The following is a 144179-nucleotide window of genomic DNA, read 5'->3' as shown; positions in this document are numbered from 1 at the left end:
ATTCAAGAATTCTTCCTGTTCATTACTCAAACAACTATTTCTCGCTGGTGTCCGTTGAGGTTATTCCCATTAAGATCACTTTTAAGGTCCCTCCAGGTGTCATGCCTCGAGTTTCACTTCATGGCTGGAATTACCATGACTGTCCTTTGAGCTGGGTAAAGAATACACTTTTAATGTTTGTTTGCAACCTTGTGGAAGTATAAAATCTATTGAGGTCAAGTTTTACAGAGGAAATATTTATCACAAGTTCCTGGAATGCTAGAAATTAATTTCCAACTCTTACATACTTAATTGTCCTTTTTTGCACTGAGAAACATTTTTTACTTAAAGTTTCACCTGTGATACTAGGAATGAAGCAGCTAAATAGATTGAGAGAACCTTCTATATTTCTGCCAATGTTATTTAGTTCTTCTTAGGTGAAATACCTTCAAATTTTTAATATATGGTGTTGACTTCGTGTGTAGATAATTTGCAGATATGGACCTTTTTATCACTTGCTTGCCTTTTATGCGTGTGCTTTCTCAGTACTTTATGTCTTGATTAAGGGAGTGATGGAGTGAAAGAAAGATACAGAGAGGAAGGGTGTTTATTCAATTAAAAAGAGGGTAAGGGATGAGTGAAAGAAATGCAAATGAATTTAGTTTGTTTAGCAAGCTGGGAATTGGACTTTGAATTTGGATGCATTGAAATCTAAAGTATAAAATTCTATATAATTTTTGAATTATCCTATTTTGTTAACATAAACAATAGAAATCAATATTAGAAATTTCAAAAGTAAATTTTTTAGTTAAGTCCAACTCAAAATTCATCATCTAAATGTAACACGAGATAAAATTTCATTTATGTATATCCTAGATAGAGATGCATAAGGAAATCTAATAAATGGATGAGAAAAATTAATGGTAGTATGGACCCGTTTGGAAACACAAAAGAAAGAGGAAAAAAAAAAAAAAAAAGGAAAAGAAATAGGAAAGGTTACCTTGAAGATTTAACTCCAAGTTGGCAAGGAAGCATAAGTGCCTTACTTGCTTCTTTTGTTCCTTCTTTCTGTTGTTTTCTTTTGTGTTGGAGAAAATATTTCTTTTGTGTTAGAGAAGGTATATTTTCTTTGGCACAATGGCTTGATAATCCTATATATAGTAGAAGTTATAATGTGGTTTTATATGAACTTAGCCTTAAAAATTTTGGTACAAAAAATAACTTGGAAGCTTTCCAAGGGGTGTTTTGACCGGAATATTGGAAATTAATTTCCAACTCTTACATACTTAATTGTCCTTTTTGGCACTGAAACATTTTTTACTTAAAGTTTCACCAGTAATACTAGGAATGAAGTAGCGAGATAAATTGAGAGAACCTTCTATATTTATGCCAATGTTATTTAGTTATTCTTAGTTGAAATACCTTCAAATTTTTAATATATAGTGTTGACTCCGTGTGTAAATAATTTGCAGATATGGAACTTTTATCACTTGCTTGCTTTTTTATGTGTCCTTTCTCATTACTTTATGTCTTGAATAAGGGAGTGATGAAATGAAGAAAGATACAGAGTGGAAGGGTGTTTATTCAATTAGAAAAAAGGGTAAGGGATGAGTGAAAGAAATGCATATGAATTTAGTTTGTTTAGCAACTTCGAAGTTGGATACCTTGAAATCTAATATATTAAATTCTATATAATTTTTGAATTGTCCTTTTTTGTTAACATAAACAATAGAAATCAATATTAGAAATTTCAAAAGTAAAATTTTAGTTAATTCAAACTCAAAATTCATCATCTAAATGTAACACAAGAGATAAAATTTCATTTATGTATAACCTAGATAGAGATGCACAAGGAAATCTCATAAATGAATGAGAACTATTAATGTTAGTATGGACATGATTGGAAACACAAAAGAAAAAGAAAAAAAAAAGGAGGAAAAGAAATTGGGAATATTACTATGAAGATTTAACTCCAAGTTGGCAAGGAAGCATAAATTCCTTGCTTGCTTCTTTTGTTTCTTCTTTCTCTTGTTTTCTTTTGTGTTGGAGAAGGTATATCTTCTTTGACACAATGGCTTGATAATCCTATATATATAGTAGAAGATATAATGGGTTTTCATATGAACTTAGCCTTAAAAAAATTGATACAAAAAATAACTGGGAAGCTTCCCAAGGTGTGTTTTGAAGCCAAAACTGGATTCTTCTTGTTGTAAGTTTTTATAGTTGCCTACGTAAATTTGTTCATATGTATGTGTGTTTTTGTATTGGTATTCATAAACAATAGTTACTTTGCTTACTTAAAATTTGTCATATAAATGTTAAACGTAGTAATATTATATTGCACTTGTCGCTATATTTTATGAGATATATTGCTTTAAATGGTTTGGTTTATGTTATATTTGATGCAATTTTGATAAATAGTATATCACTCAGCTTTTTTATATAAATCATTATTTTTTTGAATCATGTTTTTATTTAATATCGATTATAGGTTAATCACACACAAAATTTTAAAATAATTAGTTGCCATTTATTGATAAATTTACAAGGTAGCCATTTACTATATTTAAGAATGCAAAAAAATATAATCGCTCTTCATAGATTAGTGAGCTTTTAATGTCCAATCATCTTGATATTCGAAAAGATTAATAGATCACTTTAATATTTGGTAAGCATGATAGTTGGAGAAAAGAAATTTAGTCTAACAATGGGATTAACAAACTATTATTATGGGAAAAAAGTAATGAGGAATATAACTTCAGTAAAAGTTACCGAAAAGTCTAACTCAAACCAATCTCTATCAAATATTTGTTTTGTCCTTTATTAGTACTAAAATAGATTACATTCTTTCTCAAACATTACCAAACATTTTTCCACCCTATTTACCACGTGGGGAAGAGAGGAGTTAAACATAAATTCTTTTCATGAAGAATATCTACCAATAACACCAAGCTAAAAAAAAACTAGGCAAAATATTAATATACATAAATGTTAAGGGAGTGATATATATATTTGTTAAATGAAAAAAAACCATAATGTTGTATTTTTTTTATTTTCTAATTGGATTAATAGAACCAAGCTCGTATGAGGTTTATGTAAAGCTTTAAAAGGCTTTACTCTTTCATTTTTGTATCCCCATACCACCTTTACTACTAAACTTTCTCACAGTGATTTTGTTGGATTAGCTTTGTTGTTATGAGTTATAATGGGTAACCTAGATTAAGTAAAAGCTTGCGTAAAGAAATTACAATATATAAATATGAAGGAAAACTTAGTTGCACTATTTACTATATATTGAATAAAGGCAAACATAGATATGTGTTAGATGATTTTAAATAAATGATGACGATTGACATAAACAAGAGAAAAAAAAAAAAAAGTTAAAACCAGATTATATTTTTCTAATAATAAGAATGGAGGATCAATTAAAAAAATAGTTTGAATTTTTGTTGTGCAAGCATTCTTATGCTTTTATTTCTAACTTTTAGATGCATTCCGTTTATTTTTTTAAAAATCACGTTTATTTTTAATGAAATCAAGTAAAGTAATTCCAATTTACACAATACTTTTATGCTTTACCAAAAAAAAAAATCACTTTAATTTTTAATGAAATTCTATAAAAAGAATTCCAACCAATACAGTAGTTTTTAAGCCTTTCACTGTTCACATTAAAAAATTAAAAATACCAATACCCCCAACAAAAATAAATACCCACCGCCACACCCAAGCCTCAAAGCCTTTAAAGAACATTCACGATCAAATCTCCCTACCAAAACCACACCTTCTTCCAAATCCCTCTTTTTCTTTTTTTACTTTTACTTTTTACAATTCTAAAATTCATTCACCCATAATCACGTTTATTCAACTCTAAAACTCACCAACAGCCACACCAGCAGAAGAAGATGGAGCTGCAGCTGCTGCAGCTGCCGCAGGGGCATCTGCAGCGGCAGCAGCAGGGGCATCTGCAGTGGCAGCAGCAGCAGCTACAGCAGCTGCAGCTTCAATTTTTTTGCGAGCAGCAGCCACACCAGCAGCTTCTACATTTTTGCGATTCAAAGCATCCCTTAGTCTTCGTTCCAGACTACAGAAGTGGAGCTACTTGTTGTGGGTGCCAAGAATCAATTTATGGTCCTAGCTACTGGTGTCCAAGAGATGGATGCCCGGGATACTTTCATCATAAATCATGTGCAGAATTGCCCCTTGGGTTGCACCATCCCTTGCACCCAATCCATCCTCTTATTCTCTCTCCCGAACAGATAGATTATGGCAAAGACATACAATTTAGCAATTGCGTACTCTGCAAAGAATATAAAGATGAATACACTTATCGGTGTTCCCGCTGCAACTTCAACCTTCACATCACATGCGCTGCTGTACCACTCACCATGGAAGCTGAATTCCATGACCACCCATTGATTCCCATTTGGAAGTCGTTCACGTTCACTTGCGACATTTGCGGTAAAGAAGGCAAAGGTACGCCTTACATGTGTCAACTATGTAGTTTTTGGGTTCATGGAAGATGTGCTTATCAGTTCCCACGCATAGTCAAAGTTGTGCGTCACAAGCACCTCCTCCAACTCACCCATTCTTCTCTTGAATTCCATCAATCCGACTCTCGATTTTGTCAAATCTGTGTTCAAAAGGTGGATACACACTATGGGCTTTACTATTGCTCCAGATGTGATTTTGCTACCCACCTTGATTGTGCTATGCAAAACAAGGAGAACATAAATTTGCAAGAATTTAAAGATGAGGATGAAGTTTCAGAGCTCAATGAATCGGTTGACTCAACAACTTACAAAGTCAAATTCAATATGAGGGAGGATGGAACTAAGATAGCTACAGAAATCAAACACTTTAGTCATGAGCATGACTTAAAGCTTATTGATGAGGTTCTAAATAACCAAAAATGCGATGGGTGCGTAAGAGCCATTTTCCCTCCGTTTTATAGTTGCGTAAAGTGCAGCTTCTTTCTTCATGAATCTTGTGCTAATTTACCAAATAAAAAGCGACACCCACTTCATCAACGCCCACTAACCCTGCTCCCAATGAAACCAAGTATGCATTTTTGGTGTCAGGCCTGTCATCGTTCTTGCAATGGCTTCACCTATCAGTGTGAGAAATGCTGGTTTAATCTGGATGTTCAATGTAGTATGATCTCAGAAATCCTTATCCACCCAGGTCATGAGCACCAACTTCTTCTCTCTAGCATTCCATTTGAACAGAATTGCAATTGTTGTGCTTCTTCCATTAACCCAATATTCCGTTGTACCACTTGTGATTTTTCTTTGGACTTTAGATGTGCTACAATGCCGCATTCTACAAGATACAAACAACATGAACATCCCTTCGCTCTCAGTTATAGAGTTGAAGATGACTCTGGTGAATATTATTGCGATATCTGTGAACAAGAACGACGAGACTCAAAGTATTGGTTTTACTACTGTGAGGATTGCAGTTATCCTGCTCATCCAGATTGTATTATTGGGAAATACCCAAATTACAAGTTTGGGGGTGCTTACGAATTTAAACACTGTCACTCACACCCTCTTACTTTCATTGAGGAAACTAAAGACTGCCCTAAATGTAACGAATGTAATGGTTCTTGTGAAGAGTTGATCTATCAATGTGCTCAGTGTAATTTCTACATCCATAAGGATTGTTTATAAAAAGGACAAATGTGATGTTAATTTTTATTTTATACTACATGTAGTCCACATAAGTTTTTGTGCGTGGAATTCATCAAATGGAAATGTAGTAATTCTTTTGAATGCTCCTTGTTGGCATCATGGTTCAAATACAATGTAAATACATTGTACCAACTCGTGCTTGTTTGTGTGTGGTTGTACCCTACCTTGTCCACTTCTGTTAGAAACAATAAACTTGTTGATAATAGGAATTTTCAGTTTTCAATGTTTTATGCTTATACATTGTTTAGCAATGGAAGTTGGATTTCAGTGTAGAAAGTTCAGGGTTGATGAACAAATACTGGAAATAAAAGGTGAATTTCTGATATCTCATATCAACTGTGTATGACTACTTTTCCCTCTAATTTCTATTTCTATGCAATTCCAATTGCATTCATTTTTCTTGAGCTAACATTAATTTTCTGTCTTCTTCTTCTGCATTAGGTGAGCATCTATTAGTTTGAAGAGGGTAATGAGTAATTAGAGTCAAATCATTAATGCAAAGATTCAATAGCATTTTAAGTTATTATAGATTTACAAGTTTATCGACAACTTTTATGTCATTAGTTTTAGTCATTTATATTATTACTAAGCGAAAACACTATTTTGGTCCTTACATTTTAGAGTCACGATCAATTTGGTCCATACATTTTTATAGTAGTCAATTTGGTTCCTATTATTTTCAACTTAGAGTTAATTTGGTCCATACTGTTAACTCACTAACGGAAAATGCCTACGTGGCTAATGGTGTGCTTTGTTGGTATACACGTGGCAAAAAATATATATAAAATCAAATATTTAACATTTAAAAAGCCACATAAGCATTTCAATAACAACTGAAAAAAGCCATGTCAAACCAAAAACTAATCTGGAAAAATTAATTTAAAAAAAATAAAGAAAACATTTTTTTTTTTTTTTAGATCCTCAATTTCTTTAATTTTCTTGTGTATTCTTGCTCTTTCTTAGCTACCAAACACAGTCAAACAATACACCAATCTGAAAATCCCAACCAAAATAAAATAGGCGGGGACAATGACAACTACATTCTTCACGGTTTTTCCCAGGTAGGCTTTGGCTATCTCACGCATCTTTATTAGGACCATGGATGAGATTTCCTTAGCACAAAGTGCTTCTATTTGCCTTTATAGTTCACCACAATCATAGACTTGTCACCAGGACCTTCAATGACCTTGAATGGCCACAAGTTGATATCAGTTTGAACCATGAGATCACTAAATCTCCTACCAATCAACTGCTTTGCATCTGTAATAGAATACCCTATTAAAAAACATGAGGTTGCTAGAATGGAGGCTCGATTATAGGTTTGGGTTGTGTGAGTGAGAGCGTAAGAGAAAGTGAGATAGAGAGAGCTTTAGAGTGAGAGAGAAAGAGAGGTTTGCTGAGAGAGCTTCGGGGTGAGAAACGAAGGTAAAGGCCATGGAGGTCAAGGTTTAGTCAAAGAGAGAGAGAGGAGATTTCTAGAAGATGGGGATTTTATTTTGGTTGGGATTTTCAGATTGGTGTATTGTTTAGCTGTGTTTGGTGGCTAAGAAAGTGCAAGAATACACAAGAAAATTAAAGAAATTAAGATTTTAAAAAAATGTTTTCTTTATTTTTTTAAATTAATTTTTCCAGTTTATTTTTTGGTTTGACATGGGCTTTTCTGTTGATATTAAAATGCTTATGTGGCCTTTTAAATGTTAAATATTTGATTTTATATATTTTTTTTCCACGTGTATGCCAACAAAGCACACCGTTAGCCATGTAGACATTTTTTGTTAGTGAGTTAATGGTAGGGACCAAATTGACTCTTAGTTAAAAATAAAAGAGACCAAATTAACTGCTACAAAAATATAAGAACCAAATTGACCGCGACTCCAAAATATAGAAACCAAAATGGTATTTTTGCCTTAAATAAAAGATGCCTTACCAAAAACTCAAAAAAAAAAAAAAAAAAAAAAAAACTTTTTTGATTACCCCTCTCTCTCTCTCTCTCTCTCTCTCTCTCTCTCTCTCTCTATATATATATATATATATATATGATTATGATCGTTGTGTTTAGGCATGGTGAAAGCTTGACTATTTATAGGTGCATAGCTCTTACTCAAGATTATCAGCAATTATAACTCAATTATTTACATATATATTATTCTTGTTATTGTTGTGGTGAGAGTTTCTAAACTTAAAATTTGAGAGTTAGAATTCAAGCCACTAACAATCTATTAACAAATTGAAACACCCACACATTTTAATTAATTTACAAACCCATTTTAGTACAAATAAGTAGCATAATTATAAGAATTTTATTTTACATGTTACTTATCAATTGATTTTTTTTTCTTTGATAAATTGATAGTTACAACAAGGACAAAGTTTAGTTATAAAATTGGTTGTAACTTAGGATTACAACTGTACATAATATCTTTTTATTGGAGGTGAATTTTGATAAGTCCTCCATTGGATTACATCTTCTTCTTATATCCTCCATACTTGCAAAAATTATAGAAAATTAATAGCTATGTCATCAATAAATCGTTTAAATTGCAAATTTTCGTAGTTTAAAATTATGTATAAAATATAAGTTTATAGATCATATATATATAATATCTTATTGACATAAAATTTGAGATATGTATTGAGCAGGAAAGCACATGTGCGGCTCCAGGGGTGCCACACCCGCGGCCAACTCGCACCAACGTGACTGCATGTGCATCCATGGCAAGTCCTTTTTTTTTTTTTTTTTTCTTTGATTCGGGTTGATGCAGTTTGATTTGGTTCAAAATGGACCGAAACAAGCTTCGAATCAATCTGTTTTGGTAAATACTGGCCAAATTTTAATATTCGGCCGACATGAAGTTTTTACTTAAAAAAAAAAAAAAATCTTAAAACCAAAATGAATCTGTATTCTATAGAATCTATACACCTATAAACCTCAAAAGGGGAAAAAAAAAGAAATGAACAAATGTACTTGCACAACTACAACAACCAAAAAAAATAAAGTCCCGATGAGAAGTGGAGAAGATGCATTGTTACTGGGTAGTCTGAGTTTATTGGGTTGAAGAAGCAAAGAAGTTACGAAGAAAGAGGAAGACAAATATAATATAAAAGATAAAAGTGGCATAAAGATGTGATGAAATTAAAAGTGGGAAGTGTAGAAATCAAGGTAGAAGACGTGTGGATGACAAAAAACAAAGGGAAAAAATTAAAATAAAAGAAAGTGAAATATGGCTTGGAAATAGAGTTGGTTGGGTAGTGTGTTTAGCTGAAATGATGAAGCCATTGTCCACCTTATTTCAATGGGTAAATTGTAAATTACACCTCCAAAATTTGGGGGTATTTAAATTTTACATCCTGAAGTTTCAAATTTTGGATTTTACCTCCTGAAGTTTGGAATGTTTGGAATTTACATCCTGAGATTTTGAACTTTGGATTTTACTCCCTAAAGTTAGGGAGTGTTTAGATTTTACACCATAAAGTAACAAGTTTTATAAATGTATAACATTTTATATTTCTTAAAAAATAATAGGATATGAAATTATATATATATATATATTTAATAATTTATTAATAAACGTATCCTGCCACACCCGCACCCTATATTTTCAAAAATTGTCGAGTCACAGCACTGTTTTAGGTTGATGAATTTTGTATTAATTGGAACTCTACTTTGGATTGATTTGATTAAGTTTTGTGTTTTAAAGTTTTATCTTTTTATTTCTTCTAAAAAAAATATTTTATTTGATTTCATAGATGTTATCGTATTGTATTATAAAGATAGTATGTAAGAATATAATGTTATTTTATCACATAACATGACTTGGACAATTTGGTGTTTATTATTATATTTTTTATTTTACTTTTTTTTTTCTTCTTGTATTATTTTCTATAAATTTCTTATTATTCTCTCTCACATTTTCTCTTGAAAAAGTGATTATTCTCTCTCTTGATTTTTTATTCTTTCTTGCAACCCTACTTTATATTGATAAATCGTTGTAATTTTTAAAACCCTATTTTGGGTTCTTACATTTTGATGTTGTATTTTTTAAATTAGTTCCTCATCTCAAATAGATTCTCTCTTTACAATAAAATTTAAAGAATAAAGTATACATATTTTGTATAATTTTGATATGAGTTTTGGTTATCATGACAATCTCTTTTAAGGTAATGAATAATTTGAATAATTTATTTATATAAATATTACACACACACACACACGCGCATATTCCTTAAATGTATAACCAACCTCATGCAATTCATGTAAAAATAACGATGTTAAAACAAATGAATAACTGTCCTAAAGATTAAATTTGTATATTCATAACTTTTATATTTAGAAAGACTTTCACTTAAATTTAACCATACTGAAGTGGACTAAAATGCTACATTAATGTGGCTTAAGAAAAGCATAACAATAATAGATGCTATGCATAAAATTTAATTTAGATATTACAAGTTTGAGATTTATATATATATATATATATTAATAAATTTGGATTTTGATTAGGTGTTTTCAACCCAAACATGTTTTTATCCATTATGTAAGGGATCCGGATCCTCTCCATTTCCTTTTGAAATGGAGAGGCTCCAGTACATGGTGAGGATTTGAATGGAGAAGATCAATGGTCAAAAACGTGCCACCTCATTTAAAATGTTAACACACACTTAACTGGGGTTAGACACTTAAACTAGAGGCTTGTTTAACTCAACCGGTTAGACACGTTTTTGACCATTGATCTTCTCCATTCAAATCCTCACCATGTACTGGAGCCTCTCCATTTCAAAAGGAAATGGGGAGGATCCGGATCCTTATGTAAGTGCATAAAAATAGATCGAAGTGGACCAAAAGGAACAAGTGGACCAAATGGACTGAATAGGAACGAGGTGGACCGAGTAGGATCGAATGGACCAAATTAGAGCGAATGGATGGAATAGGACCGAAGTGGACAGAATAGACCGATGTGGACCGAATAGGACCCATGTAGACTGAATGGTACCGAATAGAACCAAAGTGGACAAAATGGACCGAATAAGACTAAAGTGAACTAAATGGCCCGAATAGTACTGAAGTTGGATCAAAGTGGGCTGAATAGGACCAAATTTAACAAAAGTAGCAGAATGGACGGAATAAGGCCAAGTGGACAAAAAGGACTAAATAGGATCAAAGTGGATAGAATGGACTGAATAGGACCAAATAAAACCAAAGTAGACAGAATGGACTGAATAGGACCGATGTAGACTAAATAAGACAGAATGGACTGAATAGGACTGATGTAGACTAAATAAGACAAAATGGACTGAATTGGACTAAATATATCAAATTGGACCGAATATAATCAATGTGGACCGAATAAGACTTTTGAATATTTGTCATTTTTATTGCATTTTAAGGATCATTGCTAATTTCTAATGTGTATTTTAGTATTTTATTTGTATTTTTCAAATAAAACTAAAGAATATAGCCTAAATATAATTAAATTTCATACTTTTCAATCTAAAAATTAAGAAATAAAAATTCATTTTTGAGCTAAACTTGAAAAAAAAAATACAAAAAGAATCAATTTAAGGTTCAATTAAAATGGATTGAAGGGGGACTGAAATTGATCGAATTGGACCAAGTGGAACAAATTGGACCAAAGTAGGGCAAATTAGACGAAATTGGACCGAATAGAAATTGTTTAATTTTTGGGGAGAACAAATTGCTTTTGGGTCTACAAGAAATCCTGAGAGCTGGCCTTTACCATAGGATAAGATCAACGGATCCAGCATTCTAAGTTGTTTATGTATAATTAAAAAAAACATGAAAGGTATAGTCAATTATATATGATACTGAAGGACTTTTGATAAATTACTAGTTATCCTAAAAGTTTAACAAATAAGAAATAGTGTGAAATTTAACACGTAACCAATTATTCTAGCAAGCTTCAAAGAGAATATATTTTTGTGAATGTTAAAAAAAGTACATGTTTCCCTGTATCCATCCTGGGAAAGGCTCTTTGATAGAGCTCTCAATCACACTTGGGCGGATGATGACTACGGGAACATCTCCTCTCATGCTATTTATTAGCAACTCTCCCATGGCCTTGGTGAACACATAAGTTTTAGTTTTGCCATCCAAAGATTTTTGCTCTGTTATAGTTATGTTGATCAAGTGAGCATGAGCAATGAAAAACTTGCAATTAAGCTTAAAAGGATGTTATTTAAATAATTAATAGCGATGCGGAATTGCAAATAGCATTGACTTTCCTTAAACAGAGAAATCTTCATAAATCAAACCGTAAGATTTAAAAAAAAAAAAAAAAAAAAACCCCTTATAGAAATCTTTCGGGTCAGCAATATATGGAATCACATGAATTTTTGTGACATGAAGGGAATTGTCATGACTCATGAGGATCAAGGTTTTGAAACCCGAACAGTTCATTGAACCGTAAAAGGGAGAGGTTCAAGATTTTTGAGGTCGAACCGAGGTTGAACCGAGGTCGAACCGTAATGACATCATAATTAATTTAATAATTATTTTAAATAAAAATAAATACATTAAATTAATAAAAATAGAAAAAGTAGCTAAAATAGCCTCCAAATAAATATGAGATTTATCTTTCAAATATATTTTTCATATCATAGCTTTTATAAACAAATAAAAAATATCAAATCCTAATCAAATATAAATATAGTATTTCTTTATTTCTTTATATGTTGATTAGTAAAACTTACGATAATACTAATAAGAATGATAATAATATTATAAGTTAAAAAAAAAAACACAAAAACAATAGTATGTCAATTTATTTAATCCCACGTATCAGTTTAATAATACTAATATAAATGACAAATTAATAGTAATAGTTTTTAAATTTTAGTAAGAGTAAAAAAAAAAAAAAAAAAAAAAAGAAAAAGGAAAGAAAGAGTAAACCTAGATATTAATGTAAAGTGGCGGGAGTCTTAGTCAACTAGAATGACTGAATGACAAAAAGGCTGAAATAGTCGCGTGAAGGCTCGCAAATCTAAGAAATTACACATAAAACAAAGAACAAGGCATTGAAGGGGCGGACATTACAACACACAAAAAACTGAAAAAGAAGAAGCAGAGCAAAGGATGTGAAATGCAGAAGAAGAAGAAAGAAGCGAACACTGTGGGTTGCTTCAGGCGACCAACGACGTGCTGCGACAGGATGAGTTCATTCAGGCGAAAATTGTTTATAATGTAAAATATGGCTCTCTGTTTTTCTTTTTTTATTTCTCTCGATTTTTTTCTTCAAATTCTTCACCGAGCAATATCTGTTTTCCGGCCAAAATACGGTATGTATCCCGGAACAACGCCGTTAACTTTTTTTTGTAAGGGAACCGTGAGAACCTTGAAAACCGGCTACGGTTCTTAGAACCGTACGGTCCAACCGCGGTTCGAGCGGTTTCATGCTTTTTTTCACATAAAGGGTTCTTAGGGCTAAAAGAACCGTAATAATAAGCGGTTCACGGTTAATCCGGTCAGACCGTACGGTCCGGTCCGGATTTGAGAACCATGATGAGGATTGAAGCTCACTGCCTTTTGTCCTAACTTACGCCGCTTTTCGGGCAAATTTCATTCTTTAAACTTTTGATTAGTTAAATTTGTTATTTATGATAATTTTTCATTTTGTCATAATTTTCAATTTCTTTGTTTATAGTTTAGAGTTCATACCCCACTAGGCATTTAGGATTTTATTAAGATGTTCAAGTAGCCCCTTATTGATTTAAGGGTTATTCGTTGAAATAAATGTATTCTGCAACTTGTAACTTTTTGCCTTTATTAGATAGACTATTTTTTTTCTTATATATAGTTTGGTCCTCGAAAAAGTAGGGGTGTCAATTTGGATTAGTGTTTCGAGTTTGTGTTGTGTTGAGGTAGAGGTATTTGACTAAATGACTCAACCCTAACCCAACTAATTTAATAATCGTGTCATGATCCTTCAACCCTAACCCGACCTGTTAATAAGTTGGGTTGACCTGACCCAACCCATTTGACACACTTAATAAACGAGTTGTGTTGGGTTGACATGAATGTAACACAACTTATTTTAACCTGCATAATATTAAATATAACATCCATCTAGAAATAATTTTTTTTACATCCCAAAAAGCAGTGCATACACTTCAAATCTTCAACCTACGTTCAAAATAATATAGTTTAACAAAATATAACATTCATCTAGAAATAAGTTCTTTACACTTCAAAAGAAGTGCGTACACTTCAACCCAAATTCGAAATAACAAAGTTTTTAAAAAATAAAATGACATAGTTCAACAAAAATATAATATCCTTAAAACTCGCCAAATACTAAGTATCAATATTAAAAGAATTTGAGCAAACAGTAAACTAATCCTGACTACGACCACGATTATCATCCATAGATTCTTTGTTGATGTCCAAATTCATAACATCTTCCACAAGCTCATCCAATTTCATTTGTGTAAGTCTAAGCCAAATATATATATATATATATATTAGTAGTTCTAGTGTCTGTAAAGTTTCTATTTCCAATTATATCCCTTGTAAATTTTTGTAATTACTCACTTTTCTTTTTAAATTTAAAATATATATTGGATATAAAAGGTATTTGACAAATTTAAAATAAAATAAAATAAATATTTATTTGTTATACGAGTTAAACGGGTTGTGTTAAGTGGGTCATTTCGGATTGACACAAATAAATTGGCGTGTCAAACGTGTCTATTGCGGGTTACGCGGGTTGACCCGCTTATGACACGTTCCTTATTGTGTCGCTTTCGAGTCGACCCGTTTATGACCCAAACCCATTAAGGCCCAATCCTAACCCGAAAAAACCTGTGTCGGGTTCCTGTCGTGTTCACCGGTTGGGTCGAACGTTGACACCCCTACGAAAAAGTATATATGGAACTACAAAGGTTGATTTTCTTAGATCTTGGTTTTGATGGATTAATGTTAATTTCTAATTGAACATTAAAGCACAGTTCGTTACCTTTGCAGACCCAATTCTTTCATCTTTTGAGAAACTTCATTTTCATGCACAGATAACTTCAAATCTGAAGCCAACTCTATTTCAGCTATAATATCCAGCACTGGGATAGATATTGGTTGGTTTTCTGAGGTGACACTTTCCCCTACTATTGTCTGTCCCATATGGAAAGGTTTCTCCATAATTAATCCTTGTCTCTCTCCTATACCGGTTGGTACATGCAAGAAAAGGCCAAGTTTCTTGCACTTCTTTGCAAAACCTAAGAGCTGAGAAGGTCCTCTTGTGTTTGTGTTGAGTGCAACATCATACCTACACACACACACTATATATATATATATATATATGTATATAATATTTAAGATTCATTTTCAGACCAAGAATACAAAAAAAAAAAGGCTAAAACAACCTTGTTTTAAATAAAGACCTTCCATCAAAATTTGTATTGCTAGCTGAATTTATGATCACATGAACTTCTTTTGCTATTTCATTAGGTGTATCAGGATCCATCCCAAGATTGGGTTCACAAACATTCCCAGCTGCTGGGACCAGCTTCCTCATCATGAAAGCCTCAAAGGATTCCCCATGCATTTGTTCCAAGCACTTGAAGAGTTTTGAGTTCCAAATCTAATCACAATAATTGAATCTCTGAGACTATGAACGTAGATTCAGAAGTTCTTTTTGCTTAAAATATGTAAGGTTGAATTTATTCAATCATATGTTGGCTTTATTTCGTGCCAAATTTGCTTATATTTTAACAATTAGATACCCTGTATTTAGGTGAGAATTATGTAAGGGTTATGTGTGAGAGAGTGCAAAGAAAACTCAAGATGTGTGCATACAAAGGAGCCTCGTGACTGGATCTTGCGACTGACAAGTCGCCAAAGTGGCACATGTGTGAAGCATGTAGGAAACTGAAGGGTCATGACAGCTGGAGTACTACATGACAAAATGTACAGTTTGGCCAGGTAGTTAGTTCGCGACTCAAACTCACGACTAGCTCCACTCTCGAGACTGAGTTGCCAGAATGTCCTGTTTGGATGAAAACTGACTTTTCACATTCCTCACATACACCACTATAAATACCCTTATACTCACGAAATGTAGAGAGTTTCTAGAGAGAATTTTAAGAGAGAAACCCTAGAGAAAAACAATATTGACTCATCCACAATCTTTGTAATTTGATTCTCTAAATTCCTTTACTCTCACCCTCTCCATTGACATATCCTTGAGAGGTACATTTGTCAAATCCTTATCTCACTATACCCATATCAGTGAGGAGGTATTTTAGTGCTTGGGAAGCAGTTCGGAGATGACCAATTCATTTGGTTGATGTAATGGGCTTATTGCGGGATCCGGGAAACTAAAGAAGACAAGGTTAGGTGTAACCATGTTGGAGCAAGAAGCTTGGAGGGCTTATATGCATTAGGTAGATTAGGCTTGGAGGGTTTTCTGCTATTCATGTATCCCAACTTTATTCTTTAGTAGATCATTTGATCGCTTGGAGGGTGGCGGAGAGGTTTTTCGCCGAATTCTTCGGTTTTCTCTTCGATAACACGTGCCGGTGTTATCTTTGTGTTTGCATATCTTTTTCCTTACTCTTTATCTTTTAATTGCTGCTGTGTTTGTGATTAATTATGGTTTAGAGTGTTTTACCAATTTGGATATAGTTTATATTCATCATTCCACACATATATTATTTGTGTATGAGTTTGTATTGGTATTGTTGAAATTGGGGTCTAAATATTAATTAGTGTTTTACACACTAATTAAACTTTCAAAATACAAAGAAACAAAAAAGTAACACGCATCTTTACATAGCATTATTATTCATTCTGTCGACTATGAACCCACACAACAAAAAACCAAAGGAAAATCGTTATATTATAACGTACTTCAGTTTTCAGTCTCCGGATGGCAGCTTCTTTATCATTTGCCTTAATCAAGAGAAAGATTTCCCCCACATTTGGCATTGGACGTAACATCTTCTCAATAAAAGCTGCACCATTGAATATATATGCAGAAATTACTATGTTAGATAAACTAACAAGATCTATTGTTGTATCACGTGAAATTCACCTATTCATAGTAATCAACGTTCCAAAATAATAACAATAATAATAATAATTGTTCCGCGCATTAACTTTCAATTCTAATTAAGGTTGGGGAGTAAGGATCGCATGCAAATATATATATATATATATATATATTTTTTTTTTTTTGGTTTTTTTGTGCCACAATCATTTTATTCTTAAGCTCCTCCAGGAAATTTTGACTGATTCCTGGCAATAAGTTAGGATACCTAGATTGTTGAATTCATAAATTGTGCCCACAGTCATTTTAATTACATACAATATCCGAAATTGATGTGATCATAAATTTAGCTGGCAATACAAATTTTGATGAAGGTTTCTCTATTTTTTTTTTTAGTTTCAAAGTGCATTTATTTAAAACAAGGTTGTTTTTTTTTTTTTTTTTGTTTTTTTTTTTTTGGTTTTCTTGGTTTTAAAGTGAATATTAAATATTATTCGTGTATATATATAATTATATATAGGTATGATGTTGCTCTCAACACAAACACAAGAGGACCTTCTCGGCTCTTAGGTTTTGCAAAGAAGTGCAAGAAACTTGGCCTTTTCCTGCATGTATCAACCGGTATGCAAATAAGTTGTTTAAAGCATAATATTTATCTTATCACTATTTGTTTTTTAAAGTCATGCAAATCTGTTCAAGAATCAAGTGAAGAAGTGCTGTATTTTAAAACTCGACAACTAGCTCGATAAATGGTATCTATCGAGATTTAAAAGGCCTTTGCCCGATGCTCGACAACTGTTCAATAGATAACCTATTTATTGAGATTTACGAAAATCAGCTTTTCAGATTTGATTTCACACATATCCGTGTATACTTGTTTAGGCTTTCTTTTCTCACAACCCTAAATATATATAAGGATTATTTTAAGGGCTGTCACAAATGATGCAAGTGGATGAAACTTGATGCAAAAATTTTGTTTAAGTAAATTGTGACTGGAGACAAATTTGCCCTAGTTCATCTTTCTCTTAAAGAAGCTGCTGTGTTTATATGTCGTAGGGTTTTGTAACCAAGGAGCTTTGTGATCTTCATCGTGTGGATGAACTGAAGAATTTTGCAGCCAACATCCTTCTCAAATTGGTGGTTAGTTACATACTGGGAGCCATGCATTAAAAATGAGAGATTGTCACTACAAAACAAGTTCAATTGTGTATTGGAGTAAGTGATTCAATTTTAAGTTGGTATAAGGTACTGTGATTCCTTTACTTGTAACTGCTTGTTGTGATAATAGTATGAAAGTTCAATTAGTGTACAAAACACTAATAAATGTTTAGACCCCCAAATTCAAAAATACCAACACAAGCTTATAATCAAATAGTATATGTGTAAAAAATGAAATATAAGTTATATCCAAATTGGTAACATACTCTAAACCATAATTTATTATAAATACAGTAGCAATTAAAAGGTAAAGAGAGAGGAAAGAGAGATGCAAACACAAGGATAACATCGACACGTGTTATCGAAGAGGAAACCGAAGAACTCGGCGAAAAACCTCTCCCCCGTCATCCAAGCAGTCTAATGATTCACTGAAGAATATAATTGGGATATATGAATAGTAGAAGACCCTCAAAGCTTAATCTACCCAGTGCACCTAAGCCCTCCAAGTTTCTTGCTCCAATAGGATTACTCCAAACCTTGTCTTCTTTAGCTTCCCGGATCCCGCAATAAGCCTATTGATGGAAATAAGCATGTGCGCAGTGGAAAATTAACGGATCTACTTCATTCTCAATCTATAACATGCAGTATGTAAATTTCAAAATTCGAGTATAAGAGAGTGTACCTTGGTGCGGTGAAATTCAAAACCAAAGATCAGAAGTTCTTGGGAGACTTTTAATCTTCACTCCAATTCCACTTGATACCTAAGATGTGTGGTCTCTCAATTAGTTTCCAAGGAGAGAATAATGAGTGTCCAACACTCACATACAAACCATTTCATTTCTTATGAGAACTCTCATGAAAAGACTTAATGAAAAGTCTCATGAAAAAACCTTAATGAAATTCTGTATGTTTCTCTCCTTACTAAAGTGGTTGGGCCCAACACTCTGAATAACCAAATCTATTAAACTTATCTCAAGGGAATATTTTATATCTCCGTTAAGAGACTATGAATTCCATCTTGAGAATATATGTTCCATCAACATTAAATGCGGTTGCCCAACATACTGAGGTTTTGACCAATACTTATAAATCTCACTCTTGATATATCAAGGCAACTTACATCTCATGATCATGTCCATTATTCTCTCAAGATTTAGAGTTAATGTAAATAGAAGTCGTGAGATTTATTATTCATTTGACAGTCTCTAGGAGAATAATAAATCTCACAACGATCTAGTTCAATATGTCTTAACTCTTAAAACATATCAACATATTAACTAGAAGTCTCCACTTCCATGATCAAGACAAATTATCTTAGTTGATATATTATAATCTTCGTAGATGAAATGCCCAATTTCATCACTGACTACGAACTAAAATTCTGAGTTTACAAAGAACTTGTGACTTACATCTTCTGTTACTTTTCACATAAATTACATACTATGCATCTCATGGACTAAGATAATGTCCCATTAGTTCATAAATAGATAGTCTCATATAATTAAACAACTTAATTATTCATGACATACAAACCAATTGGATTTTAGGGCATAAACCCTAACAATCTCCCACTTGCCCTCAAAGACAATTTACCATGTATCCGACACTTATATCCCTTTAGAGTAACTCATAATTACTCTAAGGCAAGGTTTGAAAACAAGTTTCAGCTAGATTTATTACATAAATTATTTTGTTCTACTACTACTTCTCACGTAGTCATATCTCTCTAATGAGATGATACTTACACTTAATGTATATCTTCACCACCTAGGATGAACACATATCTTGAAGTCTAACTTCATGAATTACAATCAAACTACAAATCAGTATTTGTGCATCCAGTAAGTATCAAATCCTCACTTTGGTGGACAAGCATATAATCCCTCATTCTCCTAAGATATTTGAGTATATGCTTTACTCCCACTAAATTAAGTAATCTTTGACTCAATTGATATTTGCTTACCATGCCCACCGCAAAATAGATATTTAGCCTAGTATATAGCATAGCATAAATACTTCCTATAAATTTGATATAAGGAACCATCTCAGTATGCTCTTCCTTTTATATGTCTTAGAACTACAGTCCTATATAAAGGAACTTCAAACTTAAAAGGAAAGAATCCTTTCTTAAAGTATTTCATGCTATACTTGGCTAGAATCTAATCTATTTAAGCAGTTTAAGATAGACTCAACATCCTAATTTCTAAATTTTAACAAAGTTATAATTCTTAGGATGTAGCTAGTCTTTCCCAAGTACTTTATATCAAATTGGACTAGACAACCAAAAATTCTATTGATGACAACAATTCTACATCATTCTAAATGATTAGAATGTCATCAACATACATTAAGAGATTTATTATTCTATATAGCTTTACACACTTAAGACTTTTAAATACTTGATCAAAATCAAATAATTTGATTGCTTGATCAAAGATGATATTTATGACCTAGATGCTTGCATTAGTCCATAAATGGATTTTAAACAACTTGCATGCTAATCACCACTGGTTCTTTGCTATGAGCAAGTCTAGGTACATCATATAGATGTCTTCCTCAAGATTGCTACTAAAAGAAGCTTTCTTGATATCCATTACCATATTTCATCCAAATGAAATATAATGGATAAGAGAATCTAAATAGAGTCAAACTTGACTATTAGTGAAAAAAATCTTTTCATAATCGAACAATTTCTTTCTGAATAAATCTTTTTACCACTAGTCTTGACTTTGAAGGTTTGCACCTTCAAATCTATCAATCTCATTTCCTTGTAGACCTATTTGAGAACAATAGGCTCAATGCCAATAGGCATCTCTACAAGTTCTAGACTTTAAATAGAATCTAATTCTATTCACATAACCTTAATCCAATAATTCATATTCATATCATCTATGACCTCTACGTAGGACCGAGGACCGAGGATCAGATTCATTTCCTTGTGGAATGACTTCAAAAGTTTATTCCAAAAGTATCAATTTACAATCCTCCCACTACGATATTGTACCGGTGTACTAACTAACTATATATATATAATAATAATAATAATAATAATAATAATATTTTGTGGTGTATCTAATACAACTATCTCATTTCTAAATGTATTTTATAGTTGTTTTACAAAAAATTTTGACATTTTCTTTTAGAACATTTCTTTGAGATTATTCACATAGTCATCATGAAGAACTTTGTATTTGTACTTTACAAACATCTGGTAAGAACTTTATAACCACTAAAATAATCTTATGCAATTTTTTTTGGATACCCGATTTCCCAACACACTAAAATATGGTTTATATTTTTATTTTTATTTTCAATTTAAGAAAAACAAAAGTATTGAAAACATGGTTCTAAAAAAGCGACAATGAGGCCTTATGTTTTTAAGAAATATGAAAATGCAAAAAAAAGTAAATACCTTTGCCTAGAAACCCAGTTGCACCTGTGATAAGATAGTTCTTGTCCCGAAGATAACTAACAATGCCAATACCATCCGATGGTTTCGGAAGAGGCATGATAGCAGTGGTGGTAGACGTGGTTTTTAAACCATTGTCAACCACCCTATCTTTTGATGTTATCACATCCTGAGGGTTTTTGTGGGACAATGTCAGAGCTAAAGAGAGACTGCTACGGCCCCCTTCTGCTTTTTCTTTGTTTTGGCAACTGACAATCTTATTAGTTCTCCGAGAAGTTTTGGTACTATAGCAGTTATAGTAGCAATGGTGGTTGTTTTTTGTAGCGAGTACAGGGGTTGTGATACTATTATGTATTGAATGAGCAAAGGTGAGAGAATAAGACATCTTTGTTTTAGAAGGCTACCTTAGCTCAGCAAGGGACTTAAGCCTTTAGGCATCTGATATTCTATCCAAAGGAGCAGCCGAGAGCCTGATTATATAGCTACGGGTCTTCTTATGAAAAGATAAATTTTTTTTATAAATTGATTTCCACGTGGACCCAAGTAATGGCATTTGGGGGCTTGAAGGTTTAAAACGTGGACCCAGGAAATGGTATCTACTATTGCAAGTTGATGATACTTATTTTTGTGAAAGTATTGTAAAAATGTTGTGGATATAGCATTTTAAGTTGTGAATTTAAATTGAAACTAATAACAACCTACCACTTATGATTTGTTGTGAAAGTATTGTGAATATGTTGTGGATGTAGCAATTTTCTAAATAAAATAAATTTGTAAAAATATTAAAGTGGGAGTTTTGCCATGGGTGGCAAAAACTTAATTTAAGTTGTGAATTTAAATTAAAATCGATAACAACTTACCACCTATGATTTGTTATGAAAATGTTGTAAATATAGCACTTCTCTAAATATAATGGATTTACAAAAATCTTAAAGTGAAAATTTTATATTAAAAATGTGGATTTCCACTATTTTTCCGATGCCTCCGGTGTGCTAAATCAAAGGATTTGGACAAAATGCAAAAATCTTTAGAAAAATAAATATTACAACCTTTCCAACGACATTTTACACAACCAAAATGGAGGTTAGTAAATAGTCAGTCCATAAAGAAAAGTTCACAAAAATTGAAAAGAAATGTACAATATATTATCTTTCAGTTTAAAAGCCATTGTTGGGGGAATATCTCCACGGCCATTCCTAATCCTACCTAAAATCAAGGGAATCAATATCGTACCGGAGGCTGTACCGGTTTGCCCAGCGGTACGGTATATTTTGGATACTGGTCAATACCGGTGTACCATTTCGGGTTTACTGCTATTTTTTATATTTTTAAATAAATAAATATATATATATATATGTATGTATGTATGTATGTGTGTGTATATATATTATAATAAATATAAAAGTTTACCATAAAACATTTCCTTAATTCAAAACTAATTATTCATAATTTTAGACTTTAGTATCAATTAAAAGAAAAAAAACACACAATATAAAAAATAGAAAGCTTAAAAGTCACCATTGCATACTAAGAAAATAAATAATAATAATAATAAGTTAATGCAAATAAGTTATCATTCTACCCTAATAAAAATTCAAAAATTACAAACTTTAAAAAAAAAATTAAAAAAAAAAACTTTTTTCTGTACCGGCTGATACACCCGGTACCGGTCAGTATTGCCCGAAATTGGCCGGTATGACCAGTACATGGCCGGTACGGCCGGTATTTAAACCGGTACGAAACGTTAATATTTTGATACCGGTATGCAATCGATACGGTACATACCGGTCGGTACGGCTGGTACCGGTACGGTATCGACTTCCTTGCCTAAAATATCACACGTTCTTCATCTTTTTCACAACCAGCAACTATCACATATCCTACCTAACCTCTACAGAAATCTCTCTACAGCTCACCCCACTCTCTTCTCTTGTATGGGCTAGTCTGTAAAACCATTTGTACAAAAAATCTCAGCAGCCTTTTTGCCTCCATAAACCCCCTAAAAGCCTTATTTAAGCCTTTTTCGTTTTTTCCTTTTCTAGGCTAGGGTAGTCTAGCTTACTAGTTACTGCCCTAGCTATGGATCTATGTACTTCGTTTACATTATTGTTCTCTTATTTTCTTGCTCTTCACTTTTATGCAATTTAATAACTTTTTGTTTACATTCTTGAAATTTAAATACAAGTCATTTATACTACTATTTAAAATGATTTTCTATTATGGGTGACTTATTTACAAGTCATCTTAGGGAAATTGATTGTCAATGGTTAATTAACACACCCTTACAACATTTTGATTTTGTTAATATATTTTGATCACAAGTCGCCACAAATTTAGGTATTTTAACTTAGTGTTGTGAAATCTTAAAGTATTAGTAAGTGTACACACCGTGCCGAAATATAGCTTGACCAGAACGAGGTTGAACCCATAAGGACTTGAATGAATGTAGGAAGAAAATTAATATGTTTAATATAGTTTAATATAAATTGGTTGTTTGCAATTAAATATGTTAAGCAAATAATTAAACTAAGCAAAGATATAATATAAAGCAGTAAAAAGATGTAAACAATCTAGAAAAAGGAATTAAGGTTTTGGAATTTGTCTTGTTAATTCATATCAGCATATATTTACAATAATTAATTTTTCCCAACCACTACATGATAATCTAGAGATCAATCTTGCTACCATGGAGAATATTATCATTAAAACTTCTATTTAAATATCTAAAGCATGCTCTTCTTCGTTTCCTAGGTATAAAATCAAATCATCAATTGTATCTATATCCAAACAAATCACAAGAGATATCCAATTTTAAAATCAAGAAATAATCAACCATGCATTTAATTAATTAAGACAAATCCTAAATCATGAGAAAAACATGATTGAACTCATATCTAGAATCTCATCTTAGCCAATTGATATGAAATAAGAACAATTTAAACCATTAAAGAATAACTATTGCAAGAAAAATCAAATCACATAAATATTACTAATAATCCTTAACAAGGTTTCATTTTCAACCTTAATTATAAATTTAGCTACTCATGGTAATTGAAATAAAACATAATAATAAAAATACTAAACTTTAAACTAGACAAATAAAATCAAACTAACTGTCATGGAGGAAAACCAAAGATGGACTAATAGATTGACGTGGGTGTTTTGTAAAAGTGATGGTGGGTGTTTTGTAAAAAAATTATTTATATAAAATATAGTGTATAGTAGATGGACTGATGTGAATATTTTATAAAAATAATAGTGTAAAATAGAAAAAATAAATTTTTTGTATAAAATAGATGACATTTTTTAAAAGAGTCGATGCGATTGCTCTTAAAGCTGTACAGGAGAAGAAAGTGGGGAGAGTTGTAGAGAGATTTCTGTAGAGGTTAGGTAGGATATATGATAGTTGTTATTTGTGAAAATTAAAGATGAAGGACATGGGGTCCTTATTCTAAAATGGGGGACAAGTAGCTAGATTTGGGTGGGTACCGTACCCACTAAAAAAAAAGGGGTATAGTAATTCTACGATACCCCCCAAAAAAAGGGATTGCATATACATTTTGAGCGTGATTATGGGCACTTTCTTAATTATGCCAAGAATTGGTGAGAGCTAGAAAATTAACAATCTATACATTATTTAATAAATTGGTTATGTGGAACGAAGAATTTGGCAACTGCGGCCCACTTTATACTAAGCCCAAGGCCCACACCGAGGAGGAAGAAATGGCCGAGGATGAAAGAAGCAAGTCCAAAGCGCCCTGAAACATCGCCGAGGATGATCCTATCCTCGGCCAACTGAGATCACAGAAGGGGAGAGTGGCATGCCATCAAAGGCAGCCTTCTAGAGCATCTCAAGGAAAAGGATAGGTACAATGGGTCAGCCATGGAGCATGGTGGAGGAGGAACTCATCACAGACAAGAGCCACAAAGCTCACTTGCTTAGTTGTGCATAGAGATGCTCATCTAAGTTACAAAAGATACAAAGTTCAGAAAACTTTATTTCAATGGCCATGCAAGGTATACAAGTACTAAAGTACACAAAACACACACTGTTTTTGTATTTTTAAATTTTTAATTTTTTTTTTAATTTTTATATCAAAAAAAAATAAAAAAACTAAAAATAAACAAACAAAAACATGTTATCAAAGTAAAGCATAAAACTAGACCGACTCAAAAAAAAAATGCAAAACACACAAGTAATGCAACAAACAAAAAAAGAAGATAGAAGAAAGTGATAAAATCACTTAGAGTCCTTTTTCTTCCACATCTTGGAAGAACATTTCCTTTGATTGAACCCTTGAACCAGCGGTGAGGGGGAAGAATTGAAACCGTTCAAGTTCGAAAGGAACATGAGGGCTTTCAGAAGATCTCCAAGAGGAGCAAGAGAGGATTGAAGCTGATTTTAGCTTTTAGATGCTATCATGCGTTGCTCTGTTGAGTAGCTAACCACTTATAGCAATATGGTCGTGTATGATCGGCAGCTCCACAATGATGACAAAGATGCTGCTTCTTATGTTTTGGCTTTTGAGAGTTAGCCTTCTTAGCCCTAGGGTTTTTAATATCTTTCTTATCCTGTTTAGGGGGTGCTCCTAATATATATTTACCCTTGTCTAAGTTCTCACTAGCTAATTCAGTTTTAACATCAGTGTTTTCAATTTCAGTATTATTAGCAGGAGAAACAAAAACAGTAACACTAGTAGAAGTAGTATTAGAGGAAGAAAGAACATACCCTAAACCTGTTCAATCTGAAGTAGATTTCTAATTGCTGAGCATCTCATCAAGCTTTGCATTTGAAGTCCTCTCCAATTGAGCTATAACTTAAACAGCTCCGCTTCAAGTTTCATGGTTTTCTCAGCCAAGAAATTGTTCTCAAACCTCAACTTTTCACGATCAAGTTCCACATCACTGAGCTTCTTGGTGACAGCCTATACAATTTCTCATGCTTCTCAGAGAGCTTATATAGTTTCTCATAGGTTGAATGTATATCATCTTGATCGTCCATCTTCTCACACTTAGAATCCACCAATTCTTCTTCTTCTTCTTCCACTTCATCAACAATCCCTTCAGTAAAATTGACTGTGACAGTGAAGGCATTTAAGATTCCAATATCCTTATTATCAGAATCATCTTCAGACTCAGTGTCACTCAAGGTTGCAGCAAGTGCCTTACTCCTCCCAATGCTCTTGAGATATGTGGGGCATTCATACTTCATGTGACCGAATCCATGACATCCAAAGCACTTTGGTCCTGCAAGAACAGTGTACTGACCGCCATCCTTGGCATTCGTTTTCCCTTTGTCTTGCCCCTTAGACTAAAAGGAACTGGATTGTCTACGGTCCTTGTTGAAGTTCCTTCCATTGGCATTCTTCATAAACTTCGTGAACTGTCTGGTGATGTAGGACTTCATCTTGGAATCTTCATCATCGGAAGACTCATCTGTGTCACTGCTCTTTGCCTTCAAGGCCATGCTCTTGCCTTTACCAGTCTTACCAATTTTGGTCAATCCTAGCTCATAGGTCTGTAAGTTTCCAACCAGCTCAGTCAAAGGAATCTTATCAATATCCTTTGATTCTTCTATTGCCGTAATCTTGGTATGGAATCTCTCGGGTAGAGATCTAAGCACTTTCTTTACAATCTTGGGTTCAAGAATAGTTTTCCCAAGATTGAAAGCAGAGTTCACTATGTCCTTAAGCTTGGTATAGAATTCATCGAACGACTCATCCTCTTCCATCTTTATTTCTTCAAAGCTTGTAGTGAGCCTCTGAAACTTTGAATCCTTGACAGCTTTTGTACCCTCATAGGTTGTCTGAAGGATGGTCTATGCTTTCTTTGCAGTTTCAATAGAGGATATCTTCTTGAATTCCTCATTGGTAACTGCGCTAAATAGGGCATTCAACGCTCTGCTGTTGAAGTTTTCCGCCTTGATCTTGGTTTCATCCCAATCGGCTGACGCTTCCTTTGGCTTGGTCCAGCCAATTTCTACAGCTTGCCATACCTTCTCATCTAAAGACTGCAAGAAAACTCTCATGCATACTTTCCAGTATGCATAGTTAGTGCTATCAAATAAAGGAGGTATGATTAATGACTGTTCTCTATCCATGACAAACAGGGGTCAATGAATCAACACAGCAAAGATTAAACCTAATCAGAGTGTGCCTGCTTTGATACCATTTGATAGGCCACATACTGAATGACCCCTTATGATTAAACCAATTAATTAATTAGTCAAGTTATTAATTAATCAATTTAACATGCAAACGCGTGATAGCACAAACAAATCACCAATAAACTAATTATGTAGCGAAAATTAAATGACACAGTGATTTGTTTACGAATGGGGAAAACCTTTACAGCAAAAACCCTACCGAGTGATTTTTAGGTCACCACTCCCGAAACTCCACTATTATCACAACAAGCGGTTATAAGTAAAGGAATCCCAAGTACCTTACCAACCTACAGTTGAACCCTTACGCCAATACCCAATTGGACTTGTTCTGTAGTGACAGTTCCCCCTTTTTGTTGCACGACTCCCAAGTACATGACTAACCAATGCGCGAATCCTAGTACACGACTTCAACACCAATTGAAAGAGAGGTTGGCTGCAAAGTTCTTCAGTTCATCCTACATAATGAAGATCAAGAAGATGCTTGGTCACAAAACCCAAAAGTGCAAATACACAGCAACTTCTTCAGAAAAGATGAACTAGGCAATAACTTCGTCTATGGTCACAATTTGCTCAACAGAGTTTTCTCAATGCTTGTGCAACTTGTGAACTGTTTGACAGCCCTAAAAATAATCCTTTTATATGTCTAGGGTTAGAAGAAAAGAAGGCTCAAGACACATTCATGGATCCTAAGAAATCAGATCAGAATTATGAATTTCTTAAATCTCGACAGATAGAAGGTGTCGAGAAACTATCGAACAGGTGTCGAGCTTACGGGCTTGAACAGCTTTCTTAAGCTCGATAGATGCAGATGTCGAGCTTTAATGAATTTGCACTATCAGCTTGTTTTCTTAGATAGACTTGATGACTTCAGCACTTGATCTTGAAACCTTGTTTCTTGAAGTATTAAAAACACCTAAAACTACCTAATTACAAGTAAAGTGCGTTTTGTCAAAAGATTAACCAATTACATAAAAGAATGACATATGTTCTTTAACAAGTGAAACACATATGTCCTAATACAGCCCATTTTATTAAATAAAGGAAAGGTACATCATATATAAAGTGGCTTAAACAGGCTTGTTTTAAAGCTAACTATAAAAAGAGAAAGCCCATAGGAATGGTAGATTCACAATCTTATTCAAGCAACAATTGAGCCAATATGGGTGGTACTGGCGATGAGAAAGAAGAAGAGGCGGAAGCGCTTGATGGACCCCTTTTCTCCTAACTGCAAGATGTTCTGCTATCAAGGTTGAGAAACAGGAAACCCGTTTACCCTTGTCCTTGTTGATTTGCTTGATCAACCCTGGGTTGCTTTCACATCTATGCACACATGATATATGTCGCCAGGTGAGACCCAAACTTTGTCGCACCAAAAGTCTGATGCGATCTACACCTACTTTGGTTCTTGGCTAAAGGAGGAGGGCCTTCTTTCTTGCTCGGTTGAAAAGTAGGAACATCTTTGGCCTCTGCTTACTTTGCCTCAACTGTGTCATCCAGGATCTGGGCAGCATCCTTGATTTCTGAGGGGGGCTTAGTTTCCTTACCCTTACCTTTATCCTCGGCCACCTTATTCCCTAGGCATTGATCACGATCTTGGCAAGGTCCTAGGGAATACATGAAGGGTTGAGAACTTGAGATTCCTGCAGAACTCAAGGATCTGTAAATGAGAAAGAACGATTTCCCCAAAGCGCCAAGATATTAATGAGAGCGCGCCTTATATACCAAAGCACCAGGAACATGCATTGGACAAGTGAAGAGACTCTAGCACTGACAGAGGACAAGACTTGACAAGCCATGACAAAGGCCGAGGACATCAAAATCCTCCTTTCCATCCAAGGAGCCGGATAGTAGGATTTTGAGGAGCTATTGTGGGGCTGAAGAATTTGGCAACCGCGGCCCACTTTATACTAAGCCTAAGGCCCACGCCGAGGAGGAAGAAATGGCCGAGGACAAAAGAAGCAAATCCAAAGCCCTTTAAAACATTGTCGAGGATGATCCTGTCCTCGGCCAACTGAGATCACAGAAGAGGAGAGCGACATGTCATCAAAGGCAGCCTCCCAGAGCATCCTAAGGAAAAGGACAGGTACAATGGGTCAGCCATGGGAGCATGGTGGAGGAGCAATTTAAGGAGAAACTATCACCTCCGTATTAAATGCCCACAACTAACGTCCTAGCTGCATTAATGAAAAAATGACCCATGAACAGAATGCCAGAGATGGTGTCTGATGGGACAGGCACTCGAGTATAGGCTTGGATGATCAACAAGTGGAAGGCCAAGATCGTTTAAAGAGGACTATATAATAGGAGAAACTCACCATAGAGAGAGGAAGAGAAATAGCACTGTAACAATCTCATGAACTCCTGTAACCATTCTCATTCAATATTTACTAGAACAAAGCTCGTCGGATTGTGCCGAGAACAAACTTTCTTTGATAAACTTAGTTCATCTCTATTTAATTGTAATGAATGTCATAGTAACTGTTGTCCATGTACTAAAGCCTAGCTAAAGCCTAGCTCTTTGACCCGCTCTCTACAAATTTATTGTATTGGGCTAGTTGGGTCTGAGTCCACTTATCCAATCGAAGAAGTGCTCAAATCCAGTCCCTATAGGTTAATTTAGAACACTATTTTATTGAGTTAAAACTAATTTATGAAATAAAACATTTTTTAGTCATAATTTTTTACATATTTAGTTTTCCCCCCAAAAAAAATTCATGATTTCACCACCGCTCACAACATGGGCAAATATAATTATAAAAGGAAAATTTTCATAAATACAATTTGTGAAATATATTTAGAGTTTTTTTTTCCAATTTTACCACGAAGCATAGGACTAATTATACTTATTTTATTAGAACATCTTCTTTATTATTGATTTTTATTGTTAGCACAGTTTCTATTACCACGTAGCAATTAATGTGCTAACAAAATATTTTTATTACAGCTCACTAGCTTTATTAGTTTGATTAGTTTAATTAGAATACACATGCAACAATGTAGAAACTATATTACTAGTACGGAGATGGGTATTATCAAAGGTATAGCCTCATTGGATTAAAACACTTGGGTTTAAAGTAGCAAAGGCAAGGAATTCAGGATCTTGCTCCAATATAGACATAATGTTTTCATCTAAGGTCACCCACGCCTCAATTCCATTGCCAGAGGTGGTGTTTTGGAGCACGATGAGATTCCTACCAGAACCACCTTCCCCCCTGAGCCCAACCCAAATGGGTTTTCCCCATCCAAAGTCGATTTCATCGAAACCAAACGTCAACCAACTGGTGAAACCAAAAATTTCTGGGTTTTTAAAAACCATTGCTGCCTTCTGGTATAAGTACTTGATCCTGGTTGTAAAACCTTCATGACCTTGCAGAATTCTCACATCACTGTCAATTTTTGCCACAGCTTCTCTTAGGGTTGCCACCAAGCCACGAAGCTTGATCTCTGTCGACTCTACTGTGTTATAATCATGGGCTACGAATGCATACCAAAAGAGATTACCCATAGAATTATACGACATGTGTGGATTTGTTTTTCGCCGGATGTTTACCGCTTGGACCAGTATAGATGGCCTTAGAGAACCAGATGTTAATCTAGAAGCAGCTCTAGCATGTATATAAATGAAACTAGACAGTGATTCAGTTCGGGTTGGGTTTTGCACTTGTTCACTCTTTGCTTTCTCCTTTAGAGTAGCTATGGCCTTGGCATCAAACACAAATCGCCTTGTCTTGTACTTCTCTTCTTTGAACCAAAGCCTTTCCATTAAAGGTGCAACAATACGAGGCCATATATTGTATGGAGGAAAGTATGCTAACGATGATGCCTCGGAAAAATTAGGATGTACTAATTTGTTACAAGGCCCGCCTGCAATGGCAGCCCAAGTGTTGAGGAAAGCACTCAGGGTGGCTCCATCTGTGATCTTATGTGACGCACATAAACCGATTGCTATTCCACCACAATCAAATATGTTGACTTGTACGGCTAATTGGGCAACTTCCATTGGTTCTGGTTCTTTGCGAAATGGACAACAAGGAAGAAAGTGGTTTAAAGACTCCATTTTAGGATGTTGAAGAAAGTCAGACAGAGAGCAATGGACTCGGGACTCATTAAATGGAATGCCCTCGTTGTAAAAATCAATAAAGAGGTTGTCTTGCATCCTTCCAGAAAATGGGTAGAAGCTATTTAGAGTTTCTGAGAGTGAGTTTTTTAGGTGATCGGTTGAAGAGGTTTGGGGACTCTTAGAGTAAAAGAGGATAAGTGGAATATAGGTTGTAGGAGTGTACTGGTCCAAGACACAGAGTTTGAAGGGTTTTAGATGACGAATTGCTGGTGAAGATGGCCTGATGATTTCTCTTGAGATGATATTCACGTGTGCCATCTTTTTTCAGACAAAAGTTTATCTTTAACAAACCGTGGGTTCTATATATTTTTGCTTTACCTTCACAAAGATAGCTTCGATAAAGATCCCATTCCCTTTTATAGAGACTGAGAGTACATAATTTTTATGCACAAATTGCTAGAACTGGCTAGTAGAATAAGGTCCGCTTGATTAAAAGGCTTAAAGCCGTTAAGGAATCCAAACTCTTCCCTTAGATTCAAAAATTGTGTGCCGTAAAAGCACTTGCACAGTAAGTCCGGGCCGACCTATGCTAATATAAATGTACCATTAGTGTACCGAACATTAGGTAAGAGAAAAGTTAGTTGCCTCGCAATAGGTTCAAATACAAATAGAGTATGTGTGCTACTATTGTAATGTCTTTATTTATAGTGAAATTAATTTTTTTGGTATCGTGTAAACGGTTTATTTTCACAACACATGTCTTGATGTGTTTTAAAGTTTTTAACCATCAATATTTACCTCTAATTCTTAAAAAAAAAAAAAAAAAAAAAAAAAAAAAAGGAAAAAGTTAACAGATGTTTTAAGAGAGTTGGTTTAAGAGAGATTTTATGAAACTTTTTATAGAAAAAGAAAAGAAAAACTGATTTTTTTAACATTTGTTTTTCTTTTTAATTTTTTTATTTCCTATAAAAGTAAGATAAAAAATTTCTTAAAATAGTCTATTAGCAAATGCTCTAATGACACCTGTTAACTGAATGCGAATCCTCTGTACAATTTTTTGTATACCACTCTATGTTCTACCAATCATTATGTGCCATGTGTATGATTGCTTTCTATTTTAAACTTTAATTATTTTATAAGGAAAGTAAAATCAAAACATGGCACATAATGATTGATGAAACATAAAGTGGTATACAAAAAGTTATACAAAGGATTTGTACTCTCTGTTAACTAGGCTCAATTAAAAAAAATACAATTTATTTCGATGAAAACATTAACATTTAAATGTTTTAGGAATGGCTTGCTCAAGAAACAAGGTTTCAAATGACGATTTAAAATTATTCAAGGAACTGATACAAAATTCAATATCTAACTCATCCAAATGGGGCATAAATTTGGTTTGCACGCTTGACAGGGGTTCGTTGGCGACACATTGTTCAATCAAAAAGAGGATGGGATATGAAATACCATTTTTTTTTTTTTGGAAGGAATATAACACTCACTACTCTAAGGGTCCGTTTGGTTGAATGGGTGAAAAGTAAGAAGATAGAAAATGGTAGGAGGATGGAGAAGTGGGAGGATAGAAAAGATTTTAATTTTTCTCATTTTTGTTTGGTTGGGAGTGGAAAAGTGGAGAGATGGAAAAAGTGAGTTTATATAAATTTACTCATACATCCTTGTTAAAAAATGATGTCCAATTAAAACAAAAAAAAAAAAAAAAAGTGACAAGCAACCCAAAAAAAAAAACAATCACCCAATTTATTAAAAAATAAAAATAATGTCTAGTTAAACCAAAAAAAACAAAACAAAACAAAACAACTATCATACCCACAACCCAAAAAAAAAAAAAAAAAAGGGAAAAGAAGCAACGTCTAGAAAAGAAAAGAAAATAAAGATGCAACATGCCACTCTTAGCCCAAGAAATCAAGAAGAAGAAGAAGAAGAAGAAGATAGGAACTGGACATAGGTATTTTTGTCCATTAAGCATTTTTATTTTCTACCTTCAATTTTCTCTCCATTTTGGAGAGAAAACTTTTTGGTGGCCCGAGGAGAAAATACCTGGACCTCACTATTTATTTTCCTTCCTCCTCACCCAACCAAACATACTCAAAAAAGTTTTCATTCCTATTTTCTCTCCAAAGTTTTCCATCCACCTTATTTCACCTTCACACCTAAGGAATCCATGTTAAAAATACAGAGAAAGAAACTCATCCTCTATCAAAATCCACCATGGGACGAGTTTTTAACAAGTAGACACTCGATATTCTATCTAATTTCTATTCTCACATGAGCTAGAACTTATATTAAACCAACTTGGAACAACCCTCTGAGCATGAAGAATGACAACTTACATTTTCAAGAGAAAAACATTTAATAAGCGTAAAAAACTTGATCAAATAATCAAAAAACAACAAATAAGACCCATTAACAAGACTTAGAAATCGGAAAATATACTTTAGAAAACAAATAGGCACAACTGAAAGTCTCTCACTAGACCATATTCATTGTTTCTCAAGAATATTATGCTAGACCAAATTTGTAGTATGATAGCCATAACACCCTCTAAAAATGTTGAAAAGTAATTTGTAATTAACAAATGGCTCTCTAGGTGTCAAAGAAAGAGGATATTCAATCTATATGTGGCAGTAAATTTTTTATACTACATCACTTCCCTTTTGAGCACGATATTTCAGCAACCATCGCTCCAAATTTCATGATGCCAGAACCTATGGATTCTAGATATTTAAACATTTTCATCAATTTCAAGTTTTGAAGAAATCTGATCTCTGGAAGACCTCCAAAGAGCAACACAGAGATAGAGTAGGAAAAAAAAAAAAACCCCAAAAAGGGAAGAGTAGAGGAGATTCTAGAAAGTTGATAAGGTGGCAGCAGGCACACGCCATGGTATGCGCCCACTTGCCCTCTTCCTATAGAATCATAGATAGGAGCCCCTCTCTATCTTCACACAACAATCCCACCTCAAAAAAAAAAAAAAAAAATTCCTACACCTCTCCAATGTCTCCCAAGTCCTAACCTCCTTCCCTCCTACCTTAGAATAGGATTCAAAAGCCTCTCTTAGTCTCTCTTACAGTAAATTCCAGCCCATTTTCTCCATGAAAAACCCATAGGTAAGCCTCCAAAGTTCTTCCTAGAGCTACATCCCTAGCTCCTTTCGTGATCAAATCCCAAAGTCTACTGAGGGACTTATTGACAATTTGGTCAACATGGTGGATAGGGACAGACTGAGGGATGAAGTTCAAATTCCTAGTAATGGGTCTAATTTGAGTGAGTCCAATGTCTTGGCCCAAGCCCAAAACTCAAACCAATCCTTTCTTAGCCTACAGGTTGAAACTACACAAGCCCAAGCTGTCAGTCTTGATACGGGTTTAGAGGCCCTAAGGACATCAGAGATTGCTGAATCAGAACAGAGTTTAGCCTCTCCTACTTCAACTAGGTCTGAACCTAGGTTTTTGAGCTGCTCACTGTGTGATCAGGGGAGGGGTAATATGTGTGGCCCTTCGAGGAAGAGAATTGGGTCTGAGTTTGGAAGGCTTGGGAGGAACATCCATCAGAGATTGATTTGTGGATGTTTCCACAAAGAAGGTATCACTCATCCTCATTTTATTAATCAGAATTGTTCCTTTTCCTATCATTACATGCATGTTGAAGTATCCCTGTGTAATCCAAAGGGTTGTTGGGAAGCTGACCCAAAATAGCTTCCCCAACAACAATGAGGATCATGAGTTGGAACTGTAGAGGTTTGGGCAAATCCTCTGCAGTTCTTCAATGCAAGAAAAAATCCCTTGAGTTAAAACCTAATATTTTATTTCTCATGGAGACCCGGTTAGCTAGTGGTAAAGGTCAGGGTGTATGGCAAAAGTGTGGATTCTCTAAAGGGTGGGAGGTTCCTAGAGTGGGTTTTAGTGGTGGCCTTATTCTTGCCTAGTTGCCTAGACAAAGTTTTCAGATTATCTATGACTCACAGAATCTTATACATATAAATTTGCTGGATAATAGAGGATTCCCTCTTTTGATCACTTTTGTTAATGGACATCCTGTACATGCAAAAAGAGGAGAAGTGTGGCAACAATTAAGACAATTGAAGCAACATGCTCATCCTTGTTGGCTCTGTATTGGGGACTTCAACCAAATCCTTTCAAGAGAAGAGAAATTATCTTTTAAGAATGGGAATATTGTTGGAGCGGATGATTTTCAGCAGGTACTTAGTGATTTGCTGTTGTGTGATTTAAGTGCCTCAGGACAGAGATTTACATAGATGAATAAGAGAGAGGATGAGGATTTTGTCATGGAAAGATTGGATAGAGCTTTTGGTAGTGTGGAATGGGTTAACAAATATCCACTTTACTCACTAAAAAACCTTCCGATTGTTAAATTTGATCATGGTCCAATTATATTGGACCTTGAGTATCAAACACCTTTTAGGAAACGACCCTTTAGATTTGAGCTTATGTGGTTGACTCATGCTGGTTGCAAGGAGATGGTGCACCGTGCTTGGGAGTTGCATTCCACAGGGTCTAAAGCTAATCAGTTGAGGAACAAACTTGTCAATGTTAAGAAAATGGCCTTAGATTGGAATAGGAATGTTTTTGGAAGGGTGGAGGTCGAAATAAGGAGGAAACAAAATCAGTTACAATATCTTCAGGATTCAATTGTGAATAATGATGATGTTAGGAGGGAGAGAGTCTGTCGTGAGGAGCTTGAGGAACTTCTAGATAGAGAGGAGTTGTTGTGGGCTCAGAAAGCTAGAACAAACTAGTTTCTACATAGGGATAGGAACACAAGATATTTTCAAACGGTGGTTAGGCAAAGAAGGTCAAAGAATAGAATAATTCAAATTAAGGATGATGAGGGGAATTTAACTAACAATGCTGAGGAGATTGAAAATATTTTCCTGGCATCCTTCGAAAGAAGCTTTAGGGGAAACAACACTTTATCTGTGGAAAATATAATTCAAGGGCTCCATGGGCTTCCTATCCCTACTCTTACTAAAAATCAGCTTCAGCTTCTAAATATAGGCATATCAAACCTTGAGATTGAAGAGGTTGTTTTCCAGATGAGTCCTTACAAAGCTCCTAGACCTGATGGCATCCCTGTCTTCTTTTTCCAAAATTTTTGGGGGATTGTCAAGACAAATGTGTGCAATGTTGTCCAAGCATTTTTTTTTTTTTTTTTTTTCACTCTGGCTCCCTCCTTAAGATCCTTAATCAAACCTTCATATCTCTCATTCCAAAAATTCCTAACCCGGAAGAGGTTTCTCATTTTAGTCCAATCAGTTTGTGCAATGTGTTCTATAAAATTATTTCAAAGGTCCTTGTTAATAGGCTGAAGCCTATTATGGATAGCATTATCACTCCTTACCAAAATGCTTTCATTAAAGGTAGGAATATTTCTGATAATATCCTTTTGGCCCATGAAATTATTGATGTGATTAGGAAGAAGAGGAGGAGGAGAGATAGGTTTGGAGTTTTGAAAATTGACATGTACAAAGCCTACGATAGAGTCAATTGGAATTTTTTGAAGGCAGTCCTCACCGTTATGAACTTTGATTCCAAATGGATTAATTGGATTATGGAGTGTGTATCTTCAGTAGAGTATACCTTATTGTTAAACTTAAAGCAAAACTTCAATTCAAGTTAAGAGATAATAGAATTGCTGATTTTCAGTTTCTCATTGATAAACTTAAAGCAAAACTTCAAGGATGGAAGATGAAACTCCTTTCTCAAGCTGGTAGAACAACATTAATAGCCTCTGTCTTGCAATCCCTTCCTTTATATTTGTTTTCATGCTTTAAAGTTCCTGACCATGTTTGCAACAAAATGGATTCCATTGTCCGTGCATTCTGGTGGGGTCATGAACATGGGAAGAAGAAGCTTCATTCACTTAATTGGGATAGGATCAGTCAACCTAAGGGAAGAGGTGGGTTGGGTATTAAGAAATTCAAGTACATGAATCATGCTATGCTAAATAAACAATACTGGAGAATTTGTCATAATCCCCAATCCCTACTAGATAGAACCTTTAAGGCTAGGTATTTTCCTACCTGCTCTATTCATGACTATAGGTCTAAGCCTCACCACTCTTGGGTTTGGAGAAATATCATGAAACAGGAAAACCAAATTCTAAGAGAAGGAAAGTGGAGAGTTGGAGATGGGTACAATATTCCTCTCAATCATAGGTACTGGTTTCCTCATTCAACTCTGAATTTATCACAGCATCATCTACCTACGGGTACTGTGGGGGATTTGATTGACCACAATACTAGAAGTTGGAAAGTGGACTTGGTTAGAAGGCTGTATCCGTTTTCCCAAGCCTTGAAAATTTTTCAAATTCCAATTTCTAAGACTAATTCTGTGCAGGATAAGCTTCTCTGGAGGTTCTCTAAGAATGGGGAATACCAAGTAAAGAAAGCTTACGAGCTTTTAACTAGAGCTGATGCAAGTCACCCTCGATATTTTCAAGCTAATATGGGATGGTGGAGAACCTTGTGGAAGATCAAAGTGCCTCTAAAAATTAGTACTTTCATCTAGAAACTACTCCACAACTGTCTTCCTACTTTTCTTCATCTTCATGCCAGAGGTATATCTTCTACAAAATTATGTCCACTGTGCAATGAGGAGGAAGAGAGTCATACTCAACTTTTTCTTCATTGCCCTGCTTGTTGGCACGGGTCTACTTTGACTTTACACACAACTGAATTCATCAATTTATCTATGCAACAATGGTTGAAGCTTTTACTTTCAAGAGATATCAGATTGGTTCAGATACTATGAATTTTTTGCAGGATGTTTTTGTCACTCTTTGGACAATTTGGACCTACAGGAACAGGGTGGTTCATCAAGGACTGATCCCAAATCCAGTGGAAGTTATTTTAATAGCTCAAAACTTTTCTTGCAGGTACAGGGATTCTCTCTCAAGATGCAGCACCTCAACAGACATAGAAGGCAGATGCACCAGATCAGAGGGGCAATCTGCAGCAAGGGACTGGCAGCTAATTATCAAGATTGCAGGAGCTAGAAGCAGGAGACCATACAGATATGGCACTGCTTTTGAAGCTCTAACAACTCAGGGAGATAGGGTGTTTTTTGGAGTGAATAGTAGCACTGCTAGAACATCAATGGGGGCACTGTTGGAAGCTGTGGTTGAAGCTGGTATGGCAGCAAAGGATCAAGGTTTTCACCATGTTTTGTATCTCATGGACAGTAGGAAACTTTTGCAGACTTTCAAGAGGAAAGCAGCATCGGATTGGCTTGATAGTACTAGGCTTGCTAATCTGAGTTTTTTGTCTAATACTGATTTTCTTTGTTATATGCTTTGTGTTCCCCATGTGGTTGTTAAAGAGTCTTGGACTGTAGCTAAATTGGCAACCCGTGAGCCAATTCATTTTTGTTGGGTTTCTCCAGTTGCTGCTGGTATGATGTAACCCGCACTATGTATATATGTGTTNCCCCCCCCCCCCAAATACCTTTAGGCCTACCGCAGTGTAGGAATGGCCGTGGACATATTTCCCCAACAATACCTTTTAAACTGAAAGATAATATATTGTACATTTCTTTTCAATTTTTGTGAACTTTTCTTATGGGCGTACTAACCTTCGCTTTGGTTGTGTAAAATGTCGTTGGACAGGTTGTAATATTTATTTTTCTAAAAATTTTGCTTTTTGTCCAAATCCTTCAATTTAGCATGCCGAAGGATAGTGGAAAACCACATTTTAATATAAAATTATCACTTTAATATTTTTGTAAATTCATTATATTTATAGAAGTGTTACATTTACAACATTTTTATAAATAATTATAGGTGGTAGGTTATTATTAATTTTAATTTGAATGTACAACTTAAATTAATTTTTTGCCCACTCATAACAATAGAAAGGTTGTAATATTTATTTTTCTAAAGTTCTTGGTTTTTGTCCAAATCCTTCGATTTTGCATACCAAAGGCATCAAAAAATAGTAGAAAACCACATTTTAATATATATAAAATTCCCACTTTAATATTTTTGTAAATCTATTTTATTTAGAGAAGTGTTACATCTACAACATTTTCACAACAAATCATATGTGGTAGGTTGTTACTGGTTTCAATTTAAATTTGTTGGGTTAAAATTAGTTAACCCATTGCAAATTAATTAATTACCCAAGTTAATTAATAAGTCAGATGACATGCAATAGTGTGATAGCACAAACAAATCACTAAATTATTTAAATGCAGCGAAAAATAAATTTGACATAAGTGATTTGTTTACAAATGGGAAAAACCACCGAGACAAAACCCCACCAGGTAATTTTAAGGTCACTACTCCTAAGATTCCACTATTATCAATCACAAGCAGTTATAAGTATAAGAAATTTTACCAAACCCTTTGGCCTATCCTGAAATATCAACCTACAATTGAACCATTATCCCAAAACCTAATTGGACTTGTATTATAGCGGCAATCTTTCCGTTCAATGCATGAATCCTAGTACGTGACTAACCAATGATACACGGATCCTCGTATGTGACTAACTCACCAACTTGAAGAAAATTGTTAGCTGCAAAGTCTTTCTGTTCATCAACAATGAAGATCAAGAAGCTCCTTGGTCATAAAACCCTTAGCGTAAAGACGCAATAGCTTCTTCAGAAAGAATAATAAACTAGGGCACTTTTTGCATTCAGTCACTCAATGCCTTGCACGACGGCCTTTAAAATAATCATTATATATGTTTAGGGTTGTGAGAAAAGAAACCCTATACAAATATTTCAACATGGAAAAAAACAGATCTGGAATTTCTGATTTCGTAAGTCTCAACAGAAACAGCTTGTGTCAAGCTTCTGTCGAGCTTCAACATTAAATCTCAATAGAAGTCTTTCTGTCAAGATTGCTTCGAGATTTAATGAACAGCTTTCTTCACTTGTTTCTTGATTAGATCTTCATAGCTTTAACACTTGACTTGAACAACATGTTTCTTGAAGTCTTAAACCACTATCTAGATCTACCAAATTACAAGTAAAGTACATTTTGTCAAAGAATTAGCCAATTACATAAAATATGTCCCTAACAGAATTCACAACTTAAATTAATTTTACGCCCACCCATAGGCTGTACCCATTCCAGCGTTCACAAAAGGCTAGTATAGGAATCAATATAATTTAAAAGGACTTATGTCATCGCTTTCAAAAGCGCTGTATAGGCCTTTTATTTTTAAATTTTTTAGCACCTGTAATGTACCTAAAATACATACTTTCCAAAACCTATTTTATAGCAACTGTATGAACTACAATACATATTTTCCAATAGCAAATACCATACCACATTAAACCAAGAAACTAAATATATTTAATTACATCATATCAATAATTACATCCCAAATTTCTAGAATTTTATACACAAAAAAATACATCCCAAGTGTCTAGAATGTTATGAACAAAATAATACATTCTAAACAACTATGTACAATGTCCTACACAAAAGAATACATTCTAACTATAAAGAGTAGAAAATAAATAACATAAATTAAAGGGGTGGGTGGGAGCTAGCTACTTGCCTCCCATTTTAGAATAGAGTTGTGATAATGGGCACCATAAGATACTTGTTAATAGTTTTTTTTTTTTTTAACTTTTTGTAGCATTTTTTTCTACATTTTGCAGCTTTTTTTATCTTTTGGTGTAAATGCACTTTTAGTTTTTACATTTTAATTTTTTTCCATTTTAGTCATTATATTTTAATTTTACCACTTTTAGTCTCTAAATCAATTAGTGTGTTCCATTTTGGTCCTTTTCGTTAGCCCAACAACAGAAATTATTTAGGTGGCAAATTGATGCTGATGTGGCCAATTAAAAAATAATTAAAAAAAATATTTTACTATTAAAAATGCCACGTCAGCTTATAAATTAAAAAAAATTATTTATTAATTTTAACTAAATAAAAAAATTAAAAATAGTTCGTTTAAAAAAGAAATTAAATTAATTAAATTAAAAAAAAATTCTTTACATTATGTTCTTCTCGGTCATCATGAAGAACATGTTCATGTTCTTCCTCAAATAATATGTTTGGTTGTTGAGGAAATTAAAAAAATCAAAAACATGCCAACATGGAACACGTAAAATCAAAGGGCACATATCTACAAAATACAAAGACCTTCAAAGATTCAAAACACAAAGAACACAAACCCAAACCCAACCCTCAATCTCTAGCAAACCCAGAACATCACATGAAAAATCAAACCCTCCATACAAACATCAAACCTAGAAACAAACCCATAAATTTCAAACCTAAATTCAAGAAACCCGTAAACAAACCCAAAAATTTTAAACCCACAAAAATTCGAGAAACTAACCCACAAATTTGAGAAACCCAGAAACAAACCAATAAGTTTCAAACCCAGAAAAATTCAAGAAACTAACCCACAAATTCGAGAAACCTAGAAACAAACCCACAAATCTCCACCGCAATTTCCACCACAAATCTTCCACCTATCTCCACTGCACAACTAAGCTCGGTTCTACCACCTATGTCCAGCGTAATCTCTACCACCGAGCTGAGAGATTGAGAGATGAAGGAGAGAGACCCACTGATCTATGAGAGATTAGAGGTAAATACACTTTAAACCCAAATCCAAACCACCGCCGACCTCAGCCCCTCCATTGTCACTGATCAGTCCATCAAGCCAGTGCAACCCACACCAACGTCAAACCCATCCAACGATCTACTCCCACTGACCACCAGACCAACCACCACTTCATAACCATTGATCCGAGAGAGAGCTTTAGAGATTTTTCCAAATCCACGATCTGAGAGAGACTTTAGAGCTTTAGAAAGATGAAAGAGAGAGGGAGATTTTGGCTTGAGAAAGAGATCTTTAGAGATTTTCGTTTGGGTAAGCAAACCCAGATCTACGATCTCTCTCTCTTCACCCAACCTCCAACCTAATCGGCTCATTCCAACCATTTTTTGAGAGTAAATGGCTTATGTTTGTTATTGTGTTCTTTGTGTTTGTGATATTGTGTTAATGTTTAAATTTGAGCTTGTGTTTTTTGTGTTTGGTTATGAGTTTGTGCTTTATGTTCTTGTGTTTTTTGTGCTTGGTTCTTGTGTGTTCTTGTTCAAAATGAATTAAATCTGAATTGATGTTTTTTTGTTGTTTTTTCTTTTTTAATTTTGTTAAAATTGATTAATAATTTTTTTATATATATATTTAGAAGCTGACATGACATTTTTTTTAAATGTTAATTAAAAATTTTTATTATTTTTTAATTGGCCACATTAGCATCAGTTTGCCACCTAAGAAATTTTCGTTGGTGGGCTAACAGAAAGAACCAAAATGAAACGCGTTAATTGATTTGGGGACTAAAAATGATAAAATTAAAATGTAGAAACTAAAATTTTTTTTAAAAAAAAAAAACCAAAATATAAGAACTAAAAGTACATTTACGCCTTATCTTTTTTGACGATATTTTAGCTTTTTTTTTTTGGTAACTTTTTTAATAATTTTTTGTCCTTTTTATTAACACATCTCATTAAAGGAAATCTTAACCAACACAGGTGCTCGTTAACATTACCTTTAGAATAAATGCCCCATGTCCTTCATCTTTTTCATAACCAACAACTATCACATGTTCTACCTAACCTCTACAGAAATCTCTATACGGCTCACCCCACTATCTTTCTCCTGTATAGGCTAGTCTCTAAAACCATTTGTACAAAAAATCTCAGCAGCCTTTTTCCCTAAAAAGCCTTATGTAAGCCTTCTTTTTTCCCCCTTTTCTAGGCTAGGGTAGTCTAGCTTACCACCCTAGCAATCCATTCTTCTTTATTTTATTGGTAAATACATTGGATCTGTTTGGATTGAATTTATTGTTGTTGAAACTGAAAATTGAAAACACTATAACAAAATAATTTTTAAATGTGTAAATAGTGTTGTGAGACTCATTTTAATATTTTTAAATGCGTGAACAGTATTGCTACAGTTATAAACAGTGATTTTTGTCTCTTAAACAGTACATTCATGTGATTTTACTATTCATGCACTAAAAAAAAAAAACCTCAAAACGCTGAAACTGAAACGGATACATTATAGATCTATGTAATTCATTTACATTATTGTTCTTTTATTTTTGTGCTCTTCACTTTTATGCTATGTAATAACTTTTTGTTTACATTCTTGAAATTTAAATACAGGTCGTCTATATTATTATTTAAAAAGTTTTTTTTTTTTTCCTAAGATCTTCATTTTTTTAGTTAAAAAAATGTCTCTACACCTTTATATTTAAATAGAAACAAAATTAAAGGACAATCAAGTAAAAATAAAACTCTGACTCTCACTAAAACGTTGCCTAAAAAATAAGACCACTTTCTTGTTGATTTTCAAATTACTTTATCCACTTATAAATTATATTCTTAAAATAAAAATTATATATATATATATAATAAAAACACAAATTTTTTTTTTTGCTACAAAATAAATGTGTTACTTTTATACTCTTTTAATACTTGTCAATTACAATGTTTTATACTATAAATACTTGTATTCATTTACTTTATTGTCATTTATATACAAGTCATTTACATTTATGCAATTAATAAAGGTTGGATTTTTCCTCGTACTTATCATAGTAATTTATGCAATTAATAAAGGTTGGATTTTTCCTCATACTTATCGGTATACACTACGCCTTCTTTTACACATATGTATACTAAATCCCATGGATTTAAAGGAAACCATCTTTGCATCTTGCTTATTCTCTGCATCTTTAATCAATGTGGTGAGTGTTACTGAAGATGGATCTTCCGAGTCTATTCTTTTTCTTTTTTCTTTTTTTGTTTAAAAAAAAAAACCCACTTTCAAAGGATTGGAATCTAATCTTGAAAACAATTTTTTAAAGTCCATAAAAGAATCCTCTCTTAAAATAAAATTAGTCTATCTTTTTATAATTTCCCATCGAAATCCCATTCTCATAAAAACTCATGAGACAACCATTCTCAAAACCCTCTTTTCCAGAAACTCATGAGATATAGCCTCTTTTTTAAAAATAAACTTTTTCAAAAAGTAGGGGTGTGCAAAACTTTACCGGAGCCGACCAAACCGACCGGCGCCTACGATACCGTCCCGACTGTAGCGCCGACCGAATGAGCCGAGGCCGGCGTTCGGACTTCGCCCTCTGTTCCGATGCCGGTGCGGTGAAATCACCGGATTGAGAAATCTGAAACCGATGCGATGCCGAACCGAACCGATAGGATACAGGATCTGTCATTCTGAAATTTTTTTTTTTTATGAAGCTGTAAAACGACGTCGTATGTAACTTATGTATGGGTGTTATTTAAAAAATAAAAGCAAAACGGTGCGTTTCAGGCTAGGTTTTCAGATTCTCAGGGTATAAGTTCATATTTTTCTCTTAGAATCTTTTAACTCTTTCGTCTGTTTTCAGTTTTGTCTTTGTGTTTTACTGTTTTTTCCTTTTCATTTGTTTGGGAAAGCTGAAAGCATGAATGATCAAGTAGAAACTAGAAACCAAAACTTCCTTTGTTGACACACTTCCCAGTTCCCTCTAACCCGAGAAAGTAGAAACCAATCCATGGTGATTTGTTTGAGTAAAGCTTTAGCAGCTAAGGCAATACTACTGCTTTAGCACCTTTTAAAATCTCTCAATCTGGTGTGACTGTGTCCGTGGCTTTAGCAGCTAAGGCAATACTTCCTTTGTGTGACTGTGTGTCTGTCTCCGTGGCTTTCTATTTTGTGGGGGTCCATTGTCCAACTCCAAGTAGTTGCTGCCTGTGCTAGTGTGCTAGCCTGCTTACATATATAAATATAATATTATATTAAGTTTGGATGCTTATGTATATAATATTAACTATTAAGGCTGGCTGTTTGTAGGCTGTAGCTGCTTACATATATAATCTAAATTTTGTAGGCTGTTTGTAGTTTGGATCATTACTATTTGTTGAATAGATTTTTTTTATGTGAACATATTTTTTGCACATGTTTTTTTTATGTGAACAGATTTACTTGAAATCTTGAATAGGTTGATATATTGATATTGGGCTTGAAAGCCCAATTTTTTTATTTTAAAAAAATAATTTTTTTTTTAATATTTCAAACCGACCAAACCGACTAAACCGACCGCAAAAAACCGTACCGCTATAGGTTGGAAAACCGACCCTAAGCGGTATGCATCGGTTTCAATTATGAAAAAACCGATCTCTATCGGTTCGGTAATAAATTTGGAAAAAAACCGCCCCTACCGAACCGCGCACACCCCTATCAAAAAGTCATGAAGTTTTTTAAGAGAAAATACTCATCTTTTCAAATATAAAAAGGATATTCATTTATAAAAAAAAAATATAAGAAATTTTCTCATCTTTTAAGTAATAATAAAAATATAAGAAATTTTCTCATCTTTTGAGATCTCTACCAAAATCTTGAAAATTTATCTATCCCAAATCTAAACAATATACAATACTTTTCAAGTTATTTTTTGCTTGCAAATCACATTGTTGTTAAATAATAGTAGAAGAATATCATTCCTTAGACTTTTCAAGATCCTTGCTTGCAACAATAAATGCAATGCACAACACAATTTGAGAACCATTCATACCATTTATAGGCTACCATGTTTGTGAATCTTGTTTGAATCTTGGCTCCGTTTGAATGTATGTCAGAATATAAGCCGAATAGGCTTAGGCCCATTTATAATATGCTTTCTCCCAATACGAACTAGTTGACATATTCAGTAAGCCTCTTCCACCAGAACGCTTTTGTGCACTACTCATGTTGATCTCAGTACTTCACCCAACATGAGTTTGAGGGACTGTTAGAATATAAGCCCAATGGGCTCAGACCCATTTACTAGTATACTTGCTTGTACTACAAGTATATTATTTGTACAACACACATTATCTACTTATACACTACACATTTTAATACATAATCATTCAAACTTTTAAACAATGAGTATAATATAGTTCAACATTTGGACTTCAAAAAATTGTTAAATATATTTGAATTGTGCCGATGGCTAGTAAGTCGGTAAAATAAATAGCCTACCAATTTGTTTATACATTGATTATACTTGTATATTTTTATATAGGATAAGTCAAAGAATTATTTGAATTGTTATGTTGTAGTAAGTTGTAACATAAATCCCTAAAATACAATGACTTTTATTTGAATGGTAGATCATGGAAAATTCAACTATAAACTTTGATTTCTTCAAAAGAAAAAAATAAAGATAATAAGATAATTAATTTGTTCACAACCTCTAGTATTGATGTCCTAATATTTGAAAATCCTCAAACAAAATTTTGACCATTCACCTATGAAATTAGTAAATAATGGAGAAGTGACTTATATTTTATTTTGGAAGAGGGTCACCGACCACCATATGGACTAAGTTGGGCAGATCTCGATCTGAGGGGGGTATGTATGAAATTTTTTGAGCCAAAATATTGAAATGCTAACTTTTAATATATTATATTTTGAAATTCTAAGGTAATCATTGTCCCATTGATCACTTCTTTCAATTAGCGGCGCCTCGATCTGAACATAGGCTTATGGGTATAGTTGGAGAAATGAATTTGGAATTTCAGCGGCCCTTGAAATTTATGCATCTTTTTGAGTAACGATTTCAAGGATTAATTTGGTGCAAAAAATACGCAAACAGATTACTAGTATGTACAACACTGTACCATATAAATTTTGTTGTTATTGGAGAGGAACTAAATTATTATGTTTTGATAAGATTACTTTCATCAACTTATTTTGTTTAAATATTCTCAAAAAAAAAAATTTATTTTGTTTAAAAAAAAAGTTGTGTAAAAACTGAAGAGAAGAAACACATGCATTACAAGTACCTGATTTCTAAACATATATGCATATATAGGAAGATTATGATAAAGGCTCTTATAGTGTATAACATATATGTTCTACATATTAATTATATCTCAAGGACTTGAAATACAAAATGAAATAGGAGAAAAAAGTATATGCAGTTGGCCGATAATCAGTGCATATAGGTAATCAGCCACTGCAGAAACAAGCTCATAAATGACACACAAATATATATATTCCTAGGCTTTCAATAGGAGAAGAGGTTTTTTCCGGGATTCTTCACCCTTAGGTAAGTCACGCTTAACCTTGATCAAGCGGCTCAAAAATTTGGCATAGCGACTCACAATTTTCTTTAGCTTCACTCCATCATCAAGAACACCCTCTTCCTTCTGCTGCTTTGGAACTATTTGAAGTTGCTTTTCTTCTGCAGTGAAGTGTTGGCTCAGTGAACTCCTGCTATTTATCAGCTGCTTCAAGCTTTTACGATCACTCTCTTCTGAGTGAGAACTGCTCTCATCTTCTCCTAACTCATTCACAACTGCTTTACCAGGAGGAGGAATATCTTGACATGGGGAAACTGGTGCTGAATAAATCTGACTGGAATTTGTTGGCCTTCTGGTTCTCTTTGACATGGTAATATCATAGTGGCGTTTACATGAATTGTAGTCACTTTCCATTGCCTTGCAAAAAGTGGATGTAGCAGAGAAATGGTGCTTTTTAGCTTGTATAAAATAACAACCATGATTACTCTCCGACAAAACAAAAATAAAAATATATGTGGTTAGAAAGGAGATTACTTGGTGAAGAATTAAGAGGGTAGTTTAAAGGCCTATCAAAAAAGGTGGACTGTCTGTTTCCAAAATTGTCCATTTTTCACGACTAAACCACCGAACACCTTCCTACTTGAAGAAACTGATAATTTGATCAGTTCCAAACAAAGGTGATGATATTTGATTGTATTCACCAATCTCTAGCCACATGATTGAAGGAGGTTGGCACAATATGACATCCAATAGTGCTCATGAGATAGACCGAATGTCAACTATAAAACGTATCCACCATGTAATCACTCACTTTCACTAGTAATTAATAATTAATGACTTTTTTTCTTTTGTTTCCTGATACCTTAAATCAAGTAGGTGAGTTTCACGCTTTCAGCTATAGCAACTACGAAAATTCAAGCAATTTTCTTTGCTGTCATTTGTTTTTTTTTTACCTTTCTTTCTTTCTTGGAGAGACCAAGACACAAGTTATATAGTCTTTGGTGTAAGATGAGGATCAAACCCAAATATCTTATTTGATAATAAAAGATTTTACCAATTTAGTTAATTAGAACTATCATTAATTTAGAATCAACTTAAATGAATTGAATGGGCCGAAATAGACCTTAACAAATTAAGTGAATCAAATAGATCGAAATAGGCCAAAATGGACCAATATAGAGCAAAGTGTACCAAATCTTCGGACATCACCATTTTTGAGAAATGGTAGGGACACACCCTACTTATGTGTCCGATCTCTTGATTAGATTTCAACACTTTCACATAATGTATTCGATCTCTTGATTAGATTTCAGCACTTTCATATAAGTCCACAAAATCTTGGACAGATTTTTTTTTTTTTTTTTTAAATATCTTGAATGTCTTTTTTTCCTAATAATATATTGGATAGTTTCAACTTTACATATATTATACCTTTACACATTCATATACTTCAATTTAAAAAAGAACTCCTTCCCACTTTTTTTTTTTTTTTTTTTACTTACTCTTCAATTCATTATGCTTAATTTTTTTTAATATAATATTATTAAAAAACTAGAGGAACAAATCAAAAAAAAAAAAATAATGACAGGATCGATAATGTGGCTCAACAATGGCTTATTAACAATAATATTACGTTTCAACTTTTAAATATAATACAAATTAATCATAACATACCATGTTTTTTAGAACATGTTATATGTCATTATTTTTCTTATTTCTTCTTTTACATAATAAAACGTTCCAATTTTCTATAATAATAACAACAAAGTCATAAAAACCACGTCACATGGAAAAACTAAAAAATATTGTGTCCTTAAACATGATGAATCTTTTCTCATTAAAATTGTAAATATTCAAGGCTATTTACATCTTCAGAATTAAAATTTATGATTGGGCCGGCTTTTCCACATGAGGGCTCACTTTCATCTCTTCTTTACAAGATTGGGCTGGTCCGTGTGTTTTTGTAGCCCTGTTTGATTGATAAATATATTTCTTATTCAGCCAAAATTTTTTTAAACGTTGCTTATAGGTAACTAAAAATATAAAAGCATCACCATTGTTGAATTATAAATATATGGCTTGGATTAGGAGGTTGAATTATATATATTTATTGCGTTTCCCATCAATGTTGTTGGTTAGCACGTCTACTTATGTCCTACACATTATTTGTGCAATTCCAAGCTTGTTGCTTGGCATGTTTACCAATATTCAATCAATTTTTGGTTTGGTCTTCAATGTTCAGAGGTGATATGACGTTATTTTTTTTTTTTTTGCTAAATAAAAAAGAGGTTATAAATGTGGGCTCATCGATTTATGTCTTGTGATGGTAATAAATAATACTACATGTATCATTGGAGTTTTGATGAAACTATTATTGTAGACAAATCACATTCATGGAAGAACCACTACTCAAATCCTTTAACTTCTTCAAATATTATGTGAAACGATGCAAAGACTCTTACCACCAAATGACAACTCTAAGTGATATCACCTTAATTTAAATCTAAAGGGACCTTTGCTCATTTTATGCACAAGAAGAGATAGAGAGATATTCATTACTCGAGAATGCTTCAAGTAAATCTATGGTTTGAGTCATGGAGGGGTAACGAGCAAAGGTCTTGCAGGGGTAAGGACTCACATGTGCATTTATGTGTGTACTTGGAGGGTAATTCAAGCAATTTTTCTGTGTTCTTGGTCTTACCAACCAAGAAAACTAGTTTATGGAATTGTGCGCATCATGTGATATTAAATGGGTAAAAACAATGACTTCTCCACGAGTTGTTGACCAAGCTTGAATTGTGCTTTATCTTGAAGTTGCAAGGTTTACCAAAAAGAAAAAGAAAAAGTGAGTGGCACAGTGGTGGGATTCCACTTCTTCGGTAAGCCTAACTGTCTGCTGATTGGGTCTCCGACAGAGACATTTCAGTTTTAAGTTCTTTTCAGTTGTCAACACTCAACAGTTTTGACCCTGATTGCGACCTCTGCATTATTTAAATATCTTTTCTTGTTTCGAAATAACGAATGCCTAAAAACAAAAGTTCTTTTAGTCATACATTTATTTATTAAAATATTAAATTTAAAATTTAAAAATTTAACGATTAAATTATAAGTTATTTATTGTCTTAATATGGACATTAAATTAAATTTAAATAAAATGTTATTTAATATTTAATTAATAAACTTATTTTATCCGTAATATTTTATCACAAAAATTTGAAACTTAAATATTTTATTAATAATATAGTTATTGATTTTATTTTCTTAAAATTTACAAGTATAAAAAATATAATAAAAACATACAATTTAATGGTCAAAATTTCAATACCACTGTAAAAATATAGGTGAAGTTTGGAGACATTCATTCATTATTAATAAATAATTTAGGATTTGTCATTTTATAAGTTGTGTGTACTTGGAGGGGTAATTCAAGCAATTTTTCTGTGTTCTTGGGTCTTACCAACCAAGAAAACTAGTTTATGGAATTGTGCGCATCATGTGATATTAAATGGGTAAAAACAATGACTTCTCCACGAGTTGTTGACCAAGCTTGAATTGTGCTTTATCTTGAAGTTGCAAGGTTTACCAAAAAGAAAAAGAAAAAGTGAGTGGCACAGTGGTGGGATTCCACTTCTTCGGTAAGCCTAACTGTCTGCTGATTGGGTCTCCGACAGAGACATTTCAGTTTTAAGTTCTTTTCAGTTGTCAACACTCAACAGTTTTGACCCTGATTGCGACCTCTGCATTATTTAAATATCTTTTCTTGGTTTCGAAAATAACGAATGCCTAAAAACAAAAGTTCTTTTAGTCATACATTTATTTATTAAAATATTAAATTTAAAATTTAAAAATTTAACGATTAAATTATAAGTTATTTATGTTCTTAATATGGACATTAAATTAAATTTAAATAAAATGTTATTTAATATTTAATTAATAAACTTATTTTTATCCGTAATATTTTATCACAAAAATTTGAAACTTAAATATTTTATTAATAATATAGTTATTGATTTTATTTTCTTAAAATTTTACAAGTATAAAAAAATATAATAAAAACATACAATTTAATGGTCAAAATTTTCATATCCACTGTAAAAATATAGGTGAAGTTTGGAGACATAGGACATTCATTAATTAATAAATCAATTTAGGACGTGTTTTATGAGAAGATGAAAAGTGACTAATATTTTTTTTTTATAATTTTTCATAAAAAAGTTTCATAAAATGTATAATTAGTATTTTAAGACATATATTAATCAGATCCAAACAATTTTCATAATGTTCTAGTACTGCTTTTATTTTCTTTATTTGTTTTTTCTTTTCCTTAAAATGCATATTATTTTAGTGGAAAAAAAAAGACTATTTAAAGTTTTAAACTTTAATTAGAGTATTTCATAATTACTTATAGGGTCCGGGTGCCCTAAGGCATTTATAATAAACACTTTAGGAAAATTTTAATATTATTTTTATGAAAAATATAAAAAAAATGTTTTATAAAATAGTTGTTGTATTTTCCATAAAAGTTTTTAAAAATATTTCCTAAACCAAGCATGTGTTAACCTTTTTCTTAATTATATATCCAAGATTCATTTAGGTTCCGTTTGGGAGTTCATAAGAGAAGGAAATGAAATGGAATGGAATAGTAAGGGAATGGAAAAGAAAGGAATGGAGTGAAATGTATTTAAGTAAGAGAAAAGACTGGAAAAGAATGAAATGGAATAGAATTAAGTATCATTGATTGGATGTTTTAAAATAAAGGAATGGAAAGGAATAAAAATTAATGAAATGTAAGTAATTTTATTTGGGAGCTACATGGAGGGAATGTAATGGAATCATTTTATGACAATATTACTATTAGACCTCTATTTTAAAATAAAGAGTTGAATATACAGGTTATGAGTGTTCCCTTTTACCCATTCCATTCCCTCTTACTTAAACTCCAAAATAAGGGGATGAACTTTCCATTCCTTCCATTAAAACTCTCAAACAAGGGAATGAAAGAATATTTTAAAATGATTCTTTCCATTCCATTCCATTTCCTCCTCCCAAATGAAACTTTAGTAAATACTTGATATGAGACTCACCATACACCCATATAATACACACTTAAATATTCAATTTACGACTTATAATGAGATGAGACTCGTTATACTTGATGTTTTAGAACACTCTCAAATGATCAGATTAATTAACACCACTCACTTCTTTTTCTTAACTATTTTAGCAGTAGACAATAAATTATTTTGATCACTTAGAGGGTGGGAAAAGGGGTTGAACTGTTTAACTAAAAAAAAAAAAAACCAAAATATAAGGACTAAAAGTGCATTTACGCCTTATCCTTTTTGACGATATTTTAGCTTTTTTTTTAAAAAATTTTTTTTTTAATTTATTTTATTTTATTGGTAGCTCTTTTAATAATTTTTTGTCCTTTTTATTAACACATCTCATTAAAGGAAATCTTGACCAATACAGGTGCTCGTTAACATTACCTTTAGAATAAATGCCCCATGTCCTTCATCTTTTTCATAACCAACAACTATCACATGTTCAACCTAACCTCTACAGAAATCTCTATAGCTCACCCCACACTCTTTCTCCTGTATAGGCTAGTCTCTAAAACCATTTGTACAAAAAATCTCAGCAGCCTTTTCCCTAAAAAGCCTTATGTAAGCTTTTTTTTTCCCCTTTTCTAGGCTAGGGTAATCTAGCTTACCACCTTAGCTATCCATTCTTCTTTATTTTATTGGTAAATACATTGGACCTGTTTGGATTGAACTTATTGTTGTTGAAACTGAAAACTGAAAACACTGTAGCTAATTTTTAAATGTGTAAATAGTGTCATGATACCCTTTTAATATTTTTAAATGCGTGAACAGTATTGCTACAGTATATAAACAGTGATTTTTGTCTCTTGCACAGTACATTCATGTGATTTTACTATTCATGCACTAAAAAAAAAAAAACCACAAAACGCTGAAATTGAAACGTACAAAACGCGCAATCCAAACGAATAAATTATAGATCTATGTAATTCATTTACATTATTGTTCTTTTATTTTTGTGCTCTTCACTTTTATGCTATGTAATAACTTTTTGTTTACATTCTTGAAATTTAAATATAGGCCGTCTATATTATTATTTAAAAGGTTTTTTTTTTTTTTTTTCTAAGATCTTCATTTTTTTAGTTAAAAAATACCTCTACACCTTTATATTTAAATAGAAACAAAATTAAAGGACAATCAAGTAAAAATAAAACTCTGACTCTCACTAAAACATTGCCTAAAAAATAAGACCACTCTCTTGTTGATTTTCAAATTACTTTATCCACTTATAAATTAGATTTTTAAAATAAAAATTATATATATATATATAATAAACAAATTTTTTTTTTGCTACAAAATAAATGTGTTACTTTTATACTCTTTAAATACTTGTCAATTACAATGTTTTATACTATATACTTGTGATCATTTACTTTATTGTCATTTATATAAAAGTCATTTACATTTATGCAATTAATAAAGTTGGATTTTTCCTCGTACTTATCATAGTAATTTATGCAATTAATAAAGGTTGGATTTTTCCTCATACTTATCAGTATACACTACGCCTTCTTTTACACATATGTATACTAAATCCCATGGATTTAAAGGAAACCATCTTTGCATCTTGCTTATTCTCTGCATCTTTAATCAATGTGGTGAGTGTTACTGAAGATGGATCTTCCGAGTCTATTCTTTTTCTTTTTTCTTTTTTTGTTTAAAAAAAAAAAACCAAGGATTGGAATCTAATCTTGAAAACAATTTTTTAAAGTCCATAAAAAAATCCTCTCTTAAAATAAAATTAGTCTATCTTTTTATAATTTCCCATCGAAATCCCATTCTCATAAAAACTCATGAGACAACCATTCTCAAAACCCTCTTTTCCAGAAACTCATGAGATAGCCTCTTTTTTAAAAATAAACTTTTTCAAAAAGTCATGAAGTTTTTTAAGAGAAAATACTCATCTTTTCAAATATAAAAAGGATATTCATTTATAAAAAAATATAAGAAATTTTCTCATCTTTTAAGTAATAATAATAAAGAAATACCATTTTCCAAAGGAATTATATTTTTGAGCTCTCTACCAAAATCTTGAAAATTTATCTATCCCAAATCTAAACAATATACAATACTTTTCAAGTTATTTTTTGCTTGCATATCACATTGTTGTTAAATAATAGTAGAAGAATATCATTCCTTAGACTTTTCAAGATCCTTGCTTGCAACAATAAATGCAATGCACAACACAATTTGAGAACCATTCATACCATTTATAAGCTACCATGTTTGTGAATCTTGGCTCCGTTTGAATGTATGTCAGAATATAAGCCGAATAGGCTTAGGCCCATTTATAATATGCTTTCTCCCAATTAGGAATGGCAACGGGTCGGGTTCGGGCTGGGTTTTTCCATACCCGGACCCAACCAGCGGGCCAAGACCCGTGGCCCGAACCCGACCCGTTTACTTAACGGATTTTTTTTCCGCGCCCGAACCCGCACCCGCCGGGCTCCGTAGGCCCCGTTCAACAAGGCCAAATTTGGGCCTAATTCTCGGATCAAATCATGGCCTAATCACAATCAAATTTTTTTAAGGCCCAAATGCCAAAAATAGGACTAACCAGCTTAAAATATGAAGAAAAAAAAAAAAGGAAATATCTTACACCCGCTTGTGTAAGATCTTGAGTATAAGTATATGCATTATGCTTAGTGTTAGATTTTTCCTCTTTTTTTTTTTTTTCTTAAAAAAAAAAAAAAGAAAAAAAAAAGAGGAAATCAGGAAACAAATCAGTTTTTTTTTTTTTTTTCTTCTTTGTTAATACATATTTTTCACCATAAAAAAAATAAAAAATACAAATCACAGATTCACAATTCTAAACATAAACAGAAACACAAATTAGCTTGTTTTTTTGGCTCTTCTCTGTTAATACATATTTTTTACTAAAAAAAAAAAAAAAACACAAATCACAAACAGAAAACAAAATCAGTACTCAGTAGATCACTATTTTGATTCTTTCGTCGTCGATGTCGCTGAGCCACATATGCGCCGCGGCGGCTTGTGCATCTGAGGCTAGGTTGCATAGATCGCTGGGCTTTGAAGGATCTAGTGCGATCGGCTATGCCTGGAGAGTGAGAATGAAGTCGTGAGGGTGGCTGAGAGTGGGTCCGTGAGGGGGGCGACGAGAGGAGCGCGAGACGGAGCGTGAGACGAGGGTGAGGACTGAGGAGGTGTGACCCTCAGTCCCTCACAGACAGCAGGCATCGCCGAGGACAGAGGTGTTCTTATTTTGGAGAAAATTGCTATGTATGGTACAAAAATAACTCCTAAAATGGTCAACCGCACCATGAACAGCGTTTAGAGACAGACACACACACGTAGAGATGTAGAAAGAGGCCTTCCACACTGCCATCCGATGAATCTAGACAGAAAAAGACGATCTAGAGAGAGGAAGAAGGTGTAAGATGTGTTTAGAGAGAAGGAAGCAGAAGGTTGAAGAAGGCTGTGTGTGTGTGTGTGTGTGTGTGTGAGCTGAAATGAGGGAGTGAGGGTGAGGAGGCTGGAGGTGTGAGCTGAGAAATGAGGGAGTTAGGGTTTGTGTTTTACCGTGTTTATAGCTATATATATAGGGGAGGTTTTTTTAGTAATTTCATTGAAACTGGGTCTTATCCGGGTCGGGTTTCGGGTCGGGTTTTAGGTTTTTTTATAAAACCCGGACCCGCTTCGGGTTTTTTTTTTTTTTAAACCCATACCCGACCCTATTCTTTATCGGGCTGGGTAAAATCTGCTCCATTAGGGTCGGGCCAGGCCGGGTATTCGCGGGCTGGATTTAAATTGCCATCCCTACTCCCAATACGAACTAGTTGACATATTCAGTAAGCCTCTTCCACCAGAACGCTTTTGTGCACTACTCATGTTGATCTCAGTACTTCACCCAACATGAGTTTGAGGGACTGTTAGAATATAAGCCCAATGGGCTTAGACCCATTTACCAGTATACTTGCTTGTACTACAAGTATATTATTTGTACAACACACATTATCTACTTATACACTACACATTTTAATACATAATCATTCAAACTTTTAAACAATGAGTATAATATAGTTCAACATTTGGACTTCAAAAAATTGTTAAATATATTTGAATTGTGCCGATGGCCAGTAAGACGGTAAAATAAATAGCCTACTAATTTGTTTATACATTGATTATACTTGTATATTTTTATATAGGATAAGTCAAAGAATTATTTGAATTGTTATGTTGTAGTATGTTGTAACATAAATCCCTATAATTACAATGACTTTTATTTGAATGGTAGATCATGGAAAATTCAACTATAACTTTTGATTTCTTCAAAAGAAAAAAATAAAGAGATAATAAGATAATTAATTTGTTCACAACCTCTAGTATTGATGTCTTAATATTTGAAAATCCTCAAACAAAATTTTGACCATTCACCTATGAAATTAGTAAATAATGGAGAAGTGACTTATATTTTATTTTGGAAGAGGGTCACCGACCACCATATGGACTAAGTCGGGCAGATCTCGATCTGAGGGGGGTATGTATGAAGTTTTTTGAGCCAAAATATTGAAATGCTAACTATTAATATATTATATTTTGAAATTCTAAGGTAATCATTGTCCCATTGATCACTTCTTTCAATTAGCGGCGCCTCGATCTGAACATGGGCTTATGGGTATAGTTGGAGAAATGAATTTGGAATTTAAGCGGCCCTTGAAATTTATGCATCTTTTTGAGTAACGATTTCAAGGTTTAATTTGGTGCAAAAAATACGCAAACAGATTACTAGTATGTACAACACTGTACCATATAAATTTTGTTGTTACTGGAGAGGAACTAAATTATTATGTTTTAATAAGATTACTTTCATCGACTTATTTTGTTTAAATATTCTCAAAAAAAAAAAAAATTATTTTGTTTAAAAAAAAAGTTGTGTAAAAACTGAAGAGAAGAAACACATGCATTACAAGTTCCTGATTTCTAAACATATATGCATATATAGGAAAGATGATAAAGGCTCATGTAGAGTATAACATATATGTGCTACATATTAATTATATCTCAAGGACTTGAAATAAAAAATGTAAGAGAAAAAAGTATATGCAGTTGGCCGATAATCAATGGATATAGGTAATCAGCCACCGCAGAAACAAGCTCATAAATGACACACACATATGTATATTCCTAGGCTTTCAATAGGAGAAGTGGTTTTTTCCGGGATTCTCCACCCTTAGGTAAGTCACGCTTAACCTTGATCAAGCGGCTCAAAAATTTGGCATAGCGACTCACCATTTTCTTTAGCTTCACTCCATCATCATGAACACCCTCTTCCTTCTGCTGCTTTGTAACTATTTGAAGTTGCTTTTCTTCTGCAGTGAAGTGTTGGCTCAGTGAACTCCTGCTATTTATCAGCTGCTTCAAGCTTTTACGATCACTCTCTTCTGAGTGAGAACTGCTCTCATCTTCTCCTAACTCATTCACAACTGCTTTACCAGGAGGAGGAATATCTTGACATGGGGAAACTGGTGCCGAATAAATCTGACTGGAATTTGTTGGCCTTCTGGTTCTCTTTGACATGGTAATATCATAGTGGCGTTTACCTGAATTGTAGTCACTTTCCATTGCCTCTAAAAAAGTGGATGTAGCAGAGAAATGGTGCTTTTTAGCTTGTATAAAATAACAACCATGATTACTCTCCGACAAAACAAAAATAAAAATATATGTGGTTAGAAAGGAGATTACTTGGTGAAGAATTAAGAGGGTAGTTTAAAGGCCTATCAAAAAAGGTGGACTGTCTGTTTCCAAAATTGTCCATTTTTCACGACTAAACCACCGAACACCTTCCTACTTGAAGAAACTGATAATTTGATCAGTTCCAAACAAAGGTGATGATATTTGATTGTATTCACCAATCTCTAGCCACATGATTGAAGGAGGTTGGCACAATATGACATCCAATAGTGCTCATGAGATAGACCGAATGTCAACTATAAAACGTATCCACCATGTAATCACTGACTTTCACTAGTAATTAATAATTAATGACTTTTTTTCTTTTGTTTCCTGATACCTTAAATCAAGTAGGTGAGTTTCACGCTTTCAGCTATAGCAACTACGAAAATTCAAGCAATTTTCTTTGCTGTCATTTGTTTTTTTTTTTTACCTTTCTTTCTTTCTTGGAGAGACCAAGACACAAGTTATATAGTCTTTGTGTAAGATGGGGATCAAACCCAAATATATTATTTGATAATAAAAGATTTTACCAATTTAGTTAATTAGAACTATCATTAATTTAGAATCAACTAAATGAACTGAATGGGCCGAAATAGACCTTAACAAATTAAGTGAATCAAATAGATCGAAATGGCCAAAATGGACCAATATAGAGCAAAGTGTACCAAATCTTCAGACATCACCATTTTTGAGAAATGGTAGGGACACACCCTACTTATGTGTCCGATCTCTTGATTAGATTTCAACACTTTCACATAATGTATTCGATCTCTTGATTAGATTTCAGCACTTTCATATAAGTCCACAACATCTTGGACAGTTTTTTTTTTTTTTTTAAATATCTTGAATGTTTTTTTTTTTCCTAATAATATACTGGATAGTTTCAACTTTACATATATTATACCTTTACACATTCATATACTTTAATTAAAAAGAACTCCTTCCACCTTTTTTTTTTTTTTTTTTTACTTACTCTTCAATTCATTATGCTTAATTTTTTTTAATATTATAAAAAAAAAACTAGAGGAACAAATCAATAAAAAAAAATATTGGCAGGATCGATAATGTGGCTCAACAATGACTTATTAACAATAATATTATGTTTCAACTTTTAAATATAATACAAATTAATCATAACATACCATGTTTTTTAGAACATGTTATATGTTATTATTTTTCTTATTTCTTCTTTTACATAATAAAACGTTCCAATTTTCTATAATAATAACAACAAAGTCATAAAAAAACCACGTCACATGGAAAAACTAAAAAATATTGTGTCCTTAAACATGATGAATCTTTTCTCATTAAAATTGTAAATATTCAAGGCTATTTACATCTTCAGAATTAAAATTTATGATTGGGCCGGGCTCTTCCACATGAGGGCTCACTTTCATCTCTTCTTTACAAGATTGGGCTGGTCCGTGTGTTTTTGTAGCCCTGTTTGATTGATAAATATATTTCTTATTCAGCCAATTTTTTTTTTTAAACGTTGCTTATAGGTAACTAAAAATATAAAAGCATCACCATTGTTGAATTATAAATATATGGCTTGGATTAGGAGGTTGAATTATATATATTTATTGCGTTTCCCATCAATGTTGTTGGTTAGCACGTCTACTTATGTCCTACACATTATTTGTGCAATTCCAAGCTTGTTGCTTAGCATGTTTACCAATATTCAATCAATTTTTGGTTTTGGTCTTCAATGTTCGGAGGTGATATGACGTTAATTTTTTTTTTTTTTTTTTTGCTAAATAAAAAAGAGGTTATAAATGTGGGCTCATCGATTTTATATCTTATGATGGTAATAAGTAATACTACATGTACCATTGGAGTTTTGATGAAACTATTATTGTAGACAAATCACATTCATGGAAGAACCACTACTCCAAATCCTTTAACTTCTTCAAATATTATGTGAAACGATGCAAAGACTCTTACCATCAAATGACAACTCTTAGTGATATCACCTTAATTTAAATCTAAAGGGACCTTTTGCTCATTTTATGCACAAGAAGAGATAGAGATATTCATTACTCGAGAATGCTTCAAGTAAATCTATGGTTTGAGTCATGGAGGGGTAATGAGCAAAAGGTCTTGCAGGGGTAAGGACTCACATGTGCATTTATGTGCGTAGTTGGAGGGGTAATTCAAGCAATTTTTCTGTGTTCTCGGGTCTTACCAACCAAGAAAACTAGTTTATGGAATTGTTCGCATCATGTGATATTAAATGGGTAAAAACAATGACTTCTCCACGAGTTGTTGACCAAGCTTGAATTGTGCTTTATCTTGAAGTTGCAAGGTTTACCAAAAACAAAAAGAAAAAGTAAGTGGCACAGTGGTGGGATTCCACTTCTTCGGTAAGCCTAACTGTCTGCTGATTGGGTCTCCGACAGAGACATTTCAGTTTTAAGTTCTTTTCAGTTGTCAACACTCAACAGTTTTGACCCTGATTGCGACCTCTGCATTATTTAAATATCTTTTCTTGGGTTTCGATAATAACGAATGCCTAAAAACAAAAGTTCTTTTAGTCATACATTTATTTATTAAAATATTAAATTTAAAATTTAAAAATTTAACGATTAAATTATAAGTTATTTTATGTTTTTAATATGGCCATTAAATTAAATTTAAATAAAATATTATTTAATATTTAATTAATAAACTTATTTTTATCCGTAATATTTTATCACCAAAATTTGAAACTTAAATATTTTATTAATAATATAGTTATTGATTTTATTTTTTTGAAATTTTACAAATATAAAAAAAATAAAAACATACAATTTAATGATCAAAATTTTCACATTCATTGTAAAAATATAGGTGAAATTTGGAGACATAGGACATTCATTAATTAATAAATCAATTTAGGACGTGTTTTATGAGAAGATGAAAAGTGACTAATATTTTTTTTTATAATTTTTTTAATTTTTCATAAAAAAGTTTCATAAAATGTATAATTAGTATTTTAAGACATATATTAATCAGATCCAAACAATTTTCATAATATACTAGTACCGCTTTTATTTTCTTTATTTGTTTTTTCTTTTCCTTAAAATGCATATTATTTTAGTGGAAAAAAAAAAGACTATTTAAAGTTTTAAACTTTAATTAGAGTATTTCATAATTACTTATAGGGTCCGGGTGCCCTAAGGCATTTATAATAAACACTTTAGGAAAATTTTAATATTATTTTTATGAAAAATATATAAAAAAAATGTTTTATAAAATAGTTGTTGTATTTTCCATAAAATTTTTTAAAAATATTTCCTAAACCAAGCATGTGTTAACCTTTTTCTTAATTATATATCCAAGATTCATTTAGGTTCCGTTTGGGAGTTCATAAAGGAAGGGAATGAAATGGAATGAAATGAAATGGAATAGTAAGGGAATGGAAAAGAAAGGAATGGAGTGAAATGTATTTAAGTAAGAGAAAAGACTGGAAAAGAATGAAATGGAATAGAATTAAGTATCCTTGATTGGATGTTTTAAAATAAAGGAATGGAAAGGAATAAAAATTAATGAAATGTAAGTAATTTTATTTGGGAGCTACATGGAGGGAATGTAATGGAATTATTTTATGATAATATTACTATTAGACCTCTATTTTAAAATAGAGAGTTGAATATACAGGTTATGAGTGTTCTCTTTTACTCATTCCATTCTCTCTTACTTAAACTCCAAAATAAGGGGATGAACTTTTCATTCCTTCCATTAAAACTCTCAAACAAGGGAATGAAAGAATATTTTAAAATGATTCTTTCCATTCCATTCCATTTCCTCCTCCCAAATGAAACTTTAGTAAATACTTGATATGAGACTCACCATACACCCATATAATACACACTTAAATATTCAATTTACGACTTATAATGAGATGAGACTCGTTATACTTGATGTTTTAGAACACTCTCAAATGATCAGATTAATTAACACCACTCACTTCTTTTTCTTAACTATTTTAGCAGTAGACAATAAATTATTTTGATCACTTGGAGGGTGGGAAAAGGGGTTGAACTGTTAATTATTTTTGATTATTTAGGGATGAAATGTAATTTCATAAAAATCGGGTATAAGGATTATAATTTTGTTTTATCTTGAGCTTGTTAGCGTAATTTACCTGATTATTTATTAGTCACAAAATCACAAACACAAGAATTTCGTACAATAAAATCATATTCTTGATGGACTGTTATTGCATGTTCTGGGAGTATAATCTCTCCCTTTTATAGAGGGGTGGGGTTCCATAGTAGGGTCCACCCCTTTATGAGAGGAAGGGAGTATACTCCTAAAATATACAATAATTTCTAATTTTTGTTAGTTCAAGGATTTGTTACACGACAAAATAGATGCATGGTGTAATTCCCATCATTTCAAAGGTAGCTCGTTGTTTTGAAATATAATAAGGTAACTTTATTTAGCATGTATAAGTTAACAAGAATGTTCAAAATACATTTATGAAAGAAAATTATGTTAAAAATACAGGCAATAAGATAATAAATTTCTAATTACATGTACCATGTATATTTCAATATTTTAAACCTTTTAGACTAATTAAAATAGGATTAACTGTGCAAAAAACTGTGCAAAAAAGAAAATATACACATGTTAATAATGGCTAAATTATAGTAAATCGATCACATTTTGGTCTTTTAAGAAAAAAAAAATATCCTCAAAAAAAAAAAGTTTAAAAAAATTGAAACTAAATTGGAAAACTGATTTCTTTAAGGATTAAAATTGAACTAGTCTTATATTTAAGGATCAAAATAAGTTAACAACGTATTTAAAGGATTAAAATCAAATCTAACCTATAGATGTAGTGAATTTTTTTTTTTCATTTCTTTTAAATTGTAAGAACCAAATTCAAACTTTTTAATTTTTAATTTAAAGGATCAAAAGTGAATCTGTCCAAAATTTCAATAAGGAAAAGCCAAAAATATAGTTTATTAATTTTTTTTTTTTTTGGCTACTTTCTACTTTCGTAAATATTCATATGCAGTTTAACTTTATTTTTTAAAAAGTGAAAAATTGAAAACAATAATTAATATCCTATCCACACAATCTTTTTGAGATTGATAATTTTTTGTTTGACAATGATATATTAATTGTTATTTACCTAAAAATTAGTTTTTCTAAATGAATAAAAAAGTTGAGAGAGCTCATCAAAAACTTAAAAAAAAAAAAAAAAAATTTGAGAGAGAGAGAAAATAAAATTCCCTTTTAAATTAAAAAAAAAGTAGCTTGTGATATTCATATTTGCCATTTGGGTTGATATTTAAACGTGAGAAAGATGGTTCTGTTTGTCCTCATTAGCTTTTTTTTTTCCTGTGGGATAAACCTCGAAACCTCAACCTTGTATTGTCCTTTTCCCTCTTGCTTGTGCTGCAAAAAGTTTTGAAAATCTCAAGCAAACCATATCCCTATTCGCCACGTGTCCACAAATCAATTCCTCCTCTCTCTCTCTCTCTCTCTCTCTCTCTCTCTGCCACAGTACCATGCCCATGGTGGTGTCAAAACTGTTGAACTTCCATAACCACATTGAAGAGAAAATCACACACATATGACATTATGGCTTCTCTAACTCCTGGTGTTCTTGCGAAGCTTCTCCAACATGCGGGCAACAAGGACGTGAAAGTCACAGGAGAGCACCGCTCAGCTCTTCTCCAAGTCATTGAGATTGTGCCTTCTCTACCCAATGACCACGACAATGATCCGTGGAAGAGTAAAGGGTTCTTCTTGAAAGTCTCGGATTCACTTCACTCAGCCTACGTTTCAATCTTAGACAATGATGTGGACTTGATTTACAAAAAAAATTTGAGAGAGAGAAAATAAAATTCCCTTTTAAATAAAAAAAAAAAGTAGCTTATGATATTCATATTTGCCATTTGGGTTGATATTTAAACGAGAGAAAGATGGTTCTGTTTGTCCTCATTAGCTTTTTTTTTTTGCCTGTGGGATAAACCTCGAAACCTCAACCTTGTATTGTCCTTTTCCCCCTTGCTTGTGCTGCAAAAAGTTTTGAAAATCTCAAGCAAACCATATCCCTATTCGCCACGTGTCCACAACATCAATTCCTCCTCTCTCTCTCTCTCTCTCTCTCTCTCTCTCTGCCACAGTACCATGCCCATGGTGGTGTCAAAACTGTTGAACTTCCATAACCACATTGAAGAGAAAATCACACACATATGACACTATGGCTTCTCTAACTCCTGGTGTTCTTTCTAAGCTTCTCCAACATGCAGGCAACAAGGACGTGAAAGTCACAGGAGAGCACCGCTCAGCTCTTCTCCAAGTCATTGAGATTGTGCCTTCTCTACCCAATGACCACGACAATGATCCATGGAAGAGTAAAGGGTTCTTCTTGAAAGTCTCGGATTCACTTCACTCAGCCTACGTTTCAATCTTAGACAATGATGTGGACTTGATTTACAGCGACAAGATTCAACTGGGTCAGTTTGTTTATGCCTCACGGCTCGACTTGGGTTCTCCAGTTCCAGTTCTTCGTGGGTTGAAACCTGTTCCCAAAAGCAAGAGAAGCCCTTGTACCTGCGTTGGCAATCCCACTGATTTGGTGCCCTCTGATTTGTTGCCCATTACACCAAAGCGTGATTTTCACAATGCCAAGGTGGTCAAGACCAAGGCCAAGCCTAAGAATGTGGAAGTTGAGGGACTACAGTTGAGGAGGTTGAGTTTGGATTCAGCAAGGAGGGTTTGGGATCAGAGTCCTAAAGCTACTTCTACTTCGACTTCTAGGACTAATGCTGCTCGTACTACTACTACTACTACATTGAGTTCAAAGTCCAAACAAGTTTGCAATTCTTCGGATAATGCTTCTGTAATGTTCTCTCTTACACCTTTTGTGTCTGTGGCTGTGCACCCACGTTTTATTGCTTTTCAAGTTTGAAACTTTTCACTACCCTTTTTCCTTGTTTTCTCACAATGCTTTTTTGTGTTTTGCATTTTGGCGATTTCTTCTTCTTATGTTTCTTTGGTTGTTTATCAAGCATGGTGGTAGAAGGATGCTTGTATTGTGACATTTTGGCATTATCTTTGCACTGTTGTGTTTCTAGTCTATATCTTACTGTCAAAGCCCCTTCCTTTTTGTGATTATCCATGGGGATTGAATTGACCCATTTAAATTTATATGAAAATTGAACTTTTTAATTGATTATCTCAATGACCCTTTCGATGAGAAAGGCAGCTATTTCAGAAATGGCACCATTCAATATGATGAAGTCTCTTGTACAATCCTATGCGCAGTAAAATAGAGCAGTTACACATTTATCAAAAAAAAATAGAGCAGTTACACACTTTTTCTGTCTGGGCCCTGGATTGAATTTATTATAGTTAGATAGTAATGTAGTGTATTGAACCTAATCCTTTATTTTAAACTTTCAGATGTTTTAGTTCTGCTTAAATGTTTGTAAAGAATTTGATTGCGGAATTAGGGATATATTTGTTCTTGTATGCCAAAAATTATATAGTGCCAATGCCGTTGTAAATTTTAATTTATGTTGCACCTATATTGTAAACTTTTACAGCTACAGCAAGTCTTTGGCTTTGTCATTTTGGGTAGTTGGCAGGTTTATTATTTGACAGTTGTGCATTCTGGTGTAGATTCTATTATCTGGATATGTTTCTTTAATGATTGGGAGAACATGATACCCGTTGAATCATTAATAAGCCAAAAAAATAAAAATGTTCTGATTTGGGTTTGACAAATTTGATGGGTAAAATTAGATCTTTCCATCTTTTTGTCATTCTGGACAAGTGTCGCATGTGTGAAATTAAAGTTTATTACTTCAACTTGTACTCCATTCTACAAATCTCACATTGGTGTTTTCCATGAAGCTAATGGCTGGATGTTGCTGCAGGTGATTTCTGATAAGAAAGCTTGTAAGAATGATAAACCAACGAAGCCTCCAAGTTTGAGTGTTTCACCATTGCAAAACAAAAATGACGTATTTTCTCCAAAATCAAAGAGCAAGACTTCAAAAAAGGATTTGAAATCATCATCTGGGGGCACTATCCCAATTCATCTGCTTAATGTGCCCCTCAATTTCAAGACTTGGTCTGACCAGAGGATTTTGTGGAATGCACTCCCATCTACTATAAATAATCTTGGAAAGGTATGGTTCATGTTTTAATAAAGTTCCATACTTCCAGTTTATCTGATGCCAAGTTCTTATTGTTTTATGCCATATTGACATTGACATTGACCCTTTTCAGAAAGCTGTGTCTCATAGAAATGTCACATTTTTGGCTGCTGTACGTGAATTAGAAGAAGCATCTGCTGCGGAGGGTATCATCAATTGCATGCGGTATACAGTTTATACTCTTTTGCGTTTTGCGTTATATTTTTATCCAGTAATTTTCCATATTTATTTACATCTTTCTATGGAATAATGAGTATTAATAGTTTGAATTTTTCCTAATGCTATGCAGTACATCCCTTAGCTTATATTGTGTTTGATAAACATGTTGAAATACACGGTAAGAGTCTCTAGTGCTCCCGATCATGAATAGGCAACAATGAATTCATCCTATGTTTTACTGCATAACCTATTAGTTCCATATATATAGTGTAAATTTCCTGAAGAACATTGTTACTTGAGTCTTGATGCTGTTAAGTGGAAATGTTAGTCATATTGGAGAAGTGGATACTTCTTGAACTATTGTACTAGGAGAATTTAAGGAACAAAATTTGGTATCTTTCTGAGGTATGACATACATTTTCCAAAGCATTGGAAGCTTAAAGTAGGACTGTTGGCTGTATGGCTGGTCTCTAGCCTGGTTTGTACTGTCTTTGCTGGCTTCTCCCAGCTTGTTTCAATAAAAAAGGCTTTCTTGATTATCTCAAAAAAAGAAAAAAAGAAAAAAGAAAAGAGAGAGAATGTCTTGAATGAGGTCCAATACTGAAAAGGGAAGTGTCCCACAATATTCTACCAAGCAAGCCGTTGTATCGAGATATTGAGTGCATGAAGGTGCACCACTGAAGCTACTCATCTAATCTTGTCATTCTTATATAGATTGTCATTCTTATATAGATTAATTTGTTTTGTGCATTATACATGCTGGAATAGAAGCTTCTACTGTCTATTGGAAGTCTCATTACTTATGAATTGCCAACTATCAAGACTGTTTTGCCTCTTGGAGGGCATTGGCATGCCTAGTTCAGTTGTGCTGCAGAAGGTGTTTTTGGTACAGATTTGAATATGAGTTTGGAAAGAAGAACACGTCAGAAGAAGAATCATGGCAATCATGGACCATATCCTGGACTTATGAAATGCATTTGAAAAGAAACATTATTGAAAAAAAAACCAAGAATGGAGATGAGTTATGAATGTTTTTCATCTTCAGATCAGAGGGCAAAGATGATATCCAATATGCTAAGTGGAAATCCAGACTCTAGAGTCAAAGTTTCCTTTTACTGGATTACTCAAATGTGATGGAACTGGATTGTTGAAATGTAAATGGATCGAACTTGTTATTTAGTGTGGAGAACAGGTGTGTAGACAGTACATTTCAGGGGAAGAATGATGTGAAGCATTAGTTAATGTATATACCAAGAATTTTATGTACCTTCATGTTACCTAGTGTTCAATGTGGAAAATTTATTGGGTGACAGGCACAGCCTGAAATTGCTTATGCTTGGGAGGTGAACTATAAATCTGAAATTCTCCAATGTATTGAATAAGGTTAAAGTGGTAGAACTGCATAAATAATTTTTGTACATCACCTAGTTCGTTCAGATACCCAGGGTACAGTGGCATGTGTGTAACACATGAGATCTGCCAAAAAGCCCCACCCTCACCACCTCAAAAAAAGAAAAAAAGAAAAGCAAAAATAACAACCTTTAATATCTTTTTCTTGACCATATTTGCCCAATGCTTGTTTAGTGAATTACTTAAGGCCGTTATGCAACTACAGAAGATATCTCATATGCAGCCAGGCTAGATTATTCTACTTGTTTGTGAAATAATGGGTGAGTAGGTGACATTACTAAATTTAGGGCCTTCCAAGTAATTTGCTTTTGTTATAGGTCTTTTGTAGGGGTAATATGGATGGGTAAGTGTTGGTGACAGCCATTAGTACTCTCTCTGGCAGAATTTATGATATCAAATGCTGGTATACATCTTTTCTTTTCGTTTTTTGGGGTGGGGTGGGGGTGGGATGGTTTACATAAAACAAGTCCTAGTGGTCATCTTGTAGCTTACGGAATATTTCTCCATTTCCTTGTTTCTGTTCCCCTGTTCTAGCTTTCATTGATTACATGCATTTCTTCTTCTAGCATGTGAATGTTGGTAGCCTACTTAGGAAAGTTTAGCAATTTCACATTATTTTAGTGCACCTAAGTTCTATATTATATGATTTTTACCATGAAACTACTTGGAGTATAATCTGCTCAATTTACATTGATTTAATTTTCCTGCCATCACGTTTTGCTGGAATCAACAACCCCCCCCCCGGGGGGGGGGGGGGGGGGTCCCTCTGTGTTGACAGGGGTGTGCTTTGTTGTACACATAAGCAGTTAAGTAGTTCATTTGGTGAAAATGTCCTACTTTGCTAGTTCTCTCTTCCTACAAAGATGCATATGAACTTTTCATTAGTAAACCGTCCTTGTTACCATAAAAAATTATAATCTCCTTTAATACCATATAATGATGTTGTCAACTGCTAATAACTATGATACACAGGGTATATACATGTTTTTCCAGATTTTTTTCCAAAAAAAAAAAAGAAAATCTAGACTAATATGGAGCATGATGCCTTTAGTAAAGATTTCAAGCTTGGAATATATATGATGACCAAGTTTTATTTTTTCAGTACGTTTGCGGAACTCTGTGATACCACTCAGAAAGTTCCTGCAGGAACACTGGTGGAGCAATTTTTGGACCTTCATCTAAGTATGCAGAGAGCTGGAAAAGTTGTCAATTCCTTGCAGAGCATAACAATTTCTGAAGCTAAGTCAAATGGTTATTGTAGCCTACAGCGTTCATTGCCAGATGCATGTAAAAGTTTCGCTGATAAGAATGCCTTGTCTTGGGTTCAAGCTGCAGTAGGGACTAATCTTTCCAAGTTCAATCTTTTCAGAATGCAAGAAAAGAGTAGTCTTCAAAATGGTGAGAAAATTCATTATGTCATCATAGATAAGAATCCAAAGGAATTGAATTCTGAAAGTAATTCTCCTCAAGATAAAAAAAATCATAGAAATCATGGAAGCTCTTTATCAGAGTCAAATGCAAAGCGGATGCCAACTCCTTCACAACATAATTCAACAAAGAAAACAAATACTGTAAGGGAGGACTGTTCTAAGGGAAGTAGACTGAAAGAGACAGCAACTTTGGCTGAAAAATTGCTCCTGGTTTCTCGTGAATGGTTCTTGAAGTATTTGGAGGATTCATTAAACGTGGGATTTGAGCAAAGCAGAGAGGAAAGATCAGAAACTGCGTATCTTCTCGGGCAACTTAAAAGGGTGAATCAGTGGTTGGATGATCTGGTTGGGGGTGGAGTTGGGGTTGATGAGAGGATAGATGACTTGAGAAATAAGTTATATGGGTTCCTATTAGAGCATGTTGATTCCACCATTGTTTCCATTAATTAGATACATACCACAAGAACTAACAGTGATTACACTATCAACCACTAATTTCTTGTCCAGGTAGGGGTTTACTGTCGAGAGTTTTACAGCACAAAGAATATGCTATTTTTGCCCTGTGGAGTTCTATCACAGGATGTCCTATGACTATCACAGAATTTTTGTAATGACTGAAATATGTGCTATATCATTGAAATGTATAGCTGACTTCCATGTAGGTCTTTGCTAAATTTTTTATCCGCCATTTGGAACACAGTTATTACCTTATCTGTCCTTTTTCCAAAATGTGGTTTTTCCATGTCCACTTTAATTTCCTTTCCATTTATGGTTTATTCTTGCAATTTTTATCTGGATGTGATGTGGTAATATAGGATCATAGAGGAATCTGAACCTCCATAATAGGAGACCAATTGTCAACAAAAATGAGCAGATGGATATTTCATTTCTACTCTGATCACCTGCTGTACATTAGCTAAAAAAAAGGCCTTTTCTTTTCCCTCACAATTTTGGAAAATCAACAGAAATTAACTCAAAAACAACTTAATTGGTCAAAAAATAGCCACTTGTTGATTTCCTATGGGAGGAAGTTATTGATTCTGCAGATGGAGCCTTCTCAGTGTTAACTGCTGCAGTCTTTGCAAATGCTTTCATTCCCCTACAGGACTTCATATGCTTATGCATTTTTTCTGGCTTGAACGACTTCCCACACTGCCTGCAATAAGTAAAAAGAATTTTGGTCACCTTATGGTTCTATGCAATCACAAGGATATGAACTACAATTCCCTCTAGCTTTAAACCCCAAGTTGAGTAGCTTGTGCTTATTGCTGAGTATGATTTGGCCTATGCATCATGCTACACATTCTCAAAGATCATTAATTTTTATCTGTGTCAACAACTGATAGTGATCCGTGACTAACTTTGCTATTGAATTAGGCCACTTGATACATGGATTATTTTAAACAGATTATATTAACAGGATATAATCGACCAGATGGCTCATGAGCTCAGCAGAAATGATAGGTTATGAATATAAAATAGAAACCAACCTTTTAATCAAGAAATATATAATTAACCATAACTTGACAACACTCATTTGTAGTATTAATGCCTATCATAATCAACAATTCATGTACTTTATATTTTCATTTTGTTTTTAAATGAAACAGAAATTTGACTTGTGCTGATTTGTAGTAATCCTATTCCATTGAGGCTGAGTCTTTGACTTTAAAAAGATGCCCACTTGGTTAAACACTTCACCACTTGTCATACTCTCCAGTGATTATGGCTTGCATTCGACTTTTCTTCTTCTTACTTCTGATGATTCTGATTTATATTTTGGGTCACGCACCTCAGTTGGGCTTGGTCAGTCAAAAGAATCAAAGCCTATATATTTTATTCTGACTATGGTACCCTGCAACATCTATTTGTAACAAATGGAGATTCTGGTCAACCCAGAACGACAACATTGGTTTAACTCAGTACTAGCAAGATAGGTTGCATCACTTACGAGCAATTTGGCCCAGCCGCTGGCTTGTAAGCAGTTTTAACGGCCTTTTGTTTAGAAAATTCACTGTGCTTCTTCTGTGAACCATGTCCTCCATCATAGCTTTCCCTGCACCAACAATGCAACTCAATATTAATCTTTGTTATTTTATTCTTACGTAATAGGACAAAACTTAGCTGCAGTCCCTCTATATGCAATATGTTAAGTTCTCCAATTAAATTCAATCTTGTAATTGCATTGAATAATGTAGCACAAATGGTGTAATCTTCACAATAACTAAATTCAAGCCTGCCACATGATTGAATTTCATTGAGAAATCTAAGATACAATACACAATGAACTACACGTAAATTTTGCCCTGTGTATCATATCTATGCAAAATGTTAAGGACTTTAATAATTGTGAAAACATTCATTAATTTGACCTACCTAGCTTTCTGCTGTTCTTGATGTTGTTGTTTTTGTTGTTGTTGTTGCTGCTGCTGCTCCCCTTGATTCCAATTAGTCCCATGCCATTGCCCTCCCAATATCTCTTCTTCACAAGTCTTTGTTCTGTTTGCCCGATTCATCATGATTAAAACTGCATCATTGGTATCCACAGCACCACAACTAATAAAATTGCGAATCATGCTAGAAGCTCCACCTGAATAGGTCTTGCTCTTTGTAAACGTGGATTTTGAAGACGAAGATGATGAATATGCTGAGGCTGGTGTACCAGCATTTTCCTCTTTGTTCTTGTTGCTCTTCTTTTTATTCTTCCTACTCAACAGAGCTGAATAAAAAGAAGCAGTTTCGAATTTCTCACTCTGCTCTTGCTTCGCTTCTTCAAGCTTCGGTGAATCATTGGCTAACGTTGACCTCTCAGAGCCGAAACAAGTTGATTCTTCAGTGATTTCAGAAGAGAACTCTGTTGAGGTATTGACTTTAGAATCTGGCTGTGTTTGATATTCTTCATTAGTCAAAGGTTGCTCCAGGTGTTGTTCTTCAGCTAGGACTCCAACTTCAACAGGCTGTTGCTTTTTCAATATTGAAGCTTTTTTTTCACAGTGTGAACCATGATCTTTAACTTCTAGAGCAATCAATTTGAGTTTGAATTAAATGGGAAGTATTGTGAAACACAGACAATGTAAACACCATCAGTTACAATTCCATTAAAGTTATGGAAAATTTCAAATAAAATAAGTCAATGATACTAATTAATTGACTAACCAAATGGGGTATTGATAATTTCGGATCCTTTGAGCACATATTCATTGTCAGATATAGGAGTGATAAGATCATCATCTAGCAAGTCCTGCCAAACATAACCTGTCTTGTACCTCCTGCCATTCAGAACCAGTCTTAACACAAGGAACACTAGTGATAAATTACTGATATTTTTAAAAGCTTAATCTATTAAGAAATGATAAATTTGATCATTATTCTCACACTCCCCTCACTCTTGGTCCTACTTGTTCTGATACATACATGAATTTAATCAGTTATTCAAAGAGATAGAACTAAGTGAAAGCCCCTTGTTTGGACGGGGGGAATGATTGAATTAGATACCTCTTGTAGGACCAAGTGAAAGATTCCGGCATGTCCTTTCCTCGCAGATCCGAAAGCCATCTCTTAACATCTTTTACACAAATAATGAAACAAATTAATCATCAGCACCCAACAATCACCTAAGAACACAAATCGCAATTCATGCTGAGAAAGAAATAGACTCATGACTAGCTAGTCACCTCTCAGATAGACACCATTACGATTGAAATGGTGTACACGAACGAGATGAGGATGCTCAACTCGACCCATATGACTAAGGAAGTAAATAATGTGTAAACGTCTCACTTCTCCACCTTTGGCTTCCATTCCTATCTGGTTTCTTCTTATTCTTCTTCTTCTGTTGTTTGCACAAAGTCCCCCACAGCACCACCAATATCAATACCAACACAAACAAACAAAAACACAAAAACACAAAAAATCCTCTTCTTTTTAGACAAAGCCTCTCATTGATTAATCAATAACATTTCAAAACTCAACATTAAAAAAATAGAGAAAGACCATGAAAAGCCCAAGAGAGATCTTTGTCTCTCTGCCGGCCTGCTCCACAAAAAGCCGAAAACAAAACATATTCCTCATGCTTGACATATAACTCATTATAATATTAATGATCAACGTTCATCTTTGCAGGCCTAGCTACATGACTATATGCATGGACTATAAAATAATAACCATATATATAAAAATCATAACTTTCTTGTAGAAACAAAAGAATCATTGGTTTTCGAGATTACCCCACTTATCTTTCCCTTCTCAGCAAGCAGTCTCTAAGTGTGACTGTGTGTGTGTGTGAGAGAGAGAGAGAGAGAGAGAGAGAGAGAGAATAGTACAAGGAAGCACCACTATTATGGAGGATTGACCAAATATAGATCAGATAAATATGGAGAGAAAAGATTTGCAGTTTGGCTTGCCACCCGCAAGTTTTATCTGATTTCCCGCTATTTAACAAACATAACATACGAGAATACATATCCTGCCAGCTTTTGACTCAGATATATACACTATGTTATTCCCATAAAAAGGTCTTGTTTATCACCATAAATTCACATTGGTCCAATGAATCCATTGCTACCCTTTGTTATTCTTTTTTTCTTTCCTATATTCTTTCCTTATATATTTATTTATTATATTTTTCATCCATACATTAATGGTCGATAACCTAACCCAAAATCCTACCCCCTTTTTTTTAATTTTTTTGAGAATAACCCAAAATCCTACCTAAATGGATTGAGTGAGCAACATTAATTGCATATATTCTACTAACCCTCTCCCAAATCCTTTTCTTAGAAGTCTTTTAATTGTAGCACCATATTCTAATTATAATTATTTTTCATATTAGATGACCTATACAACTTATTATGTAACGACATATTTGTTTTTGTCTAATTAAATTATTAATAAACATAGTGATACAAAATTTTCACAAATATTAATGTGACACATTTTGATTGGTACATAATAAAAGTAGCATCAGATAGTCTTAACATACAGGGGAAAAAAATAATTTTGTACATAGGATAAGATTACTCTTAAATTGACTTCCAACAAAAAAAAGGGGGGGAAAGGATTGCTCTTAAATTATAGATAAAGATATATATTAATATGAGAAATATGGTATGTAAGTCTGTTACAAATAAAAGGATAATATATATGGACCTGACTGGACAGTGATCAAATGATATGTACAGAGAATTTGGGGTCTAGTTGAACCATTGACCTAACTCAATAAAAATGAAAATAAATGATGAAGGTGAGGGAGAAAGAAAGATATTTAATGGGGTAATCTGGGAATGAATTATTCTCAGGTAGAGGAGAAGGTTGGGTCACCGAATTCATTATTTCAATAACTGATTGGTTGGTGCTGCATAAATTTTTTTGCTCTCATTTATTTGGATATGTTGTGTTCTATTAGTATTATTTATCAGATGGTCTTTTGGTAGAAAGCTTATTAACACAATTTTATACACCTTGGCTAGCCAAACCGCAAATCTAAGAATAAGAGAAAAGTGCAAACATAATTTATGTCATATGTTCTATATTAATAATTTTTTTTAAAGAATTTGATAATCAGTATTTATTGGTGTTATCTAATATTTTTTCAAGCATACATGTTCAAATAAAATATATTTATGTGAATTTAAGCTAGCTCAACTAGTAAAATATTTTATTCATTTAATAAAAAATTTGGTTTTTATTTATAAAAAAAGAAAAAATATGGGATAAACTAATTAATGTCTTGTTTTAATGATAAAGAAGAATTATCATAAAATCATAAAATTAAATTATATCTATCTATGAAAAAAATATTTTTATATTTAAATAAAAAAAATATTTCTAATCAAAGTGTGCATGGTTCTACACCCACTTGTTGTAAAGAAAAAAGTATACACAATATTTTATTCCTTCAATTATTTTTAAGAAAAAAAAAAATAAAGAAAGAAAGAAAAGAAAAGGTAACAGTGTTATGAATTTAACCTATCGATGATGATGGGGTCCTCCTCCATAAACCCCATGTACTCTGTTGGTTCCATAACAGTAGCGGGTGAGCCTTTTGCATTCATATCAGAAGTCAGAACCTTCTTCTCGTCAGTTTTTTGCAGCTTTAATATATATTCCAGCAACGCAGAAGAGAAAAAGGGTACTACTGAACACTGCAAAAAGTAAAGACAAAAAACTAATCCATCATGCAACATGCCTTAACAGAAATAATTTTTGTTCCTCAATCTGTCCCTATAGCTTCTATAAGAGAGTGCAATTTGGGAATCAATTACATCCTAGCTAGCAAACATTTCTTTATAATTAAGCATCTAATTATACTAATAACGATTAGTAAATGATGAATAATGTAATTTTACCAAAAAACCTTAACAAAACGAGCATATTCTAAAATTTAAGTATTAAATACCTTTTGGTTTCATATGCTTAAAAATGTAATTAAACTATTTAGATAGATTATTCTACTAAGAGTCTTGTAATTCAACTGATTAGTTTAAATCACATCTTCCTCATTATAATAATTGAATTATTGAGAGAAAAAAAGAATAGCTTATTCTCTTAGATAAAACTTTTTACAGTATCACTTCTTCTTAGATATAGCTTAATTAGACAATCCTTAATTTATTTTCATATAACTAAAAGAAGCTATACCCCATAAACTAACAATATAATAGCACCAAGACATGATGAAAATGTTCATGAAAATATAAAAAGATATGTAGAAATATATATTCCATATAAAAGAAATTTCACATATATGCTTAGAATTTGAAAGATAGCCTAATGAGGGAGCATCAATCATTGATTTCTTACACTGAATTGAGGGTGAACTTCAAAGAGAGTTTGATATCCATTTTCTCTTTTATAGAGAGAGAGAGGAGAGAGTGAGAGACTATCCTTTCTTCGTTGTTGATTAGCATGAACAAAACAAAATTCAAATCCCCCCTCCTTCTCTACATCTCTAAAAAAAAACACAAAAAAATTAGTGATTGGGTGAAGGGTCAGACAGGAAGAGGAACATTGATACCTTGGACGTGAAGGAGTGTTTGATGGTGATATGAATATGCAATCTTTCTCTTGTCAAAAAACGTGCCGTTGCAGCTGATACCAAAATATGCTGCTTGACTGAAAAAATGGATGAATATCCACTACTTTCTAGCTTGGTTATGTGGTTAGATACTCAAAGTGGTGGGATAGGTCAGTAAACATAATGAGGTAGATGATGTTGATGGCCTTACTATCATATCCCAACTGTGTGTAAATTTCTAACATACTGGCCGTTTGGTTCACATTTTATAATGATACACGGCATTAATGACGTATTTATTTATCCAGCATGGAATTTACTACTGGGTTAGACAATCATTAATTGCTTAACCCTGAGGAACCTATCAATTAATCACTATCCCCAATCATTGCCACCAAGGCAACAGCTTTTTTATTTTATTTTATTTATTATTACACCATTATTTATTGATATAATAGATTTTATCTTAATTTTAGGGTTTATTTTATGATGATTGTTCTTTATTATTAAGTCAAAAGTTAAGACACTAATTGATTTTTGCTATGGATTAGATTCGAATATAGGTCCCTTGTTTGATGATTTAAAACTTTACAATTTAAGGTAAGACCACAAGATGACAACTTTTTTGTTTTTGAAAAATAAACATGTTTCTCCTACAACCATTTTTTTGAGGACAATCGGAAAGGAAATTAATTAAAATGATGCCATTAAGTAAAATTCCATTTTATTTACGCTTTATATATTAAGGCACCGCAAAAGGATTAAGAACCTTATAAGGTGTAACTCAAATAATATTATAAATGAGTTCAAGTGTTCAAATACCTCCCCTAATTGATAATTTAATTATTAAAAAAAAAGATGCTGTAGATATTGGGCTATGCATCAACTTGATCCATAAGGGTCCCTCCCATGTTCATAAGGGTTGGATAGTGTGTGTTTATATATATATATATATATATACACATACATACTAATCTCTTTTGGTATAAGACTTGAACGATAATTGATATGTCTTGATTCAAGCCACACACTTATAGATAACACTAAACACATTAAAAATGTGCTATATGCTAACATGTATTAGGCCTGTAACAATGCTCTCCATTTATCAATATATAGAAATAAGGAAGAATAATTGATCACTATATCCAACTTTACATTTTTTTTTTTTACAAGATATAATTTCTACTTTAATTTAATCTAAGTGTATATATGTGTGAAGCTCACTCTTGAAGACTTGAACCATGGCTCTTACCTGCCACACTTTACAAGCATTTATATTTGTGGAGTGACCACCGTACCAAGGGTGCGTGGTGGTCACCTTTACATCTGTTAACTACTACCCGTCCATCATCAAACGAATTCTATCCAATTTCACAGCAAATAATACTGTCCATTTCAAATGATTCAGTCAGTTACTATTTTTGATGAAAATGATTCAGTCAATTACAAAAAACAAATGAAAATGACCCTTCTATGAGAGCAGCAAATAGAAATACGACACAGTTACAATTAAGTCAAACAAATTAAGATGGACTCTTAACTAATTAAAGAAACGCTATCCAGGGGATGTGCAAAACCAAACTATATTTACGTACTTTATAGACTTCCTAATGATCCTTTAACAAAGAATTGGTTCCTGCAATGGTTGCTAGCTTTTTCTTCTTCAAGTTTAATCCATCAATACTCATCTTCATTATATTGAGCTGCACGAGGTACAAAAGGTTCTTTGTCAGCATTATCTCTTGGGGGAGGCTGCCATGTCATGTGCCCAAATTGCTCTTTTAGACGTCCAGTGTGTTCTTCTTCAACCCCAACTTGACCCAGTTCCTCTCCTCCTCCACTACTTCCTTCACCATGTTGTTGCACTATCAGAACTGATACATTTGATGTGAAGCTTGCAGACACCAATGAATCCCCCAAAGCTCCAAGTTCTGGACAGTCACTCCACTCCGTTAACCCGGATGTCAATGGTGACTCCATTCCTTCCCCTCTTCCAACTATGTATAGATCATATTCCTGATGCTCCATTGTGCTTATTGTTTTCAGAGTTTCTTCCCCATTATTCGTCAATTTCTCCATGAATGTAACTGATGTGTTGCACTTGGTATCTTGCCTGAACTTTTCTAGATAGTCATCGTCTAGCTGCTTTTCAGTGTTATTACACTCCTCTTCTTTATTCTCTCTTGGGTTCAACTGAGCTGCATTCTGTTCGTCTGTGTTTAAAATAAACAAATATTAACAAGAAAAGAAGATATAGAGGACTAATGTGTGTGTTTTAATAATTAATAATTCAATAGTTACGATAAAAGAGGGTATTTGAATTCGTCTATGTTGGCAACATCGAAAGGTGTCAACTGCAAGTTTCTTGATAGACTAATGTTTATTAAATAAATTTTTTTTATTATAAAAAGGCTCTCAATAAAATCTGTATATATATATATATATATTTTTTTTTTTTGGTGTGGAATGTCTATACAATTTATGAATATATATAAAAACACAATCGAATTGACCTATGGAGCCCAAGGATGTTTTGTTTTTTCCTTGAGTAAGCTTTAATCAAGAATTTACTGGTACAAAATAGAAACAATGTTATAGAATACTATCAATTTTAGTGACCTTATGTGAAAAGAAAAATGCTAAAGTTAATTACTATAGTTTCTTAGAGATGTTACAGAATACTATCAATTTTTATATATAGGCTTTACAAACTAATAGGTCAACTTTTAAACACTGCATTATTGTTATTGATGTAGCACTGATTTCATTCAATATTGTTAGATTCAAATCTTTTTGTAGTAAAATTGATAGTAGTTTTAACAATTTCTTTTTTATTTTTCCACAAAATACTTACAAATTAATGAGTAAATAAATGTGATTGGTGTTAGTGTCACAACAATAAAATAATATATAAATTTCTGAACTATTTTTTGTTTTGTATTTTAAGTTAACATATCAGGTTATAAGTTTGTCTTGCAGTAAAATTTATAATAGCAGAAGCATCACTCACTGCCTAAGTTCATTGTATGACATCCAAAATAGTTACAACTTTACTATTAAGTTCTATTCTATGCATAGTATTTTACCAACCTGAAACAAATCGCACCACCGTTAAGCTGACACTAGAATGCCCCGACATCCTCCATGCATAAGCCAATGCCTCCCTATCATCGGGGCCGCCAATGAAGAGCATGGCGAAGCGTTGTCCATGACCAGCATGGTTGGACTCTCTGCGCATGGACGCATTAAGTCCTCGATCCACAAAGATAGCAACAGAACAAGGTGCATTTGCGAACACATTTTGGTTAACTCCTCTAAGAGGAGGGTTAGAATCCTCCAATCCACCATCCATGCTTAGTTGTTTGTGAAAGGGAATGATTATGAGTGTCACACGCTTGTCCTCAGCTAAGCTACAAATATCCTCGTGCATTGTGTCATAAGCAGACACTGCTGTTAAGGGCTGGACAGAAACATAATTGCTGTGGCTCTCCAAGCTTTCAAAGGCACTTGCAATGCCATCAGAGTTTGATCTTGAGCGTCCTATTAAAATTATGGTTAAATAATTAAATTCATTATTTTTTTAATAATTTAAATTTTTTGAACAATCAAATAATTTATTATGTATTAAAGTAAATAGCCATGAGTTTGAATCATGTCTATACCATATCCCTCATTTTAAAAATTAACAAATCTGCACATGTTAGGCCACAATTATTATTTGAACACATTTAGATTTATAATGTTAATCTAAATCATGAAAGTGATTAATTTCAAATGAAAAACATCTTATTAAAGAGAGTATGAAGTCAGATGTAAGAAAGTGTTAAAATTATAGTTACATGATTAAATTCACAATTTTCCAATTGTTTGATAATTTATCACACCTTTGTTTGTAGAGCTGTAGGTGTCATGCACAATTAGCATGGCGGAAGAGCGTCCTGTGAGCTCGACTAGGTGGACAGCAAAGACGTTAATGGGGGATAGTTGAGTGGGATTAGAATTCTGGAGGAGGTTAATCATGCCAGAAACATTGCGCATGGAATGAATACATACAAGTATTCGAAAGTCAGTGTCTGGCTTTGTGCTTTGTATGGTCCTGCGCTTGTAGTGCCTGGTACGCCTTGAGCGCTTGTAAGTGAATGCAAGGATAGGCCCAACCACAAGTGTCATAAGCCAGAATGCAAGCACCAAAACTGAAAAGGTTTGGTTGTCCAAAGCCTGCAACAAAAGATATATAATATTCGAGTCAATATGCTGTGTAATTAACTTTGTGATTTTGCGAGTCATATATACATGCATGCACAAGTTTTAGTATCAAATCAGAGATTCAAAATGCCTGAGAGATCATATATATGGCTTAATGAGCTATGCCTATAAATAGAGAGCAAGAAGTCGTGTTGTCAGCAACCTACTAATTAAAATGAAGGATTTTATTCTATTTGCTTTCCATTGGTATTGATTCATCAATATTATTACATCTTGGCACCTACCTATATGATGATTTATGCTAGGTAGCCCTAAATGAGTTGGTGATTAATCATTCAATGATTTTAGATTATGATGTTTGAGATTCACAAATTTTATTACATATGCCTAAGAAATTGACATGTCAACTTTTAAAAGCAAATAAAAAATTAATATAAATTTTTTATTTATTATGTTATTGATACAGCACCAACCACATTAATTGTCATCTTAATTTATAAGTTTTATATTATATTTACAGTAATATCAAATATACTGAGCAATGGTACTCCCATTTTTTTTTTTTTTTTCATTTCATGAAAATCACACAAAGAAAGATGTAGAATACCTTTAAGTCCCGTCCGGTGCAAAGAATAATAAGGGACAACAAGCCTTTGGTGTTCATCAGTAGTCCAAGAGACAGACCATCCAGTGCTGGCATGCCGTACAGAAAAGATATGCAGTAAGTGCTGAAAATCTTGGGTAAAAAAGTTAGGACAATAACTAAAAAAGCGTTTGCCCAACTAGTGCCATGGGTAATTTGTCCAATTTTGACTCTGAGCCCAACCATTATGAAGAAAATAGGCATCAAAATCCCTGACACAAAATCTTCAACCTTCTCCATAATTGTATCTGTAAGGTCCCCTTTTGGCATAATAACTCCCAACATGAAAGCCCCAGCAATGGAATGAGCACCACAAGCATCAGCTATGAATCCACACACTATGACCCCAGTCAGAACAAGACATACATGGAAGTCATTGTAGTTGTCTTCTTTTGCTGTGTGGCGAATTATCCATTTGAGAGCTGGACGTAATGCAAACACACAGAAAATTGTGAAGGCAACAGTTGAACCCAGTGCAAAGTACTTTCCCTGATGAAGCAATGCCATTGCCACTACCAGGAAAACCCAACAGCATAAGTCACTGATAAGAGCTGAGGTTAAGGCCGTCCGGCCATACTCTGAGCGTAGCAGCTTGACATCTGCAAGGATTCGAGCAAGGTCCGGGAAATTGGTGCAGGCTAGAGCAACAGCCCAGAAGATTGCACCACCATGGTTGGATGCCTTAGGTTGAAGTATGTAAAATAAGCCATAACCAACAGGCATTGCAACGACAAAACCGGCTAGGACAACACTATAGGCCTTCTTCCCTGCACGTAGTATTAAGGTAAAGTCTGTCTCTAGGCCAACCAAAAACATATAGTAAACCATACTCAAGTTTGCCACTGTCTCCAATGTCATAATGCTCTTAATTGGAAATACATGGCTGTGAATGAACTGTGTGCTTGCCAATCCAGATCCGCCCAATAACACGCCAGCCTATCCATTTGAAATGTATCGATTTTATGGTTCAGATTAAAATTACAAAGCGAAAGGCATATGAGTATATCTAATGTCATGTCATTTAAAATTTTAAATACATGAAATAAAATCGCAGCAGTAAAATTGACTATTGTATGTTATTCTCTATCAATAGCTCTATGGGGTTTACTGAAACAAATATTCAAACATACGTTGAAATATGCTACGAGCTTGATATTAAGAGCAGACAATAATACTTACAAGGATCTCAGCAACAATACGAGGTTGGCGTAGAGGTTTAAGGATGAGCATCACAATACGAATGATCAAAATAATGAGTGATAGTTGCAGGACGAAGAGAGGGAGAGAAGTCGCCAACGGATTTTCAGCCCGCCATAGGCCATTGGAACGGGTTAAGTTTTTTGTGTAACATATCTGCGTATTACCTACTCCGTATTTTATTAACTTCTCATCCTTGGTTAGTGCTGCACCCATTTTAGCTTCTTATGATATTGAATCTATATATTGATATACTATATCTCCCTCGATCAATTAGTGTTAAGAGTCTTGTCACTCAATGATATTATCTAATTCTCTTACAGAGAAGAATTTGGATTCAAATCCAATATAAACTTTGTGGCAACGGCCTTATAACCCCGAATACAAAAAATAAAAAGTTGGGAGATATGGAAAAAGAGATAGATTGGAAGGAAGACAAACTGGTTGTTGATGATGAGAGAGTTTAGTTGTGAAGAAAGTTTGTAATGTATGGTTGTCCGGTAAAATTGGGTGGCATGGGGGGGTTTTTTCTTTGCTAGTGCTTTTGCTATGTAATTTGTTGTTAACAACCGTCCTTTCACCGTTTTAACATTCTGTTTCAGTGTTGTTTTCATAATTTTTTTTTGTAGTTGGATGGGTTTTGTTCTTCTGTTGTGTTATTGTTGTTGACCGTATCAGTCTGTCCTAACTTATAAGTTACGAATACAAATCTATCTATCCTACTCCAACTTATATGCTCCAATAATTACAATAAGCCACGTGGATAATATTTCTTAAACCCTGATGGGAGTGCTAAACGGAGTCAGTCACCTCTGATTTTTTGTTCTCTCTTTTTGTGTATTCTTTGAGCCAGTTTAGTTGGAGGAATAAAAAAGTGAAATTATAGAAAATATGAAGATGATAGAAAAATGAGAGAATATAAGAGATTTAATTTTTTTTTCGTTTGTGTTTGGTCGGAAAGATGAAAAAATAAAGAGATGAAAAACTTATTTATTTGGTTGAAAAGAAAATTGAGAGGATGGAAAATAAAATTAGTATAAATTTACAATTACATCCCTATTAAATAAAACAAAAAATTAACACATTTTTTTTTTTAAAAATGTGTATGAACACTTCATTTAAAAAAAAAAAAAAAAAAAAAAAAGTACAAGCCAAAGAAAGATGAGCACAAAAAAAAAACAAAAAACCAGCAAACAAAACACTACTAAGAAATACAAAAAAGCCAGAAAAAACAAAAACAAAAACAAAAACAAAAACAAAAACAAAGAAGTAGAAAAAAAAAAGAATAAAGGAACAAAAAAAAAAAGCAAAACAAAAAAAGGGAAATGGAAGTGGAACTGGACAAAACAAAAATCAAAAGAAAAGAAAAAAGAAAAAAGAAAAACCCCGCAATTGGACGAAACCCATGTGCAAGTGCACATAGGCATTTTCGTTAGCTCAAAAAATTGAGCTTCTCCACCCAGTTCTTTCCCCAATTTGGCGAGCTAAGAAAGAAAACACTTGGGTTCTATTACATTTTTTTTTTCTCTCTCCTCAATTTTTCATCATTCCTAAAATCTCTTCAAATAAACATACCTTTTGTGACAAGACAAAGGCATTGAGCCTGCGTCCTTGAGATTGTTTATCACTTTATCACCATTCCGAGTGTTCCTGATCACCATTCCTTGTGCGGCACCAAATCCATTTATCATATCTGGAATTCTTGAAAGGGGTGGATTGAGCTCGTTTTCCATCTATTAATTGGTTTTTTGATTATATGAAGGAGAAGATTTAATCGATGGACCTAGCTAGGTTCTTAGTGAGTTGGGATCTTTTTTCTTCTTCTTTTTGTTGGTGGATTTTTGGCCAAAAGGAGCCGTAGTTTGATGACCACGACAACTATCGGTAGCTTGGTAGGTGGCACTACAGCTTGGCAGGCCAGTCTATCAGAACTCAAGCATCTTGCTGCATTATCTTCTTCAAGAAATGGGAAGGAGGCCATATTGACGATTTTGCAAGCAAGCTAGTGTGATGTTATAGTAGTTCATCAATTTACTAGATAAGAATGTGATCTTATCTCGTACATAATGCTACTCTTAAGTTTGTTTATTAAATTATTTAGGTTAGAATAATATTAATTTACACCCATAAGTTTTAGGCTCGCTTCTAGATCAATTCGTTGACTGTGAAATTTCGCAACTTAAACCTTCAAGTATTACAGTACTATCATTGTATCTTTTCTATCAACATTTGTTAGAATTTTATTAATTCAACCAAAAATCAGGGATAGAGCCAGAACTTTAAGTTTGGAGGGGGGGAAGTATATATATATATATATATATATATATAAATCATTATAAAACTTTGAATAAGCATTCATTTAATATTAATAAACCATCGATGAAAACAAAGATACAAAATCATTGTTTCTGAATACATTACAACAAAATCATTAATGAAAATGAACTCAGTGTTTTTTAAAATCTTCAAAATCATTTATGATTGAATCCGTACTAATTGTCCTAGTGATATCCCTTTTATTGAATAACACTATAGCATCCATGAAAAAAAAAAAAACTCATCTTCCATTTTGTTGTGAATGTGAATTTTGATGACATTCATAGTTAAAAATGCCTACTCCATAATTCTCACTCTTTCTTCTCTTGATTTAGGCTACTTACTAGCTTAGGATTTATTTTATTTTATTTTTTTGTCTTTGATGTGTGCAACTGCTGCGGGGTGAGGGAACAATTATTTTGTTTAAAATTTTTTAAAATGGTTGGGTTGTTTGTTTTGGGTAAAATTGGTTGATTGGGCTTTAGCTTTTTTAGCTTCGCTATTGGTAATTTTTGTTGTTGTGCTAATTTTTTTGAGTTTGTTAATTTTGTTTTAAATTTTAGATCTATAAATTTTTTATGGTCTTTAAAAGGATTAATGATATTGTTAGGGGAGCAAAATGTAATTTTATTGAATAAAATTACTAAAACTGGTACCTCTATATATAGTACTTAAAAAAAAAAAATTGGGGAGGTGGGGGGGGGGGGGGATTCCTCCTCAATGCCAATGAATAGTTCCATGACAAAATAATGATTTTTGGAATGGAAAAATAGGACCAAAAAAAAAAAAAACTACCTAAGTATAATTTTGGGGAGTTAAAAGAGCAAAAATGTGATAGACCATAATAAATGGATAAATTAATATGATGCATTAAGGCCAAGAAATGTATAAACATTTCTTGGGATTTAGGTTAGTTGCAAATTGACCTATGGTTTTTAGTTTTCCTTTATGGCTCTCTTATGTTTCCACATTCGTGAAATTGACCTACGGGACTAACTTATATTTGCCTAAGTGACAAAATAATCACGTGACTATTAAATAACACCCAACAACAAGTGAAACAGAAATAACAATAAAATAGAAGAAATTTGCATTACCAAGTAGTCATATGGCAGGTGCTTTTGCCTTTGATGTGTGGAATTCCTAAGTTTTTGAAAAAATGAAGGGCAAAGTTTGGTATTTGGCAAAATCTTTCTATCAATCAATAGGATTTAGTGTTTGATGGGGGATCTATTTGCTCTTTCTCTCTCAATTTGTTTATATATATATATAGAGAGAGAGAGAGAGAGAGAGAGAGAGAGAGAGTATAATGATATAAAAAAGAATAGGGAGATGATAAAGGACACAAGAATGTCTCTATCGAATAATTTTGGTTCTCATTTCGGGCTATTAGCAGTAATATTTATGTGGACTACTAGAAATCTGTTTCATGTAGCTTTGCAAGGAAATTTGAGAAATGGGTACAAGACCCTTTACATGTAAGGCCTATTGTTCATAATATTTGGGATCCTAATTTTGGTCAACTTATTGTGGAAGCTTTTACTCGTAGTTTGCTCTTGGACTAGTAAATATTGCTTATTCTAGTGTTGGTGTTTATTAGTGGCGGTTTGTTATGTGTTTTTACTTCATCCTGCAAAAGGCTAAATCTTATGAGTGACATCATATGTCGAATTGTTGAGCTAAATACCCAAAGGTTGAAATCCATGATGAATCTAGTCAATTTTATGTTTGTTTGTTTGTTGTTATTGTTGTTGTTGTTCTTGTTGCTGTTGTTTTTTTTTTATTTTTAATTACGAAACATGAGATTAGTTGATGTGATTTGACACCATTTTAACAGTTTCAATAGTGTTTAGGAAATAGTATTTATGTGGCATATTCTAATTTGTGGAGTATAGAGTAGAGTATATAAGTTAGGACCAAAAAATTTCATTCATGTAAAAGCCATTATTTATACCCTCCAATTGTATCGAACCAAATAAAAGAATATGTCTAATACACATAATCACAGTCTCATTAAATATTAAAAACCCTATTTCTTAATATAATTAGAAAATTGAAAGAGAACTTAACATCTAGCCACATTGTGGGGCCCCTTGGAGTTTGTATTTGTTGCAAACTAACCCCCTAAACTTTCAACTTCTCTTATAACTTGAGATTTTCATATTCATGAAATTGATCTTGGGATTAACTTCAATTTGCTCTCAATGGCAAAAAAAAAGTTAAATAAATAAAAATAAAAATAAAAATAAAGATAAAAATCATGAGTATCAAATAATTTGTGTCAAATGAAACACATAAAATAATAAAATAAAAGAAATATACGGCTGTTTAAACATTTATCAGATTTCGTAAAAAAAAAAAAAAAAAAATTCTTCAATTTTATTGTTATTTATGTTTCATTTATCACGGATTAGTTTTCTGGTGTTATTTGATAGTCACATGAAAATAGAAAGCTCATGGAGATATAGAATCAATTTAGTTTGCAACAGACCCAAACCCTATGAAGTATTTATGCATTTTGACATTTATTTAATAAGTTTAGACATTTTTTTTCCAAATATTATTATTATTATTATTATTATCGAGATAATTTTAATATATGGTGTCCGTTCTTGATGATAATTCTTTATCGTTAGACCAAGTCACAAATAAGTTTTTGTTGTAGGTGGGGATTGAACCCCAGATCTCTTATTTAACTATTAAAGACTTTACCCATTGAGTTAACTTAGAACCCACTACAACTATTAATTGATATGTGGTGATTTGGTGTAAAATACAAATTGTGTTAGTGATTAACCTAGGTAAAAGTGATATTATATTAAATGTTAATTATAAAAATTGACACATAAATTGCGAAAAAACATTTTAAATAAATTTGTGTCCTTGAGATTTCCAAACCCAACTAAAGAATGACGGTATTTTTTTTTTTTCAGGTATTTTAGGTGGCAAATTCTAGTTTTCGGTATTCCGATCGATTTAGGGTTTTCTTTTTAATTACTATTATTTTTAATAAAGAGTATTACAAAAAAAAAAAAAAAAAAAAATCTTAGTCTTTCTTTATTTTTTCTTTTGAAGAAACCAAGAAAGAAAAAAGTCTTTGTCAAACAATAATAGTTTGGACATACTTTTCTTCTTATTAAGACTTGATCCACTTGGATGCCAATAAATTTTGTTCATAAGCAATAATCACAAATAATTGGCTTTACGGACGCAATTAAAATATTGATGATGATTAACCAACACTTTGGCTAATGGAAACTGTTATTTTTACAGAAAAAGCAATAATACCCTTTACAGATGCAATTAAAGTATGGATGCACGGAGAGAGAAATACTTAGTATTCACCAAAAAAAAAAAAAAATCCTTATCTGTACAAGAAAAAAAAAAAAAATTATAAAGTGATGTCACATTTGTATAGGCAATAACATTTTACGAGCTACTTTGATCATCCTCTAGTAGACCAAATAATTTTTCATGCAGTGGAAGTATTGCGATGACAACATATAATCAAAAGTAAAGAAGTGTTACCATCTCAGCGAATTCAGTGCGCTAAATCACTAAAACCTAATCTTAACCCTTAAAGTATTGATAATGATTAACCAACTCTTTAGCATTTTAATTCTTTATTAATAATCCCACTAACAGGCAATTAACGGAATTTGATAATGCCACCGTACTAATACTAAAGACTCAAAATCAAACATATATAAGGGAAAAAAGTGGACTCTGGTACAAAACCTATTAAATTGAATGGCCCTAAAATTTCGAGGAAGGCACAGTTAAAGATGTTGACAGATTGCAAGGAAATGTCACAGTTAAAGATGATCTGCGTGTGTGTGATGTTTACAAGGAAATGTCACAATTAAAGATGTTGACAGACTGCAACTGCTTAGACAAATTCAACTTGGAGGTAACAAATGCATTTTTCTAGATCCCAATCCCAATCTTTACACATAAATATAAGTCCATAACGTCCATAACTTCATTGTGTAAGCAATAAGTTATTAGTGTTATTTTAAACCCAAAAAAAGAAAAAGTTATTAGTGTTACATCAAGAATATAAAAGTAATAATCAGGCCAAAAAAAAAGAAAAAAGAATATAAAAGTAATAATATAACAAATCTAAGCCATTAAACTTCATCTCCAGTCCAACTGTTCTTCATCTTGGGCCCAGTGGGCCCTTCCTCACCCAACACTTCACTGGGTAGGCCCTTGATAAATTTGTCAAAAGCAGATTTAAGAGGACCTGGCAGTAATTTCCCCACCTTCTTAATCTCCTCTGCAAGATCATAACTAAGTTTTGGACCCCATTCTCTACAATAGTTCAACCAAGGTGGCTCAACCACAGCTGAACCCAAATAGTCAGCTGACACTACTGAATAATTCAACCCAGTATCCATGACCAAATTGCTCTTTTCAGAATCATTTCTTATTCCTATTCCCTTACTCCCTTGCAAAACAAGTCCTGGCTTTGAATAAAAGGCATGCCCATTCAATGATGCATAGGCCATAGGCTTGTTACCATTTTGAAACTCTAGCTCTGGTGCATCCACCCAAGTGCCTCCACTGTGTTCAGAGAAATAGACCCTTTGTAGCTCCCCATTGAAATTGCTGACTCTTAAAGTCACATGCTCCCAATCACCAACATGTTCACCTATCTTCCCCAATGGGACATTGACCATTTCAACCTTAGCCTTTGCAGGCCCATTAAATGGATAAAAGACCCATATAGCCATGTCAGTGAATGTAGCACCCAACATGGGCTTTATGTGTACATAAACCTGGGAGTTCCCTAAGTCTCCTTTCTTGACTCCTTCTTTGGCCCCTTCATCAACTGGAAGGTCCAACCAATACGCACCATCATTTGAACCACCTTGAGGAAGATTTGATCCTGTGGGCTCAATTGGAGTTGGCTTTGACTCTTCCCCTTTCTTATATAATAGTGCCCCATTCCCAAAAAACCAATCAACTGATGAAGGTAGATATATTTCATCAGAGTGAAAGTATACCCATGGAGAGTAGGTATGAAGCAATGCCTCAATTTGCTTTACATTAGGCATAGAAGATAAATTGGATTTAGAATTCTTCAAGCAAGCTATATTAGACAAAGGAGAAGTAACCCCACCAATTTGGGCTAAAAATGAACCCACAGAAACTCCCATAGCTTGGGATTGGATCCCTCTAATGCTGGGCCTCAAACTATAAACATTGAAACCATTATCATCCTTATCCTTACCTGGACCCCAAGTCCATGTGTGGGCCTCACATTGGTTAGTGAGGTCAGATCTAACACACCTAATTTGATCTGGGGATGGCTTGTTAGGCGAGCTCGTGACAACATGGCCTACGGCTTTGTAACCATCTGGGGGTGTTGGCAACCAAATATAGCCATTGCCATCTTGCTTGATTTTCGAAGACTCACTGCTCCACACAAGAGTGTAATCCAGTGGCTTCTTCAAAGCTCCACCTGAGTCATCTTTGGCTACAAGAACCCTTCCAAAGAAAGTCTGGTTGTTGGCTTGGCTATAAGAACCTAGCATAAAGAATCCTTGTGGTACATTTGAGGGTTCAAAGAATGTTGCTCCAAGGTTGTCTGGACCACCTTCTTTGGTCGCCCAAACTTTGTTGAAAGATGATATTTGACGCACTTGTAATCCTCCCAAATTGATTATTCCACTTGCAAATCCATTACCTATTATATAACATACAACACCAACATTGTAATGGATCCCGATTAATTTGTTAAGATCTTTAACCGACTCCAAAATTTTAAGATTAAGACATAATTGTGAACGTTATATAGAGTACACAACAAAGATAAAGTTTTTAGTCCCAAAATTTTGAAATTTGCTAACAAAAACAATATAGGAATAGTGAACTTGTTGAGACTAGCTAGAAAGAGGTACCTGGTGGCCAAGTTGGTAGTGGAGAGGGAAGCTTGAAAATGTTATCAACGGGCAAAGGAGCCTTGTTCTTCTTGGAGATAGAGAGAACCTTTGCAGAAGGAGAGAGAGAAAGACAATTCCCCATTGCTGAAACTTGAGAAGAAAGATGGAGATTTAAACAATCTCCTATTACTCCTATAAGGAATAAAGGGATTAGACAAGAAGCATATTTTGCTAAAGGTGTTGGCTGAATAAAATATGTGAAACACAGTGGGAATAAAAGGACCATCTCACACAACTAGGTTGCTGAATCGTGCAAGAAAGATTGGTTATAATAAATGCTTCCAAACTTCGTTCAATTTCACTTTACACTTTAAACAACAAGTTGCTTTGCTTTGTTAGTACTCATTGCACTTTTTCGTTTACCTTTTGCCCCCATTTATATGCAGAACATTAGTCATTGTCGTTCATCTGCTCCACAAAACTTTATTTAACTGTGAGCTGGAGCACATATCTTTTTGTAGCTATTGCAGCTTGATACATTATTTATTTGCGTGGCATATAATATTACAGTCCCCACATATGTTATATATGGCATACGTATTTCTGTTGATTTATCTATCTTCATATAAATTATATCCAAGAGCTTGTCTTGAAACAAATATTATCATCAAAACAATAACTTCTACATGATAGAGAAAAAAAAAGTAGGATCAAATATATATATATATATATATATTTTTTATAAGAAAAAATAGGATAAAAAAAAAAAAAAAAAAATCCTTATCTGTACAAGGAAAAAAAAAAATCACAAAGTGATGTCACATTTGTATAAGTAATAACATTTTACGAGCTACTTTGATCATCCTCTAGTAGACCTAATAATTTTTCATGCAGTAGAAGTATTGCGATGACAACATATAATCAAAAGTAAAGATGTGTTATCATCTCAGCGAATCCAGTGCGCTAAAACACTAAGGGTACGTTTGGTACACTGAATGAAGATTACGATAAGAATTGTAATCTTTATTACTAGTAATAAAGTGTGTTGTAATGTAATAACTAAACATATTCATTAGTTTTGTTGTAACTTATAACATTAGAATGAAACTTAATATTTATTTTAGGAAATATCTTACTCATACAATTATATCTCCTTAAAAATTGTTATTTTTAAATTTAAGAGAGACATGTGCTATTTTTTATGATTTTTTTTTTTTTTATAATTGTTAGATGTATATGAAAAGTTTGTTTATTTGGAAATATATTAAGTATAAAAATTATTGCACTTACTAAGGAATAACTAATACCACCTTTTAAAGAGGAATAGTTATTCCTCATTTTGAAGAATAGCTATTCATAAGGAATGACTATTCCTTGTAATAAAAATATAACCAAACTAAAGAATAACTAAACCATAGAAATAACTATTACATTACAACGTCTATTACAGTCTACCAAACATGCCCTAAAACCTAATCTTAACCCTTAAAGTATTGATAATGATTAACCAACTTCTTAGCATTTTAATTCTTTATTAATAATCCCACTAACAGGCGATTAACCGAATTTGATAATGCCACCGTACTAATACTAAAGACTCAAAATCAAACATATAAGGGAAAAAAGTGGACTCTGGTACAAAACCTTATTAAATTGAATGGCCCTAAAATTTTGTGGAAGGCACAGTTAAAGATGTTGACAGATTGCAAGGAAATGTCACAGTTAAAGATGATCTGCGTGTGTGTGATGTTTACAAGGAAATGTCACAATTAAAGATGTTGACAGACTGCAACTGCTTAGACAAATTCAACTTGGAGGTAACAAATGCATTTTTCTAGATCCCAATCCCAATCTTTACACATAAATATAAGTCCATAACGTCCATAACTTCATTGTGTAAGCAATAAGTTATTAGTGTTATTTTAACCCAAAAAACAAAAGAAAAAGTTATTAGTGTTACATCAAGAATATAAAAGTAATAATCAGGCCAAAAAAAAAAAAAAAGAATATAAAAGTAATAATATAACAAATCTGAGCCATTAAACTTCATCTCCAGTCCAACTGTTCTTCATCTTGGGCCCAGTGGGCCCTTCCTCACCCAACACTTCACTGGGTAGGCCCTTGATAAATTTGTCGAAAGCAGATTTAAGAGGACCTGGCAGTAATTTCTCCACCTTCTTAATCTCCTCTGCAAGATCATAACTAAGTTTTGGACCCCATTCTCTACAATAGTTCAACCAAGGTGGCTCAACCACAGCTGAACCCAAATACTCAGCTGACACTACTGAATAATTCAACCCAGTATCCATGGCCAAATTGCTCTTTTCAGAATCATTTCTTATTCCTATTCCCTTACTCCCTTGCAAAACAAGTCCTGGCTTTGAATAAAAGGCATGCCCATTCAATGATGCATAGGCCATAGGCTTGTTACCATTTTGAAAGTCTAGCTCTGGTGCATCCACCCAAGTGCCTCCACTGTGTTCAGAGAAATAGACCCTTTGTAGCTCCCCATTGAAATTGCTGACTCTTAAAGTCACATGCTCCCAATCACCAACATGTTCACCTATCTTCCCCAATGGGACATTGACCATTTCAACCTTAGCCTTTGCAGGCCCATTAAATGGATAAAAGACCCATATAGCCATGTCAGTAAATGTAGCACCCAACATGGGCTTTATGTGTACATAAACCTGGGAGTTCCCTAAGTCTCCTTTCTTGACTCTTTCTTTGGCCCCTTCATCAACTGGAAGGTCCAACCAATACGCACCATCATTTGAACCACCTTGAGGAAGATTTGATCCTGTGGGCTCAATTGGAGTTGGCTTTGACTCTTCCCCTTTCTTATATAATAGTGCCCCATTCCCAAAAAACCAATCAACTGATGAAGGTAGATATATTTCATCAGAGTGAAAGTATACCCATGGAGAGTAGGTATGAAGCAATGCCTCAATTTGCTTTACATTAGGCATAGAAGATAAATTGGATTTAGAATTCTTCAAGCAAGCTATATTAGACAAAGGAGAAGTAACCCCACCAATTTGGGCTAAAAATGAACCCACAGAAACTCCCATAGCTTGGGATTGGATCCCTCTAATGCTGGGCCTCAAACTATAAACATTGAAACCATTATCATCCTTATCCTTACCTGGACCCCAAGTCCATGTGTGGGCCTCACATTGGTCAGTGAGGTCAGATCTAACACACCTAATTTGATCTGGGGATGGCTTGTTAGGCGAGCTCGTGACAACATGGCCTACGGCTTTGTAACCATCTGGGGGTGTTGGCAACCAAATATAGCCATTGCCATCTTGCTTGATTTTCGAAGACTCACTGCTCCACACAAGAGTGTAATCCAGTGGCTTCTTCAAAGCTCCACCTGAGTCATCTTTGGCTACAAGAACCCTTCCAAAGAAAGTCTGGTTGTTGGCTTGGCTATAAGAACCTAGCATAAAGAATCCTTGTGGTACATTTGAGGGTTCAAAGAATGTTGCTCCAAGGTTGTCTGGACCACCTTCTTTGGTCGCCCAAACTTTGTTGAAAGATGAAATTTGACGCACTTGTAATCCTCCCAAATTGATTATTCCACTTGCAAATCCATTACCTATTATATAACATACAACACCAACATTGTAATGGATCCCGATTAATTTGTTAAGATCTTTAACTGACTCCAAAATTTTAAGATAAAGACATAATTGTGAACATTATATAGAGTACACAACAAAGATAAAGTTTTTAGTCCCAAAATTTTGAAATTTGCTAACAAAAACAATATAGGAATAGTGAACTTGTTGAGACTAGCTAGAAAGAGGTACCTGGTGGCCAAGTTGGTAGTGGAGAGGGAAGCTTGAAAATGTTATCAACGGGCAAAGGAGCCTTGTTCTTCTTGGAGATAGAGAGAACCTTTGCAGAAGGAGAGAGAGAAAGACAATTCCCCATTGCTGAAACTTGAGAAGAAAGATGGAGATTTAAACAATCTCCTATTACTCCTATAAGGAATAAAGGGATTAGACAAGAAGCATATTTTGCTAAAGGTGTTGGCTGAATAAAATATGTGAAACACAGTGGGAATAAAAGGACCATCTCACACAACTAGGTTGCTGAATCGTGCAAGAAAGATTGGTTATAATAAATGCTTCCAAACTTCGTTCAATTTCACTTTACACTTTAAACAACAAGTTGCTTTGCTTTGTTAGTACTCATTGCACTTTTTCGTTTACCTTTTGCCCCCATTTATATGCAGAACATTAGTCATTGTCGTTCATCTGCTCCACAAAACTTTATTTAACTGTGAGCTGGAGCACATATCTTTTTGTAGCTATTGCAGCTTGATACATTATTTATTTACGTGGCATATAATATTACAGTCCCCACATATGTTATATATGGCATACGTATTTCTGTTGATTTATCTATCTTCATATAAATTATATCCAAGAGCTTGTCTTGAAACAAATATTATCATCAAAACAATAACTTCTACATGATAGAGAAAAAAAAAGTAGGATCAAATATATATATATATATATATATTTTTTATAAGAAAAAATAGGATCAATTTTTTTTGGGAGGCCATTTATTGGTAATGTCCTGTTTGCATAGGATCATTATCATGTACAACAATAATTATCGATCTAATCTAATGTAAAAAAATTATTTTAAAAAAGTTTTAGAACTACTTTTATGGGAAATATAAAAAAAAAATGTAAAAAAAGATTAATTTTTTTATAAATTTTTTTAAAAAATATTTCTTAATTTAATTCTCTTAGAATATCTATTAACTTTTCCCAACATAATATAATTAGAAAAATTAATCATGAGTTTCCAATAATTATCTACGTCAAAATCAAAAGGATTAAGATGTACCTCCCTTTACATTATTTCTTTCACAATATGTATATGTACCTATCGAAAACGTAGTACAACAAAAATGGCAGCAGAGATAAATATACACCGCTTTAAAAGTTAAGACTTTAAAGTTACTTTGCCTTGCCGTCGTGAAATTTCCTAAAGGCTATCATTAAAGCCTCCAATATCATGCATATGGTATTTCTCTTTCGGCTGCATTTAACATGTGTAAGACTACTCAAATACTCAATTTTTTTTTTTTTTTTTGAGAAGAATCAATTACTCAAACTAAAGATGTACTTAGCAAGAAAATTCTTAAATGAATTAATACCACCGTCCACCGACTGCTATTTTGTCTTCACTCTTAAATGTTTTGGCCAATATGTTATTCATATGCTTGACTTTAGGGCCATGTGGCTTTGGGAAACTCCAAAACATGCTATTAGTCATTTAGTAATATGGTATCCGATGTAGCAAATAGTCTTATAATTCTGGGTGCGCTTAGAACATTTTTCAATAGACTATTTTAGAAAAAAATTAATATTGCTTTCATGAAAAATATAAAAAGTTATCCAAAAAGTTAATTATTTTTTCTTCTCTCATAAAAATTTCTAAAAATATTTTTGTAGGGTCAAGATTTGTAGCCTAAGCCCAAAAGATATGGGATGTGAGCCCAATAAGCCCAATACAATAAATTTGTAAAGAGTGGGTGAAAGAACTGGGCTATTTGTGAACTAAAAAACAGTTAATCCAGTTCTTAAAAGATGAACAAGTACAAAAACACACTTTAAACTTGAATAAAATGATGTCCGAGGAGATAGATTATTGTCTGAAAGGTTTATACAATTCTTAGAGCTACAGTAAATTTCTCTTCTTCTTTTTCTCCCTTTTTTCTCCACCTCTTCTCATGAGGGGTCCTTTACATTTATATAGTTTTCTTTCAATCTATCTTGATCGTACACTTGTTCTTTATCTGAGCATTCATTTGAGTACATGTCCCATCAGGTATCTTCTTTGGTTCTCCATGAGTGGTGGTAGCTGAGGTTGTATTGTTCAAGAGTTTTCTCCACATAAATGTGGCCAGAAAATTTGTTGCAGTGCGTTTAATGCGATGGTAGTAGCTTTTCCCTTAGATATTTCTCTATTCTTATCATCTTTATATGTGTCTGAAGTTCATCCTTATCGCTGGAACTTCCTGGAAGATTACCTAAATTGCCCTGGTATTTGCTTGACCAGTATCCCTCATATCCAAGAAAGATAAGCTCCTCGGACTATATTTCTTTATCATCTCCTTACATGATTTTCTACTCCGGGGTCTTTCCTAATCATTTACTCCTTCTCGGACGTACCCACATCCTCATATAGGGTCCAAGGCCCAATACATGAATTTAGGCTTTTATCCCCACAATAGCCCCTCAAAATTTTAATTTTTCCCTCGCATCTGAGGAGAAAAAAATAGGATTTTGATCTGTCATAGAAATAAAGGCTAAAAAATGTAAAAATACATGAGTTTACACGTGTGAGAGCATAAATTTAGGAGTTTCATCATTGCCACTGACGTTTCGGTATTTACGAAGCATTTATTAATTGCTCTAGGTGGCATTATGTCTTTTGCATCCAACGGTGAACCATTGATCCAACGAACGACATTTTTCCTCATGATTTGGGCGGGATAATTCCCACTTATTTTCTGACCCCTATATAAAGCCTCAAAGGAGATCAGTTTTCCTTTACTTCACAATTTCTCAAACTCTCCAGCTAACTCTAGCATTTAAACTCACAAAACTTTTCAAATCATCAGTATCATTTCCTCACAAATTCACAAAAATCCTACTAAGGACTTAAGGATCACTCCCTAACCCAGTTTGTGTAAGTTCCAATTTCTTCGAACCTTTCATTCTCTCTTCGGCCATTTTCCTCGGCCTTCAAATTCTCATTTCCCCGTTATTGTTCTTAGTGCTTACTTCTTTTTGCTTATCCGAAATGGGTAGATTTAGGTATTTGGTGGATAGTCCTGCCTAGATAGAGATATTTAAAGAAACATATCACATACCACATGGCGTACACTTGTAGTATTGTCCCCCAGAAAGACTATTAACCGACCGAGAAGTGGGAGAAGTTATAATCCCTGTCATAGCTTTCATAGAAGGGGGAATGACTCTCCCTATGGGCTCCATTACAAGAGATTACCTTCGTAATCATAGGCTTAGTCCCGATCAGTGTACGCCTAACGTCTTTAGGATCCTAGGAGCAGTCGATGCTTTGAACTGACACTTAGGCTTGGGGCTCACCTGGCTTGATGTAGTACATATGTACGAGTGTCATAGACAAAAGGGGGCGAGATATTATCTTAAATCCCGGTCTGACATCGTTAAGCTCATCTCCTGTCTTCCCAATTCTAATAAGGGGATGAAAGATGACTATTTGATCGTCTCAGGATCGTGACATGACAGCCTTCATTACCCAACCCAACTTGGAGAGCCAGGTGGGATATCCTAGACCTAGGCTCCCTAGACATAGATTTAGGATTTTCATCATTAACGTTGTACCTTTTCTCTTTATATTCGCATTTTACCTTAAGTTTCTGATTATGTTTAACTCTGTTGTGGTGTTAACAGATAAAAGGCATGTATCTCCTCGACTCAGCCTGACTAACGTTGCCGCGCTCAATTACCTACTGAGATCAGAGATTTTTGTAAGTGAAGACGGGTAACTTCGGGCCGCCCATCTCATTCTCGATTTCAAGCCATTCTTGGACACATTTCAACCGATCAGTAACGTGATAAGGCAGGGAGACCATTGCATAAACTGGATAGACATTGCTTAGCCAAATTTTTTATCTCCGGTTGATCTTCCCCCTGTACCACATCCAGTTCCACAGGGTGTACCACTACTCGCCCCTCTAGTTCAACAGATTCCCTTTGAAGTAGCCGCGGCAGGGGAAGGAACTGTTTCCTCAGCCCCCTCATTAGAGGAGCAGATTGAAAATTTTCGTTTTGAAGAAGAAGCATTAAGGGAGGTCTAGGTAATCCCCTTTTCAGATGCCGAGGAAGAAGCTAATAGGCATTCCAGCGTCTATGCTCCTATTTTGATAACTTTCGTTCCAGACAACTCATTGGAAGAGGAAGAGGAGATGGCTACGAGCTTAAGAGACCTCATGAAGACAAGGAACAAAGCTGCCATGCCTAAAGAAGCCACTAAGTCCCAACCCACTGTTAATCTTCCTCCACCCCTTCCTCAAATCCCTTCTGACCTTGGCCTAAAGCCAATCCCCGATCTGAAGAAGAAAAGGCCCATGACAGATCTTGAAGAAGGTGAGGTGGTGCCTTCAAAAGGAAATAAGCAGTAGAGAGTGGCTAAAGACCAACGGGGAAAAAGGGCTTCATCTGTTGAGAGCCAAGATGACACTCTCATGGTAAATGACACGATTTGTTTTTCCAATTAAACTGTTAGCCATTTTTATTCGTCCTTTTTCTTTATTTTATATTGAATTTTTCCCATTCTGTTATGTAGATTACCCAACAGGCTTATGTGGCCGAGGAATGGAATAAAGAAGCCCACAATAAAGCCTAGGGAGGCTCATTCTCAGTCCAAGGCTAAGAGAAAGATGGGTAGTCTGAAGAAGGATTACGATAGACTGTCTGAGCAGCTAAAAGAGATGACCAAGGAGAGGAATAGTCTTGATGCAGACCTTAAGAATGCTGAGAAGTAGGCTGAAGATCAACGCCAGCAACTGCACATTACTGAGATTAATTTGGAGATAGAGAGACAAATGGTGAAGGATCTTTGAGCTGAACTTCAGAAAGCCAGGGACACTGCCCAATTAGTCAAGGAGGCAGCCGAGACTGAAAAGCAGGCTGCATACAAGCTTGGGGTGGAAGAGACTCAAGTTAGACTTATAGAGGAGTTTTCTACAGTTTGCAGGGATTACTACGATATAACTTGGGGTAAAGCCCTCGATGCTGCTAGGGTCCCTGCAGAATTTGACTTGAGGTGACCTGGGAGCATCTACTACGACCCTGAAATTTGTGAACTCCCAGGTCTTGACTCCTTCCCCCCTCTAAACAACTCTTAGAGGACTCGAAACAGCCTTTGGTCAGCCAAGTCTCTCCTACCCTTCCTGAAGCTCCCAAGGAGACTGATCAAGCTAGTGGTCAAGGCAGACAAGCTGAGGATCATCAAGGCAAGGGTAAGGACTTGGGTAAGAAGAAAACTCCTCCTAAACCTAAGGACTGAGCCCCAGATGCTACTGTGACCCAGTCTACCCAGCCTATCAACCCCGTGGTCTCCACGAAGAAGGCTTAGAAACTAAGATTTTTTATTATTTTTATTTTTATTTTGTAAGGAACTGAGAAATGCTATCTTTTTTATCAATGAAAACGTACTTCTTTTATTCTCTATATTTTCATTGCACTCCTTATAAAATTTTTTGTTATTGCAAATAATGTTAACCTACAACTACTTTAACTTAAGCAAGCTCAACAATGATATCCTGCTAGTGATGCAGATAACTTAGATAAAAACTAGTAAAAATTGGATTACATAAGAATCGCTAATGAGTTTGGCAAACCATAAAAGATATTTTACCTAAATTAGGTTCTGTATAACATATACGATGGACATCTTTAAGCGTTAGTTTTATCCCTAGTATGTAATCCGAGAAGTCTAATATGGTTTAAGATTTATTTCAGCATTTATGAAAGTTGTTTCGAGATGTTTAGCGAACTCATATCATCTGATCCGAAGACGTCAGACATTATTGAATTTAAGTTTAAACATTTAGAAGAATTGTAAATGAGTGTTATGAGTGTTAACTAACCCATATCATCTGGTCCGAAGATGTCAGACATAATTGGATTTAAGTTTAAACACTTATAAGAATCGTAAAAGAGTGTTAACTAAACCATATCATCTGGTTCGAGGACTTTAGGCATGATTGGATTTAAGTTTAAACACTTACAAGAATCGTGAAGGAGTATTAACTAACCCATATCATCTGGTTCGAGAACTTTAGACATGATTGGATTTAAGTTTAAACACTTATAAGAATCGTGAAGGAGTGTTAACTAACCCATATCATCTAGTCCGAGGACTTCAGGCATGATTGGATTTAAGTTTAAGCACTTACAAGAATCGTGAAGGAGTGTTAACTAACCCATATCATCTGGTCCGAGGACTTCAGGCATGATTGGATTTAAGTTTAAACACTTATAAGAATCGTGAAGGAGTATTAACTAACCCATATCATCTGGTCTGAGAATTTCAGGCATGATTGGATTTAAGTTTAAACACTTTCCTTGAAACATTTACATAATAAATAAACATATTGATCAAAGAAAAAACTTGATTAATAATAATACCTTTTAAGGTTGTTTACATTCCATGGACGTGGTATTACATGACCATCTAAGTCTTCTAAAAAATATGCCCTAATGCCAGTCCTAGAGGTAGTACGATATGGCCCTTTCCAATTGGGTCCTAACTTTTCCCAAGCTAGGTTCTTTGCAGTACCCACAACTTTCCTGAGCACTAGATCACCAGGTTCTAAAGGCCTCAACTGTACGTTGGCATCATAACCCTGCCTGAGTTTTTGTTGGTAATATGCCAATTGAACCATTGCATTTTTCCTTATTTCCTCAATCAGATCCAAACTCTTCTTTAACTGTTCATTATTGCTAATCGGATTGAATGAATTAGTCCTCAATGTTAGGAACCCAGTCTCTAGAAGGATAACAGCTTCAGTCCCATAAGTCATTGAAAAGGAGGTCTCCCCAGTAGACTTACGAGGTGTAGTTCTGTATGTCCAGAGTACATGTGGTAGTTCTTCTACTCATTTGCCCTTCGCGTCATCTAATCTTTTTTTCAGTCCATTTAGTATAACCTAGTTAACAGCTTCTGCTTACCCATTCCCTTGAGGATAAGCAGGAGTGAAATATCTATTTGTAATCCCCAATTCACAGTAATAACTTTTGAACACTTTACTATTAAACTGAAGATCGTTGTTCGAAATGAAGGTGTGAGGGATCCCGAATCGAGTGACAATGTTTTTCCAGACAAATTTCTTCGCATCTATGTCTCTGATATTAGCTAGGGCTTCAACTTCAACCCATTTGGTGAAATAATCTGTGCCAACTAGAAGATACTTCTTGTTTCCTAATACTTTAGGGAATGGACCTACGATATCTAAGTCCCATTGAGCGAATGGTCATGGGCTGGATAATGGATTAAGAATTCCACTTGGTTGGTGTATGTTTGGTGTGAACCGTTGACAATGATTGAACTTTTTAACATATTCATAGGCTTCCTTTTGCATATTTGGCCACCAATAGCTTTGGGTAATAGTTTTGTGAGCCAAGGATCTACCTCTAGTATGGCTTCCACAAATTCCTTCATGTAACTCCTCGAGGAGTGATTCAGCTGCTTCAGAATGCATGCATAACAAATACGGCCTTGAATAAGAACGTTTGTATAATTTTTGGTTCTTGGATAGCCAGAATCTAGTAGCCTTCCTCTGAACTTTGTCAGCTTCCAACCTCTCTTCAGGCAAAGTATCCTCCTTCAAGAATTGAATTATAGGGTCCATCTAGCTGGGCTCGGCTCTGATTTGATGAACTTGGACAGCCTCTCTTTTTATCTCTGTGGGTTTATGCAAGTCTTCGACGAGGATAACCCAAGGCAGATCCTGTGCCGACGAGGTTGCGAGCATAGCCAAAGAATCAGCATGTGCATTACCATTTCTGAGGATGCGTAGCAAATTAAAAGATTCGAACTCTAACTGTAGACATTTGACTTTGCTCAAATACCCTTGCATTCTTTCATCTTTCGCCTCAAATTCCCCTTGTACTTGACCAACAACTAGTCTTGAGTCCGAGAACATTTCTACTGACTTTCCTCCCATCCTTTGAACCATTTCCATTCCTATCAGTAGAGCTTCATATTCAGCCTTGTTATTTATGGCTGTGAAGCTTAGTTTTAGTGACTTTTCAATAACGATCCTCTCTGGAGATATTAACACTAGCCCTACTCCAGAACCTTTCTGATTTGCTACACCGTCTACATACACCTCCCAGAATGAAGGGCCTTGTTGAGAAATCATGCCAACCGATTTTTCATCCATGTTCTGTGTTGGTTCCAATTCTTCTATCGAGGGTTCAGTGAACTCGGCTACTAGATCTGCAAGGACTTGACCCTTCGTAGAGGTTCGAGGCATATAATTGATGTCAAAAGCCTCTAAGACAATGCCCCATTTAGTTATTCTCCCTATGTAGTCAGCATTTCTGAGTATGGTTTTAAGCGGGAGTTGGGTAAGAACAACAACCGTATGTGCTTGAAAATAATGAGACAACTTTCGTGTACCAAGCACTACTGCCAGAATAGCTTTCTCTAGTGGCAGATAACGAATCTCGGCCTCATGCAGCAACTTACTCACGTAATAAATTGGCCTTTGCACACCACAATCTACTTGTATCAACGCCAAGCTTACAGTATAATGACCCACAGCAATGTAGGGAAACAAGACTTCATCTGGCTTAGGACTGGATATGATTGGTGGTCGAGCTAGATAATCTTTAAGTTGTTGGAAAGACAAAGCACATTCTTCAGTCCATTCAAATCCTTTCCACTTATTGATCAACAAGAAGAAAGGTCTACACCTGTTTGCTAATCGAAAGATAAATCGGTTCAGGGTGGTAGCCATTCCGGTCAATTTCTGGACCTTTTTGGGATTTCGAGGAGGTTGTAAATTGTTGATGATTTTTGTCTGGTCAGGGTTGACCTCAATTTCCCTGTGAGTTATCATGTAACCCAAGAATTTGCCTGATCCCACACCAAACAAGTATTTGGATGCATTTAAACGCAACTTATATCTTTTGAGAACTTCAAAAATGTTTCCAAGATCTTTCACATGCTCAGAAACAATCTTGCTCTTCACCACCATGTCATCAATGTAAATCTCGATACTCTTACCCAGTTGTGGCTCAAATATCCTCGTCATTATTCTTTGATAGGTAAACCCCGCATTTTTCAAACCAAATGGCGTCACTTTGTAGTGGTAGTTTTCAATAGGGGTGACAAAAGCAGTCTTCTCCTGATCATCCAGGGCTAATGGTATTTAGTGATAACCTTGGAAAGCATCTAGGAAACTCATCCGAGGATGGCCAATAGTTGCATCCACAAGCTGGTCTATTTTAGGCATAAGGAGCGGATTTTTAGGGCAAGCTTTATTTAAGTTAGTGAAATCTACGCACACTCGCCATTTCTCATTCTTCTTCTTCACCACCACAGTATTCGCTAGCCATTCCGGATAAAAAACTTCTTTAATAGTTCCAGCTTGTTTGAGCTTTACTACTTTCTCTCGCACTGCATCAGTGTGCTCCTTAGATGGGTGTCGAGGAGGCTGTTTCCTAGGAGTGATCAATGGGTTGACCTTCAGATGGTAACATATGAATTCTGGATCTACCCCAAGGGCTTCGTAAGCATTCCAGGCAAATACATCAATGTTTCTTTTAAGGAATTCTATAAGCTCTTCCTTCTCCTGAAGAGGTAACTGAGATCTAACTTCAAAGAACTTCTCCGGATCATCTCTGATAGCAACTTTTATCAAATCTTCACACCTCGCACCTTCGGTTGAATCAACGATAGGCAATGCCAAAGGTTTTAACTGCTATAAATCCTTTCCAACATGGGCCGAGGACTCAGCTTCGAGCTTATGCTGAATGGCAGCCACTAAACATTGTCTAGCCATAGATTGATCTCCCAAAATTTCATTATCCTTCAGATGGATACTTAACCTTCTGATGTAGAGTAGAGGAAACAGCCCTGAGCGTATGAAGCCAAGGTCTAGCCACGATTGCAGTATAGGGTGAATATGCATCTACGACAATAAAATCTACCTTTACTACTTCTGGACCAGTCTTTATAAGTAGTCATATTTGGCCCTTCGGGATAACAATTCTTCCTTTAAGAGCCACCAGGGAGGAACTATAGGGCGTTAAGTCATCAGGTTTTAAGTTCAGCCCCTTATAGAGATTAGGGTACATTATCTCAGCTCCACTGCTCTGGTCCACCATTAGTCTCTTCACGTCATACCCCCAAATTCTGAAGGTGATTACCAAAGCGTCATCATGGGGTTGGATGGTTCCAATCTTATCTTCGTCCAAGAATCCTAGAACTGGCGAAAAATCTATTTTAGCCCTCTTTGGATCTTGATTAACATCTCCTGTGGGTAAACGGGCTATGGACATTATCCTGGACGGGTAGGATCTTGTTCTCCCAGGTGCAGCGAAGATGACATTGATGGTTCCCAAGGGGGTTCTCGAAGAAACATCTCTTTGAGATTTTGAGCTTACTTGACTCCCTTGACCACTAGAATGATGCAGGAGTTGTTTTAATTTATCCTCACGGACAAGCTATTCTAAATGATCCCAGAGACTCCTACAATCTTCTGTGGTATGTCCATGATCCTGGTGATACTGACAGTAGAGGTTGCGATTACGTTTTTCAGGATTTTCTATCATCTTATTCGGTCATTTGAAGAACGGCTCATTTTTAATCTGCTCAAAAACTTGATGTATTGGCTCTCGGAATATAGTGTTGACGACTTGAAAATTTGCCGATCTTGACTGTCCAGTAAAATCTCTCCTTAATCTATTGTTATTGTAACGATCCGACCTGAAATCCCTTCTCTCCTGAGGGATAACCTTATCCTTCCCTTTCCCTTGTTGTTGATCTTCTTCAACCCTCTTATACTTATCAATCCTGTCCATTAGTTGACGCATACTGGTGACAGGTTTTCCAATTAGATATTTCCTTAAACCATGGTTGGTGGGGAGGCCGAGCTTAAATGTATTGAGGGTCACTTCATCAAAATCACCCTTCATCTCGTTAAACATCTCTCAGTACCTGTCTGAATACATTTTCAGGGTCTCATCTTCTTGCATGTTTAAGGATAGCAGGGAAGCTAAGGGCCGAGTGACTCTTCAACAGGTGACAAAACAAGAACCAAATGCTTATGTGAGCTCTTTGAAGGAGCTAATAGAATCTACTCTCAAGCTGTCAAACCATCTCATTGTAACTGATCCTAGACTGGAGGGGAAAACTTTACACATCAAAGCTTCATCTTTGGAATGGATAGCCATCATTTGGTTAAAATGGCTCACGTGTTCCATAGGGTCTGATCGACCATTATAGATAATGAATGTTGGCTGATGAAAACGACGAGGAAGTCTTGCCTCTTCAATTCTTCGAGTGAAAGGCGATTTGGAGATTTGGTTCAAGGTTTTGCTCATAGCATCATTTTCCTACCTCTCCATGTGATGGGCTTCGATGTTCCCGTTTACGATAATGTTCGTCTTCATATGAAAAGGATTCACTAGCTAGGGTTTGAGACCTCCGTCTATAATTAATGTCTTGTTCGTCATTAGAATTTGAAGAAGTCCGCTTCCTCTTTGCGTGGCGCAACTCCCTTTTTAACTGATCAATATCCTGTTGCATGTTCTTGTTCTTCTCTGCATGAGACATGTGACTTCCACCTCATGGTTGGTTTCGATCAGTATGTGTAGTATGTACACTACCTTCACGATCACCTCTTTGCTCCAGGTTAAGAAAAGGATCAACGTGTTGGGATGCCCTGGATTCTGCTGGTTGTTGACCTGATTCAGCCATCGTCAATTGTTGCTTTCACTCTTGCTCAAGTTCTTCCCATAGACGGCGCCAATTGTAGGGAGATTTGTAGCCCAAGCCCAAAAGATATGGGATGTGAGCTCAATAAGCCCAATACAATGAATTTGTAGAGAGTGGGTGAAAGAACTGAGCTGTTTGTGAACTAAAAAATAGTTAATCCAGTTCTTAAAAGATGAACAAGTACAAAAACACACTTAAAACTTGAATAAAATGATGTTCGAGGAGATAGATTATTGTCTGAAAGGTTTATACAATTTTTAGAGTTACAGTAAATCTTTCTCTTCTTCCTTTTCTCCCTTTTTTCTCCACCTCTTCTTATGAGGGGTTCTTTACATTTATAAGTTTTCTTTTAGCCTATCTTGATCGTACACCTGTTCTTCTCTGAGCATTCATTTGAGTACATGTCCATCAGGTATTTTTTTTGTTCTTTATGAGTGGTGGTAGCTGAGGCTGCTGTTTAAGGGTCTTCTCCACGTAAATGCTGCTAGAAAAGTTGCTGCAGTGCATTTAATGCGGTGGTAGCAGCTTTTCCCTTAGATAATTTCTCTATTCTTATCTCTTTATACATGTTTGAAGTTCATCCTTATCACTGAAACTTTCTGGAAGTTTGCCCAAACGCCCAAGTATATGCTTGACTAGTATCCTCATATCCGAGAAAGATAAGCTCCTCGGCTATATTTCTTTACATCTCCTTACGTGATTTTCTACTTCGGAGTCTTTCCCAATCATTTACTCATTCTTGGACGTACCACATCCTCATATAGGGTCCAAGGCTCAATATATGAATTTGGGCATTTATCCCCACAATTTTCTAAATTAATATTTTTAAGACATCTGTTAACTTTTTCCTATAATTTATTATTGTAGCTTTTTTTCCATTATTAGCAAGTTGGGATTTGAATCTTTCTCTTCATTGTAATTATCGAATGGATCTAGTTAATGGGTGCTCTTAACCCATTTGTTAATGGATCATTTCAGAAAAGTTTTAATACTATTTTCATGGGAAATATAAAAAGCTGTCAAAAAAGTTAGTTACTTTTTGTTTTCCAATAAAAAATTCTAAAATATTTTCTAAATTAATGATTTAGGGCATCCATTAACTTTTCCTTATTATTTATTGTCACAACTTGTTTTCCTTTATTAGCAAAGTTGGGATTTGAATCTTCCTCCTCATTATAATTATGGAATGGATCTGGTTAACGGGTGCTCTTACCCTATTTGTTAATAAATCATTTTAGGAAAGTTTTAATTCTATTTTAATGGAAAATATAAAAAGCTGGCAAAAATGTTAGTTACTTTTTCTTTTCTCATAAAATTTTCTAAAAATATTTCCCAAGTAAATTTTTTTTAGGACATCCGTTGACTTTTCCCTATAATTTATTATCACAACTTGTTTTCCTTTATTAGCAAAGTTGGGATTTGAATCTTCCTCCTCATTATAATTATGGAATGAATTTGGTTAACGAGTGCTCTTAGCCCATTTGTTAATGAATCATTTTAGAAAAGTTTTAATAATATTTTCATGAGAAATATAAAGAGAGATGCTATTACGTCTACAACAATTTTACAACAAATCACAGATGGTTAGTTGTTATTGGTTCAAATTTAAAACTAACACTAAGATTACTTTTTTGCCCCAACAATAACAACCAGTAACAACCTGCTACTTAGGATTTGTTGTAAAAATGTTGTAGACATATCATTTCTCAAATATAAAAGAATGTTAAGAAAGTTAGTTACTTTTTCTTTTCCAATAAAGTTTCTAAAAATATTTCCTAAATAAATTCTTTTAGGGCATCCGTTAACGTTTTCCTATAATTTATTATCACAAATTGTTTTCCTTTATTAGCAAAGTTGGAATTTGAATCTTCCTCCTCATTAATTATAATTATTGAATGAAATTGGTTAACAGGTGCTCTTATTAGCCTATTTGAATTTTGAAACTATTTTAATGGAAATATAAAAAGTTGAAAAAAAAATCTATTGATTTTTATTCTATAATTTTTTTTTTAAAAAAAATCCTAACTCAATGCCTTTAAAGCATGAATTAACTTTTTCTTTATTGAATTATGAAAAAATCAGGACTGCGGTGAGAAACACAAATTCCATAATTTATAAACAATGAATAAAATGAGTTAAAAAAAATCAGAAGTATTTTATAGAGTTAAGAAAAAGTGATAAACTCGTGAAAATGAATACATTGTGAGGAAAGGATGTATTTTAGTTACATTATGCAAAATAACATGTGTTCCGCAGAAAACAAAAATTATATATATATATATATATATATTCTAGATATTTGTTGAAAAGCTACCTTTGAGAGGGGTGTACTTTAAAAAGTATCAAATATTTAATGATTAATTGGAATGTACATTAAAAAAATACATTCGTTTTCGTTATATATAGTAGTACATGTGCTCGGAAATAATTGTTTGTATATTTTGTGATATATTCATATATTATGAATAATATATGAAATGTTGGGTTACATGAATGACATTGAAACGCTATGGTTGTGAGCATCAAAAAAAGGTTGCAGTGCTTGTGCGACAGAAAATTCTTAAAGTCTGGTGAATCAATTGGCTATTGTGATGATAACATAAAATTTATACAAATAAATCTTAGTTGGGAGATTGTTCCTGGGTTTAATTTGAGTCTATTATTGATATCAATTTTTTCCTCAACAATAACAGTCTGTTAGCTAGGGTTTATTGTAAAAATGTTATGAATAAAGAAATCTTTTTCCCCTTCTAACTTCAACTTTTGGTATTCCGATCCATTAAGGATTTTTTTTTTAAAAAAATAATTTTTTGTGCATTAATAAAGAGTAATACATCGAAGAAAAAAAAAAAAAAACCCTTCTCATTAAGATTTCAACAACTTTGTATGCCGATTTTAATGATTAAACAAAGCTTTGGCTTAAGGAAATAGTTCTTTTTTTTAAGCAATAATCACAAAGAATTTGCTTAAGTGTTATATATATATATATATATATAAACAAATTTGCTTTACAGATACAATTAAAGTCTGGATTTGGCTTGAGTCCAATGCCCCTAATAATACACTTAGACCCGTAATGATAGAAACATGTAATCAAATGTGGACATGTGTAATCATCTCAATGGGTTTAGTACACTAGAAGATTGGATCAAATCTTTGCCATTATAAAAATATAGATATGATTAACCAACTGTTATGGTTTTTTTTTTTTTTTTTAAATTATTTATTAACAATTTAACACATCACATAATGAAAACAAAAGAAGGTTAAGGGTTGGGGTGGACCTAGGATTTCAAGCTAGGGGGGCCGAAGTATAAGAAGTAAAAAAATCCAAATAGGTATCCATATAGTACTAACAAACTATCAACCAAGATCAATACACAAAATTATTGTTTCTTAATACATTAAGATGCAATCATTTACCAACAAAGACAAAAAAAAGTACAAAATAATATTGTTTCTTAAAAGCATCAACTATTGCAAAAAAAATATATATATATATATATATATTCACAAACCAAAACTTAATTTTGCTACTTTAATATAGCATTTGGAATATCTCGTATATAGATATGATTAACCAACTCTTATGGTTTTTTTTAAAAAAAAAATTATTTATTAACAATTTAACACATCACATAATGAAAACAAAAGAAGGTTAAGGGTTGGGGTGGACCTAGAATTTCAAGCTAGGGGGGCCGAAGTATAAGAAGTAAAAAAATCCAAATAGGTATCCATATAGTACTAACAAACTATCAACCAAGATTAATACACAAAATTATTGTTTCTTAATACATTAAGATGCAATCATTTACCAACAAAGACAAAAAAAGTACAAAATAATATTGTTTCTTAAAAGCATCAACTATTGCAAAAAAAAAAAAAAATATATATATATATATATATATATTCACAAACCAAAACTTAATTTATATCAACTATTCAAAAAAAAAATATATATATATATATATATTCACAAACCAAACTTTAATTTTGCTACTTTAATATAGCATTTGGAATATCTCGTATAGTAGTATTTTTGGTATTTGGTGTTCTAAATACTAAATATTTAACATTTAGAACCCCTAATGCTAGTGCTCTAAAATTGGGTGGCTGAGATTTTTTATTTTTTTATTTAAAATTTTCTTTTTGTTCAGTTTTTGAGTTGGGTAGTTGTTAGTGGGTTAGACTAATTAAAAAGAGGGAGTCTAAGTTTTTGGAAGAGTGAGGCATAACTCTAAGAAATATATATATATATATATATATCATAAAAAAAAAAAAAAATCTTTGGGCTACGGGGTCCAAAATTTTTTTTTTTCATTAGCGGGGCCCGAGCCCCTTGGCGCCCTGTGGGTTTGTCCCTGGTTGAGGGCCTGTACCATCTTGCACAGTCATGTGTTCTTCACGTGTAATTGGTTTTGTGATCTCACACACTTAATTATGTAATTGATATATAAGATAAATTACTTAATACTATGATCATGGACGATTTAGGATTTTAAGCTAGCAAGGGCCGGAGTATTAAAGAAAAAAACTTCAAATAGATATCCATATAGTATTAAAAAATTATAAATACACAAAATCGTTGTTTTAAATAATTAAGATGCAATCATATACTAACAAAGACAAAAACAAAATATATATATATATTTTTTTAATACTAGGCTAGCTAGGATTTTGTTTTTTTGAAGTTAGAGCATTCATAGTGGTGGTGCTAAAATTTTTAGCTTTTAGCACTTCAAAAGCTATTTTATCTATTTTATACCTCACTTTACAATATACCCAATATTAAATGTTCTATTTTTTTTATCACTTCATTTAAAATAATAAAAAAAATTATTAAAATAATAAGAAAGAGCGAGAATTTGAGTTTTTTTTTTTTTTTTTTTTAAATTGAAGTAAGAGATATAATTTAATAAAATATTGTATTTTATTTTTAAATTTCTACAGTCAACTGGTATTTATATCAGTTTACTGTAGTTACAAAAAATTTAACTCTAATTTCACCAATAACACATAATTTTGGTTTTCTTTGATATTAAAATAGTATTATTTATTTATTTTTTTGCTAAAATAAATCACCATTGTAATTTATTTTTGGTTAAGTTTTTAGGTTGGATAGTTACTATTTGAGTTAGGTTAGCTAGACTGAACCCAGGTGGAAGCTAGCCCGTCTCATTAATTAGTAAGTAATATAACGGTTTTTATTTTTTAATTTTTTTAAGAATCAATACAACAGTTTGCTCACTGATACAAACAATATATATATTCTAAATGACAAATGTTTATAAATAAACTCTAACTTACATAATACATCTATTCCCNATATATTCACAAACCAAAACTTAATTTTGCTACTTTAATATAGCATTTGGAATATCTCGTATAGTAGTATTTTTGGTATTTGGTGTTCTAAATACTAAATATTTAACATTTAGAACCCCTAATGCTAGTGCTCTAAAACTGGGTTGACTGAGATTTTTTTTTTTTTATATTTAAAATTTTCTTTTTGTTCAGTTTTTGAGTTGGGTAGTTGTTAGTCGGGTTAGACTAATTAAAAAGAGGGAGTCTAAGTTTTTGGAAGAGTGAGGCATAACTCTAAGAAATATATATATATATATATAATCATAAAAAAAAAAAAAAAAAATCTTTGGGCTACGGGGTCCAAATTAATTTTTTTTTTTCATTAAGCCGGGGGGCCCGAGCCCCCTTGGCGCCCCTTGTGGGTTTGTCCCTGGTTGAGGGCCTGTACCATCTTGCACAGTCATGTGTTCTTCACGTGTAATTGGTTTTGTGATCTCACACACTTAATTATGTAATTGATATATAAGATAAATTACTTAATACTATGATCATGGACAGATTTAGGATTTTAAGCTAGCAAGGGCCGGAGTATTAAAGAAAAAAACTTCAAATAGATATCCATATAGTATTAAAAAATTATAAATACACAAAATCGTTGTTTTTAAATACATTAAGATGCAATCATATACTAACAAAGACAAAAACAAAATAATATATATATATTTTTTAATACTAGGCTAGCTAGGATTTTGTTTTTTTGAAGTTAGAGCATTCATAGTGGTGGTGCTAAAATTTTTAGCTTTTAGCACTTCAAAAGCTATTTTATCTATTTTACTACCTCACTTTACAATATACCCAATATTAAATGTTCTATTTTTTTTATCACTTCATTTAAAATAATATAAAAAAATTATTAAAATAATAAGGAAGAGCGAGAATTTGAGTTTTTTTTTTTTTTTTTTTTAAATTGAAGTAAGAGATATAATTTTAATAAAATATTGTATTTTATTTTTATAATTTGCTACAGTCAACTGGTATTTATATCAGTTTACTGTAGTTACAAAAAATTTAACTCTAATTTCACCAATAACACATAATTTTGGTTTTCTTTGATATTAAAATAGTTATTATTTATTTATTTTTTTGCTAAAATACAATCACCATTGTAATTTATTTTTGGTTAAGTTTTTAGGTTGGATAGTTACTATTTGAGTTAGGTTAGCTAGACTGAACCCAGGTGGAAGCTAGCCCGTCTCATTAATTATTTTTTTTTTTTTTTTTGGCACAACTGTCGCCAAAAATAAAAGCAATAACAAAAATAAACCATCAAATTTCATCTCCATCCCAATTGACCTTCGTTTTGATCGATGAGGGGCCTTCCTCCAGTATTTCCCTTGGTAATTTGTAGAAAAATTTCCTGAAATGACCTCTAAGAGGCTTAGGAATTACTTTCAAAATCTCATCAATCTCATCCTTAAGAATATGATTAACTGTTGGGCCCCATTCTCTACGATAGTTTAGCCAAGGTGGCTCAACAGCTGCTGAGCCCAAATACTCAGTTGCCACCAATGTATAACTTGCTCCAGTATCCAAGTACAAATCAACCTTTTCACAATCATTCCTCAGTCCAATTCCATCGCGCCCGTCCAAAACAAGTCCAGGCTTTGAATAAAATGCATGTCCATACCTTGATGCATACACAGCAGCCTTGTTACCTTCTTGAAACTCAAGATCAGTAGCATCCAACCATGTACCACCTTTATGTTGAGAAAAATAGATACTTTGTAGCTCTCCATTGAAATTGTTGACTCTCAAGGTCACATGCTCCCAATCACCAATATGTTCACCTATGTGCGGAAGTTGATAATTGAGAAGTCCAAATCTTATCTTGGCAGGGCCATTAAATGGATAATAGATCCATATAGCTATGTCAGTGAATGTGGCACCAAACATGGGCTTTACACGCATATAAACCCAAGCTATTGCTAGATCTCCTCTCTCGACCCTGTCTCTGGCATCAAAGTCATCTGGTTCGTTCAACCAATAGGCACCATCATCTGAACCACCTTAAGGAAGGTTTGAGCCGTTGGGCGTAATTGGAACAGGATTTCCCTCGTCCCCTCTCTTATATAATAGTCCCCCATTCTCAAAAAACCACTCCACTGAAGCAGGCAGGTATTTTTCATCAGGATGAAAGTACGCCCGTGGAGAGTAGGCTTTAATTATTGGCTTAATTTTTTCTAGGGTAGGCATAGAAGATAAATCAGAATTTGTATTCTTCAAGCAAGCTATATCAGACATAACCCCACCAACTTGGGCTACAAAGGAACCCAAATGAACTCCCATAGCTTGGGTCGCTCTAGTGCTGGGCCTTCTAGTATAAATATTAATACCTTCAGCACCCCAAATCCAGTTGAAATTCTCACATTGCTCAGTGAGCTCAGCTTTAACACAACTTATTTTATCTAGGGATGGTTTCAGAGTTGCGTTTGTGACAACAAGCCCTAAGGCTTTGTAACCATCTGGGCATTTTGGCCACCGGATATAGCCAAACCCATCTTGATCGATCTTTGATGAATACATGCTGCTCCACACATAATTGTAATCTGCCGGAACCTTTATATTTCCACTTTATATTTCCACGTAAGTACCTATCGAAGGCTAGTACAGATCATCCAGTGAAGGGCTTATTGTTGGGTTGGCTATAGTAACCTAGCACCTTGTATCCTTATGTTGTATCATCAGTTGTTGAGGGTTCAAAGAATGTTGCTCCAAGGTTGTCTGGACCACTTGAGTGAGTCCTCCAAACTACTTCGAAATCTGTTGCTTTTGACACTATTAAATCTCCCAGACTCAGAAACCTAGTTGCAAATCCTGTTCCTATTGTAACATAGAACACCAAAAAATTAATAAAAATTACACATGTTGCCCACACTTACTAAAACGTTGATATCTTTAACCGTTCTCACAATTTTAAGATTAAGGGTGTGTTTGGATACTGTTTATTCCTGAAAATTAAAAACTAAAAACATCGTAGCAAAATAATTTTTAAATGTGTGAATAATGCCATGAAACTCAGTTTTGGAGTTGTTTTAAAGGAAATAGGTACTTGTGGGTCCCATGAATAGTGCACAGGACTCATTGGAAAAGGAAACGCAGACGCATGATAGCACAAAACGCGCTATCCAAACATGCACTAAGACTTACTATTGATGTTATATACAATATATAGGGTTCCAAAAAAAGGAATATAGGGTTAGACTTATTACACACTAGCGTGTGTTTACATGCAAGTGTTAACTAATGCATTAAAATTGTGAGTTTAATTTTGAAACAGTGAGTTAGACTTACAATTTTAGTGTGTAATAAACACGGCCTTAAAGAATATACAATACCAATCAAATTTTAGTCTCAAAATTTTGAAAATGGCTAACGGAATCAATATAATAATAATAATAATAACAACAACGATGATGATGAAGAAAATTAACAATAATATAGTAAGTGTCCGTTTGGGATCTACTTATTTCACTGAAATTGAAAACTTTTTGCTGAAAGTACTGCTGATAAAGGTAAAAGTTAGCTGAGATAGTACAGTAAAACTCATGAATAGTATCAAAAAGTGCAGTGAGAGCCATGAATAGTAGCAAAAATAAGCTAAATAGTAAAAAAGTTTGCAAAAATAATTCATGCCAGACACACACTAAAGATCATATTGAGAGATATATACCAGATGGCCAAATTGGTAACGGAGTGGGTAGCTGGAAAACGGTTTCAACGGGCAAGGGTGGATCTACTTTAGGACATGGTGACATTCTACAAATAACACAAATACAATCTCTAGCTACCACAATAACCAATAATGTGATTACAAAAGATGCAAATTTTGCTAAATTCATTCGGAATAAGGGGGCCATCTAAACTTCTTTTTTATTTTTTTGATCAACTACTAGGTTTCTGTGCCATGGAAGAAAGATTGGGTTTGAATAAAAAATTCCCAAACTTTTCCTCAATTTCACTTTTGCTTGGGCCTCTCTTTTATAGTTTCCCTTCGCCTATTTTTGATTACCTTTTTTAAGTACCTTTTTATTTACTACTTTTTTTTTGGGTATATTTATATTTTAATATTTGTGCTATTACGTTCACAATATTTTCACAGCATTGCTATGTACCTAAGATTTTCACAACATTTTTCTATAATTGATAGCCACCTTAAAAAAGAGTTAGAAAACTATTCTTAACTTTTCTTATTTAGGTTAGCCTGAGACAAAATAGAATTGATTTTCATAAAATTTTAGGAAAAAACAGCATCTGAAAAAGTAACCCATATTTTAGAGGAGGTTGGCTACCGTATCTTTTTAGAATATCTTCCCCTAAATACTTTTACCCTTATAGCATATCATTTGCTCTTTTTTCGTTTAGCTAAACAAATGCTAAACACATATTTGACAACTTGTTTTCCTTTAATAGGAGGGTTGGGGTTTGAATATTCCTCCCACATTATAAAGGAGAATTGGTATTTGAATATTCCCCCCTCATTAATTATCAATCATTCAAAAATAGAAAATGCTAACGAATGCTCTTAAGGTAATGGTTAATAATACATTTAAAGAAAGTTTTTATGAGAAAAGAAAAAAAAAAGTAATTAATGTTTTGACAACTTTTTCCATTTCTCATAGAAGTGGTGTCAAAACTTTCCTAAAATAGATTAATAACCATTGCCCTAAGAGCACCCGTTAACATGACCCTTCAAAAATTAGTCTCATCACAAATACAATCCATAAGTTATAAACAATAAATAAAATGAGCCAAAATAAGTCCAAAGCATTTATGGATTAAAAATAAATTGATAAACACATGAAAATTTGCATTGTAAATAGTTTTGTTACATTATGCAAAATAACATGTGATTCACATACTAACACAAATTTTATATATATTCTAGATATTTGTTAATAACTACATTTTAAGGGTGCAATTTAAAATGTATGAACTATCAAGTATGTAATTATTAATTGTAATAATGGAATGTGCATTAAAATATACACTCGTTATATGAGCAAAACTCAGGTATAATACTTAGAGGGAACCTAAGGAACAGCACCTAAGGTACTATACCTAAGTTTTGTCCTCATTATATATATATATATATATAGTATGTGTACATGTAAATAATTGTGTAACTTTTGTGATATATTATAAAAAAATATAAGAAATGTTGGGCTACATGATATCATAATGTTGTGGTCATCCCATAGACACTTAAACAACTTGGCAAGGTAAAACATCTAAATTTTTGTGCCTTTTCTAAGATGTGTCCAATTCATTAGTCATTCAATCATAGAAGCGAGATTACCTGAATTTGAAGGATGCCCTATTGTAGGGTGCATGTCTTGCAATTTTGAGTGCTTCTTTTGCCCGATGAGATCAAAACATTTTAGTGTCAAATTGAGAGTCTGTTTGGAAACAGCTTATTTAGCTGAAATTGAAAATTTTTTGCTGAAAGTGTAAAAAAAAATAAAAAATAAAAAGGATAAAAGTTAGCTGAATAGCACAATGTGACCTATAAATAGTATCAAAAAGTGCAACAAGACTCATGAATAGTACCAAAAAGAAATTAAAAACTAAAATAAGGTAAAACTTTCATTAGCTCCCAAACGGAGTCTGAATTTGTCGTTGTTATTGTTTTACAATATTATATTCTTTAAAAAAAATGGTTAATAACTTTGTTTTTGAATAGTTAGAAATAAACATTGATGCTTCTATGGATAAACATTTACTCATGATATCAAGTATATTTTATATGTTTAAGTAACTTCTTTTAATTAATTAAGTACATTTTACTTCTATTAATGATTTTTTTTTTAATTAATATGTTTTCAACCTCTTTATTTTGACCTTTCTTGGACCTTGAACTAAAATCCTGGGTCCATCGTGGTTGCAAATTGAACATTCTTATAGACACATAATAATTACCAAGAATGTATGGAAAGGCATAAAATATAACATTTTTAATAATTTAGAGAGACCAAAAATGATTTTCATCCAAATTTTAGGGACAAAATTAATATTTTAGCCTTAAAAAATAATGAAGTGACATAAATACTCATTTTTAAATGAGTTTTTTATACCACTTATTTGTCCAACTTTTTTTTTTTTTGGAGAGAGAGAGTGAGAGAGAGAACAAATGAAACATGAGTATATAGCTTATTTTTTATGGAAGAATTATTGCAAATGAACTAACAATAAGTATTAGGGTACAAGTGTGCATGTCATTTGTTAGAGATAAATTTGGGTTTGTAATATTTTATGTATTGTCCCAAAAGGCTCAATTGTAGCGTAAAGCTCATCTATATATACCTAACACTAGATGTGCTAGTCTCTATATACCCTAATAGGATTCTCTATAATGTGTACTTCGTCATATATCAAAATTAGTCGATGTGTGTGATAGTTAATTTTTTTAGTAAAGATTACAAAAAGAAGTTAAGATATATATTGCCCCATATATGTTTAACTAGTGGCAAAGCCATGATTTTAGGTGAGGTGGGACAAGATGAATAGCCAACCTTGAGGCTTCGCTTGGAAGGAGGGAATGAAATAGAATAGAAAGGAATAAAAAGAATAATTTTAGAATATTCTTCCTTTCTCTTATTTGGGAGTTTTAATGGAGGGAATGGAAAGTCTATTCCCTTGTTTGGGAGTTTAAGTGGGAGAAAATGGAATGAGTAAGAGGGAACATTCATTCCTTTCTATTCGTTTAAAACATCAAATTTTCATTCCCCCCGAAATTGGGAGGAATGGGAGGGAATGAAATTAGATTTAATGATTTTTTTACTAAAACTCCCAAAATACCCCTATATATTCAACCTTTTATTTTTAAATAGGGGTCTAATAGTAATATTGTCATAAAATGATTCCATTCCATTCCCTCCATGTTGCTCCCAAACAAGATTACTTACATTCCATTCATTTTGATTCTTTTCCATTCCTTTATTTTAAAACATCCAATCAAGGTTATTTAATTCCATTCTATTCCATTCTTTTCCATTCCTTTCCCTTACTTAAATACATTCTATTCCATTCCATTCCTTTCCATTCCCTTATGATCATCTCATTCCATTCTATTCCATTCCCTTATGAACTCCCAAGTGGAGCCTGAAAGTAAAATTAATCTGAGAAATGTGAATCAATAATAATAACATAATAAGTACACCACTATATGTTAATATGTTAGTTCCCCTCTCCCCCCTAACTTCTCAAATATTAGACTTTTATCCCTAAATATACCAAATATTTACAAAAGAAATGTTGTTAGCTCCCCAAACTCTTCATATTTTTTATATGACTCTATTTTGTACTTGTTATAATCCCCCCCCCCTCCCCCACCCATTCATAAAATCCTAATTCCGCTCCTGAATGTAGAATTTCTCCTTTTTTTTTTCTCTTTTTTTTTTTTTTTTTTTTTTTTTTTTTTTTCTGGTATATTCTGATCCATTAAGGGTTTTTTTGGTGTTATTAAAGATTAATTCATTGGGAGAAAAAAAACCTTTCGTCAAATTTACATACCCATCAATGACCTCATAGTTTTGCTTTAAATGTTTTATTTATATAAACGTGTCTAGTACACTAGAAGACTGAATTCAATCTTTGCCATTAGAAAAGTTAGATATGATTAACCAACTCTTTGGTTTTTTTATTCTTTATTAACAATTTAATACATCACATAATGAAAGCAAAAGAAGGCTAAGGGCCTGTAACGGCTTGCATACTCATGTGTTCTTTACGTGTTCCATTCAAAATTGGTTCTGTGATGTCTCACACTTTATTATATAATTGATATATAAGATAAATTATGCCATACTATGTTGACACTTGAATATTCACTTAAAGGTTTCATCTCATTTATATACAAATGTTTATAAATAGACTGACTTACATCGTTTGCCATTATTTAATTTATTAGCCAACTGTTGAAAAAAAAAAGTGCTAGAATTTAATTTATTGGCCCTACAGTTGCATTAAAAAAAAAAAAATGAAAGTCATAACAAATATAGACTATCAAATTTCATCTCCATGCCAACTGCTCTTGGTCTTGATCGATGCGGGCCCTTCCTCCTCCAGTATTTTAATTGGTAATTTGTAGAAAACATTCCTGAAAGGACCTCTAAGAAACTTAGGTAGTCTTTTCATAATCTTATCAAACTCATCCTGAATATAAATAGCAGCTCGTGGACCCCATTTTCTACTATAGTTGATCCAAGGTGGCTCAACAACTGCTGTGCCCAAATACTCGGCTGACACTAGTGTATAACTAAATCGAGGTTGGTTACCTCTTTTGGATGTCGAACATCCTCCTCTTGCTACATTGATTAGAGAGTTTTATTCAAACTCTCTATTCACACCAATGACTCTAATATTCACTTTGTGAAGACTTGGATAAAGGGTGAAAAGTTTGTCATTACCTGTGAGGTAGTGGCTACAGCTCTCAATGTACCTTTGTTATAGCAGCCTATGTATTCTACATAGAATTTCCTCCCATTGACGACATCATGTCACTTCTCATCGATACTACCATTAGTTGGGGTACTGATCCTAGGATTACTACTCATGAGCTTACTGAGCTTAATTATCTGTTCTTTAGGATTTTTTTTTTTTTTTTTTGTCATAGTATCTGGCCTATCTCTCATATACATATCATTCCCATTGAGAGATGTGCATTTTTGTACGCTTTCATCACTGATGCTCCTATTAGTTTTCCTACTTTTTTTATTCGTTCTCTTGTAGAGGTCCACAGGAGCAGTGCTAAATCACATGGTTTGTTCTTTCCAATTTGTATACATATGATCCTCCTAGATTTAGGTTTATAGGACTTTTCCGCTTCTGAGCCTATACATATCATTGCTCCTATAGGTGCCACCTTTCTTAGGCAAAGAGAAGCTCAATTAAAAGTTAGCTTTAAATGCCCTAGAGTCGAGTCTTCTATAGGTGATCCATCTAGAGGTCTTCCTTCTAGTGATCCTGCTGCTGAGGGGAGACATGCTTTTTTATTTTTATGTTCTTGTTTTATTTATGTTCTTGTTTCACAAACTATGATATATTGATTATAATTTATATTATGAGGTTATTCATGGTATATGTCTTTTATTTTATGTTCTGTGCAAACAAGAAATTTATTTTGGTTTACTTGTTTTTTCCACACATGAGTTTATGGTTTGTTTAGTGTTTCAGGAATTTATAGGTTGATTCATTCAAAACAGATGTCTACACTTGCAACTGATAGGTAGTAGTTAGTTTGAATTGTCTTTTGGGCAACAATTGTATTTATGGCTTGTTGTCACAAACGCAACTCAGAAGCCATCCCTAGATAAAATAAGTTGTGTTAAAGCTGAGCTCACTGAGCAATGTGAGCATTTCAACTGGATTTGGGGTGCTGAAGGTATCAATGTTTATACTACAAGGCCCAGCACTAGAGGGACCCAAGCTATGGGAGTTCATTTGGGTTCATTTGTAGCCCAAGTTGGTGGGGTTATGTCTGATATAGATTGCTTGAAGAATTCAATTCTGATTTATCTTCTATACCTACTCTAGAACAAATTGAGCCAATAATTAAAGTCTACTCTCCATGGTGTACTTTCATACTGATGAAAAATACCTGCTTGCTTTAGTGGAATGGTTTTTGAGAATAAGGATTTCCCTCATCCCCTCTCTTCTATAATAGTCCCCCATTGTCAAAAAACCATTCCACTGAAGAAGGCAGGTATTTTTCATCAGGATGAAAGTACACCCATGGAGAGTAGCTTTAATTATTGGCTCAATTTGTTCTAGAGTAGGCATAGAAGATAAATCAGAATTGGTATTCTTCAAGCAAGCTATATCAGACATAACCCACCAACTTGGGCTACAAATGAACCCAAATGAACTCCCATAGCTTGGGTCCCTCTAGTGCTGGGCCTTGTAGTATAAACATTGATACCTTCAGCACCCCAAATCCAGTTGAAATGCTCACATTGCTCAGTGAGCTCAGCTTTAACACAACTTATTTTATCTAGGGATGGCTTCTGAGTTGCGTTTGTGACAACAAGCCCTAAGGCTTTGTAACCATCTGGGCATTTTGTAAACCTCTTGATCGACATCTGATGAATACATGCTGCTCCACACATAATTGTAATCCACTGGAGCTTTCATATTTCCACATAAGTACCTATGAAGGCTAGTACAAATCGTCCAGTGAAGGGCTTGTTGTTGGGTTGGCTATAGTAACTTAGCACCTTGTATCCTTGTGCTGATCATCAGTTGTTAAGGGTTCAAAAATGTTGCTCCAAGGTTGTCTGGACCACTGAGAGTCTCTCAAACTACTTCGAAATCTGTTGCTTTAACACTATTAAATCTCAGACTAGAAACCTAGTTGCAAATCCTTTCCTTTGTAACATAGAACACAAAAAATATAATAATAAAAATTACACATGTTGCCCACACTTACTAAAACGTTGATATCTTTAACCGTTCTCACAATTTTAAGATTAAGGGTTGTTGTTCTGTTTATTGCTGAAAATTAAAAACTAAAAACCCGTAGCAAAATAATTTTTAAATGTGAGAAAGCCATGAGACTCAGTTTTGAAGTTGTTTTAAAGGAAATAGGTACTTGTGGGTCCCATGAATAGTGCACAGGACTCACTGGAAAAGGAAACGCAGACGCATGATAGCACAAAACGCGCTATCCAAACATGCACTAAGACTTACTATTGATGTTATATACAATATATAGGGTTCCAAATAGGAATATAGAGACTTATTACACACTAGCGTGTTTTACATGCAAGTGTTAATAAGCATTAAAATTGTGATTTAATTTAAAACAGTGAGTTAGACACAATTTTAGTGTGTAATAAACACGCCTAAAAGAATATAAAACCAATCAAATTTTAGTCTCAAAATTTTGAAAATGGTCTAATGCGAATCAATATAATAAGAGATGAATATTGAGAGATAATAATACACATAATGACCAAATTAGTAGTAATAATGTAAAAGAAAATATTTATGCGAATAAGGTAAAGATAGCTTAACAGTAAAACGGTTTCAACGGGCAAGGGTGGATCTTGCTTTAAGACATGGTGACATTCTACATATAACACATACAATCTCAAGCTACCACAATAACCAATAATTTGATACAAAAGAGCAAATTTTGCTAAATTAATTGGAATAAGGGGCCATCTACTTCTTTTTTTTTTTTTGATCAACTACAGGTTTCTGTGCATGGAAGAAAGATTGGGTTTGAATAAAAAATTCCCAAACTTTTCCTCAATTTCACTTTTGCTGGGCCTTTCTTTTATAGTTTCCCTTCGCCTATTTTTGTTTACCTTTTTTAAGTACCTTTTTATTTATACTTTTTTTGGGTATATTTATATTTTATATTTGTGCTATAGGTTCAAATATTTTAAAACATTGCTATGTCTAAGATTTTCAAACATTTTTTATAATTGATAGCACCTTAAAAAGAGTTAGAAAACTATTCTTAACTTCCTTATTAGGTTAGCTCTAGACCAAATAGAATTGATTTTTAGAAAATTTAGAGAGAGAGAGAGAGAGAGAGAGAGAAAAAACCTCTAAAAAAAGTAACCCATATTTTAGAGGAGGTTGGCTATAGTAGCTTTCTAGAATATCTTCCCCTAAATACTTTTACCCTTATAGCATATCATTTGCTAAAGAAATGCTGAACACATATTTGACAACTTGTTTTCCTTTAATAGGAGAATTGGAGTTTGAATATTCCTCCTTCATTGTAAAGAAGAATTGGTATTTGAATATTCTCCCCTCATTGTTGTAATTATCAACCATTCAAAAATTAGTCCCATCGCAACAAATACAATCCATAATTTATAAACAATAAATAAAATGAGCCAAAATAAGTCCAAAGCATTTATAGATTAAAAAGGAAATTGAAAAACACATGAAAATTTGCATTGTGAGGAAATGATATAGTTTTGTTACATTATGCAAAATAACATGTGATTCACATACATAAAACAAATTTTATATATATTCTAGATATTTGTTAACAACTACCTTTTAAGGATGCAATTTAAAATGTATCAACTATCAAGTATTTAATTATTAGTTGGAATAATGGAATGTGCATTAAAATATACACTCTTCATATATATAGTATGTTGCATGTAAATAATTGTGTCTAAATTTTGTGATACACCGTGAAAAATGTTGGGCTACATGATTTCATAATGTTGTGGTCATCCCATAGACACTTAAACAACTTGTCAAGGTAAAACATCTAAAATTTTGTGCCTTTTTAAAGATGTGTCCAATTCATTAGTCATTCAATCACAGAAGCAAAGATTACTTGAATCTAAAGGATGCCCTATCGTAGGGTGCATGTCATGCAATTTTGGGTGCTTCTCTTGCCCGGTAAGATTACAACATTCCAATGCCAAATTGAGGGTCCCTTTGGAAATTGTTTATTATTTAAAATTAAAATTTTTTTACTAAAAGTGTAGAAAAAAGAAGAAGTTAAAAGCTAGTTGAATAGTACAATATGACTTATGAATAATACCAAAAAGTGTAACAGGACCTATAAATAATACCAAAAAGAAGTTTAAAACTAAAATAAATTGAAACTTTCATTTGCTCCCAAACAGAGTCTAATTTGTCATTGTTATTGTCGTTTTATTTTTTATTCTTTTCCAATATTATATTCTTTTAAAAAATGGTTAATAACTCAGTTTTTCAATAGTTAGAAATAATCACTGATGCTTCTTTGAATAAACATTTATTCATGATATCAAGTATATTTTATATGTTTAAGTTGTTGGGGGTATTACATAAAGTAATAATGGAAGAACAAGGTTAACACAAAAGACAAATAAAAAATAGATAACTTGGAGGCACTATATCGTCTTCCTTAGACAATATTTGCCCCCCACACTTTTTTTGCTAAAGGGTTATCGCAAATTTGTCTCCAAGATACAATCAAGATGTTGAGTTTTACAGATAAGAATTCTGGAGAATGACCATAGGATTTCTTGTGTTTCTCTCAAACTTACTATTTTGTGGAGTTTCAAGTGAACAAAAGCCTCTATTTATACCCATAGAGTTATGTTTCATAAAACGCACTTTATTTGTAATTTGGTAGATCTATGATGAGTTTATTACTCAAGGAACAAGAGTTCAAATTTATTATTGAAGTCATGCAAATCTGTCCAAGAAACAAATAAAGAAGTGATGTTCATTAAAGCTCGACAAATAGCTCGACAGATCCATATCCATTGAGGTTTAATGCTGATACTCGACAGCAGCTCGACAGAAGCTGTATCTATCGAGAATTACGAAACTCTGATTTTCAGATCTGATTTCACGCATATCCATGTGTATTTGTGCAGGGTTTCTTTTCTCACAACCCTAGACATATATAAAGATTATTTTATGGGTTGTCAAAGGTGATGCAAAGTGATGCAACTCAATGCAAATTGATTTGCCATAGTTCATTGTATTCCTTGTAGAAGCTGCTGCATCTTTGCGCCAAGAGTTTTGTAACCAAGAAGCTTCTTGATCTTGATTGCTGGATGGACTAAAGAACTGTGCAGCCAACATCTTTCTCAAGTTGATGTGTTAGTCACGTACTTGGATCCGTGTATCAATTAATTAGTCATGTACTGGGAGCCATGCATTGAAAGGAGAGATTGTCACTACATTACAAGTTCAACTGGGTATTACGGTAAAGGTTCAACTGTAAGTTGGTATTAGGTATTGGGATTTCTTTTACTTATAACCGCTTGTTTTGATAATAGTGGATTCTCGGGAGTGATGACCTTAAATTCACTTGGTGGGGTTTTGCCTTAGTGGTTTTTCCCATTCGTAAACAAATTACCTGTGTCAAATTTATTTTCCGCTGCATTTAACTTAATTGGTGATTCATTTTCCGCTAAATAATTTCTCTTGGTTAAATTAATTGATTAAGTTATCAAAGGGGTTAATACATTTTTGACCTATCAAAGAGTATATGAAAAGGCATAAAATATAACATTTTTAATAATTTAGAGAGACTAAAAATGATTTTCATGCAAATTTTAGGGACAAAATTAATATTTTAGCCTTAAAAAATAATGAAGTGACATAAATACTCATTTTTAAATAAGTTTTATTTACCACTTATTTGCCCACCTTTTTTGTGTGTGTGTGTGTGTGTGTGTGTGTGGAGAGAGCGTGAATGAGAGAACAAATGAAACAGGAGCATAGCTTTTTTTTTTTTAGAAGAATTATTGCAAATGAACTGACGATGAGTACTGGAATACAAGTGTGCATGTCATTTGTTAGAGATAAATTTGGGTTTATAATATTTTATGTATTGGCCCAAAAGGCCAAATGTAGTGTAAAGCTCACCTATATTTACCTAACACTAGACGTGCTAGTCTCTCTATATACCCTAATAGGATTCTCTATAATGTGTAGTTCATCATATATCAAAATTAGTCGCCAATACGTTGCATGTGATAGTTAAATGAAAAATGCAGTACTGCCCGTAATTTTTTTAAATTATTAAAAATGAAAATTAAAGTAAATACATTACAGTTAATTTTTTAGTAAAGATTACAAAAAAGGTTAAGATATATATTGCCCCATATATATTTTACTAGTGGTAGAACCATGATTTTAGGTGAGGTGGGACAAAATTAAAAGACAAACTTGAAAGTAAAATTAATCTGAGAAATGTTTTTTTTTTTTTTGAGGAATTAATTTGAGAAATGTTAATCAATAATAATAACATAATAAATACACCATTATATGTTAAGATGTTAGTCCCCCCCCCCCCCTCAAGTTTCTCAAATATTAGACTTTTATCCCTAAATTTACCAAATATTTACAAAAGAAATATGGTTAGCTTCCCAAATTCTTCATATTTTTTGTATGACTCTATTAAATTAGTTCAATTTTATAATTGTTATAATTCCCTCCCCCCCCCCACTCCATTCATAAAATCCTATTTTCTTTTTTTTTTTTTCTAGCTTTTGGCATATTCTGATGCATTAAGTGTTTTTTTCGGTGTTATTAAAGATTAATTCATTGGAACAAAAACCTTTCGTCAAATTTACATACACATCAATGACCTCATAGCTTTTGCTTTAATTGCTTTATTTATATAAACGTGCCTAATGCATTAGAAGACTAAATTCAATCTTTGCCATTAGAAAAGTTAGATATGATTAACCAACTCTTTGGTTTTTTTTTTTTTTTTTTTTTTAAATTAACAATTTAATACATCACATAATGAAAGCAAAAGAAGGCTAAGGGCCTGTAACGGCTTGCATACTCAAGTGTTTTTCACATGTCCCATTCAAAATTGGTTCTGCGATGTCTCACACTTTATTATATAATTGATATATAAGATAAATTATGCAATACTATGTTGACACTTGAATATTCTCTTAAAGGCTTCATCTCTTTCATTTACAAATGTTTATAAATAAACTCTTACTTACATCGTTTGCCATTATTTTATTTATTGGCAAACTGTTGAGAAACAACAAAGTGCTAGCATTTAATTTATTGGCCCTACAGTTGCATTAAAAAAAAAAAAAAAACAAGTCGTAACAAATATAGACTATCAAATTTCATCTCCATACCAACTACTCTTGGTCTTGATCGATGTGGGCCCTTCCTCCTCCAGTATTTTAATTGGTAATTTGTAGAAAACTTTCTTGAAAGGACCTCTAAGAAACTTAGGTAGTCTTTTGATAATCTTATCAAACTCATCCTCAATATAATAGCAGCTCGTGGACCCATTTTCTACGATAGTTGATCCAAGGTGGCTCAACAACTGTTGTGCCCAAATACTCGGCTGACAGTAGTGTATAAAAAAATCCAGTATCCAAGTACAAATCAGCCTTTTCACAATCATTCCTTAATCCAATTCCATCACTCCCATCCAAAACAAGTCCAGGCTTTGAATAAATGCATGTCCATGCTTTGATGCATACACAGCAGCCTTGTTACGATCTTGAAACTCGATATCTGTAGCATCCACCCATGTACCCCACTATGTTCAGACAAATAGATACTCTGTAGCAGTCCATTGAAATTGTTGACTCTCAAGGTCACATGCTCCCAATCACCAGTGTGTTCACCTAGGTGATCAAATTTAATATTGAAAATTCTAAACTTTATCGTGGCAGGGCCATTAAATGGATAATACATCCATATAACTATGTCAGTGAATGTAGCACCAAACATGGGCTTTACATGCACATAAACCTTAGCTTTTGCTAAATCTCCTCTCTCAAGCTTGTCTCTGGCGTCTGAGTCAGGTGGTACGTCCAACCAATAGGCATTATCATCTGAACCACCTTGAGGAAGGTTTGAGCCGTCGGGCAAAATCGTAACAGGATTTGACTCGTCCCCTTTCTTATATAATAGTCCTCCATTCTCAAAAAACCATTCCACTGTAGCAGGCCGGTATTTTTCATCAGGATGAAAGAACACCCATGGAGCGTAGGCATCAATTAATGGCTTAAGTTGGTCTCGAGTAGGCATAGCAGATAAATCAGATTTGGTATTCTTCAAGCAAGCTATGTCAGACATAACCCCACCAACTTGGGCAACAAATGAACCCAAATGAACTCCCATTGCTTGGGTCCCTCTATTGCTAGGCCTTGTAGTATAAACATTGAAACCTTCAGCACCCCAAATCCACTTGTAATGCTCACATTGCTCGGTGAGCTCAGCTTTAACACACCTAATTTTATCTGGGGATGGCTTCTGAGTTGAGTTTGTGACAACATGGCCTAAGGCTTTGTAACCATCTGGGCATTTTGGCAACCAGATAAAACCAATTCCATCTTGATCGATTTCGAATGACAAGCTGTCCCACAGACTAATGTAATCCACCGGAGCCTTTATATTTCCATTTAGGTCATCGTAGGCTACAACACTTCGTCCACTGAAACGCTTGTTGTTGGGTTGGCTATGGTAACCTAGCACAGCGTATCCTTGTGCTATATCGGCTGTTGAAGGTTCAAAGAATGTTGCTCCAAGGTTGTCTGGACCACCCGAACCAGTCCTCCATACTACGTCGAACTCTGTTGCTTCAGACACTCGTAAATCTCCCAGACTCACAGATGCAGTTGCAAATCCTGTTCCTGTAGTAGCATAGGACACCAAAACAATTTAAAAAAAAATTACATATGTTGCCCACGCTTATAAAAAATTACACATCTTTGACTGTTCCAATAGATAGCGTTCCAACAAAAAAAAAGTAGGGTAAAATTTATTACACACTAGCGTGTTTACTCGCAAGTGTTAACCTAACACATTAAAATTGTGAGTTTAACTCGCTTTTTTAATTTTAATCCAAAAATTTTGAAGTCAGTTAACAGAATCAATATTATAATAATAATGAAAATTAACAATAACCTAATAAAGATCACATTGAGAGGTACCTGATGGCCAAATGGGTAATGAAGAGGGTAGCTGGAAAACAGTTTCAATAGGCAAGGGCGGATTTGTTTTAGGACATGGTGAAATTCTACAAATAACACGAATACAATCTCCTGCTACCAAAATGACAAATAAAGTGGTAAGAAAAGAAGCAAATTTTGCTAAATTCATTGGGAATAAAAGGGCCATCTCAACTTCTTTTTTGTTGTTTTGAGCAACTAGGTTTCTGTGTCATGGAAGAAAGAATGGGTTTTAATAAATAATTCCAAACTTTGCCCTAATTTCACCATTGCTGCGGCCTTTTCTTTTATAGTACCTTTCCGCTATTTTCGTTTACCTTTTTTAGTACCTTATATTCGTTTATCTATTTTAGTACTTTTCTTCGTTTATCTATATTTTACCCTTTTAAAAAGGGTAGTACTACTAGGTCCACTATATTTTCTTAACACTACCACTTAAGATTTACCGAAAATAAGAGTCAATTTTATTTTCTTTTTTTTTTGAAAAATTATCTGATTCTCCTATATTTGATTGCAATCTTTAAAAAGGCTTGAAAAACTATGCTTAATTTTCCTTATCTTGCTTAATATGTGTCAAAATAGAGTAGACTTGCAAAAAAATTTGGAGGAAAACAAGCCGTATTTTAGAGAATGTTGGTGACGGAATCTTTTTAGAATATCTTTCCCTAAATACTTTTATTCTTTTAGGGGAAGAATATCTTTTTAGAATATGTGTTAGAATATCTTCCCCTAAATACACACAGTTGACAACTTTTTCTCTTTTATTAGGAGAAATAGTTTGCAGACTCACGCAATGCGTGGGAGTAAGTAATTATTTTATTATAATATATTATATAATATTTTTCTCTAAAATTTTTTGAAAATAATTTTTTCTCCCTAAAATTAAGAATTTTCTATTTGGTCCAATTAAGTCTACTTTGATCCAATTTGGTCTACTTCAGTCCATTTTTGATTAATTGGGCCTTAAATTTATTCTTTTTGAAGGTTGCCTTTTCAAGTTTCACTCAAAAATTCATTTTTTTTTCTCTTAATTTTTGGGTTGAAAAGTATGAATTTTTATTATATTTTGGCTAAACTCTTTAGTTTTGAGTTAAAAAAAAAAAAAATACAAATAATTGACATTAGACATTAGAAATATGAGCCCTAAAAATGCAATAAAAATGATAAATATTCAAAAGTCTTATTCAGTCCTCATTAGTTCTATTCTTTCCATTCTATCCTCTTTGGTCCTATTTGGTCCATTCTGCCCACTTTGGTTCTATTCGGTCTACTTTGGTCCTATTCAGTCAATTCTATCCACTTTGATTCTATTTGTTCCCGTTCGGTCCACATTAGTTCTATTCATTTCATTCTGTCCATTTCAATTCTATTCAAGCATTCTATCCACATTGATTCTATTTGGTCCTATTCGGTCCACATTGGTCCTATTCAGTCTATTCTGTCCATTCCAGTTCTATTTGATTCATTCGGGCCACTTTGGTTCTATTTGGTCTACATTGGTTCTATTCGGTTCATTCTGTCCACTTTAGTCCTATTTAATTCACATTGGTCTTATTCAGTCGAATTTAATCCATTCTGTCCACTTTGGTCCTAATTTGGCCATTCGTTCTTATTTGGTCCACTTTAGTTCTATATGGTCCGTTTGGTCCACCTTGTTCCTATTTGTTCAGTCCATTCAATCTTACTCTCTGCATTCTGTCCACTTTGTTTCGTTTGGTCCAATTCGGTCCATTCGACCATTTTCGTCCATTTTTGTCCACTTCAATTTACTTTTTTGCACTTACATAATGAGAAAAGACATGTTTGGGTTGAAAATACCTATTCTAAATCCAAATTTATTTCTTTTAAAAATATACTCAAACTTGTAATATCTAAAATCTTAAGCAAAACATATATTGTTATTACATACGCTTTTGTTCAGGGGTGAAGCTAGAAATTTTGATTTGGGGAGGAGGGGCCAAGTTGTGATGCTAATATATTAGTTAAGACAAACCTCTACACACACAAACACACACACACACATACAAATTAATTTTCAAAGAGAATTTATCATCTTCTAAAATTTAATGAGTATATAAAAGTCATGTATTTCTTCTATTTGACATGTACAAAAATTTATCATTTTCTACATAGTTTAATTTGTTAAACCTCTTAAATAATATGATTTTAATACAATATCTCTTTCTTTTAGTAGCACCATTGAAATGACTCAAAATTTTGGGGGGGGGGGGACTTCAATAGGGGGGGGGGGAGTGTGGCTCTACCACTACTTTTGTTGAACCATATAAACGTAGCATTTCAGTCCACTTTGGTATGACAAATTTCAAGGGAAAGTCTATCTAAATATAAAATCTATAAATATACAAATGTAATCTTTAGAGCAATTATTCATTTGTTTTAACATTGTAACTTTTAAATGAATTGAATGAGGTTGATTATACATTTTGTTAAGTTTGTTTAGACCCATGTATACTCAGATTGTTTAACTTAATTAATTAACCAAGTTGATTCTTAGGTTTATTATTCAAATCTAGTTTAAACATATACAATCAAATCAATTAATGTGAAAAAGTAAAGAAGACAAGCAATATGATGACCTAGAAAAACTAAGGAAACCTTCCAGTTTCAAGGTAAAAAAAACTTGGAGAGAATTTAATCTAAACTATCCTTAAGACAACAAATTCACTAAATAGAGTGGAAGTTTTACAATAGATTTTTCCCTAAATCTAAAACTACCTCTTGTAGTACTTACTCACATGACTACATGCAGCTCTGAATCCAAAAAATTTTCTATCTAAATTTGTTGATTACAAACACCCACGTTTGTGACTCTAAGATCCCACTTTAAGATTTAAGTTATCAACTATGTATGATCTTGTTGCAGTAACTTCAAATCTACCGATTCTAATAATGTGTTGATGGAATTCCGGTAGTGACTTGGAAGGAGAAGACACAGTACCTTTTTAGATCTAAAGAGCACCTACAAAGTCATAACAACATGTGTCTTAGGGTTTCTTTTAAATACTATGTGAAATAGTCTTGACATCCTAATCACTTAATGAGCTTAATGAGTTGTTAGGCCGAAATTAAAATTTGCAGAAACGCATCTTGATCGGTCAAACTTGGCATGTTTCGAATTCCTGAACCTGCAGCTTCCTTTTTCTTGTATTCTAACTTGTAGCACCTTGAGCATTGTCTAAAAATACCTATAAACTTAGGAATCTATATATAGACAAGTTTGTGCTCAAGGTTTGCTAATTGCTTTAAACTTTTAGAACCTAACACTTTTAAGCAAAATAATTATAATGTATGCATGTATAATTTTTATTTAAATAAATTATTCAAGTTGTTCATTTTTTTAAAAACAGATTATCATGATAATCAAAACTCATATCAAACGTATGTTGAATATGTATAATTTATTATCTAAATTTTATTATAGAGAGAAAGAGACTCCTTATGATGGGGAACTAAAAAATACAAAACCAAATCTATGAACCCAAAATAGAGATTAAAAAATCACAATGATTCATCAATATAAAGTAGAGTTGCAAGAAAAATAAAAAAATCGAGAGAGAGAGAGAGAGAGAGAGAGAGAGAGAGAGAGAGAATAACCACTTTTTCAAGAGAGAATGTGAGCGAGAACAATAAGAAATTTATAGAAAATAATATGAGAAGAAAAATAGGTAAAAATAAAAAATATAGTAATAAACACCAAATTAACCAACTTATGTTATGTAATAAAATAACATTATATTCATATATGCTTATGTACTATCTTTATAGTGCAATATGATAACATCTATGAAATGAAAAAGAATAAAAAAGATAAGAACTTAAAAATGAAAAAATTAATCACATCAACCCAAAGTAAAGTTCCAAATAATACAAAAATTTATTAACCTAAAGTAGAGATGCAAGACAAAAAACGTTAACAAAAAGTGAAGAAAAAATAATTTGAGAGAGAAATAACATTTTGTGTGCGGGAAAACTATACATAAAATGGGAAAGAGAGTTGTAAATTTATAGTAAGATGAGGGGAATAAAAAAAACCAAAAATAAAGGAAACTAAAGAAATAAAGGAAAAGTTATATTAAGGTACGTAAATAATAGTGGGAAGATGAAAAAGTAAAAGAAATGATAAAAGTTAGAGAAAATATGACAAAAAGTTAGGAAATTAATAAGAAAAAAATGAGTTAAAAATAAGTAAGAGAATGTTAAAAATTGGCTTTTACCCAAAAAAAAATATTAAAAAATGGTGAATGATATGGTTGTTGATGTGGCTTAACAATAACGTAATAACAATAAAAATTACACTTTAATTTTTAGATATATATAGATATAGATTGAGGTCTGAATATTCCTCCCGCATTATAAAGGAGAATTGGTATTTGAATAGCCCCCTCATTGCTATAATTATCCACCATCAAAAGATTAGTCCCACAATGACAAACACAATCCATAGGATATAAATAATAAATAAAATGAGCAAATTAAGTCCAAAGCATTTATAGATTAAAAAGAAATTGATAAACACTCGAAAAATTGCATTGTGAGGAAAGGATGTAGTTTTGTTACATTATGCAAAATAACATGTGATTCACATACATAACACAAATTTATATATATTGTAGATATTTGTTAACAACTTCATCTTAAGGGTGCACTTTAAAATGTATCAAATATTTAATTATTTAATTATTAATTGAATAATGGAATGTGCATTAAATATAAACTTGTTATATATATAGTACAAGTACACAGAAATAATTGTGTGTAAATTTTATGATTTATTATGAATGATATATGAAATTTTGGGTTATATGATATTGTAATGTTGTGGTCATCCCATAGACACATAAACAACTTGGTGAGGGAAAACTTCTGAAATTTTGTGCATTTTCTAAGATACGTCCAATTCAAATCATGAAATTATCTTTAGTCATTCAATTACAGAAGCAAAGATTACTTGAATCTTAATTTAGTCATGCAATTTTGAATGCTTCTCTTGCTTGGAGAGATTAAAACATTCCATAGTAATATTTAATTTGTCATCGTTGTCGTTGTTGTTGCTATTGTTTTATTTTTTTATTCTTTACAATATTATATGTTTATAGAAAAAAAAAAAAAAGGATAATAACACTCAGCATACTCAGAGCTATCTTGATCAGGTGTAGTCCTCGGAAGGTTCATTTTGGCCTTTTACACACTCAATTGATTTTTACTATCCTCGTCAGAGGACTATAACCTCTTCGGGCGGCAGATGACCTCTTCGGATTGTAATCATTCTTCCCTTTGAGGGTCCCACTTCCAGATGGGTTTTGCCCTTACCACCTCCTTCTTCTCGGTCGCACAATAGCTCTCATATGGGCTCTCGGCCCATTATGTTGGATTGGCCCATTTTTCCCCCCACAATAGGTAAGTTGAGAGAAACTCAAATTAAAATTCTAAATTAGAGTTCTCATTTTTTGCCATGTGTCCTAAATTATTTATTCTTAAAGAATTTTATTTCTTAATTTTATAATCAAATGTGGGGCCACATCATAAAGTTTCTTCCAAGCGAGTTATTAAATACACAAGCCAAAGAATCTAGAATAAATGAATCGTAAAAAAAAAGTGCTTCACAATAATTAAAAAAAATATATGGACAATTTATATTTTATACCTAATAATATCCTTACAAAAATTTTTAAAGAGTTAACAAAATATAAAAATGACTATCAATAGTCTTTAAATTATATATATATATATATGTGTGTGTGTGTGTGTGTGTGAATTATATTATGCATCTTAGTGTATATCTTTAAGTATATCTATTCATATGCATAAGGTTACAAACTAGTTATTATAATAGGTATCAACTCTAATAGCACTACGCTAAAATAAAATAAAAAATACTCTCTCTCTCTCTCTCTCTATGTGAATATATATATGTGTACATATATATTATATGTTTAAGTAACTTCTTTCAATTACTTAAGTACATTTTACTTATATTAATTAACATTTTTTGAATTAATTTGCTTTCAACCTTTTTATTTTGATCTTTCTTGACCCTTGAATTAAAATCCTGGATCTGTCACTAGTGCAAACTAAACATTTTGATAGGCACATAATAATTTGCAAGAGTGTATGTAAAGGGAAAAAATAATAATATTTTTAATAGTTTAGGGAGACCAAAAATAAATTTCATGCAAAATTTAGGGATGAATTAATATTTTAGCCTTAAAAAAAATGAATTGACATAAATAATCATTTTAAAATAAGGGTTATTTTTAGCTTATTTGCCCACATTTTTTTTTTTGGGAGAGAGAGAGATAGAGTAAATGGAATAGGAATAGAGCTCATCTTCCATGGATCCCAAACACAAAGGTATATGGAAGAATTATTGCAAATTAACCAACAATAAGTATTAAAGTACTTGTTTGCATGTCATTTGTTAAAGATAAATTTGAGTTTATAATATTTTATGTTTTTGCCCAAAGGCCCAGTTGTAGTGTAAAGCTTATTTGTACCTAATACTAAATGTGTTAGTTTCTATATAACTCTATTAGGGTTCTCTATAATTTGTACTTCATNTCTTTTTGAATAGTTTGAAATGAACAATGATACTTCTATGTCAATTAAAATATAAAAACATCTTACGTTTTGTGGGGGTAAAAGCCCAACCTTATGTATTGGGCCTAGGCCTACTTGAAGATTACTCCCATTTTTCCCCCCACAATAGGTAAGTTGAGAGAAACTCAAATTAAAATTCTAAATTAGAGTTCTCATTTTTTGCCATGTGTCCTAAATTATTTATTCTTAAAGAATTTTATTTCTTAATTTTATAATCAAATGTGGGGCCACATCATAAAGTTTCTTCCAAGCGAGTTATTAAATACACAAGCCAAAGAATCTAGAATAAATGAATCGTAAAAAAAAAGTGCTTCACAATAATTAAAAAAAATATATGGACAATTTATATTTTATACCTAATAATATCCTTACAAAAATTTTTAAAGAGTTAACAAAATATAAAAATGACTATCAATAGTCTTTAAATTATATATATATATATATGTGTGTGTGTGTGTGTGTGTGAATTATATTATGCATCTTAGTGTATATCTTTAAGTATATCTATTCATATGCATAAGGTTACAAACTAGTTATTATAATAGGTATCAACTCTAATAGCACTACGCTAAAATAAAATAAAAAATACTCTCTCTCTCTCTCTCTCTATGTGAATATATATATGTGTACATATATATTATATGTTTAAGTAACTTCTTTCAATTACTTAAGTACATTTTACTTATATTAATTAACATTTTTTGAATTAATTTGCTTTCAACCTTTTTATTTTGATCTTTCTTGACCCTTGAATTAAAATCCTGGATCTGTCACTAGTGCAAACTAAACATTTTGATAGGCACATAATAATTTGCAAGAGTGTATGTAAAGGAAAAAAATAATAATATTTTTAATAGTTTAGGGAGACCAAAAATAAATTTCATGCAAAATTTAGGGATGAATTAATATTTTAGCCTTAAAAAAAATGAATTGACATAAATAATCATTTTAAAATAAGGGTTATTTTTAGCTTATTTGCCCACATTTTTTTTTTTGGGAGAGAGAGAGATAGAGTAAATGGAATAGGAATAGAGCTCATCTTCCATGGATCCCAAACACAAAGGTATATGGAAGAATTATTGCAAATTAACCAACAATAAGTATTAAAGTACTTGTTTGCATGTCATTTGTTAAAGATAAATTTGAGTTTATAATATTTTATGTTTTTGCCCAAAGGCCCAATTGTAGTGTAAAGCTTATTTGTACCTAATACTAAATGTGTTAGTTTCTATATAACTCTATTAGGGTTCTCTATAATTTGTACTTCATCATATATTAAAATTAGTCGTTAACTTGTGCAATACAAGTTATAGTTAAATAAAAAAGGCAATAACAATAATTGTTTCTAAATACATAAAAATGAACATTAAACTAAAATTAACTATACCATTAATTGTTTTTAGTAAAGATTACCAATAAAAAAAAGTTACTATATATATATATATTTGATAAGTACAAAAAGAAGTTAAGATATATACTACACCACCACTGCGCACCTTTGGTGTGGTGATCACTCTATAAGTATAAATGCATGTAAGATATGGAGGGTAAAGGTTGGGGTTTAACGTTTAAGTTTCTAGGAGAGTGTTTCACACACATATACACTTATATTAGAATAGAGTAGAAATTTTATCTTGTATAAAAAATAAAAAAAAGATATATACTACACCATATATAGTTAACCAGTGGTAAAGCCAAGATTTTTGGTGGATTGAGGGTCTGTTTGGATACTGCTTATTGCTGAAAACTGAAAATACTATAGCAAAATAATTTTTAAATATGTGAATACTGCCGTAAGACCCAGTTTTAAAGTTGATTTTGTCAGATTTCGTACTTGCGGGTCTCGTGAACAGGCACAGGACCTAGGGAAAAAAATGCAGACGCGCAAAATGTGTAGCCTGCCACTATCCAAACTCACACTGAGATTAAAAGAAAATTTTCAAAGTAAAATTAATTTGAGAAATGTCAATTAATAATAATTACATAATAAATAAATCACTATATGTTAATGTAATTGTCATACATAATTTAATATAAAATGTAAACTTTAATTTATTTTTTCATACCTAAATTAATTTACAGTATTTACTCATTAAAAATAATAATTATCAGTTTATAGTTAGTAACAATTAAATCAGAAGATTAATTTAATACGCACAACTCAAACACGTAATTTGATACATTAAAACAAATTGAGAAAATAAATCAATATAAAAATATTATGAATATAGCAATATACTTACGAAATTGAGTAGAATTCAGCCAAATATCTTCATCTTCTAAGTAGTTTAGGGGGAGGGGGGAGGGGGATTTCCAACCCTTACTTCCGTCCCTTATTTAACTATTAATAAATGCATTACATATGCAAATTTATCACGATTAGCAATGCATGATAGGAATAAAAATTAGATTTCTATAGTACTGTGAGATTATTCCTAAATTTACATATATATTTATTTTGTTATTGCTTATTTACATTATTGCTAATTATTTGAGATGTTTTTGTTGTACCAAACTTGTTATTTATTATTATATTTCCAACATAAATCTTATTAGAAAATGCTAGACAAGCAGGCCCATGGATTAATCATTGTGTTGAGACTTAGATTATTCTTAGTTGAGAAAGAAAAGAAAAAGGCTCATGGGTTATTCATCTGTAATTCTCTTATGTTTGTTGCTTTTTTTTTTTTGTGTGTGTGTTATTATAAGGGTTCTTTTCCTAACCAAACCAAAGTTGCTCTTAAAAAAAAAATGTCTCTGTTATTATAAGGGTTCCTTTTATAATAGAACAAATTTGTTACTATGTTGTATCTACTAATACCACCTTAAAGTTAGATTGTGGAGTTTTGTATTTCAAAGTTTACCCAACATAGGTAGTCATGATAAATTTAATTTTATAGGGATGCTACTGCATAGATGAAACATGTATGCATTTAATTTGATTTGTTTCACTTGTTATATTTTGGTTAATGCTGACTACTTGCTTGATTTTGTAATGCATTAGGATTATGATTCTTAAGGAAAGAGAGACATCTTTCAAAATTTTCATTCAACCAACCCCTATTGGCGCATCTTCACATTTTGAATTATATGGCTCTAATTTTTATTCCTATCATGCATNACTTTCACTCACAAAAAGTTTAAGAACAACTTTCTATATTCTTTCCTTAAAAACAAATATTCTTGTATAAAAATATATGGGAGAGCAAAATAATAGAATGGATGTCGTTGGTTGATCTCTCACCGACCTAATGAAAAAAAATTAAAAATAAAAATAAAAAGGTATGTAACAAATTAGGAATATAGGGACAACCCTAAACGATTTGTTTATATATAGTTTTATATTTATTTATTTTAGGGAATGATGATGTGTGATTGCGTGTATGTACAATATATAAGTGTCACTCGCTTCCCCGCCCAAAAAAAAAAAAAAATAATAATAATAATAATAATAATAATAAAAAGTCGCACCAATAAACCAAAACCCTTTCAATCTTTCATAATTAGAGCCCTACTCGGAATAGGATTTATTTCTATCCTATCCCTACTGATACTCAGTCTAGTATTCCTCTTTGAACTCGAAATAACAAATGTAGTATAAAATACAAGTTAGGCTGGAAAAATAAAACATATATATGTATATATATATATATATATGGATAAATTGCAAATTATACTCCTAGAGTTTAGAGATGTTTAAATTTTATACTAAAATTTTAGAATTCAGATTTTATTCTTAAATTTTTGTGGTGTTTGGAATTTACATTCTAACGTTTTAGAATATAGATTTAACACGCTAAATTTTACGGGAGTAATATTCAAATTCTGAAATATCATGGTGTAAAATTCAAACATTCCAAACTTTATAAGGTAAAATTCAAATTCTAAAATTTTAGAGTATAAAATTCAAATACCCTTAAATTTTAGGGGTGTAATTTGCAAATTACCTTATATATATATATATATATATTTCTATTTATATAAAACTTTAAAGCTTATGGAGCAACCAGAGGCGTCAACAAAAAGTTAGACACTATGTTCCGTTAAGTCAACGTAACTTTTTCGAGTGCTCTCTTTTTCTCCCATTGCTTTACATCTATTTTCTATTTCCTTTAATTTATTTAACATCATCGCGTTAGGAGACCTAAACTTAAAAAGTAGCAATTTGTTGTAGCTAGAATATTGTTTTCTATTCTTCTTAGAGTTAAGCATGTGGCTTCAATGGTTGCCGTTGGTTGCTCTCTCGCCGACCCAATGTAAAAATTAAAAATACCGTGTTTGTCACAAGAACAAGGCTCGTAGAATTCAGAATTTAAGAAAGACGTTAGCCATGGTGGTGGAAACTTGGAATCCATATATTGATGCTTTTGCGTTGAAACTATTAACTCAGACTCTCTTTTCTAATGCTAAAATAAAACACCTTAATAAAATAATCTCTCTAGCTTATTGCTTTTGTTAATGAAATAATTGTTCCCTCAGCCTAACTTGTATTTTATACTACATTTGTTATTTCGAGTTCGAAGAGGAATACCAGACTGAGTACCAATAGGAATAGGATAGAAATAAATCCTATTCCGACTAGGGCTCTAATTATGAAAGATTGAAAGGTTTTTCTTTTTCTTTTCTTTTCTTTTTTTTTTTTTTAATATTTTTTATATTTTTTTTAAGGATTGAAAGGGTTTTGGTTTATTGGTACGACTTCTTATTTACATACACACATCCTTATTCTCTAAAATAAATAAATAAATATAAAACTATATATAAACACATCGTTTAGGGTCGTCCCTATATTCCTAATTTTTCACATACCTTTTTATTTTTATTTTTAATTTTTACATTGGGTCGGCNTTTTTTTTGCGGGTCAATAATGATGGTTACTTTCTTAATATATAAATGATATCATATTGTTGTAGTCATAAATCTAAATATTATTATTTTTTATAGGTTCGCAAAGCTTCACATCATAATGCAATTCGAAGTAGCAATATAAGTGGATTGCTGGATATTTCTGATATACACCATTACACGGTTAACCACGAAAAAATAGTTTTCCTTCAAACAAGAAATAAAACAAATGAATATTGGGCTAATGCACCTTACAAGTGTCAAGTATGTGGATATATCCAATTTTTATACCAATAAACAAAGAGCTTCATTCAAGTTCTGTTCAATTGCATGCAAAGTAAGAATTTTATTTTTCAACTTTTTTCTTTTTTTTAGTATACTATTTGTTAATGTTTTATTTGATTTGTTTGAATCTAGGTTTCTCACTAGAACGATAATTTGATTATAGGTGAAAGATTCGGTGATATCAAGAGTAGATCCTTACTATGAAGTGCCATGTTTGACAAATAATTGGAGTGATGAATTTCCTGTGATACCAAGAGTAGATCCTTCTTGTGAAGTGCCTTGTTTGACAAGTAATAGGAGTGATGAATTTCATCAATCAAATCACAAAAGAAGAAGAAAAGGGACACCCATTAGATCTCCTTTCTTTTCGATTTTTCATGATGCTATATTCTATATTATGTAATGTTTCCAGTGAGAACGTCTGAACTCTAAATATTTTAGCAAACGGGCTTTTTATTATGTTTAAAGTTAGATAAGGGCTTATTAGATCATGATTCTTCAGCTATAAATTTGTAATGCTCTCTTGGTCTATGCCAATATATACTTTGTAATTTCATAGTTTTAGCAATAAATTTTTATAGATTTCTCTTCTCAAGAAAAAAAATTTTCTATTGATTTCATTCAGAAAATCATGAGATTTATTATTATTATTTTTTAAATTAAACATGAATCCAAAATGAAAAAAAGAAAAAGGATTATTTATTTACCTTTTCTAAAAAGAGACTGTTTAATTATGAGATATAGCCTTTGGCAGTAATATAGTTTAGGACAAAGTTTAGCTATAAAATTGGTTGTAGCTAAAGCTACAACCTTACTCAATAAAATAAATATTACTATATATTTTGAAAATCTAATCGTTGAATTGCATTTTCTTTACATTTTTAATATACATGTCAAATTTTGTGTCAATCAAATATTATTTACTATACGATCTATATAAGCTTATATTTTAGAATGAATGGCTAGGTTTTGGTTGAAAGAAGGCTATAAGCCTGGCCCAGGAGATAACGTCTTAAAAATAGATGATTTATGAATAGATACTTCTATTGGACCCAACTAAACTCAAATCCAAATCAATGAGCCAAACTTTCTATTCAGTGTAAAATTACTACGTGTAATTTACTTTGAGTTTGCATTTTGGAAGATAAATTTTGGAGCTGTTTTTTTTTTTTTTTTTTTTTTTCCATAAAGAATCCTTTTTGAGGTGACTTTGGAATTAATTTACATTTATAAATTATAAGATAAAGTTTAGCTACAAAATTGGTTGTAACTTTAGGCTACAACCTTACTTAATATCTTTTTATCTTTTTATTGAATGTGAATTTTGATAAATCCACTGTTAGATTGCATCTTCTTTTTATATCCTCCGTGCTTGCAAAATTTCTAGAAAATTAAAGATCAATAGCTATGCTATCAATAAATGTTTAAATTGCAAGTTTTGTAGTTCAAAATTATGTANAAAAAAAAAAAAACACACCATTTATAATTTGAATTAATTTCTCTTTTTTATCCAAAAAAAAAAAAAATCTCTTTATGTAAGTATTTGAATTCATAAAAAATATATATAAATATATATATATATATATATATATGAATTCATGTTATACATTCATAATCACAGAGTGCTTTCCAACCAGATAAAGCAATCTCAGACAACATTTTAGTAGCTTTTGAGACTCTTCATCACATGAAGACAAAAAAAACAGGCAAAGAGGGATATATGGCACTAAAGTTGGATATGAGCAAGGCCTATGACAGGGTGGAGTGGATTTTTTTAGAGAAGTTGATGTTGAAAATGGGATTCCATGCAAATTGGGTAAGGTTGGTGATGGAAACAGTTCGAACAGTCTCCTATTCCATCTTAATAAATGGTACACCCCGAGGTTGCATCAAGCTAATTAGGGGGATCCGTCAAGGGGACCCATTGTCTCCCTACCTCTTCCTTCTCTGTTTCGAAGGGCTTAATGGTTTGATTAAGAGTAGTGTTGCTTCTGGAGATTTGAGAGGTTTCTCCCTTTGTAAGAATGGCCCACAAATCTCCCATCTATTCTTCGCTGATGACGGTGTGATTTTTTGTAGAGTAAAGATGGGTGATGTGCAAGCTTTACAATCGGCATTAATTCTCTATGAACAAGCTTCGGGGCAGAAAGTAAATGGAGCAAAGACCAATCTGTTGTTTGGCAAGTCAGTTCCAGAGAGTTCGAAAGATGCTTTGAAAAATTTCCTTGGAGTTCCGGAAATAAAGGAGTATGAAAAATATTTAGGCCTTCCAGCAGTGGTGGGGAGGAATAAAAAGGAAAGTCTTATCTATATATTACTAAAAGCTGAAGTGTAGCAATTAATGTTGCTACGCTCCCGTTAAGCCACATCAGCAGCCATGTCATCATCTTTTTTCTTTTCAATTTTTCATATAATTGTTTAACATTTAAAGTGAATTAATAACTCCATTTTATTAAAATCAAAATATCATATTAATCTTATTTTTAATTATTCTTATCTATTATTATACACTCTTCAACTTTTTTCATTCCATTTTAACTTTTCATATCCCCACTACTCTCTAACTTAATATCACTATTCCCCTACCCCTTTATCTTCTTTTATTTTTGACTCTTCTTATTCTTAACCTCTTGCTATAAATTTGTTGTTCTCTCAATCATTCCATGCATAATTTTCTGTTTTTCCACACACAAAAAGTTCTCTCTCTCTCTCTCTCTCTCTCTCTCTCTCTCTCTCTCTCTCTCTCTCTCTCTCTCTCTCTCTNCAACAACAACAATAGAATATCATACCAAACATATCATAAACAAACTAATAGTTATGGATACACTAAGTTAATGGCAGTAAATTGGAATGAAAAAAATAAAAATAAAAATAAACGTTACAATGCATATTTAGTACATTAGAATTATCATCAAGAAATCAAATGTCAATTAGTAACCATTACTTGGAAAACAAAGAGCTTGATAGAAGTAATTAAAGATGATCTTACGAATGTCAATAAAGTCAATTGTTACATTCACTTAATTAAATCATATAATTAAATACAATCATACAAAATTTAAATTTAAAACTAATCAAAATCTAATATGGAAAACCATATTTCTTATCAAAACTAAAAAGAAGATATTCTTCAATAATAATAGAAATATATAAAAAATAAAGATTGAAATTTTCAAAATCCCATTTTTGACATTTCATTTAACATTATTGAGGCAACATTAAGACAAGATATAAGAATTTTAGTTTTTAACTTCCATAGAATCAAATGTTTCCCACATTATTTCAACCTTATGGAAAATAGGGTTTACATGTAACATGCAAAATGTGTACAATTGACTTAGAGATGTACAAATTA

The 144179-nt window shown here is 33.0% G+C and overlaps 12 protein-coding genes and 1 pseudogene across 14 annotated transcripts; 2 read left to right on the top strand and 11 right to left on the bottom strand.

Moving 5' to 3' along the window:
* Window positions 1–4774: 4774 nt before the first annotated feature.
* On the bottom strand, window positions 4775–21618 carry LOC112035878 (fatty acyl-CoA reductase 2, chloroplastic-like; annotated as a pseudogene).
* An 8827-nt stretch (window positions 21619–30445) lies between these two features.
* On the bottom strand, window positions 30446–31777 carry LOC111996158 (stemmadenine O-acetyltransferase). The gene has a single exon (XM_024028109.2). It carries the CDS (start codon window positions 31775–31777, stop codon window positions 30446–30448), a length of 1332 nt encoding a protein of 443 aa, XP_023883877.2.
* Window positions 31778–37296: 5519 nt separating this feature from the next.
* On the top strand, window positions 37297–38007 carry LOC136067197 (uncharacterized mitochondrial protein AtMg00310-like). Its single transcript, XM_065772718.1, has one exon. The coding sequence runs from the start codon at window positions 37297–37299 to the stop codon at window positions 38005–38007; it is 711 nt and encodes a 236-aa protein (XP_065628790.1).
* A 9517-nt stretch (window positions 38008–47524) lies between these two features.
* Window positions 47525–47962, bottom strand: LOC111996157 (uncharacterized). Its single transcript, XM_024028108.1, has one exon. It carries the CDS (start codon window positions 47960–47962, stop codon window positions 47525–47527), a length of 438 nt encoding a protein of 145 aa, XP_023883876.1.
* A 9833-nt stretch (window positions 47963–57795) lies between these two features.
* On the bottom strand, window positions 57796–58233 carry LOC111994806 (uncharacterized). The gene has a single exon (XM_024026685.1). The coding sequence runs from the start codon at window positions 58231–58233 to the stop codon at window positions 57796–57798; it is 438 nt and encodes a 145-aa protein (XP_023882453.1).
* A 6193-nt stretch (window positions 58234–64426) lies between these two features.
* Window positions 64427–70279, top strand: LOC111996187 (uncharacterized). The gene is made up of 4 exons (XM_024028145.2): window positions 64427–65185; window positions 66225–66479; window positions 66580–66671; window positions 69178–70279. Exons 1-4 carry the CDS (start codon window positions 64544–64546, stop codon window positions 69953–69955), a joined length of 1767 nt encoding a protein of 588 aa, XP_023883913.2. The 5' UTR covers window positions 64427–64543; the 3' UTR covers window positions 69956–70279.
* An 80-nt stretch (window positions 70280–70359) lies between these two features.
* Window positions 70360–74045, bottom strand: LOC111996148 (protein SOSEKI 1). Of its 3 annotated transcripts, none has more exons than XM_065772695.1 (7): window positions 73732–74045; window positions 73180–73337; window positions 73001–73070; window positions 72662–72774; window positions 71882–72518; window positions 71457–71561; window positions 70360–70661 (listed from the first exon to the last, which is right to left on the bottom strand). In XM_065772695.1, the coding sequence occupies exons 2-7, from the start codon at window positions 73304–73306 to the stop codon at window positions 70490–70492; spliced, it is 1224 nt and encodes a 407-aa protein (XP_065628767.1). In that variant the 5' UTR covers window positions 73307–73337; window positions 73732–74045; the 3' UTR covers window positions 70360–70489. The 3 variants fall into 3 exon arrangements, with proteins under 3 accessions (XP_065628767.1, XP_065628766.1, XP_065628768.1); XM_065772694.1 differs by having other exon boundaries at window positions 71882–72521; window positions 73732–74043; XM_065772696.1 differs by lacking the exon at window positions 70360–70661 and adding an exon at window positions 70923–71369 and having other exon boundaries at window positions 71882–72521.
* Window positions 74046–78200: 4155 nt separating this feature from the next.
* LOC111996156 (cation/H(+) antiporter 15) lies at window positions 78201–82719 on the bottom strand. Its single transcript, XM_065772717.1, is given in 5 exon segments — window positions 78201–78686; window positions 79555–80063; window positions 80408–80741; window positions 81337–82308; window positions 82552–82719. Coding segments are annotated over 5 exon segments (2352 nt in total). The 5' UTR covers window positions 82603–82719.
* Window positions 82720–88774: 6055 nt separating this feature from the next.
* Window positions 88775–91194, bottom strand: LOC111996149 (hypothetical protein At1g04090). The gene is made up of 2 exons (XM_024028101.2): window positions 90792–91194; window positions 88775–90577 (listed from the first exon to the last, which is right to left on the bottom strand). The coding sequence occupies exons 1-2, from the start codon at window positions 91057–91059 to the stop codon at window positions 89016–89018; spliced, it is 1830 nt and encodes a 609-aa protein (XP_023883869.2). The 5' UTR covers window positions 91060–91194; the 3' UTR covers window positions 88775–89015.
* A 1375-nt stretch (window positions 91195–92569) lies between these two features.
* On the bottom strand, window positions 92570–94993 carry LOC112016152 (hypothetical protein At1g04090). Its single transcript, XM_065772693.1, has 2 exons — window positions 94589–94993; window positions 92570–94374 (listed from the first exon to the last, which is right to left on the bottom strand). The coding sequence occupies exons 1-2, from the start codon at window positions 94854–94856 to the stop codon at window positions 92813–92815; spliced, it is 1830 nt and encodes a 609-aa protein (XP_065628765.1). The 5' UTR covers window positions 94857–94993; the 3' UTR covers window positions 92570–92812.
* A 9552-nt stretch (window positions 94994–104545) lies between these two features.
* On the bottom strand, window positions 104546–105499 carry LOC136067196 (uncharacterized). Its single transcript, XM_065772716.1, has 2 exons — window positions 105159–105499; window positions 104546–104984 (listed from the first exon to the last, which is right to left on the bottom strand). The coding sequence occupies exons 1-2, from the start codon at window positions 105497–105499 to the stop codon at window positions 104546–104548; spliced, it is 780 nt and encodes a 259-aa protein (XP_065628788.1).
* Window positions 105500–112881: 7382 nt separating this feature from the next.
* Window positions 112882–115609, bottom strand: LOC111996154 (hypothetical protein At1g04090). The gene is made up of 2 exons (XM_065772725.1): window positions 115336–115609; window positions 112882–114485 (listed from the first exon to the last, which is right to left on the bottom strand). The coding sequence occupies exon 2, from the start codon at window positions 113571–113573 to the stop codon at window positions 112932–112934; it is 642 nt and encodes a 213-aa protein (XP_065628797.1). The 5' UTR covers window positions 113574–114485; window positions 115336–115609; the 3' UTR covers window positions 112882–112931.
* An 11915-nt stretch (window positions 115610–127524) lies between these two features.
* LOC136067195 (hypothetical protein At1g04090-like) lies at window positions 127525–130816 on the bottom strand. The gene is made up of 3 exons (XM_065772715.1): window positions 130762–130816; window positions 127748–128758; window positions 127525–127634 (listed from the first exon to the last, which is right to left on the bottom strand). Exons 1-3 carry the CDS (start codon window positions 130814–130816, stop codon window positions 127525–127527), a joined length of 1176 nt encoding a protein of 391 aa, XP_065628787.1.
* Between the last annotated feature and the right edge of the window lie 13363 nt (window positions 130817–144179).

This window comes from Quercus suber, unplaced genomic scaffold, assembly GCF_002906115.3.
Source record: "Quercus suber isolate HL8 unplaced genomic scaffold, Cork oak 2.0 scaffold_62, whole genome shotgun sequence".
NCBI lineage: Eukaryota > Viridiplantae > Streptophyta > Magnoliopsida > Fagales > Fagaceae > Quercus > Quercus suber.
Note: the sequence above shows the minus strand (reverse complement) of the source record. Positions and strands in the feature narration are given on the sequence as shown.

Coding starts and splice junctions, on each gene's coding strand:
- LOC136067196 (XM_065772716.1), bottom strand. CDS start 105,499: ATGAAGGGTGATTTTGATGAAGTGACCCTCAATACATTTAAGCTCGGC. Junction 104,985..105,158: donor GAGCAGATTAAAAATGAGCC/GTTCTTCAAATG, acceptor GCATCATTCTAG/TGGTCAAGGGAGTCAAGTAA.
- LOC111996158 (XM_024028109.2), bottom strand. CDS start 31,777: ATGGCACACGTGAATATCATCTCAAGAGAAATCATCAGGCCATCTTCA.
- LOC112016152 (XM_065772693.1), bottom strand. CDS start 94,856: ATGGTCCTTTTATTCCCACTGTGTTTCACATATTTTATTCAGCCAACA. Junction 94,375..94,588: donor ACTACCAACTTGGCCACCAG/GTACCTCTTTCT, acceptor GTTATATAATAG/GTAATGGATTTGCAAGTGGA.
- LOC111996154 (XM_065772725.1), bottom strand. CDS start 113,573: ATGCGTGTAAAGCCCATGTTTGGTGCCACATTCACTGACATAGCTATA.
- LOC111996148 (XM_065772694.1), bottom strand. CDS start 73,306: ATGGAAGCCAAAGGTGGAGAAGTGAGACGTTTACACATTATTTACTTC. Junction 73,071..73,179: donor TAATGGTGTCTATCTGAGAG/GTGACTAGCTAG, acceptor TTTGTGTAAAAG/ATGTTAAGAGATGGCTTTCG. Junction 71,562..71,881: donor CAAGAACAGCAGAAAGCTAG/GTAGGTCAAATT, acceptor TTGTTGGTGCAG/GGAAAGCTATGATGGAGGAC.
- LOC111996157 (XM_024028108.1), bottom strand. CDS start 47,962: ATGGAAAGTGACTACAATTCATGTAAACGCCACTATGATATTACCATG.
- LOC111996149 (XM_024028101.2), bottom strand. CDS start 91,059: ATGGTCCTTTTATTCCCACTGTGTTTCACATATTTTATTCAGCCAACA. Junction 90,578..90,791: donor ACTACCAACTTGGCCACCAG/GTACCTCTTTCT, acceptor GTTATATAATAG/GTAATGGATTTGCAAGTGGA.
- LOC111994806 (XM_024026685.1), bottom strand. CDS start 58,233: ATGGAAAGTGACTACAATTCAGGTAAACGCCACTATGATATTACCATG.
- LOC136067197 (XM_065772718.1), top strand. CDS start 37,297: ATGGATTCCATTGTCCGTGCATTCTGGTGGGGTCATGAACATGGGAAG.
- LOC136067195 (XM_065772715.1), bottom strand. CDS start 130,816: ATGGTCGAATGGACCGAATTGGACCAAACGAAACAAAGTGGACAGAAT. Junction 128,759..130,761: donor AAGTGGACAGAATGCAGAGA/GTAAGATTGAAT, acceptor ATGCTACTACAG/GAACAGGATTTGCAACTGCA. Junction 127,635..127,747: donor TATTAAATTTGATCACCTAG/GTGAACACACTG, acceptor TGGATGCTACAG/ATATCGAGTTTCAAGATCGT.
- LOC111996187 (XM_024028145.2), top strand. CDS start 64,544: ATGGCTTCTCTAACTCCTGGTGTTCTTTCTAAGCTTCTCCAACATGCA. Junction 65,186..66,224: donor ATTCTTCGGATAATGCTTCT/GTAATGTTCTCT, acceptor ATGTTGCTGCAG/GTGATTTCTGATAAGAAAGC. Junction 66,480..66,579: donor CTATAAATAATCTTGGAAAG/GTATGGTTCATG, acceptor GACCCTTTTCAG/AAAGCTGTGTCTCATAGAAA.